Source organism: Cyprinus carpio, chromosome B10 (assembly GCF_018340385.1).
Source record: "Cyprinus carpio isolate SPL01 chromosome B10, ASM1834038v1, whole genome shotgun sequence".
Taxonomy (NCBI): Eukaryota; Metazoa; Chordata; class Actinopteri; order Cypriniformes; family Cyprinidae; genus Cyprinus; species Cyprinus carpio.
The window spans coordinates 19,376,856-19,520,109 of record NC_056606.1 but is presented as its reverse complement, the minus strand read 5'-3'; the positions used below and the strand labels follow the sequence as shown (position 1 = coordinate 19,520,109).

The 143,254-nt window shown below is 37.2% G+C and overlaps 10 protein-coding genes and 2 pseudogenes across 14 annotated transcripts in view; 7 read left to right on the top strand and 5 right to left on the bottom strand.

The window, feature by feature from the left end:
* Positions 1–13,389: 13,389 nt before the first annotated feature.
* Positions 13,390–42,445, top strand: tcf7l1a (transcription factor 7 like 1a). Its single transcript, XM_019078579.2, has 12 exons — positions 13,390–14,124; positions 14,230–14,302; positions 14,411–14,538; positions 31,698–31,781; positions 37,508–37,643; positions 38,022–38,124; positions 38,297–38,380; positions 39,877–40,020; positions 40,111–40,270; positions 40,687–40,794; positions 40,926–40,977; positions 41,994–42,445. The coding sequence occupies exons 1-12, from the start codon at positions 13,939–13,941 to the stop codon at positions 42,437–42,439; spliced, it is 1,704 nt and encodes a 567-aa protein (XP_018934124.1). The 5' UTR covers positions 13,390–13,938; the 3' UTR covers positions 42,440–42,445.
* A 5,883-nt stretch (positions 42,446–48,328) lies between these two features.
* Positions 48,329–56,020, bottom strand: LOC109061475 (annotated as a pseudogene).
* LOC109061445 (caspase-7-like) lies at positions 48,961–50,822 on the bottom strand. Of its 2 annotated transcripts, XM_042733078.1 has the most exons (5): positions 50,804–50,822; positions 50,515–50,706; positions 49,842–50,005; positions 49,374–49,500; positions 48,961–49,290 (listed from the first exon to the last, which is right to left on the bottom strand). In XM_042733078.1, the coding sequence occupies exons 2-5, from the start codon at positions 50,693–50,695 to the stop codon at positions 48,977–48,979; spliced, it is 786 nt and encodes a 261-aa protein (XP_042589012.1). In that variant the 5' UTR covers positions 50,696–50,706; positions 50,804–50,822; the 3' UTR covers positions 48,961–48,976. The 2 variants fall into 2 exon arrangements, with proteins under 2 accessions (XP_042589012.1, XP_042589011.1); XM_042733077.1 differs by lacking the exon at positions 50,804–50,822 and having other exon boundaries at positions 50,515–50,755.
* A 3,058-nt stretch (positions 56,021–59,078) lies between the features above and the next one.
* LOC122138630 (caspase-7-like) lies at positions 59,079–61,052 on the bottom strand. The gene is made up of 5 exons (XM_042732039.1): positions 60,842–61,052; positions 60,352–60,435; positions 60,272–60,278; positions 59,796–59,923; positions 59,079–59,712 (listed from the first exon to the last, which is right to left on the bottom strand). The coding sequence occupies exons 1-5, from the start codon at positions 61,050–61,052 to the stop codon at positions 59,399–59,401; spliced, it is 744 nt and encodes a 247-aa protein (XP_042587973.1). The 3' UTR covers positions 59,079–59,398.
* A 1,735-nt stretch (positions 61,053–62,787) lies between these two features.
* dusp11 (dual specificity phosphatase 11 (RNA/RNP complex 1-interacting)) lies at positions 62,788–68,406 on the top strand. Its single transcript, XM_042733076.1, has 10 exons — positions 62,788–62,936; positions 63,226–63,298; positions 63,390–63,465; positions 63,547–63,678; positions 63,846–63,969; positions 64,757–64,817; positions 64,903–64,949; positions 65,031–65,106; positions 67,513–67,701; positions 67,802–68,406. Exons 2-10 carry the CDS (start codon positions 63,264–63,266, stop codon positions 68,088–68,090), a joined length of 1,029 nt encoding a protein of 342 aa, XP_042589010.1. The 5' UTR covers positions 62,788–62,936; positions 63,226–63,263; the 3' UTR covers positions 68,091–68,406.
* Positions 68,407–69,118: 712 nt separating this feature from the next.
* Positions 69,119–77,661, top strand: LOC109097813 (STAM-binding protein-like A). Its single transcript, XM_042733075.1, has 11 exons — positions 69,119–69,295; positions 70,070–70,284; positions 71,180–71,255; positions 71,357–71,452; positions 71,533–71,896; positions 71,992–72,116; positions 72,470–72,607; positions 72,704–72,816; positions 72,909–73,008; positions 73,958–77,066; positions 77,571–77,661. The coding sequence occupies exons 2-10, from the start codon at positions 70,082–70,084 to the stop codon at positions 74,012–74,014; spliced, it is 1,272 nt and encodes a 423-aa protein (XP_042589009.1). The 5' UTR covers positions 69,119–69,295; positions 70,070–70,081; the 3' UTR covers positions 74,015–77,066; positions 77,571–77,661.
* Positions 76,484–81,140, top strand: LOC109097812 (annotated as a pseudogene).
* A 1,075-nt stretch (positions 81,141–82,215) lies between these two features.
* dgcr2 (DiGeorge syndrome critical region gene 2) lies at positions 82,216–100,024 on the top strand. The gene is made up of 11 exons (XM_042733074.1): positions 82,216–82,635; positions 91,367–91,399; positions 91,662–91,784; positions 93,880–93,966; positions 95,010–95,220; positions 95,297–95,373; positions 96,037–96,219; positions 96,328–96,531; positions 97,597–97,749; positions 97,829–98,065; positions 98,944–100,024. The coding sequence occupies exons 1-11, from the start codon at positions 82,560–82,562 to the stop codon at positions 99,180–99,182; spliced, it is 1,623 nt and encodes a 540-aa protein (XP_042589008.1). The 5' UTR covers positions 82,216–82,559; the 3' UTR covers positions 99,183–100,024.
* Positions 100,025–103,410: 3,386 nt separating this feature from the next.
* car15 (carbonic anhydrase 15) lies at positions 103,411–106,845 on the top strand. Its single transcript, XM_042733073.1, has 8 exons — positions 103,411–103,737; positions 103,879–103,905; positions 104,015–104,191; positions 104,315–104,460; positions 104,544–104,636; positions 104,705–104,771; positions 105,620–105,780; positions 106,225–106,845. The coding sequence occupies exons 1-8, from the start codon at positions 103,680–103,682 to the stop codon at positions 106,432–106,434; spliced, it is 939 nt and encodes a 312-aa protein (XP_042589007.1). The 5' UTR covers positions 103,411–103,679; the 3' UTR covers positions 106,435–106,845.
* Positions 106,846–109,586: 2,741 nt separating this feature from the next.
* LOC109080175 (histone-lysine N-methyltransferase SETD1B-A-like) lies at positions 109,587–131,428 on the bottom strand. Of its 4 annotated transcripts, none has more exons than XM_042733070.1 (19): positions 129,927–131,428; positions 129,374–129,491; positions 127,077–127,231; positions 126,701–126,799; positions 126,151–126,421; positions 124,849–124,970; positions 122,957–124,000; positions 116,990–117,733; positions 116,194–116,373; positions 116,013–116,106; positions 115,658–115,860; positions 115,472–115,553; positions 115,007–115,384; positions 113,529–114,911; positions 112,898–113,073; positions 112,658–112,783; positions 112,441–112,560; positions 112,222–112,359; positions 109,587–112,136 (listed from the first exon to the last, which is right to left on the bottom strand). In XM_042733070.1, exons 3-19 carry the CDS (start codon positions 127,215–127,217, stop codon positions 111,963–111,965), a joined length of 5,475 nt encoding a protein of 1,824 aa, XP_042589004.1. In that variant the 5' UTR covers positions 127,218–127,231; positions 129,374–129,491; positions 129,927–131,428; the 3' UTR covers positions 109,587–111,962. The 4 variants fall into 4 exon arrangements, with proteins under 4 accessions (XP_042589004.1, XP_042589006.1, XP_042589003.1 ...); XM_042733072.1 differs by lacking the exons at positions 129,374–129,491; positions 129,927–131,428 and adding an exon at positions 127,400–127,641 and having other exon boundaries at positions 113,529–114,044; positions 114,459–114,911; XM_042733069.1 differs by having other exon boundaries at positions 129,374–131,428.
* A 1,656-nt stretch (positions 131,429–133,084) lies between these two features.
* LOC109080176 (ras homolog family member F) lies at positions 133,085–139,522 on the top strand. Its single transcript, XM_019095277.2, has 5 exons — positions 133,085–133,766; positions 134,124–134,211; positions 136,000–136,109; positions 136,453–136,587; positions 137,694–139,522. The coding sequence occupies exons 1-5, from the start codon at positions 133,638–133,640 to the stop codon at positions 137,859–137,861; spliced, it is 630 nt and encodes a 209-aa protein (XP_018950822.1). The 5' UTR covers positions 133,085–133,637; the 3' UTR covers positions 137,862–139,522.
* A 1,912-nt stretch (positions 139,523–141,434) lies between these two features.
* tmem120b (transmembrane protein 120B) overlaps positions 141,435–143,254 on the bottom strand; it is a 4,471-nt gene continuing 2,651 nt past the window's right edge. Inside the window, exons 8-12 of the mRNA XM_019095280.2 lie at positions 143,133–143,194; positions 142,960–143,052; positions 142,787–142,851; positions 142,090–142,158; positions 141,435–141,944 (exon numbers count right to left, since the gene is read on the bottom strand). Coding sequence (XP_018950825.2) covers positions 141,831–141,944; positions 142,090–142,158; positions 142,787–142,851; positions 142,960–143,052; positions 143,133–143,194 — 403 coding nt within the window. The 3' untranslated portion in view covers positions 141,435–141,830. The remainder of the gene's footprint in view (positions 141,945–142,089; positions 142,159–142,786; positions 142,852–142,959; positions 143,053–143,132; positions 143,195–143,254) is intronic.

Genomic DNA, 143,254 nt, shown 5'->3' with positions numbered 1-143,254 from the left:
AGAAAATAATTAATCATTGCTGCCAAACTGCATGATGCCTGTATCTGCAAAAATGCAAAGATTTAGCGTTGGTTCTGGGATTCGGTGTTGTGAAGGGGGATGTTTGGTGTTGCAGCTTTATCTAATCTGTAAATGCTCATTGGGGGCTCTTGAAACTCATGGACAAAAAATATAAGTCAGAAGAAAGATTTCCACAGTATTCAAATGGATTATTACTTATTGTCTAACCCCTTGCGTGTTTGTATATTGCAGTTGTGACAAAAAAATGTAGCGACAGATATTTTTGTCCATATTACAACGTACATCTGAGTGTAATTGATCATGGAAGAGGAAGAATATTGGGCAGGGCTTATGTTCTATGTAATGATCAGTGATTGGATATTGAGATGTGGGCGTGGCACACAACAGTAAAGGCAGGTGAACATAGGAGTGGGATTTAGGCAGACAAAATTATTAAACAAAATCAGTTTAAGACATTTTGATCAAACATGTAAAAAAAAACACACATTATTAAAAACAAGCATATGCATGGATTAATCGTTCATAACAAGGTCTTCAAAATGTATATAGAAAATGGGTGATTTTGAAATTTATGCTGACTTTATCTAATTAATCAAATGTGCAAATGGTTTTAGCCAGTGATGTAACTATACTCTAAACACTACTTAACAATTGTACCATGTTTAAATTAGAGTTCTGTGGCTTACACATAAGTAAGAATTAGGAAATATGGCACTTGTCAAGCCAGGGGCTTTAATTTCATTCCACACTGAAAAAAATTTGAAAACACAGATTGTCTGATTTTCTCAATCTTATTATTTGTGATCAGTGTTGAGAAGGTTACTTTGGAAATATAATAGGTTACCGATTACAAGTTACCATATTTAGAATGTAATAAGTAGTGTAACTATATCAATTATATAACTTTTTTTAAGTAGGGTAACTGACTACATTTGATTAATTTTTGATTACTTTTCTAAATTTTTCTAAACTGTTAATCATTATGAAACATTTAAAGCAGACAGGGTTAACCTTACAGTAGCACTCAACACTGATTAGGGTTAGTCCCGAAACATTGGAGTCTCAATGCAATTTGGGAAATAAATAAATCATATCTGTATGTGTGTGGAAATATTCAGATGTAACCCCCTTTGTAGTCATTAACATTTTCATAAGTAACTTTAATTTAATTTAAATTAGAAAAATTCTCAGTAACAGATTACAGTTCCATCTACTTTGTAATTAAATTATGTAAATCCATTACATGTAACTAGTTACTCCCCAACACTGTTTGTGATCTACACAACACAGTTATGTTTCTCTTTTAAACTTGATTTCTTGGCTTTCAATTAATGTTAGTCTCTAAAATGTTGGGCAAATGTGAACCAGTCAAGTACTTGAAAATTATTTATGACGTTGACATAATTGAAACTGCAATTCCCAGCATGCTTTGCATGGGGAGAGTAAAAAATATTGAAATAAAGTATTATTGTTATGCTTTTGAGCATAATGAGAAAAGGGCGAGACTTTATAGTGTTCAATTATTTTGGGTGAATCATTTCAGTTCACAGCATTTTGCAGAATATCCACTAAAATGTGTGGGGAAAAGTCTGCAGAACAATGTCACAGAGCATATGATGCATGCTATTCCTGTCTCTCAGATACTGAAAAACAACCCAGAATATGAAAATCTCCTGGCCAAACCAGGAAAATGGACATTATGACGCTGTACGAATTAATCACCGCATGTTATTCCATCTTCTCATAGGCTGCAGAAAGATTGTGAGGAAAAAAATACCCTGAAGGATTAACATTCTCTTCTCACAATGTTTCTTGGCAGCTGTGGGTTTGTGTTAAAGTGCTGAACTGCAGCTGCATTAGCTGTGCGCTGTGTTCATAACAGTACAGAAGTATCCACAATAATATGAAACAGACTGTTTGCATGACTTGCATACTTTAATGGTTCCTAAAAACACAGATCCATATCTTTGATTAGATGTTACTTAACTAAGCGTGATAAGCAATCAGATATGTCATACTATCAGCACAGTTGTCTCTTGAACAGGAAAAGCATGTCTGCGTCTGCAAACACACTTGATCAGGTGTAGTTAATGATTCTCTGCCCAGGCCTGAGTAGGCGATCTGTTAGCAGCTATTATTAAGATCAATGCTCTGAATTTGTCAGGCAGGAGCACTCCACATGTGGTGCTTTTGCAATATTTGTGTAATGTTGTGGCAACATGAATATGCCTGAAGAGCATTATTTAAATGTCAAGTGTCGGTTGCATGGTGCCAATCTGTCTAGAAATGCATCTCATGCTAGAGAACATCATTTTCCCAGTGGGGAAACTCACATGCTAACCAATCAGATCTGTTCTGGTGTACTGGTGCATATTATAATCTGCTGTTGGGATTGCAAAATGTCATCTGTTCTAATCTGACAAGCATTTGAGAGTTTAAGGACAATTTGTATCAAGAAATATGTTACAAATTCCCAAGTACTTAACATCATAAATTAAGCATGGTTGTCTTCATGCATTATGCATGGCTGTATGCTGATGCTCAGTGGTTGCTCTTAAATAAGTATTTTTCAGAATTGGTTCCAATTTTTTTTTTTTTTTTTTTTTGTATCGGTTAATGATTCTCAAATGTGCATTGGAAGATGATAAAACACCCTGACATTGATTCCTGCTATACTTATTCAACAACTCTGCAACAGAATCTACAGCACAAAACAGATAGTGTAGTCCGATTCACAAAGAAATTACTCTAATGAATGGTTTATTTTTACTGAATCAAAAACATACAGCGCAACAAGTGTAGCTTGATTCATGAATGAATGACTCTTATTAGATGGTTCTCTTCGTTGAATGAAAAAATACAGAAAAACCAGTGTAGTCTGATTCATAAATGAATGACTCAAATGATTCGGTTCTTTTTACAGCACTACCAGTGTAGTGTGATTCTCTGAACGAATGACTCACCAAATGAATGACTCTAATGAATCTGTTCTGTTTACTGAATCAAAAACATACAGCACAACAAATGTAATCTGATTCCTGAATGAATGACTTTCATAAGCCGGTTCTTTTCAGTAAATGAAAAACATAAAGTAAAACCAGAGTTGTCTGATTTCTGAATGAATGACTCTAATGAATCGGTTCCATTTACTGAATCAAAAACATACAGTGCAGCCAGTGTAGTCTGATTCCTGAATGAATGACTCTTACGAGCCGGTTCTTTTTTTAGTGAATCAATAAATACTTTAAAAGCAGGTGATTCCAAAATGAATGATTCTAATGAATCAGAATTTTTTACTGAATCAAAAACATACAGTGCAAACAGTGTAGTCTGATTCCCAAACGAATGAGCCAAAGCCTTTTAGTGAATCAAACACACGCAACTAACTAAACAGTGTATTAACTGTATTAAAAATAAATAAATAAATATGAAAAGAAATGCTGTGAAGAAACACGGAGATCTCATTTGTGAAATGCATAATGTTCCTTTCACGACAACAACTGTCGTTTTGTTTCAACCAGAGAAGAGTATTTCAAATTTATTTCACGTTTTTATGTGTGCAACACCCTAACGTTTTAACAGCTAGAAATAAAACAGAACGATGGAAGTCATACTGTGCTGACTGGCTCCGTCTCATTAGAGTTTTTACTAGTGCCTGTACAGAAAAACTGAAATAATGTTCATGTTTCCTCCGTGCCCAGAAATGTGCTGCAGTGTGAACAGGAGGGGGCTTTTCATGGATGTTTAATGTAGATTGTATTGCATTTTTTATTTTTGTGCTTTTTATGAGCTAGCACATGAAAATAATACAGGAATAGACAAAATAACCAGGGTTTTTAATGCAATCTTATCTATTTTTGTCCTAACAATTATGTAAAACAGATTTAATCATATTTTAATCTCAGTTATGCTAAACAGACCACCATCGGTTGAAAGCAGCAATATGGTCATGGTCGCGCTCTTTTATGCCTGGTGATGAAGTGCTTGTACTTTTACCTGTGTCAGGTTCATCCCTCTCTGCTCGATTCTTCGGACCCTATGTTATAAAAAAGAAAATAAGTGAAACTGATTATATGATTCATACGCCTGACAGGAAATGTCAAACTCATGTGTGTCACATAAATATGTTAAAAGCTTACAATGCTAGGGAAAAGCCAATGAAAAGAAGGTTTGTTACTTAATAATGTTGCCATAGTCGCGGAGTTGGAGCTGTCTTCTGAGATTTCAGATTTGCTGGCGGGGATGGTGTGGTCCTTCCCAACGCTCCTCAGCAGTGTGTGAGGTTAGCAAATTCTGAGATATTAAAAGATCTAAGATTTTATCTTAGGCATTAGCCTGCAGAACAGAAATCAGATATTGTTAAGTTAATCTCTGATTTTAGCTGTCTGTTTACTGAGGTGCCTAATCAAACAAATGTTTTACAGCATGATATTAATGTGGATGGCGCTCACCCTATAAAGCAGCATGCTTATCATTTGAATGCAGTTAAGAGAACTGCATCAGGAGGTGAGTTACTTGATGGAGAATGGTCTAGCCAAGCCTAGTCCCTGGATTTCTCAGTGTCTCCTTGTTCCCAACCCGGATGGAAAGTTTAGGTTCTGCACAGAATATAGAAGAGTGAATGCAGTTACTGTGCCAGACAGCTATCTGTTACCGTGTATGGAGGACTGTGTTGATAATGTAGGTTCTGCACATCTCGTCAGTAAGCTAGACATGTTAAAAGGTTACTGGCAAGTTCCACTTACTTCACAAGCTTCTGAAATTTCAGCTTTTGTAACTCCAGACACGTTTCTACAGTACACAGCCATGGCTTTCGTTCTCAGAAATGCACCTGTAACATTTCAGCCTCTTGTAAATATAGTGTTGGCTGACGTAACATATTGCAGTGCATATCTCGATGATTTAGTCATTTATTCCATGAGCTGGCATGAGCATGTGGCTTCTTTAAAAACGGTGTTTGAAAGTCTTTCTAATGCTTCCCTCACCCTCAACTTGGCAAAATGCGAATTTGGTCAAGTGACTGTGACATATCTTGGAAAAGAGGTGGGACATGGCCATGTCCATCCCGTAGAGGTGAAAGTAGGGCTATTTTAGAGTTCCCAGTTCCTACTACCCACCGAGAGTTGTGGAGATTCCTGGGTATGGCTGGTTACTACAGCAGTTTTTATATAAAAATTTACAACGTTGCTTAGCCCGTCTATGCCTTATGTGTGGTCTGATGCATGTCAGAATGCTTTTGAATGTGTTAAGACACTTTTGTGTAACACCCCTGTCCTCGCAGCTCCGGACTGTACATTGCAATTTAAACTTGAGATTTATGCAAGTGCCGTTGGTACTGGTGCCATACTTCTTCAAGAGGTTGGTTAGTTATTTTTCTCATAAGTTTAATTAACGCCAACTCAATTATTCTACGATTGTACAAATCTAAATGTTACCTCTTATACCCTTAGATCCACAACCAAAATTCGTAACAAGACGTTTAAGGCAAACACATCTGTTGAATCTGGGCACCTGCAGCGCTGGAGAATGTTTCTGTCTACGGCCCAGATGAGGAAAGTCTCCAAGCCACAACATGACATCCATCTCAAGATCTTTAATGAGGATGTCTACCACTGGAGACGCTGGATTCATGTGAGGCCCACACTGGTGAGGACAAAGGGTGAATTCTTCCCCACCCGAGCGCGGCTAGAGGAAGTAGTGCAGATGCCAGTGGAGATAACTGAGTGTGGGTTCGAGTTTCCACCAGCTGGTCACACATACTTCTGCTGTGCACAGAACTGTGTGTAATTGAGGGTGGAGTGTGTGAACCAAAACGTATTATGCAAACATATTTTTGAATGGCTGCAATGATGTTAATGGGGGGAGTAAAAATTGTGGAATTAAGCATTAGTATGAGAAAAGGGGGAGACTTGATAGTGTTTAATTTTCAATTGTTGTTTATTTACAATTCTCTCCAATTATATATATATATATATACACATACATATATAAAAGTATAAATATTTTATAAATATAAAATATATTTATATAATATAAATTACAATATTAAAATAATTTAATTAAATAAATAAAATAATTATAGAAATTAATTTTTTAAAAACAAACAAAAACACAAACACAAACTCTATATGATGAAATAAAACAACACACACACACACACACACACATATATATGGTGAAATATAGGCCAGCTCATACCACCTCTCTTGCACCTTGGCTATTTGATGTTCTCCATGAGCTCAGTCATTCTGACTAACAGAATTATCTGTTAATAATCTTACTAGAAAGAGCTGCTTGTGGTTTCAACAAACCCATCACTTCATCACAAGTTAGATTCATCAACCATAACTCAAAAACAGCTAGAAACCTTGGAGATGTGATTGATGATAAGCTGAATTTCTCAGACCACATTGCTAAAACTGCCCGGTCCTGCAGATTTGCTTTATACAACATTAGAAAGATCAGGCCCTTTCTTTCAGAACAAGCTTCACAGCTCCTTGTTCAAGCTCTTGTTCTGTCCAGGCTGGACTATTGCAATGCTCTCTTGGCAGGTCTTCCAGACAGTTTTACCAAACTTTTACAATTAATCCAATGCAAGATTAATCTTTAAAGAGCAGAAAAGGATGCACGTTACACCTCTGAGCATCAGTTTGCACTGGCTACCAATAACTGCTCGCATAAAATTCAAGGCATTAACTAAACACTATGTTATATTTATGTATTCTAACTATAGTTTTTCTTTTTGTGTATGCATGTGTTTTATATATATCTTTGTTTTTGTTTTTGTTTTATATTGTGTGTATATATATATATATATATATATATATATATATATCTAACTAACACTTTTATATTTATATATATATATATTAATACCTTGCTTCATGTACTGCATTAGGCTAACTAAGACTTGTCATTTGCAATTACATATTGTTGCTCTTTTGGTAGTTTTGAATGCTTCTATTGTCCTCATTTGTAAGTTGCTTTGGTATTTTCAGTAGAGTTCAAAGGAAAACTTAAATTAAATGTGTATATATAGTATTATATATATATATATATATATAGAAATGTGTATTATTCAAATATATCATTTAAAATATTCAATTATATTGTACAATTATATAGTATTTTCAGTAGAGTTCAAAGGAAAACTTAAATTAAATGTGTATTATTCAAATATATCATTTAAAATATTCAATTATATTGTACAATTAAATGATATATATATACATATGTAATTTAAATGTAAAATATAATTTAATATTTACATATTAATATAATATTATATAATATATTTATGAAGATAATTTATATTTATAAAATGAATTTATTTAAATATGTAATTAAAATATAATATATAGTTGCACATTGTCCTTGTATTGTTCTGCCGGGACAGGAGTGTATGAGGGTTTATGCTAACCTAGTTCCTCTAAAAAGAAAGGTTTTTAATCTACTTTTAACAACCAATTTGGACTTTACCCACCTTTGTCCAAGTAGATTAAAATGAAGCCATTGCAGTGCACTTTAACTACTGACTAATACTCTTCACACCATTATACTTCAATTTACACCAGCATTTAGCCAACCAGCTTCTTCATAAAAATCATACTGGATGAATAGTAAATTTTGGAGATTTTTAAGGATATCTGTGACAGTGGGCACAGTGAAGTTAAAAAAAAAGCCCCACATGGTACACGGGTTTAGTAAAGAGCACTGAAGTGTAAATCAATCTGAAATCATGACTAATTGTTTTAATAAGGCTTAGCATTCCTAAAACATTTTAATCTAATTCAAAGTAGACCACATGAGAACTGGACAATAGTAAAATTCAGCTGCGCCTTTGAACATTAATCCACAGATTCAGAAAATCTCTGTTCATTCTGAAGTGTTTCTTTTTGTGCGTGATTTTCTGTAAAGTGTTTCCTATAGGTCAGAAGCGAGAGGGAAAATCAACCATCAAACCTAGATATTTATTACAGAAGCACAATAAAGAGACATTAAAAACTTGAGTATTTAAAAACATAATAAAGGGTCATTAAATACATAAATTAAACATCTTTAAACAAATATCTTAAATATTATATATATATATATATATATATATATATATATATATATATATATATATATATATATATATATATATATTTATGTGTATGTGTGTATGTATAAATATAAAATACAAAGTTAAATAAAATATAATTTATATTTATTTATAAATATAAACTACAATATTAACAATGTTAAATTTAACTCAAAATGCTAAGTTTTATAATTAATATATATAAATATTTTACATCTAATCTAAAAATATTTTATAAAATTACAAATAATTAAAACGTGATTTTTAATTATTTTAATACTACACACACATACAGTATACATACAAACATTTGTTACTGAGTTTTTAATGACTCTGTACTTCTATAATAAATATATTATAAAAAATATAAAATGTTTTTAAATATAAATCATTTACAACAAAAGAAGTAAAGTACCGCCCTATATTTTTTCCTATTGAATATGCTGTTTTATTTGGAAATATGTCCTGTTATGAAAGTAAAATGGATGGGTTGTGAACGGGACTTATGATGTTTTTAACAAACCTACAATCTATTGGCTGGCAGAAGTTTCTTAGAAATGCCACGTCCATTCTTTTGCAAGTAATGTTGTCAGGCCTGGCGTGCCATTCACAGCCTCTAAACATCTCAAAATAGTGTTACCTAAATACTCTATGATTACGCAAACACCCACATCTTCCTTACGAAGCAAGAAAGTGTCGTAACCATAAAATATTCTACTGTGGCATCCACAGCTGGTATGAATATAATTCCCTTTTGTATCCTAGCTGTTTTTGTGTGTTTTACAGCTTTGGATTTTACATCCTGTTCAGGTGAAACTGCACTCTATTATTTATGGCTCGTATAAAAATGTGCCTGTTCCCACGTGCTGTTGAAAGTTTTATTGTGTTAATTATACATTGGCAATGGCCCAGAGTCTGGAGGTCTGCTTAGAAAGTGGAGGTAATTGTGTCAAAAGGGAGGTTCAACACGTGTGCGAAGGCTTTAGCTCACGCCCAGAGTATTTGCATCTTTTTTTCCGCTGTCTTACAGTTACTTGCATGGATTTTGCATGATGGGACATGTCCTGAGTGACAAACAGCTCTCATTGGTGGTAATGATGGCTGGTTAATGGGTACATAATGTCTCTGTGTTATCTATTGATTCTGTACTTTCAATAGTAGAAATCAATGGCCATAAACAGCAGAAAAACAAAACTCCAACGTGATCCATATGAAAACACAGCTAAGTCAAAAGTTAGTATTCTTTTACGTACAGTATGTATACATTGTACGTAATATATATATATAATATATATATATATTCATGGGAAACTTAGGTTTAGAAGTCTGTTATATATATATATAATATATATATACAAACACACACACACAAATCTTAATATATATTTCATGGGAAACTTAGGTTTAGAAGTCTGTTTAAATAACTAACCCTTAGTATGAGCAAAATAATAGTTACGCTTCTTACCAAAGTACATTATGTGACAGTTCAGATGAAACTGCAAACGTTGATTATGAATTGTCTGCGAATGTCATTCTCAGGACAAGTCACAGAAGATGAAAGCGGAAGAAGCCAGCGGTGAACCCAGGATTGACCTCTCACATGTGCAGAATGAGGGAAAGCTTTGTTTCAGATTGTCTTAAAATAGGAACTAGTTCCTCATTTTTCTCTTGGAGTATTCAGAATATAACAGTCAACAGTTTCTGGTGGGAAACAAATTTTGCCGGCCCTACGAAACCGAGAATCGTCTCACGTCTTTGGTTGATTTAATACAGCGTTGATTCGGCTCATCACTTCACATTTTGCTTTGATTACACAACAAAAGGACAGAAATAAGGTGTTAAAACATGAAAGCACCCGAATTTTGTGGCACAAAAAAGTAGGGTAGGATGAGAGAGAGAAGAAATGGCAGGTAATGCAATATTCATGTGCACAAGGCAGATTTCCCTTTAGTTCTCATGATTAGAGGAGAGAAATCTTCACCCGGCCCGTCTTCTCAGAGGATGGATGCATTAATGGCAAGTTGTTATTTTTTGCTACTTTCAGAGAAGAGAGAAGATGTGGCTTCATCAAGGAGATGCACTTCTCCTTCCCCTGCTCTTTGATGTAGTGAAAAGACGTCCACGGTTAACCCTGAGTGTGCAGCGCCTGAGTATTTCTCTTTCAAGCCTGAGATGATGAAAGTGATAGTGCCGTGGTGGCGCTGTATCAGGGGGAGTCCAGCTTCTCTCGAAAAAGAGACGTGACCCTGATTGAAATGAGGAACATATTTGATCTTGAAATGAAGTGCTTCCTTGCTTTGCACTAATGCACTCATCTTTGATCATCAAACGTAAATGATATTACCACATTGCCTTTAAAGCTTACTGAACGACACGCCAGCATATTGTCCGGAGAATATTGGAGTCATTGCTGGAAGGATGTTCATTGTGTAGAATATTTCCAGATGAGATGAGCACCAGTGTATTTGAAATAGAGCAAACTAATGTTTTGTTTTTTGTTTTCAAAGTTGTATATAAAGATTAATGGAATATGCTTTAAAAATATATATATTCACTCTTTCTATATCAAAATTTCATGTTTAATGTACTGTGTGCTAGTGAAATTTACTAGCAATTTCAGTCTTAAGACAATCAGAATATATTTAGATATGTATAAATAAGGAAATATAAGTAACTATAACTTTATTTGTGTGTGTGTGTGTGTGTGTATATATGTGTGTGTGTGTGTGTGTGTGTGTGTGTGTGTGTGTGTGTGTGTGTATATATATATATATGTATATGCATGAACATTTAAAAATAAATCCATCAATTGGTGAATAATACATTTCTTTTTCATTTTTTTTTTTTTTCAGATCTACTTTAAATATATAGATATACAGAAATATCAATATATCTAAACCAAATAAATTTAAATAGACAATTATATAGAAAATAATGGAAAATAAATGTGTATATATTTAGATATATATAAATAATTTTGGGTAATCTTTTGTTTATAAATGTATATCAATCTTTTCTTTCTTTATTATTATTGTGTTTATTTTCTTTATATTATATATATATATATATTATATATATATATATATATATATATATATATATATATATATATATATATATATATATATATATATATAAAGAAATACATCTTGGAAGATAAATGTTAAATCTTAAAATATGTTTTGAGTAAATGTAAAATGTAGTTAAAAAAAGTTTTGGACAATAGAAATATATTGTATTTATATGTATTTTGGGGTCACTTTAATGTATGTTTTAAAATATATTGGGGCAAGACATTCATATTAAATCTTAAATTACATTTTAAGTAAATGTATTTATCATATGGAGATTAATACTTTTCTTTACAGCATTTTACTACTATATATTACCAGCATGTAAATCCTTCACCACATTTTTTTTTTTTTTTTCCAGTGTGCATATTTGGGAGCCGGTATATTATATTCTGGAGTTGTGCCAGTCATTCAAGAATCACAAAACTGTTTAACACGCACCTGTTCCACATGCTTGATTTGATTAACCCCTCTCGTTTTATTTATTTGGTTTCAAATTTATTCAAATTTTTGGGTTGGATGCAGAGATGGTGCAGAAGATGTGTTATTTATCCTTGGCCAATGGAGAGGAAATCTGAGAGTGAAATTCCCATGTTGCTGATAACCACAAAGTCAACATGTCAATAATTCATTGCTCATATGATTTAATATATCAGCGTTTGAATTATTTATTCTCTTGGTTTCTCTCTCTCTCCGCCTGACAATCTGAATCTGACTCTCCCAGTACTTTCATATTCATTTCAATTGGACTGCTGCTGAATGATTTATGGACGGCTGACTTGGCCATGCACTACATGTAAAAGGCCATCCGTGCTGATGGAAAAAACAAACATGGACACAGTCCGGAGTATTTGAGCTGCTCTCACCGGCGGCCCCTGGAGAGGAGCGCTGGAGCCAGTGAACACAGGAGGATACAGAAAACCACAAGAGTGAAAACTAGAGGCTTAATAGAGTTCAGTAGGAGACAAACCTGCAAAGATTCTAGATTGCATGTTCAGATAAAGAGCCCTTTGGCTCACAATATAGTCTTAAGCCACCTGTGGGAGACAGAATCCACAGGTGGACCTGGACCTGGTTTAAAGTAAAGGTTTAAAAGAATCACTGTTTTAAGTTTGAAAGCCACTGAAGTATATGCAGGTGTATCTCAACCAGCAAGTAGTTCCACCAGTTGTAAATCAGATCAAGCATTGTAAAACTGTATGTTTCTATAAGAAGCTTTGTTGTGTTTTTCCTAACAACCACCTCCTACCCTATTTATCCGGCAACATGGAAAATGTCCCGTATTGTAGTCTACCCTCACAAAACAAGATGTGGGCTGAGGTGGCCTTTGAGTTCCTGCAACATCTGAACAGTCGATTTTTATAATCAGACTACATCTGAGATCATCTGCTGATTACAAATGTTATAAAATAATGTCAGTTTAAATAGATAGATAGATAGATAGATAGATAGATAGATAGATAGATAGATAGATAGATAGATAGATATATAGATAGATAGATCAAATAAGATAGATAGATAGATAGATTAGATAAAAAAAAATCAAACATAAGAAAACATTAAAAAATACTACATAGATACTATTAGATAAAAAGTATGTTTGTGTGTGTGTGTGTGTGTGTGTGTGTGTGTGTGTGTGTGTGTGTGTGGGTAGGTAGATAAAATGATTGGTAAATGATTAGTAATAGTATGTTGTTGTTGTTGTTGTTGTTATTGTAATGAAGCTGATTTGTAACCCAGGACCACAAAACCAATCATAAGTAGAACTGGACATCATGTTCCATGTAGATATTTTGTAAATTTCCTACAGTAAATATATAAAAACTTATTTTTTGATTAGTAATATGCTATACTAAGAACTTCATTTGGACAACTTTTAAGGCCAATTTTCTTAATATTTTTCGCACCCGCAGATTCCAGATTTTTTTTAAATAGTTGTATCTCAGCCAAATATTGTCCTATCCTAACAAACCATACATCTATGGAAAGCTTATTTATTTATTCTTATTTATTTATACTTATTATTATTTATTATAAATATCAAATTTCACAAAATTGACCCTTATGACTGGGTTTGTGGTCCAGGGTCACATTTGTTTGAATCCAGGAGGTCTCTTCTAGAGAAGTGTTGACTGTCTCTTTAAGGGGGTTGTCTTGTGAATAGAGTGTCGGTTTACATCTCAGACTCCTCCTCCTTCATTCTGATGAGGGTGTTCCTTCCTTCTGCCCCAGTCCACTTCCACCATCCAGGGATACAAATGTTTCTTTATCCACATTTGAATCTGTCACCGGGGCCGAATTATAAATAGGCTATTAAACATACAGTCGGGACGTTCGCGCGCCTTCAATCAAACCATGGGATTGAGACGCTGACACGGAGAGGTTCGAGCGTTTGGAAGAGAAACTCTAAAGGAACTGCACTGCCTGAAACTTTGTATCCTCACCTTTGTTTCGCGAAACTTTTTTCGTGCATGACTTTCCGTTCTCCGCAGGACTATCGGAAGTTTCCAGGCTCGCGAATGGATATCAAATGATGCCCGTGGACTGTCTGGGGGGTTTATTTCAGTGTGGTTTTGTAGGAAGAAAACCCCAATCCACAACCCACAGGCTTCTGATCTGATCATGGGAAAACTGGGAACGTCTTGTTTTTTCTAGCCTCGGCACAGTCGCGCTTGTAAGGTTTGGGGTTAGTTCGGATTACAGTTCTCGCTGAGAGAAGAAAGTTTCGTTTTAATCAGACTTTTGGGGGTTTAAAGTGCCAACATGCCTCAATTAAACGGAGGAGGAGGCGATGACCTGGGAGCAAACGATGAACTTATTTCCTTCAAAGATGAGGGTGAGCAAGAGGAGAAAATATCAGAGAATGTGTCGTCGGAGAGAGATCTGGACGAGGTGAAATCTTCTCTAGTGAACGAGTCCGAGAACAACAGCAGCTCATCAGACTCCGAAGTAAGCAAAACAGTTTTGTACTATCATTTAGTGCACTAATCTTTGCATATAAGTGTTAATTAGAAGCGCTAAAACTAAACCGATGCTTTATTTCCCAAATGCAAGCAAACAGACAGACGTCCCCGACCCAGACCAGAACTAGAAAGTTACGAGAAACAGAGAGAATACTTTGCGGAAGGTAAAAAAATAAATAAATAAAAATAACCTTCTAGATGTATTCCTTGTGTTTTGTGTGAGTGATTTATGCATAGTAATGAAAATTATTTGTTTGCTGTCGCCCCTTAAGCTTTGCGACGACAACAAGATGGAGGATTTTTCAAGGGACCCCCTTATGCTGGTTATCCGTTTCTTATGATCCCAGATATTACGAATCCATACCTCTCCAACGGATCGCTATCTCCCAGCACAAGAACGGTACGTGCCACTTCACTTTAAACGCAACTATCACCTTCATGACGTCACGCCGCACTCCGTAAATTTTTCTGTTGCAATACGCGCGATAAAAAGTCGCCTTTCAATGCGCCATATTCTCTTCTTTGTTTGACTTTTTCCTGTTTAGGATCTCTTTTAAGCCTCAAAAACTAGTTAATACCCAAGCAAGCTTTGTCTTCCAGAAGTTCACCGTTGTTTGTTACCACTTGTTGAGTCTTGAGCATGCATGTATTAGGAGGCCATTCTGATGCATTGCACAATAAGTCATTTACTTGGGCTCACCCGAGCACAAAAGAAGCCTTTATTCGCCGCCTCCAATGGCACGAAAATGGACTTTTCGCAGTGAGACGTCTGCACAATTAATTTTGTATTATCATAACAGGCGACAAACTGGAGGCAAGCCCAGGCAGATAGGATTCATCCAGCTTTTGGTGTCAGGAATGTGTCTTTACTCCTTTTGTTGTTGTGTGATAGGATGTTGCCCGGTTAGAGAGTCGAATTTACAACTGGGCGCATAGATATCGAAAGCAGGAATGTTGGTTCTGATTGCAAGGCTTTATGGCTTATGTTATGAAGACCTTTGAGTTCATTTGAGCCACATAGAAATTTTCTAGATAAGTTCTTCCTCATCAGTGAAACTGTCTTTCAATTAGAGGGCTGTTAGGCGACTATTGTTATCATTAGTTACTGCTTGACGGCCCTATCGGAGGTCTCTACTGGATGCCCATTATCTTAATGACATCTTCACCTGGGGGGGTGGTTTGGCTACCTGAGCACCAAGCCCCCACCGAGGTGTCTGAATCGCAGGCAAATTGCTGCATATGTTTGCCTTCCTCCATTTAGCTCCATTGGAGTTCTTTTTCGCACAGTGTTTGCCTGTTACTTTCTAAAGCTGCTGTGTCAATGTATAAGTGATGAGGCATGCGAACGTAGGCTAACATGTCATTGTGGAAAAATTTGAGCAAGACTGTGGCGATAAACATTCGTTCATTGTGCTGCTAACTCATGAGAATGCATGAATCTTTTGGTCATACATTTGGATATTAGATGTGGCATTAGGTTTGCTTGTTTGCAGCACAATGTTTTTTTTTTAACTCGTCAAATAGTATTAGCCAGAGAATGGTTGCTGTTGCATGAGTGGTTTGACTAAGGAAAACAGGTTACCTCTAGCAGCTGTAACAAAGAGCGACTGTGATTCTAGTAGATAAGATGGATAATAACATCTGACTTCTGGCTTGTTGGTGTGTGTGTGTGTGTGTGTGTGTGAGCCTGAAGGCAACTGATTCAACCGTGTCTTTCCCATTGTACAATAGAAAGGTTGTGTATAGTTTTGGAGTACAAAAGTTTGTGAAGCGCCACTCAGTCTATGAGGGGGAAAAAACATGTAATGTTACTGAACCGAAGCTGAAGATTGTTTACAGTAACTGTTGGCACTGGATTTTCAATATAAACACAACCTGCTATGCTAAGATTTTTTGAGGGAGCTTTATTTTCTCTCAGGTCTTTTTGTTTTAGTTTGTACGGTGAAAAAAAACCCACTAAAGCTCTTCTCGTTGAGGGTTTAGCTTCCCTCTTTCAGTTATAAAGGAGCTTTAGATACTTTTTCTTAACTGAGTTATTCGACTTTAACAAGGTTTGCTTTGACCCCAGGTTGAAGTTGCTTAAGGTTTTATCTTCCACAATGTCCTCTTTTTGCAAATGCTAATTCAGCACTTTTGTAGATTTGAACATTCCCATCAGTTTAACAGCATTGCTCTTTGTTCGCTAATTATCACTTCCTTATTTAATAATGTTTCTTAATTGATTTAATTATATTCTGGTGGGTGTAAACAGCAGGGTAAAAGTCCACTGATTAGTCAACATATTTTTGATAGTGCTGTGAGGCTAATCTTGTTTGATTTTCTTACTTGGATTTGTTGGTGTGGCTGTAATGTTTTGTTTATTAATTTGGTCTGCTAAAGTTTGTTAGATGCTATTGCTAACATTGTATGCTAGCTTAATCCTAGTGTAACACATAGGTTTGCCAACTTCAGAAAATGAAAATATGGGACAATCACCCTAAAGTGGGGGAGGAGGGTTGGGGTGAGTACCGTGTACACACACACACATATATAGTATGCAAGAAAATGCAGATTTTTCAATTAAAGACAACTTATAGATTTAATATGGGCTGCTTTTGGTGCTTGACACATTTTTATTGGTCATTTTGTGTTTCAAGAATAAGGTCCAAGATTAAGGATTATGCTTTTAGTTACTTAAATATAAAATGTTTTTTCTCTATTTAACAACATTACAATAGTGAAAGACGACTTCCCTTACTGATCACGTCTCTTGCGCAGTGGGATGTTGGACTCATGAAAAATAATCACGTTGTTTGTATTCACCAAAATTGATTTATTGAAATCAAAACACGGGCGGAATTGGTGTTAGTGCGAGAGGCGCTTGCTGTGTGGCGGGAGCGACCAGCCATCAGAGCATTTCGAAGCCTTCCTATAACATTTATGTTCACGATTTCTGATTTACTTAACGTATACTGCGTGAGGGGGGCTGTGATTGGACAGGTATCGGTGATCATTCTCAAGTGATCAGCACTGCTACTGTTGTATCAGTCAGTGGTTAGATCTGTGTAGCAGTCAAAAAACGGGACAAGGGAGGTCACGTACAGGACAAATCAATTAGGCCCAAAATACAGGACGTCCCGGCTAATACAGGAGCACAGTAGTAAGTGAAGCTGACTTTGCAAAAACTAGCAACGTTTAAGGTCCATTCACACCAAGAATAATAACTTCAATAACTATATAAGTGGATGAATTCTGGACAAAACACCTGTTGCAAAAACTAGCAAAAAAGTTTGTCAAGGTCTGTTCACAACAAAAATGATAATTCTAATGATTCTAATTCTCATTCTTCAAATGGGAAAAAAGCATTGTTGTTGAAGCACTTTGCATTTGTGTATTCACTTACATTGGGGTTGAGCCAAGCTAACCCACGATTTTAATGAAATAAGTGTACTTATTGCACAAAGTCATACTAGTGAATAAGTGGCAAGACCTTGATCGCATAGCTGTGCAGTCGGAGCACGTTGGCCCTTTTTGACTGGCATTCTCTTCCCCTCCATCTTTCTTCCACTATTTAAACTCTCTCCTCTACGATGGTATTTTAAGACCTACTAGACAATATAAAGTAAACAGAGGAATTGTCCTGCTTACGAGAGGGCCTCATTTTACATAAACAAACAGTGCTCAGGAGAGCGGCCCTGTCAACAGCCCAAGCCTTTTCCACACACTCAGCACTCAGAGACGGGGTGGGGGTAGATGGCTAGAGAGAAACCAGGCACCCCCCTCTGGCCTGTCCCACCTCCCCGTCTTCAGCTACAGAGGGGACATTGTCCAGGCCTTTAAGCTAAGACAGCATTCCTGTAGTGCAAGACGGTTCAGGAAACCTGAAAACCGGTGTACGAATGTTTGCACAATTGACCAAATAAATACGCCTTTACAAATTTATCCCGACTTAATGTGTTATGTTTTTTTTTCTTCTGTAAGGATAAACTAAACAAATCCAAATTAATTTAGAAATATTTCGGTCTCCCTTTTGCTGTGTAGAAGAAGGGTGTGCTATGAATGCTGCGTCTTGTTAGGAGGCCAGGAATTGCATGAGACATAAACCAATTCTCCTTTTTCCCCTTTTAATGTTACTACTTCATCAAGTGGTGACCATTTAAAAACCTTCCCGCCGTTGGACACATTCCACCGAAGACCCTTTCTGGTAACCTGATTATTGACTGAGATTAAAACCAGAAGAAAGAAATGTCAAGCCAAACATTATTTTTCTCCTCTGGTTTTCCACACAAGCTTGGCGTTGTTCTAGACATCAGGTTTTTTTTTTTTTGGGGGTTTTTTGAACAAGGCAAAATAAAGACCTAATTTACAGACGCTCCTCCTGAAAGGAGAGTGGTTTATGAATCTGTATGTGAGGGCAAACCACAGGGGCTGAAGAAATGCTACAGGAAGTAGATAAAGGAATGCAGGGAGCTGTTCCCAAGGCCGTAACGCAGATCTCTTTCCTGTTGATCATATCACGTCCTGTGCTAGCTGCATGGAATCATTCTGAATTTGCTGTGTTTTTGCAATGGATTTTATCTCTTTGGCCAATTATATTCATATGGCATTGTGTTTACAGTATGGTGTAAATAGCAAGAGTGCCATCATTACACAGTTGTTTTAATTAGTTTGTGTTTTTAATGTAGTGAAGCAGAACTGCTCCGTATCTTAATGCATCTGATTTTTCTTTTATTATTATTAGGGCTGCATGATAAATCGAATGTGATTGTCATGTGCATCTCGTCAGTAAAGCCGGTTCTGTGATTGGTAGTAAATCTCCATCACGTGCATTCAGATGGAGCGGCATTTAATATACAGAGCCATAGTTTGATGACAAGCTACGAAATATCTTGTTCATAATCGCAGATGAATCACATTCGATTATGAACGTGATATAACTACGGCTCTGTGTATTAAATGCTGCTCCATCTGAACGCAAGTGATGGAGATTTACTACTAATCACAGAACCGGCTTTACCTACGAGATGCTCTTGACAATCACATGCGATTTATCATGCAGCCCTAATTATTATTAAAAATTTTGAAAACTCATTTGCAATACTTTCTAATTAATTTCTGCTACTTATGCTTATACAGTCCTAGAAAAAGCTAATGCATATGATAGCTTTTTCTGTAGCCGTTTGTAAGTTACTGAAAAGTTTAAACACCGTGGAGCTATCAAAATCATTGACTTGATTTGTTAAACATCTCAACCAGACTGGCATAGCAACATTGGTTCAGCCAATGGCATGAGTTTTGGGGCAGGGCTGCTTGTTTGAATGACCAACTGCAGACAGAGGCAGTTTTTGAGTCATTTTTGCACCGAAATTACACGTAGAAACTGATATTTCTTTTAATTTTTTGATAATTTTTTTCATTCTTTTGCACAACTCAAAATAATAGGCTTTGATTTATTCATGCTTTGAAAAAAATCTAATGGCAGAAGTGTTGGTTTGATGAATAATTAAGCATAGTCTCATCATTATACTTTCTTTTTTATATGCAATTTGTTTCACCTCAGTATTCAGGTGTGTGTTTATCTTTTTGTCATTGTAAAGTATCTTTTCATTTTGTTTGCACTCCCATTCATTTGTCCTTGTGGGAAAACTCAGGGCTGTGAATCAAAATAATTTCAAGTGTCCGAAGACAAATCAGGAATCTAAAATGGATGCAGTTAGCCTGATCTTTTAGGGCCGTGCTCCATTGGGAGCAATATAAAAAAAAAAATTCCCAAGGCAAAACAGTCTGAAGCCTCATTGGTGATTCTGTGTTGGTTTTAGTGAGTGTGTGCGAGCCGCTGACGTCATTCTCCATTGATAAGATTGTGCTGGCAGTGGTCAGCGCTCATCAAAACCCACTTCATGTTCGCTTGCATGTCCTGCAGTGAAATTCACCCCACCTCCCCATTTTGGTCACAAAAAACAGCAAGCTCTCGCTCAGAGCTGCGTACTGACTTCATGCATCACTCCATGCTAATAAAACTTGATTGTGCGGGGATAAAGTTTAAGGGGGTGGGGGGGCTTCAGGCTTCATCAGTCTGGTATTTTTAACAGCTGTTTTCAGTTATTACCTCGCAGTCAGAGCTTCCTGGGGCCTCGGGAGGGGGAGGGAGGGAGGGAGTGAGCGGGGTGCAGGGGGGTAGTTGGGGTAAAGCATTATGGGAAAGAAACAAAGCAAGCTGTGGGGATGAGGGTGCCAGGTGGGTGAGAAAGTTGGCATGTGGCCAAGAAGTAAGTGTGTGTGTGTACGCGCGTCCTGTTGGCTTAGTTGGAGCACGTGACACTGCGATAACGCATTATCTCATCGCAGCCCTCTACGGTCTCACATGGCCTTGTTATGCCCGCTGCTTCATGCCAGGCTGAAAAGGCCACGGGAGATCTGATATCTTCAGCATCAAGATTTTCTTGTAGGGTGAGGTGTACTTTCAGCTAATTCCTTATGTGATCAGTTGCTTGTGATATGGTTATGATGGCGTGCTTTTAATTACAGATGTCCACCCCCGCCCCCCCCAACGTTACCTTTAGCACAAAGAATGCATGTCTTCTGACTTACGAAACCTGATAAAAAAGAGAGTGGCTGATATGGAGTTTTTAAGGGCCGATTCCAACACTGTCATGCTTTGTGAAATTTAGCTTGTGCAGCTGGAAGCATCTGCATTCACATATTTACTTATTTTATGCAATATTTATAATGCAAGAATGTCATGTCGATATATATAAAACATACATATGTGTGTGTGTGTGTATATTCACACACATATATGTATGTTTTATTTATTTATATAAAATAATTAAAAATGTTTAAATGATGAAAAAGTATGTGATACCCACAAAAAAAAAGTATTTATATATATATGTATATATATATATATATATATATATATATATATATATATATATATATATATATATATATATATATATGTATATATATATATATATATATATATATATATATATATATATATATTAGGGTTGTGCCGATAGATGATAGTATCATGTATCGACGATAGTCAGAGATATCGACGATAGCGGATGTCTTTGTCGATAGTCAAGACGATACTAGGCTCAGTTATGTTATGCCACAGTTATGTTAGAATGCATCTCATTCGTTTCTGTTGGGGTTGCTTCGGGCTCGTCATGGGGCGCACGGTCCAGAGCGCTGTATGACTGATGCATCAGTTCAATTTAACTTTACTCCAAATATATGAACTTAGCCTACCTAAGTGTCAGTTTGATTTTATTTTATTTTTTTCATGTAAGCTGTAGCTTCTAACCTTGAAATCAAAACATACTCATTATTTTATGACAATTACTGCTTTATTTAATCAGAAACACAGTCTAAATGTTATTTGGGTAGGCTATTTTACCTTTAATTTAATTAGAAGTAGGCCAACAGTGCCTCCTTCAGATTAAAACTCCTTACCGAATGGGCATTAGGACCTGGGGGAGACTGCCGCTTCTGCCACTACGCTGTGCTATTACTGTTTACTCTATCACACACCGAACGCATCATTCTGTACATGTTTTCACAGATTAAATGCAGTGATCCAAAACAGTCTAAGTCAAAACAATCTAATCATCATTCAGACAAAAATTTGCTGATCTAATTGCTAGCACACCCTGAGCACGTGTGAGTTAAGGTTTTCCTCTTATCTGCAAGACATATTGGCATAATTTGCCGATATTTACATTTAAAGCCATTATCGGCCGTGTATGAGTATGTATGTCCGTATATCATGTATCATGTCCGATAATATGTGTGCATCTCTATATATATATATAGTACTTGCGTTTGCTTTTGTAGACGGACTTGACACTAGCAGTGAGTGTTATAGTATTGATTGTCATGGTGTCAGCCGTGAAGCTTTGCCCATGTTGAGTGTATGTATTTTCCCCAGCCGTCTTTGCCCAAGAGTTTCCCCGTCTTAAAGAGTCATCGGTGTAGAAGCTCTTTGTGGGCAGGGGCTTGGGGGTGGGCAGGCGGCCCCGATTCTCGTGTGAAATGAGGGATGTTCTATAGTGACTCTTGGCCGAGGCGGCAGGGAGTGTATGGGAGCTTTTATGAATAGGGGCCTTTCAGTCGTTCAGTATGGCTCTGAAAGGCTGAACAAAAGCCTAGAGGGTGGCAACTGAGAACTACACGGTAGATCCACAAAACACTTCACTTTGCAGCGGCGTACTCGTAATCCCTAAGACATCAGCCATTCCAAACGTACGCATTCAAGAAATGTCACATAAACAAAGTGGACGGCTGACAAATCTTCGAGAAGTTTAACGCCATAATTGGTGTTCAATTGGCCAGGCTTATGGTTGTCAAAATGCTGGATTTGTTGTCGGCCTGGGAGTCTTATTCAAACACTCTGGTTGCTGAAATTTTGTGGGAATTTGTTTCCCTGGATCCTAAATGGAGATGGGTCGTTTTTCCATGTGTTTGACAGTGAGATACATCTTCACATTGTTTCAGTTAGGGGTGAGAGGTCAAGGTTCACAGCCTGTTGACGTGACACAGTTGAGTGGGCACCAAAGTTCCCAGATTCCAGTAGGGGGGTTGTCGTTTCATTCCAGGCCTGGCAGCCCCCCCCCACCTCCCCTTCTAAACTCTACATTAGGATTCACTCAGAGCTGTCAGACAACATGTAGCGAACAACTTGCGCACACCCTGCCGCTCACTTCCTCTCAAAAACGATGGTCCGTGGCGTGATGATTAATTAGAAAAAAAGAACATAACAAAACCTTACTCCAGTTCTTTTTACTCCAGACATTCATTGGTCCGCTGCAGTCTGGCTCATTCAGATTGGTGGAGTGGAAGTGACATAACCGCTGGCACAAAAGAGCAGCCGTGTGATTGGAGGAGAATGCGTATTGTGTGCCGTTGGGGGTCCGTCACAGACACGGCGCTTCTACAGCTCTCACCCTGACCACAAGGTTGAGAGCGGCTCCATTGTCACATGACATGTTCACACTGGACCTCAAGCTTTTGTGTGTGTGCATGCTTTTTTGTTTGTACATGAGAGTGTATGTCTTATCCAGCTGGGCCTTGTGGGTCAGGGCATGGGCCGCCCCTCCCCGCACACAGCTGCAGTTTGGACCCAGTGGCGCAGTTGAGGGCTTGTGAAAACCCCCTGAGCCTTCCTCATTTCTCCAGATGAGTACCTCATTGTAATCGACTGAACAGGAGTGCACTTTTTTCTTCTCTGTACTTTTGTGTTACTTGTAAACTTGTCTAAAAGTTTCATTCTTTGTCAACCAAAACTCGTTCTCTGTTTTAGTTTTTTTTTATAAACTCTTCAAAAGTGATTACCATTTCAACAGTTACAAGTCCTGTTGAGTTTTGGTTGACCACATTAAGAAAGTTAAGGGATATAACCATTGTTTCCAGTGTAACTGTAGGTTTCCAACATATTTTCCCAATATGTAACATTTCCAATTGTTCATTTTATTAAAGACTTGTCAAAAGTGGTTACCTTTCCGACAGTTATATCCTCTACCTTTGTTGGTGTTGTAGACAAACAAATCTAGTACTCCACTTTGGGTTTCTTGTAACCTTGTTGAAATTGGATACACAGCAGTTGTAATGGTTACCAGGTGCTTCCAGTTTGGGTTGGGAAAAATGTTGGTAAAGTTGTAACTTAGACCTTTAATAACTTTTCCAACAGTTGCACCCTCTAACTATCAGAACTTTGGTGTCTTTTCCAACGGTTATGTCCTATAACTGTCAGAACTTTGGTAACTTTTCCAACAGTTATGTACTCTAACGTTGGTACTTTTAGAACTTGGGTTATTTTTTCCAATGGTTACATCCTCTAACTGTTAAAAATTTGGTAACCTTTTCCAACAATTACATCTTCTAACTCACAACTTGTGTAACATCCAACAGTTACATCCTTCCAACTATTAGAACTTTGTAACTTTTCCAACTGTTGTGTCGTCTAATTGTCAGAACTTTGGTAACTTTTCCAACAGTTCCAGCAACCTCTAACCAAACTAATTAGGAGAAGTAACTTTTGTTACAGTTAAAATTACTTTTAACAAGATTATAAGTAACTCAAAATTAAGAATACGTTTTTGTTGACTACAGTGTCACAAATTATGGGATATAAATGTTTGAAAGCTTAATGGGCAGACTGTAGGAAATGTTTCACATTTTTTACTTTTTCAACATTAATGTCCCCTAACTTTATTGATGCTGCACACAACCAAAACTTGGGTCATTTTGGGTTTCTTATAGACTTATTGAAAGTGGTAACTTTTCCAATAATTATGTCCTTTACCATTGTTGATGTTGCACTCCTCAATTAGTGAAAATTAGTAACGTGGCATTTGCAATAGTTACCAAGATCAAGTTTATAAGAAACTCAATATAAAGAATGAGTTTTGGTAGATTTAAATGTCGAAGTTTGGGGATGTTAACTGTCGATATTGTCGTCAGCCACAACTCTTCTTCCCTTTGGTGACATTACAATATGACACTAATGTTCAATATTCATGTTTTTAATTTGCAACCCAAGCACCGGTTAGTTGAGTTGTTTAGGTTTTATACTGTTCTCTTGCGATTGTAAACAATTCCTAGCATCGCATCTTGCTCTCTCTGAAACACACCCACAGTTTGTCATGGCCAATGTGGATGGTGTGTTCCCCTAGCCGCCCGGCTCCTAGACCCAACCTCGTGAAAAACCACACAAACACACTGTGTGTACTTTAGAACTGGTTACAGCTGCAAGCGGTGAAATCTGGATTGTGTTAGCCCATGCACTGTGATTTATAAATTGTTTCTCAGGCCATAAATTCCCACTATAATTGCACTCCAAGCCCCCTTCCACTCTCCTCACTCTTTCTCTCCCCCCTTCTTTCCCTCTCCGTCTTTTACTCCTTCGCCTCCTGCGCTTCCAGACGCACACACGCTCCAGTGGTACGTGGTCCGGCACTAATTGTTTGCAGGAGGGAACTGGTTTGACAAGGCAGAAAGTTTCCGAAATTAGGCAGGGAGGTCACAGTTGTGAGTCAGGGCTGTACGTCGCAGGTATGGGGTCATGCCTCCATATCGCCCCCTTGGACTGTTATTGCACAATAGCAGTTGTTAAAGATAACACCCATTTAGTGCAATTTCACAAAAATTTGCATTATTTCCTCTCCTGCACTTAATTGCAGTAATTTTTTTTTTTCTGAATGCGAATTTTGCTCCCCCAGGCCTCCCAGTGGTAGATTCAAGTTTTATACTTAACAGCCAACAGGTTATAAAAAATAACCCTGTTTATTTACTGTGCCTCAGGTTCTGTCAACAAATCCACTTTAAACGAACAAAACTGCAGTGGCTGCTGTTTAAGTTGCAATCAGGTGACATGATATTTTTGCACTTTTGTCAGTAGTTAGACTTGTGTTTTAGCAGGAAGGGTATATTGGGAAAGGGGTGAAGTTTGAGTTGGTGTGTGTGTGTGTGTGTGCTGGGGGGAGGTAGTCTACCAAGAGAACACAATAAGCTCTTTGTCTTCATTATGCACTTAGCATTTGAGAAAAGGATGAAGGTTTCTTTATTTTACTTTATCTTTAACTGTCTTTGGGACCAATGCACCACATTTGGATCTCTGCTTTCAGATGCATATCCTATGCATCACTTAGTCTTATTCAAATACTCAGAGCCTGCATTGTTGTTGGTCATTTTTTTTCTATTATAATTATTATTGCAAAATATAGTTATTATCATAAGTCGGATGCCTACAAAGTTGTAGATTACTATAGCAAGCACTTTTGGGTTATAAAGTGGTTTTGTTATCCCTCTTGGCTGCTTGTGGGTTAACAAGCCCAGGCTGTTCATCGTAAACCTGGGTATAGTTTGGACTGCAGTGTTGTAAGCAGATACCGAAATACTGGAAACCACATAACTGACTTGTAATTGACTTTAAGGAGGGTGGCTGCATTTCGCCTTTGCAGAAAAACAGAGCTCCCAACAGACAGCTTATTACTTTCTCATGGTAGTAATTATGTGTTGGGTTTTATTTGACCTACTGTTTTGTCCTGCGCCACAATAACACTCTTATTCCTCCCGTTGTCAAGGTTTGTTTGTGCTTTTCTTTTGAAATTATTAAAAAGAAATGAATGCATTATGTGTATTTGAAGTATATTTCATGAAACAATGTTATTTTAGCTTGTGCATCCAAAGTGTTTTTGTGATCAGAAACTGAAGGTGTCTCCCAAAGGTAGTTCCTTTTTTGTTTTTTGTTTTTTCCTTCTGCAACAGGACGGTTGGTGAATGCAAACTTGGTCTCTGTTTCTGTCCCTAAATGAGCCACGTTGCCATGGAAATCCCTGGTCTCCGGATGGCTGACCTCTGAACCAGTTCTTTAAGTAGGCAGTGAATGGAGGGAGTAGTGTTATCAGTGAGGTCACAATAGTATCCATGGGAACTCGGAGAGCAACTGTCAGTCATGAGTCTTTCCTGTTGAGGCTGAAGCCCGGTTCTGTGTGGAAGCCACTGGCTTGATGAAAAGAGGCACTTTAACGCAGCTAATGCAGGCAGGTCAGTCAGTGCCACTGAACTACAAGAACAAACCACAAATAAGTGCTTCATTGCATTAGGATGATTTGCGCTTGGATTGGTTTTATAAGCAAAAGTTTTGGAGGATGCACTGAATTTCGACCTAATTTTTCAATACCAATAGCCGATAATTTAATGGATTATAAATGGCATAGAAAAATAGGATAATGTTTAAATTCTACACTATTTTAGAGTTGATATTTCATTTAACATATAACTAATATTATAAATGTGTTTTTATTAATGTTTATGTATGTATTAATCTTTAAGTCAATCTACAATTTACATTCTTTAAATAAAATAGATTACAAAATTAGTATTAAAGTAAAAAGTTACCAAAAACTAACTATACTGAACAAATGAGAATGATAACGGTTTTTATATATATTTTTATTTAATATTTAAGATATTTTTTCCAGTTTAAATCAGAGATGCATCTGTTATTAAACAATACAATAAACCCTTATATTGCCTAATTATATTGTGCACCCTTAATAATAATGATTAATGATTTATATTATTAATCCTTAATAATATGACTTTTTTTATGTCCTAAAATGAGTAATATTTTGTTTTGAGGCATTTCTGTAATGCTGTGGCTGTTTCTAAGCACAGAGCTGTTTTATACGGTTTGGATCCAATTCCTGAAACCAATGGATCCAATTCCATGAAATTAGCATCTACTGATCCTTTGTACCTAAAAGTTCCCAGAAACTTGTTGAATTACTTCCTAATGTGATCGGTGGATGAATAGGTGATTTGTTGTTTACATTTCTGCAGTCCAACCACTTATTGTTCATATAATAAGATAAGTCTGCTTTAATGAGCTTCTCTTCCTCTTCTGAGTTTAATCTCTTAAATCAGATTCATAATTACTTAATTTTTTGCTTGTTAATGTTGTTTGTTTTTGTTGTGCAAATCTTTTGTTGTCCCATCTAGATCTCTCGTTCATATTTGAAGGCAGTCAAGAATTCCTATCCTTTGCCCCGCAAATTAATTTCTAATTAGCACAGATAGGGGTGTCGTTTGCCTATGAATTGTTTACTTAATTATTGGAAACTCTCGCAGCTCTTGAACAAACAATAGGCCTGAATGCCGACCTGTGGTGAGGGAGGGCTGGAAACTGCCGCCTCTATTGTCTTTCCCTCTGGCAGCAGTGAAAAGAGCAGAGAGAGGTGTCGCTCGCATAAATAAATGCATCAGGTGATGTGAGACCCCTCTGGCCGCATCAGGGCACTGCCCATAGGCATACATGCACGTAATCCAAAGCCTTTTGTCTGGCTTAACTGTTCTGATGCTGCGATGTAATGGATTCCTTTGTGTGCCACCAGCTTTCTGCTCCATTCTAGTGGAGGGTGTGTGTGGAATGGGTGGAAACATCAGGGAGAAATGTAGGCCATGCTTTGAATGATTGACATGACCTACTTGGCTCCTCCCCATTCTGAATTTGTATTTTCTTTCCCTTTTTCCAAGAACGTTGTGCTATTTTGTGGAAGCTCTTGCGGTTCGAGGTGCAGCGTTTAAAATCTCGGCTATCCAGAACAAAGCTTGCGGTTGCAGCAGCTCATGCTGAGGCTTCCAGATATCTCCTTAAAGAGATGTCTTCTTCTGTTTGTTTTGACAGAGGGCTTCATTTCGTCTAGCATATGACTGTCAGGATTGATATTTGTGAAGTTTTAAGTTGTCATAATCCTGTTAAAGATCCCCGTCATCTTCGCTCAGCTGAGCGGAAAGCATTTAAGTAGCATTTCAATCTTTCTCTGTGACCTCTTGACATCAGGTAGACAGCTACAAACTCACTCCAGGTGTATTTATGAAATTAAACCGCATGAACATGGTTAGAAGTATGTCTACTGTCTCAGCCTGCCCAAGGTGATGTGACACCCATTTTTTTATATAATTCAAAATTTTTCTTCATAATTCAGTATATTTTTAATGTTTAGTATGCACCATATTTATTTTATTATTTTATTTTAAAATCAGCCAGATTATTATAATGATATTTGGCCATTTTTAAGATTATTCATATGGAGAAAAAATATTTTTATTTTTATTTTAATTTTTATTATTGATATTTGGCCATTTTAAGATTTATGTGAATATCAAGAATAAACGGTTTTTACTTTAATTTTTTTTTCTGTGAATATCAGTATTTAGTACATTTAAATATACATACCAGTTAAAAATGCAATACAATTTTAAAAAATCACATTTGCTCTAAATTTAGTGGTATTATGTTGGCCACCTTGTTCTCTAAATGTTGCTGTTAGTCTATATAAAACCCTGGTTGGTGGACCACATCTTTTCAGTTTGCAGAAAAAAAGAGAAAACATTGCCTTTTGTGGTTGTGATTGGGTGTTCTTACGTAATATTTGTTTGTGTTTTTGTTGATTTTCTTGGCGGAGCTTTGATTTACTATGTTGCTTAGCAGGTCGTCGCTGAAATTTGACATGCATTTTGAGGATTTTGTGTCTGTGCACCATTTCTTTTCTCTTCTCAACATGAACTCAATGTTGCATATTGATAAGCATCTGCTCCTAGAGTTATGGCTTTCAAATACAAATCCCCAGACCCCAAGACTGTTTACTTTGGCCGGTCTCCCTTTGTGGCTCCAGAAAAGCAGTGCACAGGTCCCTGCAGCCCAGTAGTCTGTGAGTTTGTGTGGGAAGGCGAAACGGAGATTGTATTTCAAGATAGTATGTTAAGTTTTCAGTCAGGTGATGGTGGTTTTGATGAGGAAGGTAGATTGTATTTTTTCAGTCATCCGTCCACTTTAACTGCAGCTGCAAATACCAGAAACAGGGTAAGGCCCCCGACAAGAGCTAGACGTTCCTCAGAGTGGTTCCTCTCAAAAACCATTCACAGATGCCACCTAAAAGCAGACCACAGATATCCCTTTAAGATAGTTCACCTGAAAATGTAAATTGTCATTATTTACTCACCCTCATATCAAACCTGCATGACTGGCTTTCTTCAGTGGAGCACAAAAAAAAATATTTTGATATGTTACTTGGACCTCAACATTTGTCAAAATAACTTTGTTCCACGGAAGAACAGGTTTGGGTGAACTATCCCTTTAAGCACATTAATCTTGACTGTCTGGCCAATTAGATGTTTAACTTGCGACTGTCGTTTATCAACTCTACTACAGACAACGGAAGGTGAGATTGAACTCAACATCTTTAATAAACAGGGCACAAGGTCTCGGCTCATCCTGCCTGCTCTAAGGAAACTGTACCAGTCCCTGCTCATAAACTACTTTTGTTTTCCGCACCACCAAACCCAGCAACCCTGTCCACCGGACCATAATGTCTTTTCCATTTTTAGCCCACAGGCTTATCCAAACTTCCTCACAACAATTCCGCTTGTGATGAATGAAGTTTAAAGGGAGAAACAAAGCCTTATTACGTGCCATGAAGTTTGATTTTAGAGCATGTTTGGGTTACGCAAGATAAGATTTTGTTGTTTTAGAATTGCAGCGTTGTACAATTTACAACATGTGCCTATACAAGGGTTCACACCATTTTGGTATTGTTAGTTAGTGTTGACTGTGTGCATATCATTGACTGTGAAGCAGTTTTTGCCAAATGTATTTTTCTAATGAATGATCAGTTTTTGATTTGCACCCATTACATTAAAATATAAAAAAAATCCAGTTATATAACTATTTAATTTACTGGATTATTCAAAGAAATTGGCATTTAGGCATGGCTGTTTAATATATAAACTATTTTATTTATTGCATTTCAGGCAAAAATACATTTATTTTGATATTCTGTTCCCATGATTATAAGATTTTGATCATATAGCCCACCCGTAGTATATATGCTTGGACATTGATGTGTAAGGATTTGTCTACATTTATGTTGTCCCTTAAGTAGAACTATAAATTTGGTTTGTGAAAAGAGTTCTTGAGGTATATATGTTCACTATAACCGCAGATGCTTTCAGCCCCTAGACTCAAAAGCTTAGATACGGGAATGTTGACTCCACAGGAACATCTGATACGCTTTGACTTCTACACAAACCAGATGACCGAGCCAAGCGGGGAAGCTCCGTGAAGGGATAAAAAAACTAGATTTTATAAATTGCTCCTGAAATTCATGGATGCAAGGGGCCCCAGAAAAGCTGAAAGGCATCAAACTTTGACACGCGCGCACTGAGCTACGAGGGCTTTCACAATAAACGTCTCCCCCTGTATAGGAAGTCCAGTCATTCATCACTGCGTGTCTCCTCCATCCTCCTTCTCTCATTGCATACCACGCTCACCTTAACTGCATCGTTTCTGCGTTCTCCATTGATTTATAAAGAGGCAAAATTAGAGAAAGGCAGATCTCTGTTTCTGCTCCATGCATTCTGTAAGGTCCCTGCCTATTCTCCTAGTGTGTAATGGGACTTCCTCCCAGCTGTTCCTCATACTAACATACACGCATATTATCCGTCCAGCTGGGCATTTACTATGCTGGGACCTGCAGTCCAAATCGTATTTAACTTTCACATTTCGCCCCCTCCCTTGGGCCTAACTGCTCCTGTCTCGGACCCCCAAACTGTTCCAGCTAATGCTCCCAGGTGCTGAACAGAACTCAGAGTTCATCTCCACAGCTTTCAAATGAATTAAGACAAAGAACAGCTGGATTGATGGAATCTGTGTATGACTCAGAGGTCTATTTAATTGATTTCTTCTATTCCATTCCATTTTAAATGAATATACCAGGTTACAGGTCTACAGAAATACTTGGGTCAACAACTGTAGTGCTTAACATGAGTCTGAATTATTTCCTGTGGCAAACATTTATTTAACTTTGAGTATTCCTTTAATTGGAAAACTTGACTTACAACCTGTCTGTTAAAGATTTTTGTTTAGTCAAGACACATTCTTCTACATCACTATATCCGAATGAAGCACTTTTAAGTATAATAGAAGTATTTTTGGTTATACAGTGACATGTAGAAAACCTGGTGCATGTGTTGATGATTGTTTGTGACGTTCTCTTTTGTCCCCTGCAGTATCTACAAATGAAATGGCCGCTTCTTGATGTTCCCGGGACGGCAGCCCTTAAAGACTCCAGATCACCAACACCAGGGCACTTAGTAAGTCCATCAGCAACTTCATATTCTGTATAGTTTACAATGCAATCAAAAAGGTATTTTGATAAGTTGGGTGTAGACTACACTCTAAAAAATGCTGGGTTAAACAAAACCCAGCACTGGGTAAAATATGGATGAACCCAGCCAGTTTGTTTTGACCCAGCGGTTGGGTCACTGGCCAGAAGGTTGGGTTAAACATTTAACCCAGCTGTTGGTTGAAAACAACCCAATTGCTAGGTTTGTCCATATTTAACCAAGCATTTTTTAAAGTGTAACCTTGTGTTGTGTTGTGCTTTTGCATGATATGCATCTTTAGAAAAAAAATGTTTTAAACGGTAACATTTTGATCTGAAACTGTTAAACGTACAATAAAATATTGCAATATATTGGTATTTAACTGAATAGACTAGTTTAACTTGCCCTAGGAGCAAAGGTACATTGGTGGCCTGCGTAACTTCTTTCGCAATGAACAACCGGAAACATTTTTTCCACACAAGCATGACTAACTTTTAGCCGAAACCTGGTTTAGGCCGAGGGCTTAAGCTTGTCATTCTAAGTGTCAACAAGCAACAGACTTATTTTCATGCCATTCCACCCCCTCCGGCTAATCATGCGACCCAACTTTTGACCTGCTTCACCCTTTCCAGACACCACGGCGGAGAACCTCAGGAATGCTCACTCCAAATGGCAGCTAATCCATTCCGGAGACACGTTTTTTTTTCACCCTCCAAACATGGAGATTGTCAGCTCAGAACGACTGAGGTTCTGCCACGGTGACAAAGTGATCACTGACTGTGGTCCGAGCTAAAAGATTAGAGCGTTTGCCCAAGAGATTCCCAAACAGACCTTTGGGTCATTTCTGTCTAAACGAGAATCCAATTGAAAGTTCTCAGGCCAAAGATTACGATGACCTGATAATAATACCGGGATACTAAGCCCGTTGTTTCTGGTGTTTTCTCTTTATTTGCTTAGCATGTGTTTCATAAAGCTCCTATTATCATGCTTGGCGACTCCAGACAGACTGCAAATATGCGGCGGGGGGATTTCTATCCAATTATATGGAGATGAGTTGACCATTGAAGTCTGTTGATGCTGACTTTGCTTTAACACTTAGTATTGTGTTGTCCTTGCAGAATGTAGAAACAGTGAATGCTACTGTTCACCCGTCAGAAAAACAGACTTTGCTTCCTCATTAGATGTTTGCATTGGGGATTAATTTCTGGCATGCAGTTCTGGAGGAATCTCTTGTGATCGGATGATTAATTAGAGTCAGTAAATAATTTAGGTGACATGCTAGAGGGTTTATTATGTTTTATAATGAATGGCAGGGGCTGTTGAAATAACACCAGGCTGCCGAGAGGGCGTGAGTGACCTGTGGAAACCATTTCTGTGGCTGCACAGATTGGGTCCAGAAGGCACACATGCTAATAGGGTGAGCCAGAGCAGTCCAAAAGGCTCAATTATTCAGGAACCAGGTTTGTTTAGCATTCCATTGGCATCCCTCTGAATGTGTGCATGGGTGATATTGCAGCACCGAGCCCACCTCTTCACATCGCCTTCCATACAATGCATCTGGACCCAGGCTGCATGAATAATACATCAAACCAGAACAGAGGGGCAGGTGATGTGTGAGGCATTGTGGGAACTTCAGACTTGTCAACCCCTTTGTAAGCTGTGTATGAGATTTATTTTTTCAGTCAGAATCATACAAAAAAGTCCTGTAACAATACCGTGGTTTGTGTATCAAGTAGCAATACTATGGTACTTTGAAATGTACCATGGTACAGTGAGATTCCATATTCATATATGTCATGGTACTGTAAGGAACTTCAAAGAATTAATGTCCAAAAAACATGGTATTATCATCTACATTTACATTTATGCATTTAGCAGACGGTTTTATACAAAGCGACTTACAGTGCATTCAGGCTATACATTTTTTTTTACCAGTATGTGTGTTCCCTGGGAATTGAACACACAACCTTTTTTGGTTGAGCCAGAGGAACCTATCATAATGTTTTCACATGGTGTTATATAATGGTAGTTCTTTAAGAATTTTTTTTAGTAGTCTTTCTGAGAGCCCATACTCCTCATAGATAGAAAATAAGTTTGATTTCTAGGTACTTTAACTGAATGTCCTTCAGCTTTTCTGTGTGTTAGTGCTAACTTTGATGCTAATCTTTCACAGAAAAAATACACAACAGATCAAGTTGTAGGCACTCAGAGTCTTGTATCTGATATGAAATGATCTCACAGTGATATCACAAGTGCAAAACCTGGTTCTTAAAACTCGCAGTAAGTCACCATGTTTAGCAAACACTTATATTAGCAACAGCCGACGCAGCAATCGCACTTCGGCTAGCCAGTACCTAAGCTATTGTCTGTCTCGAAAGCACGCTTGCACATTAGGTCTAGTCAAGAAATGGATGGTTTAAATAATTTATTATAAACTAATAAAGTCTTTACCACCAGGCATTAGGCATGAGCCCACCAGCCATATTCACATTGTGTTCAAAAATCAGATTACAAATGGAAATTCCATTTAAATTGCCTGCTAATGGCATTGACAATTGATGTGTCTTAGTAAAAGCATGATGTTTGTGCTGATGTGAAAAGTGTTGCGTGTTCATGCAAAAACCAAATCATGTGATTTGAGTTTTTCCATTAATGCTGTTGTGGCCTTCATTTACATTGTCTGGTAAAGTATGAGGATGTAAATCTATGTGAAAGTAGATGCCGATTGCTAAAAACCCAGAACATAGTTCTTAATAGAGATGCTAAAATAAAATCCAAAGGCATGTATCTGTAAAAGATGACGATAATTGTAAATTGCTCCCCATTGTTAGGGATCATACCGTTTGGCTCATACTGCTAGTTTTGGCTTGTCCTTTCCTCATTATTATCCTTCATTTGACTCTGTATTTAGCCTCTCATTCTTCCACTGCTTAAGCAGTTCATTGTGTCTTGATCCCTCTTGCTCAAACGCCTGTTTGCTCAGTAACTCAAGTAAGGGATGGAGGAGGTGAAGCCAAAAGAAGAAGAAAAAACAATAGACCACATTTGCTTCTTACTCCACAATGTGCTTGTTTTAGCAGAGCTCCAATTTTAACAGCTCCATGTGGTGGCACCAGAAATCGTCTTTGGGCGGGTTCCTTTGCTAGCGGGCGGTAAAGATCAACAGATTAATCAGCAGGTGTAGAGCGCTGACCCTGCACTTTTTGTACAGTTGTGACTTTTGTCGTTTCAAATGGCTACGACACCTCCTTGTGGAGAGTCACTCTAAATAACTCAAAGAAAACAGTTCAAAGAGGTACAATGTTTGGCTAACTTTAGTTCTGAGTGTCTCATAAAATAATGGCCGTTGAATGAAAGACTGACCTAGCACAATTGGTAAATATGTGCTTGAGAACTCTGGACTCCATGTAATATAACTATGTGATACAAAAGGTGGAACAATGTTTACACAATGACTCACTTTTTCTGTTTGCTGAGGTGTTTTGTCAGCTGTTTTCCACTGTTGTGCTGGTCAGGCGTCTTCTCCTCCTACAGACCAACTTACAAAAGTGGATTTAGGGAGATTTATCAGGCTTCACCCTTGATGAACTACAGGACTTGTTTGAACAAAAGGTAAAAAGATCCAGATACTTGCTGACAGACCACAATTGAAGAAGAACCCAGTTCTGCCATCTAAAGGTGGATTCCTGCATATTGCAACCTGAAGGGTTGACTTGAGAAACTGGTGTTATGGCATGGACCTTATGTTACCAAACCCAGTGACTCAGCTTGCATGTTTTCAACCCTGACCATATTGAGTTTTTCCCTCCCGAGTCCTTCATTTAGGACTTAAATTGTGTTAATCTGGTGGACACTTCCTTTCTTCTTGTTGTAAAGAGTCCACTCAAACAACAAACAGGAGGACTCGACCAAGTGTTGATATGGATCCTTGGGATATTTGGAGTCGGCTAGTCCAATCCGGTCTGATTGTAAGGGAGGCGAGGGGCCCAGTCTGGCGGCAGTCTACGCTTGGGTTGTTGGTATCGAAGGCAAAACGGCTGGTGTGTTGACACAGCAGGGATTCTTGGCAGTTGGATCGTGAGAGAGAGAGACCATTAACCTCAACAGCTAATATCATAGTGCAGTGGACAAACACGATCTTAGAGGAGCAGTGCAAGTTGTCCTCTACCTTTCTTTCTCAATCAACCTACTGACATATCTTTAAAACAATCCTTTGATGCACCTTGCAGGGTTTCCAAAAGCCAAGCTCAGCTTGTCTCGGCAAATGCAATGCTAAATTATGTACTAACACAGAGACAGACTGTCAGACAGATAGATGGAACGAGAAATGCAAGGAATAGAGAGGCAACCCAGATATCTGGATGTGTTTGGACTGTGGGAAACGAGAGCCAGTCTTGTCTCAATGCAAGCCTTGTTCATGTTCACAGAGTGCTGGTTGGAGCAGAGGTCAAACCCACTGCCTACATAGAGGTGGGGGGAAGGTTAGCATGGAGGAAACAAGACGGCATTCTCCACTTTAGCTCCCTTGTGACGTCCTGAGCCAACAAGTACCCCATTCAATCTACGGCTCGCCACCTTGCATTGGCTTATGTACACATCACGGCAGTGCTGCTTCTGATATTATTAAAGTCCTACTGGTATATTTATGTGGTCAGGGTTCTGGACGCATGCTAGTAAATTATATGCTAATATAGGTTTCTCCAGTATTCCTGCAACTTCAGTTGACTATGACTAAAAATGATTCATTATTATTGAAGTAAACATATCGAAAGTTGACCTCACTTTAACTACAGCAAGATTCTCTTCAAACTGCTGGTACGTCATTACGTTGGTTGTCCTGAAAGAGAAAACTGTGTAGAGGTTTGCTAATGCTCACTATAATGTGCCCCTTGCTGGAAATCTTAGAATCTGAAACTAAATTGTGGAATTGAGCTTGCTTTGTTTAATATTTTCATTCATGTACTTGCAACACTCGAAGGTAATATGTCCTTTTTACAATCACATTAGCCTAGCTCTAGGGTAGCCAGCTCTGCTCCTGGGGGGTTGCCTTCCTGCAGACTTCAGTTTCAATTTTGCTCCAACAAGATTTTAAGTAATCCTGAAGACCCAGATTAGCTGCTTAAGGTGTGTTTATTTGGAGTTGGTGGTGAACCCTGCAGAATGGTAGCTTTTTCAGGAGTGGGCTTGCCTATCAGTTTCCAAAATTGTGCCGCCTTAACATTCTCAAAAGTCATCCTGATCTGTTAAACTATTTCCAACCTTCCATGAGAAGCACTGAAGGGTTTGTCACAACAGGTGCCACCTTTGGCCGCCTCTTGTGGCAGGTATAGTAAACAAGATCTCTGCCACTTCCCCTCACATGTCAGGCCTGTGTTAGCGTCAATTATGGCGAGTGGCAGCTGGAAACATCTTTCTCTTGTTGCTAGTAGGCTACACAAGAGAAACGCCTGCTAAGGGTTTTAGGTGTGATTTCTCCCACCCCCTATGCAGCCGGTCAAATACCCAACTGGTGTTTATTTTCCTTTGGGAGAAGTAGGGAAAAGTAAACTCTGCTGCCGAGACCCATTGTTCTTTAAAACTCTCTGGCGCCGTTCTTGAGTAATGAGGGCTAATGGCTATTTTCTTCTTTTCAGTTGACTTTTTGGTTGTTTAAACATGCACTTATTTCATTCCCCCCTCCCTCACCTCTTTCTTGTTCTCATTTGGTTTTTCAGTCCAATAAGGTCCCAGTGGTACAACACCCCCATCATGTTCATCCCCTCACGCCACTGATCACCTACAGCAATGAACACTTCTCCCCTGGCACGCCTCCCTCTCACCTCTCGCCGGAAATTCTTGACCCAAAGACAGGTAAGTGCCACCAACAGCAATCTTCAGATGCATTTGCTAAAGCTTCAAGAAAGTAGTGCGATCCAGAGATGCTGAGTCATGACTTGTTTTGATGGGGTTTATTGCAGTAATATGGGCATAGAAGTAGTTACAGGTGAAGTGTGTCACTTTTGGTGCCACTGGTAGCACTAAATGGAATTTTTATCTGCCTCACTAAACCAGTGGTGTGATTTTTGGGGCAGGACTACCTATTTGCAGGGCAGTGGTATATAAGGAGGACTGTTTGAAGACTATTTTTGCACTTTGATTTGGTGCCTATTGCAGCACAGAAGTTCACCCTTAAATTAACTTTTGTTAATATTTGTATTCGGTTTTCATTATCAGCGTTTGTTTCCTCAGGCATACCAAGGACCCCTCACCCTTCAGAGCTGTCCCCATATTACCCTCTCTCTCCTGGGGCAGTTGGACAGATCCCTCACCCTCTAGGATGGCTGGTTCCTCAGTAAGTCTGAACCCTGTGGCCTTTAAATGCATAACATCAACCTTATTTTCCGCATGCAGATGGCTTAATGAAGTTTGTTGCTATTTTTAAAAGTTCTTCTAGCAAAAGGAGCATCTGTTTGTCCCTGATTTTGCTTTAGCCAGTTGTTAGAGTGCTGTTTTTCTATCTTCAGGCAAGGCCAACATATGTACTCCATCCCTCCTGGGGGCTTCAGGCACCCCTACCCTGCACTCGCCATGAACGCCTCCATGTCTAGGTATGTAACAGAGGGCAGGACCTTCTTTTCTGCACAACATGCTGATTTATAGTTAAACTCGTGTCTATTAATAGACATGAGATTCAGACAGCGCGATTCCTCCCTAAAGGCTCCGAGAAGAGTTAGTACAGGAAACTGCTAATGTATTTTTTGCTCAAAAATGGTGCCTTGATACCCCTCTTTCTCTTTCAACTCAGTTTGTTTTATCTTGCTCAGATAAAAGTAAAACTTAATCGCCAATGTTCAACGCTAATAACAAAATTATTAGATAACACGGAAAAGTTTGTTTAGCGTGCCATTTGGTATACAAAATGGTGTTAAAAAATTGTCATATGCAGGGAAATCCGACCAAACTTATTTTAGTTAGTGTTAGTGCTGCAGAAACTCAAGGGTGTGAGATATTTATTTTTTCACTTTCTACCATATCACTGTAGATATGCTAGCCATTATATGAAAGTAGCACTTCTCGAAGCTTTTGCTGAATAGAAACTTCTGTAATGCATGATTTTATCATATTCTTGCCATTCAGTTAATGCTTAAAATTTCCTTAGGTTGCTGGATGAGTTCAGTTTTCGCACGTCAGCATGAAATCTCGCTGTCTTTTAATCTCCCACTATTGCTTTCATGCTCATCTTATGACTGTGCACCTTTTGTTGGTCTGTAGCAGGAGAGAGATCTCTTTCTGTTTTTGCATTCATTTTGTGGCACAGTGAAGTGCTGTAATTTAGTAGAAATATGTGTTTTACCAGAGTGTGCACAGCACAGATTGGAACACAGTTTCCCCCTTCATCTGTGAAAATGACAATGCTGCTATTGTATTAGCTGTTATGAATCTGAAAGTAGAAGATTTTTCCAGATGCAGCTTCTAGCTTAGTCGCTCCGTCTCTCTCTCTCTCTCTCTCTCTCTCTCTCTCTCTCTCTCTCTCTCTCTCTCTCTCTCTGTCTGTCACTCTCTCTCTGTCTGTCACTCTCACTCTCTGTCTGTCACTCTCACTCTCTGTCTGTCTTCTTCATTTCCAAAAAATAATATATAAATCTCTCTCTCTCTTGCACATATATATCTATATCTATATCTATCTATCTATCATCAAACAATCCAACCATCCAACTAACATTTGCATATATTTCTATCTGTCTATTTATCTATCTATGCATATGTTTTTATCTATCTGTCTGTCTGTCTGTTGTTTGCATATATTTCTATCTATCTATCTTTTTTATTTGATCATTCTCTTTATCATTCTACCTGTTATTCTATCAAACTCTTGTTCTCTCTTTCATTCTTTCTATCTGTCGCCCTGTGTATTGTTTTCTCTATCGTTCTGTATATCATTCTATCTGTCATTTTTTCATTCTCTATCTGTCATTTCCTATCATTTTATCTATCTGCCAATCGAATTATCTACCATTCTATCCATATCTATACCTTCAATACCTGATGTATCTGTTTATTTATTACTATCTATTATTGACTGTGAATCTGTCTTTCTCTCTAGTCTGGTGTCCAGTCGTTTCTCTCCTCACATGGTGCATCATCCTCCTCATGGCCTGCACCAGACGGGCATCCCTCACCCTGCCATTGTGTCGCCTGCCATCAAACAGGAGCCCAGCGGCGACAACACCAGCAGCTCGACACACGGGTGAGTCTCTGTCCTCCATTACTCTCTCACTGTCATTTCTCTGCTCTTCTCCAACTGACGTCATCTTTGCCTCCATCTGTGTCCATACAGAAAGCCCTCAATGCCTGTGAAGAAAGAGGAAGAGAAGAAGCCTCACGTCAAGAAGCCCCTAAATGCCTTTATGCTCTACATGAAGGAAATGAGGGCCAAAGTAGTGGCCGAATGCACCCTGAAAGAGAGCGCAGCCATCAACCAGATCCTGGGCAGGAGGGTGAGCGCTTACAACTCCATTACGAGAGGAGCTGAGATGCATTAGTGTGTTTCTCTTCATCTTGTCTTAAAGGAACAGTTCGCCTAAGAATGAAAATTGCCATCATTTACTCACCCTCATGTCATTCCAAACCCACATGAAGCACAAAAGGAGATATTCTGAAGATAGTGCTGGTCGCTCTATTCCATGCAATTACAACGAATAAGCGCCGGAGCGATCAAAAAGCACAATAAAAGTGGTCCATATGACTTGCACGCTTTTGAAATCTTTCCTTTTGTACATGATAAATAAACTCATTTGGGTTTGGAAAGGCATGAGGGTGAGTAAATGATCAAAAAGTGCATTTTTGGGTGAACTATCCCTTTAAGGAATGAAAAAAGGAGGGAAATTTGACCACATGTTCTTTTATTCCGCAGTGGCACTCTCTTTCACGTGAGGAACAGGCCAAATACTACGAACTCGCCAGGAAAGAACGGCAGCTGCACTCTCAGCTTTATCCAGGCTGGTCTGCGCGAGACAACTACGTAAGTGAGCCCAGAATGCAGAGTTTAACGCAAATCATGTGGGATTCAGAGTCCTCCGTTGTTTTTGGCAGCCAGGGGAGTTTTGCTTAATCAAACACATCTAATTTGCTCCAAATCATGTCTGTCCGCAGGGAAAGAGGAAGAAACGGAAGAGAGAGAATAAACCTGATTCCCCACACGAGAGTAAGTGTCACTGGACATCTGGATTTCTTTCTCAATTTCTTTATTGCAGGATCTTTTGTTCAACTTGAGCTTTTTTCTTCCAGCATCCCTGTTGGTCCGATCATTCAGCTCATAGATCATGTTCAGTTCAATTTTGAAGTTAGAAGTTAGATGACAGGCATTTTAGCTTTTTATTTATTTATTTTTTTTATTCTTAACTGGAACTTTTTTCAAGGAATAGTTAATTTACTCACTTTCATGTTTCTCTTTTTTCTTTTTTGTGTGTGTATGTGCGTTTTAAATAATTTGGGAGCAAATGGGAGTAATTTTTAGTAGATTTTTAATCATAGATTTTGTATTTTTATGAAAAAAACCTTTAAATTTAGTCACTATTTTTCATGTCACAATCAATAATATTGGTAAATTTTTGACTGAAATGTCTAAATTTAGTTGATTTTTTTTTTTAAAGAAATTTTTGTTTTCTGTTTAAAAACTGCAAGAATAATTATTCAATTAAATATTTAAACATTTGATATATTATTTTAAACCACTGTTAATTTAATATTTATATACTCTTAAAGAATTATTTCAAATGAGCATTTTATTTATTTTTGTCAGATTTTACTGTAGTATTAGATTAGTTTTAGTATTTTAAATATTTATATTAAGCTGTAATTATATTTATGTATTTTTTTATATATATTTGTTGTTTTAGTCATTTTAGTACTTCAGCATAAACTTATTTTTTAGTTATTTGTCAAGGCAACATTTCTAATTTGCATTCAATTTTTTCATCTTAAATCACACACATGTGCACACACACACACACACGTACGTGTGTTTATATATATATATATATATATATATATATATATATATATATATATATATATATATATATATATATATATATATATATATATATATATATACGTTTATTTATCATCATAATGGCCATTTTTCATTTTGTTTTCGTTCACCATTTGTTAACAGAATGTTTGGAAGTATATTTAACCCTGTTTCCTTCTCATCTGCAGGTAACTTCTCACCCCAGCCCAAGAAGCAGTGCGTCCCGTACCTGCCGTCCGAGAAAATGTGTGACAGCCCTACCTCCTCTCACGGCAGCATGCTGGACTCGCCCGCCACACCGTCCGCCGCCCTGGCATCGCCGGCGGCCCCTGCAGCCACTCACTCCGAGCAGGCTCAACCCCTGTCCCTCACCACCAAACCAGAAGGCAGAGCCCACCACCCCCACTTCCCCCTGCCAGGGAAAGCCTCGGGCTCCGGCTCCACTTCCTCATCCTCGTCCACCTCCACCGCCTCCCATCCAAGCATCTCCCTCCTGACCCGTCCCATCCCGTTTACCACCCTGCCTCCCTCCCTGCTCTCCCCGTCCTCGCCTTTCCACCAGGCAGCTCTACATTCCCATCATGCCTTGCTGCAGACACAACCTCTCTCTCTGGTCACCAAATCAGTGGAGTGAATGGAATAAATGACAAACTTTTTACACTTGTATATTGCTTTGTTTTTTACATTTTTATAGATATTAGACCAAGTTTTTAAGATAGAATGAAAAGGAATAATTATTGGTCAATATTTGACCACCTCTCTACTTTTCTTTTCTCTTTGAAACAATTTTTTTTGTAAATTGCCTTTTTCCAACGTGATTCTCCAAATGTTGCTACTTGTATAAAAGACAAATGTATAAAGGTTCCTTTTTTTTTTTTTTTTTTTTTTTTTAAGCCGTACTTGACAAAATACAATTTGTAGTTTTAGTTCTATAAAATAAAATTATATATAAGATTTATATTTCACAACACCACACTCTCCCCTTTTTTTTCTTTTATTTTTCTTCTTTCTTTTGGTACCACCTCACCCTGTTCCTAACCCTGTGTGTGTGACTCTCCTAAGACTCCGTAGCTAATAAACCTCAAGTTATTTCTAAAGGCTGCATTGTGTTTTTTGGGGGGCGAAGAAGCTGCATGTGATGACTGGCTGAATAATGCAACATAGATCTTCTGAATAGAGCCAGTATCACACACACTGACAATGTTCATTTATCTAATTAGGGCTCATGAAGTGGTGTGTGTGAAATGCTGGCACTCATGATGTGCACAAACTAAATTATATAATTCATTGTTGGCGTAAAACACAGCTTCTCAAAGAAAAAAGTGCAACGTGTTGGTGCACACTATGACATTATCCTGGTAAAAGTACTCTGGGAGAGCAAAATAATGAAAAATGTGACCCTTGACCACAAAACCAGTCATAAGGGTCAGTTTTTTGAAATACCACTATTTGAAAATCTATAATCTGAGGGTGCAAAAAAATCTAAATATTGAGAAAATCGCCTCTAAAGTTGTCCAAATGAAGTTCTTAGCCATGCATATTACTAATCACAATTAAGTTTAGGTATAATTACAGTAGTAAAGTTACAAAATATCTTCATGGAACATGATCTTTACTGAATATCCTAATGATTTTTGGCATAAAAGATAAATCGATAATTTTGACCCATACAATGTATTGTTGGCTATTGCTACAAATATACCCATGCTACTTATGAATTTGTGGTCCAAGGTCAAAAATAGACATTTAAGGTAAAGGTGAAATCAAAATTTACTTTTTTAAAAATATGTTTTTGGTTTTAATGTGCTCAGTTCAGTTGATTATTGTGAAGAAAAAAATAGAAATCCATATATTTCTTTTTTTAATACTGTGGTTTCACTGTGAGTTGTGTGTTGATCTGGCAAATGGTATTTAGAACAGACATTATTTGATTACACTGTGGTTTACTTTATTGACTGGCTTGTAAGATAGAAATGTAACCAAATGTTCTAGTGATTTAAAGTGAGCTTTCTGTGATGATGAGGACACGGGAACATACTGTTTTCAGAAGGCTGTAAATAAGCAAGTTTGCAAGCTCGGTCACAATTGTAAAAGCCGCGTCCAGAATTAAATATTTCCACGCGTTTACAGCACAATTATACGTGTTTTGACACACTGCCACTGTTTTTAATGAAGAGGCTTGGAAAGTCAGTCCTCTGAGATCTCATTAGCTATTTCAATTAGCAAACGGCATGGAGGGTAGGTTATGGGTTTCGGTGGCCCCTGGGATGCCAACGGCTGCCAGGAAGGAGCAATTAGGCCTCACAGAGGAGACGGAGTGACCCACTAATTCAACTAAAACACACATAGACGCGTTCCACAGAAGGAAAATGTAAAGCTAAGTGTGTGTTAGCTTATAGACGCTTTCACCATCCAGGTATCTGGAGATCAATTTGCAGAATCTTCTCGATTCCTTAAATGTTGAATTTTAGGTCTTCCATGTGTCTAGCAAGTGAACCCATGAAATTGAGAAAATTAGACTATTCAGTAGACCTATGAACAAAACGTGCTTTGGTAAAAATCAAATGGTTTCGTCAAGTAGCCTATCACCAGAGCTGGGTAGATTATACTTACAAATTGTAGTCCATTACTTATTCCAAATTACATGACAAAAATTGTAGTTAGTTACACATTTTAGGTAGCCTAATATAATTGGACTACTTTCTGATTACTTTTAGATTACTTTTGACCTTACTTGTTTAGGCTATCACATTGATTTAAGTAGCCCATGGTTCAAAAAAGTACACTTCCATGATGTACTTGAAGTGCTCTATTTTTGCACACTAATATAGCTACTAAAATGATTCTTTAGCACTTCTTAAAATAAACCTAGTTCAACTAAGTGTATTTAGCTATGCTTCTTGTAGTACACTTGAACCCATCTTTCATAGGCTACACTAGTATACTCAGGTGTAGGCTACTACACGTGGTAACTAAATACATTTTTTAAATACAGAGATGGTATGTTAAAAGCGAGTTTCATATTCATGATGTCCCAAAACAGCACAGTTGAGTACACTTAGTTGAGCTTAAGTTTATCTTAAGAAGTAAAGAATAATTTTTAGTAAAAAAAAAAAAAATTAGTGTGCGAGAATAGAGCACTTCAAGTACATTATGGAAGTGTACTTTTTTAACCTGGGAGGATTAAATCTTGTACCATACCAATATAAAAATACAAAGAGTAAGAAAATATATTCCATTTGTTGTAATTAACAACATCAAGTACATTAACATTACATAAATGTTTCCCAAACTGAGGTTCGTAAATTAACTGCAGGGCGGTTGTGAGTTTAATGAAAAGCTAATAAATAAATCATAAAAATGTAAAATTAGAAAGGAACATTTAAAGGGATACTCCACCCTAAAATGAAAATGTTGTCATTAATCACTTACCCCCATGTTGTTCCAAACCCGTATAAGCTTCATTCATCTTCACAACACAATTTAAGATATTTTGGATGAAAACCGGGAGGCCAATGACTGTCCCATAGACTTCCAAGTAAATAACAGTGTCATGGTCCATAAAAGGTATGAAAGTCATCGTCAGAATACTCCATCTGCCATCAGACGTGCAATCTTGGTTATATGAAGAGACGTGAACACTTTTTGTAAGCGAAGAAAACAAAAATAACGACTTTATTCAATAATTCCTTTGTCAACAGTCTCTTCTGTGTCTCTCCATATCACGGTATGCTGGATATGCTCTTCTGTGTCCTCCGCGCCACAAGGATGCACTGTTTTCTTTCAGATCAAAGCTAAATACACGTAGAAACAGCGTATCCTTGTGGCGCGGCCGATACAGAAGAGCATACGCAGTATACAGTGATATGAAGGATATGGTGATATGAATTTTCATTTTGGGGTGGAGTATCCCTTTAAAAGATGAAGAAGTTGAATTATGGAGAATCAATAAATTCTGAATAATTTATTGCTATTGAGTGAATTATATGTAATCATGTAATCAAGAAAAAGTAACTGTAGTCTGATTGTGAGTATTTTAAAATGTAATTTAACTAAAAATGTAATGTAATCCAGATTACATGTAACCAGGTATGCTACCCAGCTCTGCCTATCACTTGTTTTTCTTCTGATGTCCAGGCAGTTAGGTGTCTTTACACAGCAATTTGAACTGGATGAGTTTATACCAGAGCCTGAGGAGAGCAGGCATAATTTTGGCTGTTATGCAGCATATATTTACACAACATTTGGAGCAGATACAGAGCAGCCCTAACTGTGTAAGGATGCCAAATAGCATTGCTCATGGTCCGCTCTCAAGGAAACTGCTGAACCCCATAATTTCGAGATGACAAGGACAGTTCAATTGTGGTTGTTGTGGTGAGTTAAAATCACATTCCAGACGAAGGGACAGTTCACCAAAACACACTTGAGGTGCTAAGAATGGCTTAAGTAGCATTCAGTCACTGTTTCGCAAACCTATGTTTTATGTTATGAAATTGGCTCCTTGATTTAGTTTTGTGGGTATAATTATGTGATTTAGTGATGGTATCAGATGGTAAAACCACAGTTTATGATACATATGTTTGATATATGTGACCCTGGACCACAAAACCAGTCATGGGGTCAATTTTTTGAATAAATAACCTTTCCTAGGTTTTTTAGGATAGGACAACATTTGACTGAATTGCAAAATTTAGAAAATCTGGAATCTGAGGGTGCACAAAAAAAAAAAAAAAAAAAAAATCAAAATATTGAGAAAATCGCTTTTAAAGCTGTCCAAATGAAGTTCTTAGCAATGTGTATTACTAATCAAAATTAAGTTTAGATATTTGTGGTCCAGGGTCACAAATAGCCTACCATGTCTCATAATGTTTGTTTACTTCCACATGGCGTTAACCCACTACATAATGAGAAAAATGTCTTTAATTTATTTAATATATGAATATATGCTCAGAATCTGCAACAATTATGTATTCTAATATCAGAATTTAATGCGTCAGATAATTAAAAATTAAACGGAAAAATTAAAATCTAGAATGGTATTAAACTATGAAATGATATAAGTGATTAAGCTTTGAACTCAAGCTTTTAATGAATAAATAGCCTACACACATACATAGGCTACACTGGATCCAACAAGAAAATTGAAACCAGTAAATTTGGACAGTGTGGTATTGTAACATGAGTAAGAAATTATGCCACCCCCGTCCAGTGGATAGATAGATAGATAGATAGATAGATAGATAGATAGATAGATAGATAGATAGATAGATAGATAGATAGATAGATAGATAGATAGATAGATAGATAGATAGATAGATAGATAGATAGATAGATAGATAGATAGATAGAGTTATGAGAAATTAATATTACGGACACCGCCCCCTAGTGGCAGACATAAATATCATATAAGTGTCTGTCAGTCGAGCTAAAGGCGTTCTGCCAGTAGATGGCGATGTTGTCTTCAGTCCCTTTGCAGTTAATTGAGCACACTTTTTGTGTTGCGTGGCATAATCTCACGGGGTAAATTGTCACAATTGGCACTTACAGCAGTCAGTTCAGGTTTATATTGTATGTGTACATTTCTCGTGAGAAGATTAAGCCAGAATACATCTTCACTTGTTTTTTTGTTGCAATTATCATAATTAAAAACAATTAAACTGTTCATCTGTGGTAATTCAAATGAGCAAAACCCCTTCAGTGTTCTTAAGTGACATATGTTCATATGGATTCTGGCATCAGCATTTGTGCTCAGCAGACCGTGTGCACTGATGAAATCCTGCATGTCTGGATCTGCTGTCACTCCACATTCATTCATGTGATTTCATTCATTCATGTGCAATCCTGTACACACCTTCAATTACAGTAAATATGTCAGGGGCAAAGTGTGACTACAATAACTTAATCTGAGTTACAGACAGCTGAACCTTTCAGCTTTATTTTAAAATCAAAAAACATATGGTCAACATTTGTATCACATTAGTATTCTCTGAAATCATCAGGAATACAATAAAATGGCAGTTGCGTCAGACCTTATGTAAATGTTGTGTTTTTGACACTAAACACAATTGCTTGATATTTTTATTTATTTATTTATTTTAGTTCCGTTGTTCTAATTTAGGTCAGTTATGTCTAAGCCATTGCATTTGCCTATTTTGCCATATTTAAAAAGTAGAAGAAATGTACTGTAAAGATGAAACATTTCAAGCTCTTTTTTTTACACAAAGGTATTCTAAGAATGTTTATTACTAGCAAAACTTATGTCAATAATACTTATATTCTATAAAACTATTTAAATTGTTATTTTGATTACTCTTTAGGTATATTATATACACCTCAAAAGTTTGGGGTTTGTCATTTTTCATTCCTATTTGTAGAAAGAAATGTATACTTTTATTTAAGCAAGGACACATTGAGTTGATCAAATGTGACAGTAAAGACACGTATTTATTATGTTTTTATTCCAATATATATATGTATATTTGGGTTTTCTATTCATCAAAGAATCCTGAAAATTATTATTAGTTTTTATTTTATTAAGCAGCTGTTTTAAGCATTAAGAAATGTTTCTTGAGCACCAAAACAGTATTAGAATGATTATAATATTTTATATGATATGATAGAAAACAGCCATTTAAATAGAAATTTAAAAGGTAGCAATGGCAAAAACACATGACACAAATGGAGAACTAAAAAAGCATGACATGTCACATTATGCAACTTTCCAACTGCTCACTTCCTGCTGGACATGAAACTTTACATGTCATGACGTCACTTGATTCATTATCAGTCTCCTGTGAGATACTTTGAGAGATGCTATCCACCCTTTTCCTGACATAAAAATGGGCATTGCCATTTGTAAATTCTATGAGTAAAGCTTCCGGTTTCATTTACATCCAGCTATTTTTAGATGTACAAAACAGTTCGTTTTACTGCTTGATATTGACAATTGATGTGTCCTATCATACTATTTTAACCTGTTATAGTAATTAAGAACACACTGGTTTGTGCTGCAAACAGTTTTACCGTTTACTGCACGTTGTTATTCTCCTCGTTATTTACCTATAGCACCTAATGAACCGGAAGTCTCACCCATAGGTTTACTTCCGCGTTGAGGAAAAAGGTGGATAGAAGAGTTAAGATGAATCAGTTTCTCCACATATTCTTTCTCTGTTCAGCTGATGGAGCTCTTCCGTGATCTTTTGGGTTCATCGATAAGCTGTGTGGCTGCAAAGGTCAAGCTCAAATCTTCTTCTGCTGCCATCTTCCTGAACGGGAAAACCTCTCTGGTAAAGCGGGTCACAAAGCACGGCATCTGTTTCTTGCCGCCCAACGTTTTCCCTCTCGATTTAAAATTGTAGGCCACCTGGAAGTTTATTCGAGTCAGGAGTCTTGTGATCTCCAGATCTGGACCTCCTTCTTCTTCTAGCAAATTACAAAAGGTTTGAATCAACTCCGAGCCCGCAGGATGCATGAATGCACCGTAACCTATAAAAGAAATGAACGTGAGTGAAGAACTGAAGAGTTCGTGATCTTAGTGCAAACAATGTGATGGAGTTAATAAATCACACCTGGAGATGTGGCGTACATGACTGCTGTGTCAATAGGGATGGAAAACAGCTCAGACACTCCGTCCTCTTCCTCTGAGAATGAAGAGTCGACCTCCACACCTTCATCCAACCCATGCCCTCGACAAGCCTGAAGAGCAGAAAGATATGATAATCATAAACATTCAGTTACTAGCTTTAAGAAAAATGTACAGGTAAAATTATGAAATAATATCAACTCAAATCAACATTTAACATCCATGCATGGACTTATTTGGTGAGTAGTCATGCAATAAACAGAGGAAAACCCCAAAAATTCAAAAGTTCAAATTCAAAACAACATTTTTAGGCTTCAAATGGTTCCAGAGAGTACAAGGAATTCTAAAGTCGAATGTAATATCAACACAGCCATCGATATTTGCTGAAGTAGGATCTTATGCAAGAATAGGAGTAAAAAAGGTTTGTCTGTGAGAAAGTTTTCACAAAATGTACCTGGATCAAGAAAAGCTTGCTCTTGTCTGCCATCGACGGGCCTCTAAAGTAGCTGTAGATCTCAGCCAGTTTCACAGCACCTCCGTCAGCGCCAAACACAACACCCTCCTCACCGTGACTGGATATGACTCCCACAAAACAGTCTTTGACCGTCTTCTTGCTCTCTGAGGATGGAGGGCAAAGAATTCTTTAAAGTTAATGATGCGTAAATAAATATAATCCACAAATTCTGCTTGTGTCTAATAAGCTGTCATTGTTTGAGGCCACAATCTGTTTCATTCATATTGCGTATCGTGTTCAGATTTGAGTCTGCGTGACTTTGTAATCAACTAGTAGTTTTATTGCTCATATGATTCACTCATTCATTTCTGATGATAGCAACATCCTCAAAAACCAACACAAATCTTCATTTCTTTGCATATTAAAATCAAGTTGTTTTTCATCAAGTTAAAAGAGTTTGTGCCAGAGATAAATTATGTTTAATCTGTGCTTGCTGATAAATGAGGACAGTGTTATTAACAAGCATGGGACTTTGGCACCAATAAATAACCTTATGTAACATGTTTTTAAGAAACTCAAGAGAGTGAGAGAGAAAAAAAAAAGCATTGCAGATGTGAAACATGAATTCTGCTTGGAAATATATTTTTTTTAATTATTAGACTAAATATCTTACCTTCTTTAAATGCTTTATAGATTGCATCTGCTTCGATGTCAATTCTGATTTCCACAGAGAAGCCAAGCTTGCTGAGGGTTTTGTGAAGTCTTTGAGTGTCTCTCTTCGCACCTTTCCTGTTGTCCAGATCTACACCTGGATAGAAGTCCTCCACAGACACTATCAACGCCCTGTTCTTCATTCCCTTGTTTGCTGTCAAAGGAAATTTACAAGACATCATCTTCTTCTCTTCTGTCAAACACTGAGGTGTGATGCAGTCACAAACTGTGTGAGAATAAGGAGAGCCTACTTTATGAGTCTGACTGATCGTCTGTCTGTCTTGCCCTATATGGAGTTTCCTCCCAGCTTCTTCTGTGTCATCAGTCTGAACTACGCAACTCTGGCAATTCCTTGACAAATCAGAAGCTTCAACTTTAGCTTATAAAAAGGCAATTTACTACATTTGTAGGTGTATTTGTCTTCCGACTAACCTGCAATGGTTTGTCGGTAACTGAGAATGTAAGGAAAGTGCATCGCAACAAAAATAAAAAAAGGAAAATAGATTTTCTTTCAGTTAATAATATAATTCAAATGTATTTATTGGACATCCAGACATAAATTAAAATTGTTTATGATTACTGATTACATTCTAAAGATAATTCTGCTATATATTATATAGTGAGAGAGAAAGAGAGGGAGATTATATATATATATATATATATATATATATATATATATATATATATATATATATATATATATATATATATATATATATTGTATCAGATTTGCTGATCTCTGTTCAGTGTGCCACATAACAGAAGTTGAATATATTAGTTTCTGCTTGCTTTGCCGTTTAAGAGAAATCACAAAAGCTTATAGGGTGAGATCGCACACCTTTATTTGTACCAAGGAAGGGTGGATATGTATGTACACAGTAGAGAGACAGCATGATTTACAACTCAGCATTGTGTGTCAGCAACAAATTAGTTCTGCAATCCTGTTCTTCCCACAGTAGTTCTGTACTTCAGCTGCTGTAGGTTACTACAGGGAAGGCTTAGGGGCACAGTGATAAAAAGCATGATGTGCTTTTCTTATTTTGTGTTTACTTTATGTGAATAGTTTTTCAAGTTTCTCAGTGACAGTTTTCATATTCAATATGTAAACTGTTGTTTAGAGCACAGCGGGGTTGCCAGGTTTCCACAAGAAAACCCTCCCTATCGCTACTCAAAACTAGGCCAATGGCGTTTCAAGGGGGTCTCCAGTTGAAAATCGCATTCTGGGGGGTAAAATACGCGTTATTTTGGCGGGGTTCCCCTGCTAAAATTCGCATTCCAGGGAATAAATATCATGTCGCTTCAACCCGCGGACTTTAAAAACAACCCGCGGCAAAAGTGTTAAAGTAGCCCAATTCCGCGGGAAAACTGCGGACTTGGCAACACTGCGGACTTTCCAGTTGTTTGTCAGGAACTACTTCTTGTCATCAACAGATTTAAATATTTATAGTTTTAAATAATAAAAAAGAGGGGATAAAAATAAAGAAATGAAATTTGAGTGTCTCGAATTTTATTTCTCACACGCGCCTCTTGGTGGAAGACAACTTTATGGTCTCATAAGAACCTGAGACAAAAAAAAAATAATCAGAATTTAAATAATACTGTCAATGTCAATTTATTATTATTATTATTATTTTTCAGGGTAGGCGTTATTTTATTCTTATTTATAAATATGAATAAAAAATATTAAACATTTAATTTATAGACTAATTAAAAGCAATTTTTTCACCACTTTATTTGAACTATCAGCAAAAAGTGTTAATTTTATGGCAAAATATTGAGGCTAATATCTGTTGAACTTTGTGGGCCTTTAGATGTTTATCAGTACCTGTTTATCCTCTATGAATGTAAAACCGTAAGCAGACTTCATGCATATTGTAAGTGACGTGAGTCACTCATTGCTTGTTCTTGGTACAGTGTGTTGTGATCCTTCACATCAAGGAGTTCTTCATTTCAGTAAAATGATGAACGTCTTTCAGGTTAAGATGCTCATAGATAAGTATTGCAGCATCATTCTGGTAGTTCTGGTAGGTAGAGAATCACCAGATACTTGACTGCATATCAGTCTGTCTAATTCACATTCAAAACAACATTTTTAGGCTTCAGATGGTTGAGCCGTACCAGAGAGTAAAAGGAATTCTAAAGTCGAATGTAATATCAACACAGCCATCAATATTTGCTGAAGTAGGATCTTATGCAAGAATAGGATTAAAAATGGTTTGTCTGTGAGAAAGTTTTCACAAAATGTACCTGGATCAAGAAAAGCTTGCTCTTGTCTGCCATCGACGGGCCTCTAAAGTAGCTGTAGATCTCAGCCAGTTTCACAGCACCTCCGTCAGCGCCAAACACAACACCCTCCTCACCGTGACTGGATATGACTCCCACAAAACAGTCTTTGACCGTCTTCTTGCTCTCTGAGGATGAAGGGCATAGAATTTGTTAAAGTTAGTGTAATGTGTAATTAAATATAATGGACAAATTCTGCTTGTGTCTAATAAGCTGTCATTGTTTGAGGCCACAATCTGTTTCATTCATATTGTGTATCGTGTTCAGATTTGAGTCTGCGTGACTTTGTAATCAACTAGTAGTTTTATTGCTCATATGATTTACTCATTCATTTCTGATGATAGCAACATCCTCAAAAACCAACACAAATCTTCATTTCTTTGCATATTAAAATCAAGTTGTTGAGTCACTTATTGCTTGTTAGCATCGACGTCTGTTGTTCTTGGTACAGTGTGTCCTGATCCTTCACATCATTTCAGTAAATGATGCACGTCTTTCAGGTTAAGATGCTCATAGATAAGTATTGCAGCATCATTCTGGTAGTTCTGGTAGGTAGAGAATTACCAGATACTTAACTGCATATCAGTCCGTCTAATTCACATACCAGACATTCATTTAATAAGCACATAATAGTCATCACTCTATACACAGTAAAATTAAACCTGGCGTTAATGTTTGTGACCAACTTGGCCTTGTGGAAATCCCTGCATCTCTGGATTGGCTGTCAACTCACATCATATGAGCACTTGCAAAGTACAGAGCGTGTAATAAACACTCACACCTTGACTACAGTAAATATACCTAGGGCAAGGTATGAATATGATGTAACCTGAGACACAGAAACCTGTGCATAACTTTAGTTTTCGAATCCAACCAGGATCAGGTTTATGATTACACAAGTATTTCCCTGAAATGGCATTTCATTAATTTGCTGTTGCAAAAGAGTTCATACAGATTGATTCTGAATTTAGTAAGACATTGAGCTTCAAGAATCGTCCAATTTTGGTTTTATTTAAATGTCACATATAATACAGATAAACACTTTACACTTAAATAAGAACTTTCAAGATTTATATATAATTTTTTATATTTTATTTTTTTTCAGTACTCTTTTAAATGAAACAAAAAATGATGTTTTACTTTAGGAAAATGCATAAAATGAAGTAGTAGCAAACACATCACTATAAAACAAGTCACATCCTGCATGTTTCCCAACACCTCACTTCCTATTGCCCGTGCGCCCGTGATGCTATGTTATCTCATCAAATGAGATAACAATGATGAATCAGTTTCTCCACATATTCTTCCAGTCAGTCTCTGTTCAGCTGATGGAGCTCTTCCGTGATCTTTTGGGTTCATCGTTAAGCTGCGTGGCTGCAAAGGTCAAGCTCAAATCTTCTTCTGCTGCCATCTTCCTGAACGGGAAAACCTCTCTGGTAAAGCGGGTCACAAAGGACGGCATCTGTTACCCAGTGCCCAACATTTTCCCCTCTCGATTTAAAATTGTAGGCCACCTGGAAGTTTATTCGAGTCAGGAGTCTTGTGATCTCCAGATCTGGACCTCCTTCTTCTTCTAGCAAATTACAAAAGGTTTGAATCAACTCCGAGCCTGCAGGATTCCTGAATGCACCGTAACCTATAAAAGAAATGAACGTGAGTGAAGAACTGAAGAGTTCGTGATCTTAGTGCAAACAATGTGATGGAGTTAATAAATCACACCTGGAGATGTGGCGTACATGACTGCTGTGTCAATAGGGATGGAAAACAGCTCAGACACTCCGTCCTCTTCCTCTGAGAATGAAGAGTCGGCCTCCACACCTTCATCCAACCCATGCCCTCGACAAGCCTGAAGAGCAGAAAGATATGATAATCATAAACATTCAGTTACTAGCTTTAAGAAAAATATACAGGTAAAATTATGAAATAATATCAACTCAGATAAACATTTAACATCCATGCATGGACTTATTTGATGAGTAGTCATGCAATAAACAGAGGAAAACCCCAAAAATTCAAAAGTTCAAATTCAAAACAACATTTTTAGGCTTCAGATGGCTGATCCGTACCAGAGAGTAAAAGGAATTCTAAAGTCGAATGTAATATCAACACAGCCATCAATATTTGCTGAAGTAGGATCTTATGCAAGAATAGGAGTAAAAATGGTTTGTCTGTGAGAAAGTTTTCACAAAATGTACCTGGATCAAAAAAAGCTTGCTCTTGTCTGCCATCGACGGGCCTCTAAAGTAGCTGTAGATCTCAGCCAGTTTCACAGCACCTCCGTCAGCGCCAAACACAACACCCTCCTCACCGTGACTGGATATGACTCCCACAAAACAGTCTTTGACCGTCTTCTTGCTCTCTGAGGATGGAGGGCAAAGAATTCTTTAAAGTTAATGATGCGTAAATAAATATAATCCACAATTTCTGCTTGTGTCTAATAAGCTGTCATTGTTTGATGGCCACAATCTGTTTCATTCATATTGCGTATCGTGTTCAGATTTGAGTCTGCGGTGACTTTGTAATCAACTAGTAGTTTTATTGCTCATATGATTCACTCTTCATTTCTGATGATAGCAACATCCTCAAAAACCAACACAAATCTTCATTTCGTTTTGCATATTAAAATCAAGTTGTTTTTCATCAAGTTAAAAGAGTTTGTGCCAGAGATGAATTATGTTTAATCTGTGCTTGCTGATAAAATGAGGACAGTGTTATTAACAAGCATGGGACTTTGGCACCAATAAATAACCTTATGTAACATGTTTTTTAAGAAACTCAAGAGAGTGAGAAAGAAAAAAAAAAAGCATTGCAGATGTGTGAAACATGAATTCTGCTTGGAAATATATTTTTTTTAATTATTAGACTAAATATCTTACCTTCTTTAAATGCTTTATAGATTGCATCTGCTTCGATGTCAATTCTGATTTCCACAGAGAAGCCAAGCTTGCTGAGGGTTTTGTGAAGTCTTTGAGTGTCTCTCTTCGCACCTTTCCTGTTGTCCAGATCTACACCTGGATAGACAGTCCTCCACAGACACTATCAACGCCCTGTTCTTCATTCCCTTGTTTGCTGTCAAAGGAAATTTACAAGACATCATCTTTACTTCTCTTCTGTCAAACACTGAGGTGTGATGCAGTCACAAACTGTGTGAGAATAAGGAGAGCCTACTTATGAGTCTGACTGATCGTCTGTCTGTCTTGCCCTATATGGAGTTTTCCTCCCAGCTTCTTCTGTGTCATCAGTCTGACTACGCAACTCTGGCAATTCCTTGACAAATCAGAAGCTTCAACTTTAGCTTATAAAAAGGCAATTTACTACATTTGTAGGTTGTATTTGTCTTCCGACTAACCTGCAATGGTTTGTCGGTAACTGAGAATGTAAGGAAAGTGCAAAGATCGCAACAAAAATAAAAAAAGGAAAATAGATTTTCTTTCAGTTAATAATATAATTCAAATGTATTTATTGGACATCCAGACATAAATTAAAATTGTTTATGATTACTGATTACATTCTAAAGATAATTCTCCTTATGTAGCTATATATAGTGAGAGAGAAAGAGAGGGAGATTATATATATATATAATATATATATATTTTGATATATATATATATATATATATATATATATATATATATATATATAATATATATATTGTATCAGATTTGCTGATCTCTGTTCAGTGTGCCACATAACCGAAGTTGAATATATTAGTTTTCTGCTTGCTTTGCCGTTTAAGAGAAATCACAAAAGCTTATAGGGTTGAGATCGCACACCTTTATTTGTACCAAGGAAGGGTGGATATGTATGTACACACAGTAGAGAGACAGCATGATTTACAACTCAGCATTGTGTGTCAGCAACAAATTAGTTCTGCAATCCTGTTCTTCCCACAGTAGTTCTGTACTTCAGCTGCTGTAGGTTTACTACAGGGAAGGCTTAGGGGCACAGTGATAAAAAAAGCATGATGTGCTTTTCTTATTTTGTGTTTACTTTATGTGAATAGTTTTTCAAGTTTCTCAGTGACAGTTTTCATATTCAATATGTAAACTGTTGTTTAGAGCACAGCGGGGTTGCCAGGTTTCCACAAGAAAACCCTCCCTATCGCTACTCAAAACTAGGCCAATGGGCGTTTCAAGGGGTCTCCAGTTGAAAATCGCATTCTGGGGGGTAAAATACGCGTTATTTTGGCGGGGTTCCCCTGCTAAAATAAAAAAAAAAAAAAAACCTGCGGAAACAGTGTTAAAGTAGCCAATTTAAAAAACAACCCGCGGCAAAAGTGTTAAAGTAGCCCAATTCCGCGGGAAAACTGCGGACTTGGCAACACTGCGGACTTTCCAGTTGTTTGTCAGGAACTACTTCTTGTCATCAACAGATTTAAAATATTTATAGTTTTAAATAATAAATAAAAAGAGGGGATAAAAATAAAAACGAAATGAAATTTGAGTGTCTCGAATTTTATTTCTCACACGCGCCTCTTGGTGGAAGACAACTTTATGGTCTCATAAGAACCTGAGACAAAAAAAAAATAATCAGAATTTTAAATAATACTGTCAACTGTCAATTTATTATTATTATTATTATTTTTCAGGGTAGGCGTTATTTTATTCTTATTTATAAATATGAATAAAAAAATATTAAACCATTTAATTTATAGACTAATTAAAAGCAATTTTTTCACCACTTTATTTGAACTATCAGCAAAAAGTGTTAATTTTTATGGCAAAATATTGAGGCTAATATCTGTTGAACTTTGTGGGCCTTTAGATGTTTTTATCAGTACCTGTTTTATCCTCTATGAATGTAAAACCGTAAGCAGACTTCATGCATATTGAAAGTGACGTGAGTCACTCATTGCTTGTTCTTGGTACAGTGGTGATCTGATCCTTCACATCAAGGAGTTCTTCATTTCAGTAAAATGATGAACGGCTTTTCAGGTTAAGATGCTCATAGATAAGTATTGCAGCATCATTCTGGTAGTTCTGGTAGGTAGAGAATCACCAGATACTTGACTGCATATCAGTCTGTCTAATTCACATTCAAAACAACATTTTTAGGCTTCAGATGGTTGAGCCGTACCAGAGAGTAAAAGGAATTCTAAAGTCGAATGTAATATCAACACAGCCATCAATATTTGCTGAAGTAGGATCTTATGCAAGAATAGGATTAAAAATGGTTTGTCTGTGAGAAAGTTTTCACAAAATGTACCTGGATCAAGAAAAGCTTGCTCTTGTCTGCCATCGACGGGCCTCCTAAAGTAGCTGTAGATCTCAGCCAGTTTCACAGCACCTCCGTCAGCGCCAAACACAACACCCTCCTCACCGTGACTGGATATGACTCCCACAAAACAGTCTTTGACCGTCTTCTTGCTCTCTGAGAATGGAGGGCATAGAATTTGTTAAAGTTAGTGTAATGTGTAATTAAATATAATGGACAAATTCTGCTTGTGTCTAGTAAGCTGTCATTGTTTGAGGCCACAATCTGTTTTCATTTCATATTGTGTATCGTGTTCAGATTTGAGTCTGCGTGACTTTGTCATCAACTAGTAGTTTTATTGCTCATATGATTCACCTCATTCATTTCTGATGATAGCAACATCCTCAAAAACAACACAAATCTTCATTTCTTTGCATATTAAAATCAAGTTGTTGAGTCACTTATTGCTTGTTAGCATCGACGTCTGTTGTTCTTGGTACAGTGTGTCCTGATCCTTCACATCTTTTCAGTAAAATGATGCACGTCTTTCAGGTTAAGATGCTCATAGATAAGTATTGCAGCATCATTCTGGTAGTTCTGGTAGGTAGAGAATTACCAGATACTTAACTGCATATCAGTCCGTCTAATTCACATACCAGACATTCATTTAATAAGCACATAATAGTCATCACTCTATACACAGTAAAATTAAACCTGGCGTTAATGTTTGTGACCAACTTGGCCTTGTGGAAATCCTGCATCTCTGGATTGGCTGTCAACTCACATCATATGAGCACTTGCAAAAGTACAGAGCGTGTAATAAACACTCACACCTTGACTACAGTAAATATACCTAGGGCAAGGTATGAATATGATGTAACCTGAGACACAGAAACCTGTGCATAACTTTAGTTTCGAATCCAATCAGGATCAGGTTTATGATTACACAAGTATTTCCCTGAAATGGCATTTCATTAATTTGCTGTTGCAAAAGAGTTCATACAGATTGATTCTGAATTTAGTAAGACATTGAGCTTCAAGAATCGTCCAATTTTGGTTTTATTTAAATGTCACATATAATACAGATAAACACTTTACACTTAAATAAGAACTTTCAAGATTTATATATACATTTTTTTATATTTTTTTTTTTTCAGTACTCTTTTAAATGAAACAAAAAATGATTGTTTTACTTTAGGAAAATGCATAAAATGAAGTAGCAAACACATCACTATAAAACAAGTCACATCCTGCACGTTTCCCAACACCTCACTTCCTATTGCCCGTGCGCCCGTGATGCTATGTTATCTCATCAAATGAGATAACATGATGAATCAGTTTCTCCACATATTCTTCCAGTCAGTCTCTGTTCAGCTGATGGAGCTCTTCCGTGATCTTTTGGGTTCATCGATAAGCTGTGTTGCTGCAAAGGTCAAGCTCAAATCTTCTTCTGCTGCCATCTTCCTGAACGGGAAAACCTCTCTGGTAAAGCGGGTCACAAAGCACGGCATCTGTTTCTTGCCGCCCAACGTTTTCCCTCTCGATTTAAAATTGTAGGCCACCTGGAAGTTTATTCGAGTGAGGAGTCTTGTGATCTCCAGATCTGGACCTCCTTCTTCTTCTAGCAAATTACAAAAGGTTTGAATCAACTCCGAGCCCGCAGGATGCATGAATGCACCGTAACCTATAAAAGAAATGAACGTGAGTGAAGAACTGAAGAGTTCGTGATCTTAGTGCAAACAATGTGATGGAGTTAATAAATCACACCTGGAGATGTGGCGTACATGACTGCTGTGTCAATAGGGATGGAAAACAGCTCAGACACTCCGTCCTCTTCCTCTGAGAATGAAGAGTCGGCCTCCACACCTTCATCCAACCCATGCCCCTCGACAAGCCTGAAGAGCAGAAGCAGAAAGATATGATAATCATAAACATTCAGTTACTAGCTTTAAGAAAAATATACAGGTAAAAAATTATGAAAGAAAGAAAAAATGCTGTATAATTTGTATTTCACTCACATACCTATTTTATTAATATTAAAACAAAAAACATATTAAAACCCCAAAAATTCAAAGGACAAATTCAAAACAACATATATAACCCACAAATTACACCAGAGAGTACAAGGAATTCTAAAGTCGAATGTAATATCAACACAGCCATCGATATTTGCTGAAGTAGGATCTTATGCAAGAATAGGAGTAAAAAAGGTTTGTCTGTGAGAAAGTTTTCACAAAATGTACCTGGATCATGAAAAGCTTGCTCTTGTCTGCCATCGACGGGCCTCTAAAGTAGCTGTAGATATCAGCCAGTTTCACAGCACCTCCGTCAGCGCCAAACACAACACCCTCCTCACCGTGACTGGATATGACTCCCACAAAACAGTCTTTGACCGTCTTCTTGCTCTCTGAGGATGAAGGGCAGAGTTAGTGAGTATTCTGCTGCTACATTTCTGCTGTTACCCTAAAAATCTGCAGTCATAACTGTCATTATAATGTCAGGACTGATTCATAATGGCAAAATCTCTTCCGTGCAAACCCACTGACTCATGGAATCAAACTCATAAAATATAAAAACATAAAATATGACTCTCATCCATACAATATATTTTTCTTTCTATAAATAAAATAATCACCTAGACTTTACAACAACAATACTGGATTAAAAAGAGCTCATGTTAGAGATAAATTAGTTTGCTGATAATTTGTTAAACATGAACTTAAGTAATGTTTTTAGAGGAGCTCTTATTACATAACATGAACTATCACTGCAGATATGAAACAACACATTACATCATGACAGGCTCACATTACCTGCTTCATAGATCTCATCTGCTTCGATGTCCATTATGATTTTCACAGAGAAGCCGAGCTTGCTGAGGATTTCGTGAAGTCTTTGATTGTCTCTCTTCACGCCGTGTCTCTTGCTCAGATCTTCACCTGGATAGAAGTTCCCCACAGACACTATCAATGCCCTGTTCTTCACAGTCTTGTCAGCAGTGAAAGGAAAATTAAAAAAAGGCATGATCTTCTCTTCTGTCAAACTCTGAATTTCAGTGCAATCAAACCGTGTCAGAATAAGATGGATGAGTTCTCTTGGGAGTCCGTCAGCATATATACTCTAGTCCAGCCCTTATTTGCACAAAGTCATTTCCTCTTCATGGAGAATGCTGCTTCTAGGCAACACCTTTGTGTCATCGCCTCTGCAATGTTTCCCAACATAAAAGGGAAAATACCTTTCAGGTAGTTACTCTTCAGGCTGGTTAATAACTATTATTATTATTATTTTTGGAAATAAATCTCTGTTTATAGGCACACTGTAAAAAAAAGATTATTGAACTACTTTTTACAAGGAAATACATTTCAGTCTTTCTACTTAAAAATGTGATGTTTAATTCAATGTGCTTCATGCCTCTTTGTAATTATTTGTGAAAACGACTAGCAGTTTCTAAGTGAACATTGTTTCAAATCCTTTTTTTTTTCAGTGTAACGTCTTGTTAGCAAATAAGCTATTGAGTTCCTTTACCATGTTGTAACACTATGTGGTAAACTGTCATAATGGAAACTTGCATTAAATAGCCAATTATGTGATTTTTGACACACTTTTGCTTTTTGTTTTGGCCAACTTAGAGTGCATTTATAACATATAAAACATATGACAACTGAGCAAAATGTGATTGAAAAACTGTAACAAATGTAACTGTACAAAGATGCAATGTTAAAACTTTAGTTTGGTTTAAAGAATTAACAAAAAAAGTCTCATTTAAGGCAACCAGCATTACTGCTGGAGAATACAAGCACATTCTGACTTGAAAAACCCACTGTGTCTGACAACTTTTTTTTTATTAATTTATTCAGTATAAAACTGAAAGACATAATCTGGAGTTCACAGCTATAGACTAAACTGTACGCGTGGTTTGGTAGCATGCATAGCCTATCTTGAGAGGAACTTTTCCTTTGATAATTTCACACTGCTTTCCTCTTTTCTCAGACTTCCTCACTCGTTTATCAGTCTGTCTTCTTCCCTGGTAAAGAATCTAATTCCCATGGTCTGCGGGTTTCATTTAGTGTTAAAGCTGTTCTACATAATGTTCACCTATAATCTGAACTAAACAATTATCAAAATTTTACATACAAGAATAAGAACTGGCCAACAGATATTATAATAAACAAATGGGATTTGAAACCAACCAAAGTCAAAAAACTCAATTATTTATCTAGTCACAAGTGGTTCCAGAGAAACATTGCTTTCGATTTCGAACATTGCAGCTTTTCCTGCATGTGTGCCAGACTTCCCCAAGTGTTTCCTGGTGTGTGAGAGTTCAGTTCTTTGTTCTTCTGCCATGCATTCAAATAGCTCAAGTTTATTATGTTTACTTATGTTATCAAGTTACTCAAAATAATGTTCAGAGCCATATTCATGCTTGCGCTCTAAAAATGTGAAGTTATTATATTAATATATATTAATGATTAATTTATTTCTCAATTAAAAGTGTTGAAGGGATAAAGTGAGCAGTATGGAGCAACCCCAAACTGACTGGAATCTTATTTACACCCCTTTTTTTAATTGAGTGTTCATTTGAGTGGCACAAGACTTTTGTGACTTTTGTTCCATTTGAATTTGGAACAGAAGTACCATGCCCATTCAAACCCTTTATTATAAATTAACCATGGTTTTATTGTAGTAAAAGTGTACTAGGCCTAACCATGTTTTTTTTGGCATATTCAAAGCCAGCCTTGAATCACCATGCATGCAAGCGCTTCAGTCGTGTTCGGGTTGCAGGTTCACCTCCCGGCCTGAGCGCGGCAGCAGAGCGCGCGGTCCCCTGCAGATGAATTACGTCAGCTGGAGCTGGGCACGCTACTGTGTGTCGGGTCGGTAACGTGGAAGTGGGAGAATCTTACAGAGGTAACGTTAATGGTTTACTTTTCAGTAAAATACATTATTTTTTTTATTGTATTTAATTATAATATCTGTTGTGATGGAATACAGGGCGTGAACACGCCTAAAGAGACTGATTAAGCCAGAATCTGTTAAATGAAGTTTGTTTTGGTAATAGTTAGAAGTGAAACCAAACCAGTCACTGATACTTAACGTCATATGTAACCCTCATATCTGACACGTAATCAAACTAATTCACAAATAGTTCATGTTTTGGAGTTTGTACGAATTCTGCTCACGATTTGTATGTATTCAGACATAGCTGTGTTTTATGGGCCAAGCTGCTGTGAAGACATGCCTGCAAAAAAGAAAAATGGTGTTCCTGACAGGTTGGTTTTTATAATTTAACTTGCTTCATAAGGTTCATTAACTGAAGTTAAGCTTCAAGGATGGTTTGCTAAAGTTGTGTGTCTCCTTTAGATGGACAGACTATACATCAGTGGGTAAACGGATCCCTGGAACTCGCTTCATCGCCTTTAAAGTCCCCTTAAAACAGGTTTGAAGACATTGACAAATCCTCCACCTGTTTGAAATGTGCGTGAGAGCTTAGATTTAATTCCAGTGCTTTCTCTTGTAGTCTTTCAGATATCATTTGACGCAGTCAGAAGCCTTTGGACCGTTTGATCTTGTGCGTATGTTGGAGAAGGAAGGACAAGAACTGGGTCTCATCGTTGATCTGACCTTCACAACCCGCTATTACAAAGCAGAGGTAGGAACTGAAGACTAAATAATTATATTTTCTCATCATGAATGTGTAAACATCTCCTCCCTGCTGGAGAATCCAGCTTGACGAGATTGGAGTTGATGAGTTTTTGTCAGGGTGGAGGGACGTGGTTGTACTGATTGTCTCTAAATGTGTGATCGTGTTTGTTTCAGGATTTGCCAAACACACTGTACCATCTGAAGATCTTCACAGCAGGGCATGAAGTGCCAAACGATGCCACGATTCTCAGCTTCAAGAAGGCCATCAGGCATTTTCTGCGTGATAATGAAAACAACGGTAAGTTATAGTTAAATAAATTAAGGGGAAATCAGAAATTACTTCAATTCAGACTCAGACTTTCAATTTCAAAGGTTTTGGGCTGGTAAGATTTTTTAAAATGTTATTGAAAAAAGACTATTATGCTCACCAGGACTGCGTTTATTTAATCAAAAATACATAAAAAATTGTGAAATATTATTACAATTTAAAATAACTATTTTCCATTTGAATGTATTTTAAAATATAATTTATTCCTGTATTGGTAAATGGCTGAATATTTTCAGCAGCCATTACTCTGGTCTTCATTATCACATGATCCTTCAGAAATCGTTCTTCTTACATGCTGATTTGATGCTCAAAAAATGTATTATTATTATTATTATTATTAATGTTGAAAACAGTTGTGCTGCTTAATATTTTTATGGATTTCGGGATTCCTTGATGAATAGAAAGTTCAAAATAACAGCATTTATTAGAAATTGATATCTTTTGTAACATGCTAAATATAACTTTTGATTAATTCAATGCAGCCTTGGTGAATAAAAATATTAATTTCTTTTTTTTTTTTATTATTTTTAAACCGCAGTGCATGTTCCTGGTTGTATAGTGAACAATTCATCAATGCATGTTATTCAAAAGACAAATAATGCTCATCAAATTGCAAAGATTTTGAATGCTGTCCTTTTTTTTTTTTAATGACCCATCCTAATGTTTAATATCTAATTTCACTGAGAAACATGTCATATTACAGAAGTAAATTAGGTTGCAACATTTACATGTTTATTTAACTTTTTTTTTATAACAGATAAGCTGATTGGTGTTCATTGTACGCATGGTTTGAATCGCACCGGCTATTTAATATGTCGGTGAGTAAAATTACTTTCTTTTTGCTCATTTTTCATATTGAGCTAGTGCATCCAGCAGTTGTCACTATTAAATATTGTGTCATAGATACCTTATCGATGTTGATGGGATGAACCCCCAAAAAGCGATTGATTGTAAGTATGCTCACTTAAACTTACTGCATGTATTTGCATGCTTTTAGGTATTTTTATTTGAATGCTCTGATTTCTTCCAAGTATTCAATGAATCAAGGGGACACTCAATTGAAAGGCAGAATTATCTTGAAGACCTGAGGACAGGGCCCAAGAGAAGGTGAGCTCTTCTACATGCCATTAGAGCCATGTAAAGCACACTGTATTGTATTTAATACATGAATTTCTAAGGCCTCTAAATTATCAGCATGATTAAAACTAGTCTACTACATGCCTTCTGCCGCCTGATGCATAGTTTAGAACTTTTTAGCAAGTAAAAGGCCTTTTAGTAACATTATAGAAATGTTCAGGTCATGGTACACTTCTTTTTTTTCTTTGAAATCTTTACTGATTTTTAAAAAGTAAACAAAAGAACTTTTATATTGTTTGTAATATCCAAGATATGGTTAAGATATGATATGATACAACTTATGGTTACTTGATTATTCATACACCATTTTTTTTTTTATAGAAAAATCACGTGACTATCAATTATGATCATCAGTCTTTTAAGAAATGTTTGTTTGTTCATTTACATTTACATTTAATCATTTAGCAGACGCTTTTATCCAAAGCGACTTACAAATGAGAACAATAGAAGCAATCAGATCAACAAGAGAACAACAACAGTATACAAGTGCCATGACAAGTCTCAGTTAGTCTAGTACAGAACACATAGCCAGGTTTTTTTTTTTTTTTTTTTTTTTTTTTTTTTTTTAAGAATATGATAGACAAGAAAAGAGAAGGGTAAGTACAAGTATTAGTTGTTTAAGTGCTGGCGAAAAATTGAGATCGGGAGTTCATTCCACCAGCTGGGCACAGTCCAGGACAAGGTCCGTGAGAGTGATTTTGAACCTCTTTGGGATGGCACCACAAGGCGTCGTTCACTTGCAGAGCGCAAATTTCTGGAGTGCGCATAAGGTTGAACTAGTGAGCTTAGGTATGTTGGTGCCATGCCAATGGTCGTTTTGTAGGCAAGCATCAGTACCTTGAATTTGATGCGAGCGGCTACTGGTAACCAGTGTACCTTAATGAGGAGAGGAGTAACATGAGCTGTTTTTGGCTCATTGAAGACAACCCTCGCTGCTGCATTCTGGATCAGTTGTAGAGGCTTGATAGTACATGCAGGAAGGCCCGCCAGGAGAGCATTACAATAGTCCAGTCTGGAGAGAACAGGAGATTGGACAAGAAGTTGGGTGGCTTGCTCTGACAGAAAGGGTCTAATCTTCCTAATGTTGTATAAGGCAAATCTGCAGGACCGGGTCATTGTAGCAATGTTGTCTGTGAAGCTTAACTGATGATCCATCACAACTCCTAAGTTTCTGGCTGTCCTGGAAGGAGTTATGGTTGACGAACCCAGCTGTATAGAGAAGCTGTGATGAAACGATGGGTTAGCTGGAACCACCAGCAGTTCTGTCTTAGTAAGGTTGAGCTGAAGGTGATGGTCATTCATCCAGCTAGAAATGTCACTCAGACAGACTGCAATGCGAGCAACTACCGTCGGGTCATCTGGTTGGAATGAGAAGTAGAGTTGAGTGTCATCTGTCATTGAAGCCAGATTGGTTGCTGTCCAGGAGGTTGTTCTGTACAAGAAACACAGAGCTGGTTGAACACAGCTCGCTCAAGTGTCTTTGCAATGAATGGAACAAGGGATACCGGTCTGTAGTTTTCTAGAAGTGCTGGATTTAGAGATGGTTTCTTCAGCAGTGGGCTTACCCGAGCCTGCTTAAATGCTGAGGGAAATGTTCCAGAGTGAAGAGAGGAGTTGATAATGCTAGTAAGTGAAGGTATGACTGAAGAAGAAATCGCTTGAAGGAGGTGAGTGGGGATCGGAACAAGTGGACAAGTAGTAGGATGACTGGACAGGACAAGTTTGGAAACGTCCGTCTCTGAGAGTGGAGAGAAGGAGGAGAGAGTGGCAGTGTCTTTAGGTTTGATCCAAGTCTCAGTCAGTGCCATGAGGTTGAGACCGGAATGAGTAGCAATAGAAGAAATGAAGTCTGCTTTGTTAACCGCAGACTGGCAGTTCCAGAGACCAACTGGAATAGAGAGCGTAGTAGTAGAGGTCAGAGGGACAGGCCGATTTGAATCGTCATCTCTTAATTGTCATTGTATTGGATTGCATTAAATCTTTTGCCTCCCACAATAAAAACTAAGCATTTCATATCATCTTACTAAGACAACAAGTGATATTTATATGCATTTTATGTAAGTAGTCAGTTATGCAGTTACATAGAACTCTGTTTTTGACCATATAAATATCAGTAACTTCACCAAATTGTATATATTTGCTCAGTTTGGGCTCATTTTTTTTCCTCCTTGATTATAAGTTTCATATTTTCACTATGTCCTACTATATGAGCCATAAAAACCCCTAATGTGTCGAATATGATACAAAACATAAAACACATATGCAAACTTTTTTAGATTTTATTTTATAATTTGTCTTAATGTTCAATCAACTGTTCCATTTCAAAAAAAAAAAAAAGATAACTAATTGCAATTAACTTTGCAATATTTTGTGTAGTAATGAGGGAATGGAGGAACCAGACCAAGAACCCGCCCAGGGACTTGCAAACGAGCCACAAGATGATGATGTTCCTCCTCGTCATCACCATCATCATCATCATCACCGAAGGGAACAGCATAACCACGATCCTTCTTTTATTGGACAAGGGCATCACCAATGGCACGGGGAACCCCAGAATCAATTTTCGTAAGCTCAAATCATCAAATCTTTAGACAACATGATATCAAAATAGTTTTCTTCCTGTATGACAGCTGTTTCTTTACTCAATCTCACATTTTCTCCTCAGACCGTTTCACCAGAAGAACAACATGACTTGGTTCGGGCCACCTGAGCACCAGTTCTTCCGTCCGCCCTTGATTCCTCATCCACCGCAGGGCGTGAGACCCTGTTTTCCCAACCAGAGCGTCAGAGGATTGCACTTCGGACATTATCCACCTCCGCTTCCCTCCGAAAGGTTTTTCCAACCATACCACAATCCAGGCGCGCCTCCAGGGGGATCCACGAGACCTCCAGGGCATCACCGTAAACCTCGATATAGACACCGGAAAGGTCCGAAAGATAGGACCCCTCGCTGAAACAAAGAGACTTCACATTTTCAACCTAAACCGCTGGAGTGTGCTTTTTCTGAACACAAACTGCCAGTGCAGTGGTTGTGGAGGAACCGTGCTTTTTACTTTTTCTTCGATGAGTTTGGTCTCCTGAAGAGGTTGACTGTTTTATTAGACTCTACTAGCTAATAATAATATTACTACTAAGTTTTGTCATGGTCATCTGTTAGTAGGTCATTTTATCCAGCAAATATAATTCACACACATAATCTATAACTGCAGCTGATCTAGCTTTCCTTTCGTTTTAAATGAAGTGAAATATTAAACACCATTGCAAGTGCAATTACAGTTGTTTTATTATTATATTTTACACATTTTGTATTTTTTTATTTTTTTTTTATCAGTTAACATATTATGGGTGGTGTGTGATCTATTATTTAGGTCTGCTTATCAGATGTTCTCAGTGATCCGAGAGAACCCAGGTTGAGATCAACCTAATAAAAGGTTTATCTGCACAATCGCTTGTAATTATGCAAACCTTTTCTTGGTGTTTTAGATAACTTGATAATAATAAGTAGCAGATATCTGGTCATCACAACTGTGATGAGGGCAAAATTTAAATATACAAAACAATAATTGCTGTGTTTTTATGGGATATTACAAAAAGTTATTTTTATTTTAATAATTATTTGACATTATAAATAAGTACAAAGATATATAGATAGAGAGAGAGAATAAAACTAACCTTGCATTTCTAACATTGGTGTAATTTGAATGTTCCATTTTTATCATTATTTAAAAATCTAAAGATTTTTTTTTGTTTTTAAATACAATTTTACCTCGAAATAGAAGTTAGCAACAAATTTCAGGCAGTATTTTGTTAAAAATATATATAAAACAGAAAAATAGAATTAAAAGCAACAGCATTAATGTCATTTAATTCGAGTTCCATCATCCTGAAGGAACATACAAGCATCAAGTGATAGAAACACGTAGCTCTAAAAAAAAATGCTTAGAAGTGCTTCGTGATTGGTCAACGTGAGGCATGACCTCACCGTCAGCTGACTGCAGTGGGCGGGGTCTTTCCCTACGATCCAGGAAGTCTAGTGATATCACAGCTAATCTGAACACTACAAGCTTTGTTTTCACAATGTTTACTAAATATGACGAAAATATATGAGATAAAAACGTCAAAGCATCTTTGAAAGCGCAAAGAAGTGCGGTGAAATCAGGTAGGAAAGTTATTTTACCCTCCTGCGAGACTTGTCTTGCTGTCATTGTTTGTTGCTGGTGGTTGGCCTGTCAATAACGGGTGCCACCAGACTCCTTTAAAGTTAAAGTCGAGTATCATCAGCTTATTAAAAAGAGTGCATATTATTGTACATATTTAAATTACATAAAGGCGCCGAAAAGTATTTTATACATATTAGCAGTGTGTAAAAGTAAATGAATTAGAAAACAAAATATCAAACCAAGTGACATTTATTTTGTTATAAAACAACACCTGTTCCAGTTCTGAGTAAAGACCATGTATTAGCATGTTACAGTAACACTTGATATCATATTTTGATGTCTAATGCAATGACTTTCAGACATTTTAAAGTGCCCAAATGCTTCTTGAAACCCCTTTTTAGAGTATCAACTTCATTGCCTTACATAGAAAGTCATTACCTTTGGGGAAGTCGTGGCCTAGTGGTTAGAGAGTTTAACTCCTAACCCTAAAAGTTGTGGGTTCGAGTCTCGGGCTGGCAATACCATGACTGAGGTGCCCTTGAGCAAGGCACCGAACCTCCAACCCGCGGCATAAATGGCTGCCCACTGCTCCGGGTGTGTGTTCACAGTGTGTGTGTGTGTTCACTGCTGTGTGTGTGCACTTTGGATGGGTTAAAAAAGCAGAGCACGAATTCTGAGTATGGGTCACCATACGTGGCTGTATGTCACATCACTCACTTTTTAAAGAAGTAACTCCACCCCAGCAGTGTAAACTGTGTGTTATTGATCTGCAGGCAGGAGCCATCATGTCTGAGCACAGTGACTCCGGTCTGCCGTCTGAGGAGAGGCTCCGCGCTCTCATCAAGCTGGGCAGCTCTGTGGACGTCAGCGAGGATGTGCCGCCTCGCCGGTACTTCCGCTCCGGGATGGAAATCATCAGAATGGCCAACATCTATGCAGAGGAGGGGAATGTAGAGCATGCATTCATTCTTTACAATAAGTACATCACGTAAGTACAACAAGAGCGCCCTGGAAGTGCCAAATGCCTGGCACCTTGGTTATGGATTGCACATATCAGATTCATTAAACTGTTCACTCTCCCTTTTTTGGCTACTGATAAGTGAAAAGAGGTGCTTAACCGTCATAAAATATTGATCGCCATTGTTAGGAGGTCAAACTAAACATTATATAAGCTGATCTGTTTTATGTTCTATTTATTTTAAGATTTGCCATTTTTGCAATCCTATTTCAAAAAACAAAATTTAGGATGTACAGATAGTTTAAAACTCTGATTTGAGTGATTTTGCTGTTTATTATAAATAATTAGAAATAAAAGCAGTCATAAGTAGCACGGGTGTATTTGTAGAAATAGCCAACAATACACAGTATGGGTCAAAATTATAATTTTTTTTATTTATGGCAAAAAATCACGAGGATATTAAGTAAAGATCATGTTCCATGAAGATATTTGGTAAATTTCCTACCGTAAATATATCAAAACTTAATTTTTGATTAGTAATTTGCATTGCTAAGAACTTCATTTGGACAACTTTAAAGGTGATTTTCTCAATATTAAATTTTTTTTGCACCCTCAAATTTCCATTTATTAAAAAAATTCCATTACATTTCATAAAATCATAAAACATAAAAAGTCATAAAACCATTTGCGTGATCTTGTTATTTACTAGAAATACATTTCTTAATATACTAGGAAATAAACATTTATTAAACATCAAAACTAAATATATTAAAAATAAAATTTATAAAAATTAAAATAAGTTTATATAATAAAATTACATTTTAGAACATATTATATAAATAATAAATATGCATAAATATTATTATTGAATGATAATATTTTGAAAATAATCAATAATGTTCCTGCGTTTTTTTTTTCCTTTTAGGTTGTTTATTGAAAAACTTCCTAAACATCGTGAATATAAAACAGCCAACATTCCTGAGAAGAAAGAAACGATGAGGGTAAGAGTTTCCTCTTCCTCTGGAAAGTTAAACGTTTCATAAGCATGCCAAATGTGAGAGAATATCTCAAGCTAATGAATATCCCTTATTTTCCATCCTAGAAATTAAAGGAAGTTGCTTTTCCGAAAGCTGAGGAACTGAAAAAGCTGCTTCTCAAGCACTACGAAAAAGAACACGCCGAATATCTTGTCCGAAAGGTGGGCAGATTTTTCTTAAATGATGCCTGCAAACTAATTCAAGTAATAGTGCTTATTGACGAGTGTGTGACTCCTGGCAGCGAGCGGAGGATGAGGCCCATGCTCGAGAAGTGGCCAAACAGTGGGAGCAGGAGGCCGAGAAGCAGAGACAGGCCGAGCAGCAGCAGCGTGAGCGCGAGCAGGAGCAGTTCAGTGCCTTTGAGGAGATGATCCGCAAGCAGCAGCTGGAGAAGTCACGCCAGCGCATCGTGCAGGAGTTCAGCGTCCCGGTGTCACCCACCTCTCCCCGAGATCTCCTGGTGCCTGACATACAAGGGCCTCCACAGGCCTCGTTTTCACCGCCGACGAGCCCCGGAGGAACCCCGAACCATGTCTCTCAAACTTCATCCCTCCCAGCGTTTGACCGCTCACTGAAGCCTAGTGTTCCAGTCAGTGCAGGACACAGTGAGGCCTCTCAGTTCGCACTTCTTTATTCATTGCTGACCTACATGCATTACAATTGTTCAGTAATTAAGTTGAGATTATATGTGTTTTCTTAGGTGCACTGGTAAATGGCTTGCGGCAGCTCTTTGTGCCCACCGAGCTGTGCCAAAGGTTTTTAAAGCTAGCAGATGCCAACACAGCACGAACCGTGGAGACCTGTGGGATTCTCTGTGGCAAGCTGGTACATCCAAAACATGCTCAGACACAAACAGACAGACTGACAAAATAGTGTTTTTTTCATTGATGAATGGAAAGTTCAAAAGAAAAGCATTTATTTGAAATGAAATCTGTGTAACATTATAAAGGTCTTTACTGCAGTTTTTGGCTGAATTAATGCATTCCTGCTAAAAAAAAAAAAAAAAAGGATTAATGTCTTTCAAAAAACGAATGGAAAAAATAATACATTTTGAATGGAAGTGTATATAAATCTTACTATCTCTTGTATATAATTTGTGCAAACTGCAACCTTTAATAACACGTCTGAGGAAATTATGATGAGCAAATCACAAAACACTCTGATGTCTTCGTCCACAGATGAAGAACGCCTTCACAGTGACACACGTGATCGTGCCCAAACAGAGTGGAGGACCAGATTACTGTGACACAGAGAACGAGGAGGAACTTTTCCTAATCCAGGATCAGAATGATCTCATTACTCTGGGCTGGATTCATGTATGATGTTTTCTGTATAGTCCTTTTTTTTTTAACAGTATCACTGTGATTATGTGTCTTGAGAATAATCAATCTCTCTTTTTTTATGTATATATGACCCACCCGACCCAGACGGCCTTTTTATCCAGTGTGGACCTGCACACACATTGCTCTTATCAAATCATGCTTCCAGAGTCTATAGCCATTGTGTGCTCACCTAAATTTAATGAGTACGTTTTTTGGCTATACGCCACGTTAATTAGTTTGAGTGTTAGTTAGCATGTTTAATGGAAAAATAACAGTCTGATAACTTGTGTTCCAGGACTGGCTACTTTCGGCTGACAGACCACGGGATGGACGAGATCTGTTCCTGCAAACAAAGAGGATTCCACCCGCATCCAAGAGAGCCGCCCCTCTTCTCTGTGAGTGGTGCATGATTAGAGATCAGTGAATCCTCAAACAACTAAAAATAAAACCTAAAACAAAACATCAAAAAAAAAAATCAGAAATACATAACATTCTCACTAATTAATCCAACAGATTTAAAGAAATTTAGCATTACATCACTTGCTCACTAATGGATCTTCTGTAGTGAATGGGTGCCGTCAGGATGAGAGTTCAAACAGCTGATAAAGACATCACAATAATCCACACCACTCCAGTCAATCAATTAACACACTGTGAAGCAAAAAGTTTCTTTGTAAACAAATCCATCAGTAGAGAGTTTTAACTTTAAAACCATCGTTTCTGACCAAAATAACCAGTTTATCATCCATAATAACACTTCCTCTAGTGAAAAAGTCCATCTCCTGTTGTTCTTTCACAACAAAATCCACCAACTTATTTGTTTAGAGCTATTATGGACTGATTTTTGATTGTAAACTGTGCTTGATCTGTGCGTATTTCTCTCCTGATTCAGATGAGATGACTTCACTGGAGAAAGCAATGTTATAGAGGACTCGTATTTTAGCCAGAAGCTAATGGTTTTAGTTAAAAGCTAAAAAGATTGTAATGATGGATTTGTTTCTTACAAAACATGCAGTTTTTCATGTCACAAGATGTTAATGATAGTCAGGAGTGGTGTGGATTATTGTGATGTTTTTATCAGCTGTTTGGACTCTCATTCTGACGGCACCCATTCACTGCAGAGGATCCATCGGTGAGCAAGTGATGTAAAGCTAAATTTCTCCAAATCTGTTTTGATGAACATACAAACTCACCTACATCTTGGATGGCCTGAGGGTGAGTACGTTTTCAGCTAATTTTCATTTTTGGGTGAACTGTTCCTTAAACTTCATTTTATTGATCTGCTTTGTGCTTTAACCTTATGTGCACTATAATGAATGTTCTGCATCTGTGTTTTGTGCTCAGGCTAGTCACCACGTCACCATCACAGACGGAAGTGTGACCGTGATGGATTTGCGGTGATTTCATCACTTCTGCTTCGAAATATGTGCCTTTGCTCTTGACCTCACAGCGACTTGCCAGGAAGCTCCCAAAGGGCAAAGAAGGTCCCGTGCTGAACTTTGCTACAAGACACTGGGCCTCTATTATCACATCTTAGCAGTCTGTATTTATTACTTTAATTCTGTTATATCCAAATGTGACTAATAGGAGCTTGAGGTGTGTAGTTTCTAGCACTAGCAGCATCAAACGGATTTGCAAAAATAAAGACAAGTTGTGACCTCAAGAATGCGTAACGGAAAAATAGAAATGCATGGCTTCAGTGAGCGTCCTTTTGTTTAAAACTAGTTCATTCTGTTCGATGTTGCAGAAATTACACACTTCACCTATAAACACCTGTACATATTTCAGTGTTCACTGCAACAAAAAAACAATACAAGTATCTAAACATTTTTTTGAGAAACAAAATAAACTAAGTCTCGTTTTCCGAATAAAAAGAACAAAATTAAGTGTTTATGCTTAAAACCTAAAAAGATATACGCAAATCAAAAGAAAAACAAGATTATTTTTCATACCCATTTGACATTTATTTCTTGCTTTAAGCATAAATTCACTTGATTGTGATACATTTTTCAGAAATACATTTTTCATCTTAAATAATTCTTAAGCAAATATATCTCGATTTAAAGGTGCTGTATGTAGGATTGACACCGAGTGGTTGAACTAGGTATTGCAGTCCAAATTCAAAATATTGGAGAGGGTTTTTTTCACCCGGCCCCTCCTCCTCAGACTTGATGCACAGGCATGTTGCCAGATTGACTTCACAAACAGGAACAAGCACACTTGACGATGAATGAAATGAAATGCGCTGTGTTTTCCGCCAACTGGCAACCCAGGGTGCTGAAATACAATTGGGTAACCTGGCAGTGGGCGGGTTTCACAAACCAAAACAACGACAGACATACCGGCTGGAACGCACATTTTCAAAGAAGAATAAATGACTGTAGCATTGTTTTTCAGATAAACAAGTATGTTAACTTAGCATGTTTCTTAAATATCTGCAAACATATATATGCTTTAGTAGAGTCAAAATCTTACATACAGCACCTTTAAGAACATTTAACGATGATGGGAAAACAAGTTAAAAATGCCAAGTAAGAAAATCATTTTTATGCAGTGTTGTCTTTGCCATTCCATATTTTGGCCTTTTTTTTAAAAAACTGAAGGCTTAATGATACGGTTCATGTGCAGGATCACATAAGCCATCCATTTAATAGCATACTGCTGTTACATTTTATTTAAATATTCAGTGGTTTTTAGCTATGCCTCTGGTCAGATGTTCAGGTCTTTATGTTGATTAAAAGATCCTTGTACGCCATTGCAACCAGTTTCAGACAGACTGGCTTCTGTATTTAGCGTAACACGTGACAGTGAAACAGCTGCTTCTTTACGTCTGACTATGATTTCGCTAATCTCTTATAAAACAGCTACTTTAATATGTATCAGACTGTGATCGTGAAGGCAGATGATTCTTGTTCTTTCAGCCAAACTATTCTGTAACATTTAAAATGTTGTTAGTCTTAATGCATATTTTGTATATAATTTTCTGTAGTCATGAGGTTCATTTTTGGGGACTCTGAAGCTTTGCATTTTTTATTAATACATAATTAAAAGCGAACATGTCTTCATATTATCTGCTAAGGCAAGACACTACAGGAAAAACCATTGTTGTGCTCAGTTTTGTGCTCCATAACATGTTTTCTTTCAGAGTAGTGCAAAGAAAATATCCAAAATACACATTTAAGTGTTTATTATTTTCTGTTATGTACATTTTAGATTGTTTGATTTGCATATTTAGACATGCCATTTCAGATATTGTCTTAAACTACTGTAATTAATCAACTAGGGAAGTATGTTGATATCTAAATGTGTACCTTACTCACCTGTGGTGTCTTGTCTAAGATATATTAAAGGCTTTGACACCTAGCATTCCTTTTATTGCACCTTATGGACTGAAATAATATGTTTATCGCTTACCATGTTCCCTGAGGTAATGTGCTATTTAAGTGTTTACGTGTACAAGAAATGTTAAGCTGCTTCAGTCATTAAAAAGTTCATGTACAGTACGAATAAGGGGCAAAAACAAACGCGGTCGCTATTCAATAGGTGGCGATGGAGAGTCGTTCTGTTTCAGTGTTCCGCGCAGGAAATGATGCGCAGTAGAAGACGCTTTTCCAGCGAGCGTTCGGCTGCTGTTATGGATTTTCGGTCTTTTTTTTTTTTTTTTTTTTTTAATCAAGTGGTGGTTAAAATTAACATTTATCGCGAGTTATCGTTCAAATGTGCAACAGATACATTTTAAACACATCTTAAATGCATTTTGTTAGAGAGAAAGAAAAAAAGAGTACTTAGCGTACAGGCAAACGTAAACAACGTCTCACGCAATTGGACTTTCAGTTACTGTAAAGAACAGTTTCTCCTGTTAAAATAGAAATATGACAGAGTCCAAAGATAAAGCTTTAACTGTGAAGTCTGATGTTACTACAGTCGCTGTCAGGAATGATGTTGTAGAGAATAAGAAGCCGAAAAGGAAGATTCTTGATGAAGATCAATATATAGAGGTAAGACAGGCTTATATACTGGGGATTTTCTGATATAATTCATTGTATTACACTTAATACATTCAACAATGTATTGTGTTATACCGTTTTAATGCCCATGTGTTCCTTGAATACACTTGGTTTGACTTTGGCTTTGTTTTTATTATTATTAAATAACGACGGTGACCTTCAACACCACAGTGTTTACACAAAACACCAAACCTTAGGCCGTTTATCAGCATACAGTGTGTTATACAGGAACAGCTGATTGAGTTTAATGTGTCACCTGTAAACAACATGCTTATATCTGCTTAAATTCTTCTCCCTTGATTTGCTACTAACACACATACCACAATTTCTCCCTAAAGTTTGGAGAAGATCATCCAGAGGGACTTTTTCCCAGATGTCTCCAAACTTCAAGGAGCGGAGGAGAACGGAGATCTGGAGCGAATGAGGGAAATCTCCATCAAATACAGGTCTGTGATGGCTAAATACACCCCACGAACCTATGTGCCCTGTGAGTGATGTTTCTTAACGGTTTGCAATTAACAAAGGAAGTAGCTCACTCAAAAATGAAAATTTACTAAAAATTTACAATGGCTCCTCTGGAGTGAATGGGTGCCGTCAGAATGAGAGTCCAAACAGCTGATAAAAACATCACAATAATCCACAACTGATTCACATGACTTCAGTCCATCAATTAACATCCTGTGAAGCAAAAAACGAAATGTTTGTAATAAAGCTTTAAAGTTAAACTGCCTTTATAATGGATTTCTTACAAACACACAGCTTTTCGCTTCTCAAGACACATTCGTTGATAGAATGGAGTTGTGTTAATTATTTTTGGATTGTTGTGATGTTTTTATTAGATGTTTGTATTCTGACGGCACCCATTCACTGCAGAGGATGCATCGGTGATGATGAAGCAGCAAACTCCTACATATCTTGAATGTTTTTTAAATAATTTTCTTCCTATTTAGACACGACTCCCTCAACATTTGAGACCCCAGATGGTCGAAGTGCATCTCCCTCATGTTCGCAGAGCAAACACCGAGCAGTGAAAGGGGATGGTAAGTGACTGCTGCTAAAACGAATACATATCATCTCTTACGCATTTGATTAAAGTACATTTTGAAAGCCGTTTTGTGTTATTGTATTTTTTACATTTAAATATGCAAACAAGGCTCTATCTAATTACATATGCACAAAATCTGCAGTTTTTACAGAGGGTGTTTTTTTGGAATTTTAAAGATATATGCTACATGTGTCCTGTGTTATGTTTCAGGAAAAGATGCTGAAAAAACAGAGGAAAAGGATCTTCCGTCTCTGGACCGTTTTCTTGCTAAAAACACGAGTGAAGACAACGCATCCTTCGAGCAGATAATGGAGCTCGCGGAGGACAAGGACAAGCTGAGGCATGCGTGGCTCTAGGAGGCAGAAAATTAATTCAAAGAGGTACAACACAACAAGCTACTACATATCACTGAGTTTTGTATTGGTGGGTCTTGTTTTGAGTTCTGACAATGTTTATTGTTCTATCTGTGTTTAAAGAGGCACGAGCAGAACATCGCTCTACCGTCCACAGAGAAACAGGCACTTGAGTGCACCAAGGCAGGAGTGGAAACATGGCAGTACAAGGCCAAAAATGCACTCATGTACTACCCTGAAGGTAAAGTTTCCCAATGAGGATCTGCATTAAATAGAAAATGAACAGCATGCAAGCAACATCATAAATATTGCAGTCATTTTGGTGTCATTTTTAATATGTATATGGCCAAGGAGCCATCCGGTAAATTGCATGTTTATTTTGTTCCCCAAGGTGAAAAAGATGACACACTGTTCAAGAAGCCACGGGAGGTCCTGTACAAGAACACTCGGTTTGATGTCGACCCCTTCTGTAAAGCCCTGAACAAATCGCAAATCCAGCAAGCTGCTGCGCTCAATGCTCTGGTAACACTGACCTCTGCAACTTATTGGGCAGCATCAGATCATAAACCACTTTCATGAAATATGACTAAACTCATTTCTCTGCTCTGCATTCGGTCTAGTTTAAACAAGGGAAGGTTGGTCCAGACGGTAAAGAGCTTATCCCCCAAAGTGAATGGTTACGGATTTGAAGGAGAAGCCTCCCCTGCTCCTGGTGAGTGCCACTAATTTTATCGATTCGTTTAAGTTTAATATAGAAATCCATGCCTACTACTATAGTTATTACACAATTTATATGCAAACCTAATTGTAAGTATTTATGCAAAGGCTTTAACATCAGAATGTTTTTTTTTTTAGAAACAGAAGAGCATAAAGTTTTTGAAAGCTTATGTAAGTACTCGTGTAATGGTTTGCTGAGTGGCTTGTTCGTTTTGAGGTGTTGCAGAGTCTCCTCTGATGACGTGGGGTGAGATTGAAAGCACTCCATTTCGCCTGGATGGCTCAGATACGCCACTTGTGGAGAGAAGTCACGGTTCATTGTTCAAGGTCCAGTTCATTTCTGATTAGAATGTCAGTGGTTTTATTCACTAAACAGAATATTTGAGTTTTATTGATACCCCATTTTATGTAATCAGAAAAAAAATCAATGTGTGTTAGATGGCAGTGTGCACTGTTACACTTATTGTTCAATATTTTAATAAAAATAATGAATGGATGTTTTTATGGATGTTTTCCAGATTCCAGAGCCTGGGAGAAGAGAGCGGTTGGGACTGAAAATGGCCAATGAGGCTGCAGCAAAAAACAGAGCTAAGAAACAAGAGGCGCTGCGCAAAGTCACTGAAAACCTCGCAAGGTAAAGAAAAGAAGTATGAAATTGTAAAGTATGTTTGTATTTCACACTCTTTTGTCTAGGTTGAAAATGTTTTTTTATTATTTGTAATTAAAAATGCTGATTAAATTAAAGAAAATGTAAAATGTGTGCATTTTAATTATATTATCAGGATAACAATTTAATTGAAAAGTTGAATTGTAAAATTAACAAGAAATTTCATATGTCTTTGTGTTTGGGTCATCCTCCATTTTGCTTTATTGACGATTAACCACAAAATATATTAATAACTCAATGTCTTGCATATTTTGTATCTTTTCAAACCTTAATTTTCTAGATTTTATTTTCAGAATTCCAAAACTTTATTTTTAGATTTAAATTAAATCCCAGATTTTCAGTGTGGTTTCAGACTAGTGGTTGGATATATTGGCAAGCCAAGTCTTTCATTTTCGGCATTGGCCATTACGTTTTTAACGGCTTCAGTAGTTACTTGCTTTTTCTTTTTTTATTTGTAAAAATATTAGTCAACCACTATTTCAGACTTTGGACACAGACACTGTATTTTTACCATAAATAAGTTTCCATATAAAGAGTTTCAGTGGGGGACAGAAAACACAGCCATACAAATCATATCTCTGTAACTTACAAAAGAGAATCTTTGGTTTACAAATGAAAATTAGGCCCTGTTTACATAAGTGCGTTTTCCTTTTAAAACTTTTGCTACGGTTACGCCTATTGTTTACACCACTCCAACTAACATGATCCCTAAAAAACACAGACCCCTTAAAAAGCTTCAAAAACGTTTCCAACTTTTAAAACTACAAGGTCGCATTTCAGTGTAAACAGACCAAAACTGAGACTTTTGAAAACGATGGCGTGGCTCCCCACATTTGCTCTGCGAATCCTTGACGACTGTGTAAACAATAACATCATGCGCAAAAATTGTTGTACCCATAGATTTATAGGTAGATTCCCAATTCGATCGCTCCAAGCACCTAGACGCGTCCACGATCTAAATAATAGGGAATCTACCTATTCATATCTATGGCTGTACCTGCATGAATGGTCACGTGACATGCGTTTTAGGTTATGTAGTGTAGACGGAGAACGTTTCTGAAACGCCAGTGTAGATGAGGATCGTTTTCATTCTAAAACGCCGTTTTAAAACGATTTATGTTGTGTACTTAATTATTTGTATGTATTGCAGCCTCACTCCAAAGGGACTGAGTCCCGCAGCGCTGTCTCCTGCCCTTCAGCGTCTAGTAAACAGATCATCCAGCAAATACACAGATAAAGCGCTGAGGGCGAGCTACACCCCGTCACCTGCGCACAGGAGCATGGGCTCTAATACTCCTCTCGGAGGCCCAGCCACTGCCTCCAGCACACCAACTCCCGGAAAAACCAGAACACCAGCCACACAGGACCCGGCCTCCATCACAGACAACCTCCTCCAGCTGCCCAAGAGGAGGAAAGCCGCGGATTACTTCTGAATCTAAAGACTGAACAAAAACTCTATCATGGGCAGGGTCAAATATTTATTGTTGTTTTTTATTTTTAAAACTGTGAAACTTAATGAATCATCTTTTTCTTGGACTTCATTCTATAAGGAAAAAAAAGTCTGCAACTTACACCTAGTTTGTACAAATTTTATTTAATTTTTTAGCTAGTATATATTCAGTTTTTCATCATCATTGACATCATCTGATTTAATCCGGTGAATCACTTGGTCCATTCACTTTTCTGACATGTTGAAGACATCTTTCAAGATCTCAGGGGCACAATAAAAGGTGTTCTACAGATTTGTGTGTATTATTTCAAACTCCATAATTTACATGATTCACTTGTTAAATCCATTTTCAGGTTGCATATGTGCAAACAGACTATTTCAGTGAACTTACACTAACACAATCTATGATTTGACAGAAGAAAGGAAATAATGTATTTTTTGTCATTAAGACTGGACTAACATTATATGATGCTGGGAAAGATTTTGAATTATTTTCTTGAAACCAAGTTTGAACATTATTTTTGTAATATGTTTTTCATCACGTTTTATATGATGCAATTGTATATAATCCATGATGGTTCAGAATTGTTTTACTGTTTAAATTTTCAGAAAAAAAAACAATTGACAATTTAATGCAGGTTTCCACTGACAATTTACCACATATAGTGTGACAACAAGCTTTGCTCAAATTGTGTTAAATTAATTGAATAGGGTTTTTTTGTTGTTGCAATGTTATACTGAAAAAAAATGGAGTAGGATTTACTTTGAAACAATTTTCACTTAGAAATTGCCAGTAATATTTACAAATAATTACAAAGAAAGTAAAGGAACAAACTGAATTAAACATGAAGTTTTGAAAAACTTGAGTCGTATTTTCTCGTAAAAATGCACTCCAGTAATCTGTGTTTTATTTACAACTATAACAAAAATCTAGTGGCTAAATTGTTCATTTTATTTGTATCTTTTTGCTCATTAAACATTTCTTGTTATAATCGATGTTCAAAACAGACAGCTGCATCCTTTTTTCTTTTCTTTTTTTTTTGATGCATAGAAAGTTTTAAAAAAAAAAAGCATATTTTTGAAGTAGAAAAGAAATGGATCATTATAAATGTCACTTTTCATCAATTTCATGTTGCATAAAAGTATTCATTATTTCTTTCTTTTTTTAAATTACTCAAAAGTCCCAAACTTTTGATCAGTAGCCTATATGAATGAATATACAGGGTTTTTAGGCCCTATAGTGCTAACTATATTTCTTATACTAGTCACTGGCTGCAATAAACTAATGCACTTAAAACGCTTTTGCTTGCCAGATGAAGCATCCTTGTGAACTGATGACATGAAGGAAATGTCACGCATGTATTATTATGAGGGGTTGATGAAGCGCCTCCTCCCGTCAGGGGGCTGGAGAACATGGTTGGGATTGTTTTGATGGGACTGTGGCGGAGCCATCTTGTTTTATATGCGTCCTAAGCTCGTTTACCGAGCCAGAGGAAACAGCCATGGAATATGACACTACATCCCGACCCTAGCCAACTGAACTCAACACATCCGAGCACCAAAGCTTATTTCTGATCGACGGAATATACACAGCACGCGGAATCGGCTGTTCGTTGTTGTTTATTTCTCCACATCGGCGGCTGCTGCTTTAACTGCATTTTCTCTCGCACATTTTCTCCGGTGTAAGATACCATGAATGGAGGATAAATGTTGCCGAAGGCTGACAGCGGTGGTTTTGTGCTTCTCCTCTTCATTCTGACAATAACAGATCCGTCACGGACAGGTAAAGGTGTTGCTTTAATCAATGCATTTGCTGCATTCTGGGCTGGTAAAGGCTTGCAGCTCTGCTTGTATTCGGTCATGAGGGCTGAGCTGCAGAGGCTCTTTCGCAGGCCATCAGGGCCTTTAACTAACGTTACCGCTGTTATAAATGTATTATTGCCTTGTTATGTTTCTTAAGCTTTACGCTTTTATTTCATTCCATATGGCAAGCTGTTTTAATATTTAATCCTGAAAGCTACATAGTATTTATTTATGTTACTAGCTTTAAGCCTTTTATATTACATACCATGTGGCAAGCTGATTTAACATTTATTCCTTAAAATTACATGGTATACGTTTGTTATTCATTACTTATTTACATATTCCCTTACTTCTAATCACTGTACCAACTTTCTGTTCTGTTGTTACTTGTAACAAATTACAAATTTTGCCATCTCTTGTGAACCAATGTATTTAATTCCAACTAGTGCTCAATTTATTGCTGATAACTTTTTCAGTTTTACTAGTCCTAGGGCTGTGACGGTGGCAGATTTTTATTTGGTAACGGGACCAACTATTGCTGGTGACGCAGTGTTGAGATAAATATGTATATATAATAATTAATATTAAATTAAATATTAATTTAAATGTAAACTGAAAACATTAATCGCCTGCACAACTGCTGCTTCTGTCACTTTTTCTCTTGACAAGAAGTGCATTTATTCAGTTGCAGAATGACTGAGAATGGGAAAGGTTTCAGACGCACGCTCCTCTTCATTTCAGTGCTGTAGCCTGTATCCTTTCATATCAAAGCGCGAAATAAACTACATGCATGCAATGTTGTGGTCAGTTAAGTCATGAAGTCACCAAAAAGGCGATTAAGGCTGACTTAAAACATTTAATATATTTTATATGAGTCACATTTAAGATCATGTCTCTGAAATGGTTTTCAAAACTGTCCTGGAGCAGCCCAGCACTGTCTCACTCATCTAATACACCGATTCAACTCGTCAGCTCGTGTTTATTTTAGTGATGCTACAATGGATTCGGCAAGACACAACAGTAAACTGCCTCATCCTATTTATGAGGCACTGACACTGTGACACAGAGTTCAAATGTCCTGTGTAGACACTAGACAGACTCAACCTGTTACGACGTGGTGGTGTGACACTGTTCCGCCGCCAAGCAAGCGGCGTATTAATTCCTCGTCTGCCAGAGCTCTCTTTTGAAATAAGAATCGTTGCCACATTTCTTGTTAACATTTTTCATTTATAGCTGTCTCGTTTGTATTTGTCCAGTTTGGAGAAAGCCCCACCAAGCCTGACCAGCCAGGCATTTGCGATCATGGGATCTTGTAGAAACGCGGATGGGTGACATGAATGGAGATGGCTCCAAATCGGCGATTTGGTTTCCCAACAAGGTCCATCGCCCAAAACAAAATTAATTTGCTGAATGCATAAACTGTATTTTTCTGCGCCCAAACCTGCCAGTCTAAAGGAAACGCTGCGTATGGCATTTGAGGTCATTTGTGGATTACCATAGACATAGTCTAAATAAACCAATTTGCAACTATTACTGTTATCACTATTGTATACAAAACTTATTATTATGCTTGTTATAGAGTGTGTGACGTCACGTGCACTACTGACGGTGGCAGAAGACAACCGCGGTGGCTGTCACAGCCCTAACTAGCCCTAGTATTTTATGGATATCTATTCCAGTGGTGTGCAACTGAAGTAAAAATCCCAGTCATTTTCTCAATAGGGAAACTGATTTTTAGTGATTAATTTAAAAACCTTAGCAAACATACTGTGAGCTAAGAAGTTGTTTATTGATGGAATATGCTTTTGCTGAAGCCATCAGCCCAAACTATTTCAACTCGTTTTTAAAAGAATAAAGTTTAACAATGGAATTCCTTGTGGAAAACTACAAAAACTACATGATCCATGATTCTGCAAAGAAATCAGCACCAATCAGAGAAACAAATGGTGCTAAAAGAATCGCCCACTCCCATAAAGTACTGCTAATGATCAGTTTCCCTACTCTCTTTAACTACATATACTACATACTCTTTAACAAAAAATTTTTTTTTTAAATCCCTGTGGAAAAATAGTCAAAACATACAGATCCACAAAAACAAATAAAAATGCTGTATTATGCATGCCCGGGCACTAGCTGGTGATGTAAAGAAACACCTGCACGGATATGTAAACACGTAAAATGTATGTGCATGATATCACTTATCACAAATTTATATTTTTTGTAGCTTACATGGAGATGGTAACAATATCAGAAAGCTATAGGGTTGGAAATTGTTAGAAATTTTCCGGTTCCGCCTAACTGTTCCGGTTCCATTAAAATCATTAAACAACTATTAAAAAAAAATAGTGGTAAGGAAAAATGCACAATACTCAACTACTCAATGCTCAATACTGTTTATTACTTACTGTCAACTTAATTTAAAGGTTGGCAGTGTCAAAATTCAACATATATTACAGTATATGGATCTTCATAAGTAGGGTTGGGTATAGTTAGAAATTTTCCAGTTCCGATTCTGGTTCCATTTAAATGAACTATTATGTTTTTTTTACTATTTTACCTTCATTGAATGTAGTGTTGCTGGAAGGTAGTAAGTAATGTTGAGTAATGTTAATCCATTCATCAGCATATGGCTCCAAGTTGATGTTTTTTAACACTATCAATAACATTTTGCTTTTCAAGCAGGAATAAGCTGGTTGGCCAAATAGTCCCTTGAGGGCTAAGACACTTGTTAATTTCCCTAAATTAATTAAATATAAACTGTTATACTTATAACCATGTATACACACACTCCATAAAGCCCCTGTTTTACAAATAATAATGCAGTCAGAAGATGGTGTGATGCAATGAGTGGTTTCCACATTTTTCCACCTGTACACTAAATAATCTAACCCTCATACTTACATAACAATAGTAACCTATTTATTTAGTTTAGAGCTGAAACAACTAATCGATTTAATCGATTAAAATCGATTATTAAAATAGTTGTCAACTAATTTAGTAATCGATTCGTTGCTAAATAATTCTTATTTGCCGTAAGCGGCTCATTTCGTGCATATTTTAAATCTGCGGTGACCAAAGTGTGGCAGTAATGAGCCACCGGAGGTTTTACTCAGCCAGTACAGCAGGAGAAAGTAGCGAATAGCCAATAGCTGGCCTCGTTTTATGTCACGTGCTTCCCGCACAGCGTCTCTCTGTCTGCAGCATTCAGCGTGATGGGTGAGGCAGGCGGCAGTGAAGTAACCTCGAGTAAGAAAAAGAAAAAAAGCGGAAGATAAAACTAATCGGACGAAGTCATCCAAAGTGTGGGAGCCAAAAGAGAGCAAGCCTAACTGTTAAGCCCTGAACATTTGGACATGTTGACCTTTTTGCACTGCAATGCAAAGTTTTTCTCAAATAATGAGTGAATAGTGTTCTGCCTCATTTCCCACAGGTAGTCGAATTCCTGTCAGTTCAGGCATAAGCTGTTTTGTTAACATTTTATCGCTTTATTACATTTGTGAATTTTGCACTGTTATAAGGACCACTACATATTTAAATCCGATGAAAATCACAGTGTGCAAAGACTTTTATTTGTGCAGATTCTGCAGTACAATGTTGTTTGCAAATGTTTAGTCGTAAAAGCTGATAACATTGCTTTTTAACAATTAACATTTAAAGCTTTGTCGTTTACCAGTTCATAATTCAGTTATGCAGCCTAATTATGACTGACTAAGAGAGGTTAATGTTTAAATGTATTTGAAATGCACTTTTTTCTAAGCATTCACTGCTCTTTTTCACACAGCAGGTTTTTTGTGTGTCCAATTTTTTTTCTGGACAACCTTCTGATGGATTTTACTATTAAATTTTACTTTAAAATGTGAGTTCCATTCAGGTTTCATGCCATTGGCACTTTATTGGAAGGATTGTTTACAATTTCACAGCATAAGCTATAAAGCTGTTTCCCAGGTATAAGCTGTGTGTTTACAGGAAAAAAAATAATAAAATGCAATTTACTGCAATTTTAATTCTGTTTATTTCTTATTCTTCGTGATAATATGTTCTGAAAGATTCCTTAATAAGCTTTGTTCGGGATGTTAAACTACTTTAGGAGCCCTAAGGATTGCCATGGTGAAAACATTATTTGAAATCTCCTTGTGAAATTTGCTAGAGTATGTATGGGTCAGTGTTTTGATTGCAGAAGAGTTCGACAAAGGATAAATAACACATAATAAAACACACAACTCCAGGTATGTTTTTGATGAGGATATGACAATGCAAAATGGTTAAAATCTCTAAAAAAGTCTATGTTGAATGATAAAGACCCTTTGTTAATAATTTACTTGGGGAAAAAATGGGCAAAACTAAAATATAAGTACATAAACCGATTCATCGATTAATCGTAAAAATAATCGACCGATTAATCGATTATCAAAATAATCGTTAGTTGCAGCCCTAATTTAGTTGTCCAAGTTAAAGTCAGTATGTGTATTAATGACAATATGTGACAAATATAATGTAATTTATTAGCGGCAGGTGCTGTGCGCTGTCAGTACATGTACAGTCAGGCAAAAAGACGTGCAAAGGCGCGAGTGTGCATACAGTCGTGGAAAACGACATCATTGGAAACAATGTGCTCAGTTATTAAAGAGGCAGGGCGGCATTTCTATTATTTGGTTTGTGACATTCCTTACAAGAAACGCCGGCGCAAGGCTGCTCACAGCGCTTGGTCACGCGTTGCACCAGATACGTTTTTGGAACAGAAACTTTGAAATTCCTCACGGTTCCGGTTCTTTTCAAAAAACCGAACTGGTTCTGAATAAGAACAGGTTTTCGGTTCCCAACCCTAGAAACCTGTTTTCAAAAGTTTGCATTTTCAGGCCCACAAAATGCCATTGTCATGTAAATAAACATCCTAAACACATAAAAAACTTTTAGTTGAAAACGGTGTTGTGTAAACACCCCCCTAAATAAGCACTATGTTTAAACTGAAACAGGGCTCCAAACAAAAAAATCGACTAAGGAGCCATTGGCTCCTATAAGAAAAAAAACTTAGGAGCCAAATAATTTTTTTAGGTGCCATAGAATAAACGTGTTTTATTTATTTTACGATTATTATTATTTATTTATTTACATTTCAATCATACTGTCATGTGTTTATGTCTCATCTTTTCTTGACTTAATCAGGATTTGAATCCATTTTGTAGGAACTAAGGTTCACTTAAAGTGGGAACTAAATGTCTTTTCCGGCTTGAAATCTACAGTCACAAAGAATTGTTCATTACACAGAATCTGTACCAGTATCATGGAGCATAAGCATCACTTGGCCACTGAGTGTAGCTTGGGCTCCTCCTACATGAGACATTTCAGTAAGTTATACTGTAAGCTCTCTTATAAAATAGCCTACTTTTTGATGTTAATTCATGTTCACTATGTACTATATTAGTAAAGAGAAAGATTAAATGGGTTCACTTGCCCTTGAACTGAGGCGCTAAAGCGACCGCGCCTGCCGCATTAAGGAGCGCCAAAACTGTATTGTTTGAATTTCGTTATGAATTCTGAATAATTTTAAAGATGGTACTTTTTATTAAAAAGTTACAAAGCACAGAGTTTTTTGCGATTACTGGACGGCAATTGAGCTTCAAATGATGAAGTTCACGCATTAAAAGAACACAGACCAAGATCTTGTTTAGAAGAAGCCATATTAGTAATTATTATAAACGAGAATTGTTAACGATATTGCCAATATCCACACAGCTGACAGCTTTACCTGTTCTAGTTTGTTCAAGTTGTGCACGAAATAGACGCTGTATTTTCTGCACTTTCCCTTCTTCCGTCTCCGTCATTTCTCTCGCTGCACAGCGGAGCTGCGTTTATCAGACTGTGTGCTTCAGCACTGATGTGCGGCAGAGATGAGGACTGTCTGAAACTCTCTTTCCACTAAAACTTTAATGCGCATCGTCTCAGTTTAATACGTGAGCATAACAAAATATTTGATCGCAAAACAATTAAGAAAAAAGTTATAACATGTAAATATATACCCAGATAGCAATAACACTCGGGCTGATTCTGTCTGAAATGCGTCTCTGTCGGTTCAGTCTCGGCATCGGTGAGAAGATAAGGGACCAGAGCCGCACCGACTCTACAAAACACTTCTGGCTGACAGACGGCTTTTTCTCTATGGGCCGATCTCGGCTGAAAGCTGTTGAACACGCGGCAGGTCCACACTCGGTGTAGTTGTGTGTATTAACCTTCGGCCCGAGTTCGTTTTATCACAGACGGGGCGCTGCTAGAATGAAGCAAATCATCCGCCGGAGAAAAAACTTTTTTAGCGGTTAAATCCTGAGGAGCTTTCGGCGGGTAGTCGCCAGTGGCGACCTCAGCAAAAACGTCACTCGCAAATTAATATTTATGGTCGCAAATGCGACTGTTTTAGTCGCAGTTTGGAGCCCTGTGAAATAAGTATTAGTAACTATTAGAAGACAAGTTGGAAGTGAATAGTTGGTATGCTCACAGATTCCCATACAATATATGAGAAAATTTGCAACCCCTTGCTAGTAGCATTGTAAATGTTACTTGTCACTGTAGGGATAGTGACTAGTAGCTATGAAACAAATACTAGTATGTAATGAATGGTTGCTAGTGGAACTGATAAAAATCTAAAGTTAGTCACCACTGGATTTCTAGTAATGAAAAATACAACTACATTAAAATAGATGCTTGTAGGAATAAATGTTTAAACAACTTGCCATATATGCCAACCATTTGCAGTCAATCTAATGTTTCTGGTAGGCCACAGTTCAATACAGGAGCAGACAGATCAAGCAGAACGCTCTGGACAGGGAAACATTAGAGCAGCGGCGTTCTGTTGGTGTCTGTTCTGATATTCCCCTGTTAGACGGGAGGTTTATTAATCCTGTTGATATAAGGTGATGCATGGAAACCAAGTGGATCAAATAAATAGGGCAGTATTTAGGTTAATGGCCTGTTATGTGCTTTTCTGTGTTTAATTTCATGGGGAAGCGAAGCCCAGGTTATGTGCACTTGTTTTGAGGGCAGGATGGGTTGGTCTGTCTCCATGTTGAATCTCATCAAATAAACCCACAGCTGGTGTTTAATCTCAGTGTGTGCTCTTGTTAAAAGTGCATAATATTACACATGATCACTGTGATGTTAACATTAAAGGAGACTCTTGCATGTCTTTACTACTGACCCATAAGACTTTTAAATGCATAACAAACTTGAAGTGGTGCATGTGCCAAACACGTTCAAACTACTCAAAGTAGGAGAGTCAACGATTATTTTCCTTTATACATACATTTTAACATAAAATCTTAGTTTTTATCTATTTTAACTACCCAAATGGGTTATTGGTACTATTTTGGTGATCACTGGAACTTATGGGAACATGAAGAAGGTTTTTACCAGTCAAACCTGTTCACAATGGTCTTACTGTCTGCAGCGGTGAATGTGGTGCAGATCTGGTTCAAGTATTGCATCCATGGTAGAGAGCACACTGGTCTTCTGAAGGCATCTCAGTGTTGCTGTGTTTGTTTTAGGATAACTTTAGACTCAAGGGTTGGACAGGTGATTGATTAAAGGTCTGAATGTCTGGACCTCCCAAGAAGAGAAGCTCTTTTTAAAAATATGATTTGTTTGTCTGTAGGTTGCTTCGTTTTCTCAAGAGATTGTTTAGTGGTTTGGAGGATCAAGCTAATTGGGTGTTTGCTAACATCAGATAACAGAATTGATTTTATATATAATATTAGATGGCTTTTAAGTATGTATAAAATGATGCACACACATATATTGGGTTTTTGCGTTTTGTGACGACTGTCCATAATGATTTTCATATCGTCCAAACTATAAAACGTTGTGCGTTTTAACATTAAAAAAACAACAGCATGATTTAGAAACATTTGTACCCACAATGTAAAAAATGTAAGTTTTTACTATCCAACATAGGGAAAACTTGGACCACACACACACACACACGGGCAAAGGTAATTAAATAAATTCAAAATAAATGTAAAAATAAACTTATATCAGTAATAATGATAATGTACATGTTATATAATAAATTGTGTAATTATGTAATTATATAATTTATTACGTTATAATAAATCTAAAATTAAAAGTAATATTAGTAGTAGTAGTAGTAGTAGTAAATGTACGTTTATTTATTTAATATAATGAATAATATAAATGTGATAAATTATGTAATTATTAGTATTTATTTTATACTTAATGTAATGTTTATAAATGAAATAAATTAGATATAGTTATTAAATAGACTTTTGGTCTGGTTTAATGTAAATTTTAATCTTAAATTCTCAAGTTTTTCCTATGTGATTATTTTATATGCATGTAAAAGAAAATAAAGTAATATAGCATAGTATATTTATGATTTATTTATTATTATACTTTTTTTCCCTAAACGTTATTAAGAATTTGTGTTTTGTCTACATCATATTTATCCTAAATTAGGCTTTGCTTACTTGAAGTCAAATATAATTTTAAATTTGCAAGTCTTTTGCAAGCTCACATTTGAAAAAAAATAAATGCTTTCTAAATGCAAAATAAAGAGCTTTCTGGTCACTTGAATTGACTTTTGTTTGCAAATGCGGATCTGTCAGTACTATCTAATTGTTACTGATACCCTGCTAACTGTCTCTTCAGAGATTAGGTCATGTTATATAGCTGGAATCACTAAATTTCTCTCTCTCCCCCTGCAGGTCCTCGGCTTGCTCTGGCCAGACTGTTGACAGGTAAGCTGCAATCCTCGGAATTCTTACAAATAATCTTGAGTGTTTCCTGCTGGTTCGGTTTGACACGTTGACTATGTTTGAGTCTTATTTGGCTAAGCCTGACATTGACACGGAGGTCCCTGATGACGTGGAACAGCTCTTCATCTAAATTTGGAGACTTTACCTGTTGCATGATAAATCATGATTGTTTATAATCACACATAATGGAGTGTGCTGCAGCTTTTCTCTTTCCAGATGGCTCAGTGTATTGTCTGTGTTTCAGACCTGCGCTGCAATCCTGGACAGTTTGCCTGCCGGAGCGGAAAAATGCAGTGCATCCCTCTGTCCTGGCAGTGCGATGGATGGACGGCCTGTGATGACAAAAGTGATGAAATAGATTGCCCTAGTAAGTTCACACACACACACACACACACACACACACACACACACACACACACACACTCACATATTCATATTCACACTCACACTCACGCCATATTCTTGTGCAGTGCACTGTAAAAACACATTTATGCCCATGACCGCACAAGGAGCACTTTCACTTCTGACTTATTGGGTTTTGTCCTGTCATTTTGCCAGTGCTGGACATCCTGGATTTTGGTTATTTTTGCCTATGTGCTGTGGTTTCTGTGTCTTAACCCCCGGGTGAGAGATGGTGCTCAGAGTCTGATTCTTGGATGGGATAACAGGAATTACAGAGCGGATTTGCTGAGCATGTGATCTGTGTCTCGTAGCTCCTTGAAGCTCTGCTGATCAGAGTCACACCCCAAGCAGGACAAAATAACCCCTAATTGCTGAAGATTAGTGGTTTGTATTGTGGTGTTGCCAGATGATCAGAAAGCGTTTGTAGCCTATGTAACCCATAGACTAACACATTTTAGGGTTATTTGAGGTAGTGACGTGTTTGTTTATTGATTTCAATGTTATCAGGTGATTGGTGTTCATATCGCTTCCTCTGATTTATGATGGGCTTCACAGTCTCGTAAACTTTTCAGTGACATTTTCAGTAGCAAGAGATAAAATACAATACATTTTGGCAATGTGCCATTTCATTTTTTCTCTGCATCCTCCAATAGGGCTGTGTTGAAAATACATTGAATGTGCGATAATTAATTTATTAATTAATCATTAATTTCAACTAAAGCCATGTTACACAGTTCTAAACATTTTGAGATGTTTTAAGTGTTTCTGAAGTAAACTTCAGTTCATTAGCAAAAATGAACTTTGATTCATATCTTTAAAACAGTTCAAAGTGTAATTATGATTATATAAATATACAAAAAAAATAAAACACACAAACAATATTAAAGTATTTAACATAATTATATATTATATTAAAATATTAATTTTCATATTCAAAGTCCATCTCATTATTATATTAAATGAGAACTAAGAAGTTTTTTATTGTAGTATTTAATAAAATTTTGAATGTGCTTTTATTTTTTCATTTTATCTTTAGTTTTCATTTGAGTAATTTGACGTGCTTTTTTCATTTATATTAGTTTTAGCTTTTTGATAGTTCTTGTTATTGTTTTTTTTTAACTATTTTAGTGCGTCAACATATATCCCAACTGCGCTCACAGCGACCCGAGTTCGAATCCCGCCTCGAGGTCCTTTGCTGTTCCCACCCCCATCTCTCCACCCCAATACTTTCCTGTCATCTCTCCACTTTACTCTCAAAATAAAAGGCACAAAAAGCCCATAAATGTAACTTAAAAAAAAAAAAAAAAAAACATTTAAGCAATTTCAGAGCACATAATCATTTATCAAGATTAAATGTCATCAAAAGTCTAAAAAATATATAATTTTTAATTTCTATATTACATGGAACTACTATGCGCTGAACTCCTGTCGAAGCCCTGCCATGTTCACTGAAGCTGTAATCATTATTAGACAGAGAACTCTGCAGGGTCACATACTCACTGCCCTTTTCTGACGTCGATGTAATCGAGCCGCTGTTCTCAGGAGGTGTTGGCACATTTCTTGACGGATCTGCAGTCTTACTTTAATTCGTGTTTGGTTGTCGGATTTAGTGCTCCTTCTCTCAGGAAATGAGGAAGAGGTTTAATAAGATTCTTAGAAACTCTGTTTGATGTTAGCAGACCTGCTGCCACTCCGTTCTCTTCCGTTGAAGTGGATTAGGGTTTTAGCGTCATGATTTCCTCGAAAGCATGTTGTTTAACTTACACAGCCTACACCAGTGATACTCAACTGCTTTTGGTTCAGGGCCCAGATTTTACATCAGGCAGTGTGGATAAAGTGAGGATGAGGGTGATCAGACCATCGAGTTCAAATCATTCAGAATGGTTTTGTGAAAAGATCCGATGAGCCACCCTGTAGTATCTTATTATTAACAATGTCCTTCCAAACAAATGTGGATCATTCCGCATATGATTCATCCTTCAGCCTAGTATAGTTTGGCCTTATTAAAGAGGACATGTGTTTTGGATTCAAGCTGCTTTCTAATATTCCTTGTTTCTCAGCAATAAAGGAGGAGCGCTATCGCTACAGCAACGGTTTTGAGCCGGTGGAGGACGTCATGGGAGTTGCTCAGCCAGTGCGCTTCAACAGTAAGACCCTTCCCCATCTCTTCATATGCTGTGAAGATGTGCTCATATTGCATTATTATGCCAATGTTTCCATTAGCAATCACATAAAACATTACAAAAAAAAAACTGATTAATAGATGCTGTGCAAAATCATAAATACAAATAAGAGCTTAACCTGTGCAACAGGAGGGCATATTATTATTATTATTATGATTATTATTATTATTATTATTATTATTATTATTATTATTATTATTATTATTATTATTACACTATTGGTAGATAACTTTATTATATACACTAACACTCAAAGGTTTGGGGTCTGTAAGTTGTTGTTGTTTGTTGTTTTATTTTCAAAGAAATCAATACTTTTATTTAGCGAGGTTGTGTTAAATTGAACAAAAGTGACAGTAATGACAGTAAAGAAAATTTTAATGTTTCAAATTATTTCTATTTTGAAGAAATTCTGTTCTGTTGAACTTTTATTTGCCAAAGAATCCTGGAAAAAAATGCATCACGGTTTCCACAAAAACATTAGGCAGCAAAACAGTTTTCAAGCATATTAGAATGATTTCTGAAGGATCATGTGACACTGAAGACTGGAGTTATGATGCTGAAATTTAATCCTTTTCACAGGAATAAATTACATTTTAAAATATATTAAAATAGTTATTTTTAAAGTGTAATAATTTTTTACAATATTACTGTTTTTTTATATATATATATATATATATATATATATATATATATATATATATATATATATATATATATATATATATATATATATATATATATATATATATATATATGTATATGTATTTGTATTAAAAACCACATGAGTATGATAAACTCTACCCCAAACTTGTGAATTGTAGACTATATATATTTGTATTACATACTATATTTATATGGAATGAATATAATTGAACACAGCAGTAGGGTGGTGGAAGAAAGAAATAGTGTTAAAATGCCCATTATGGTTAAATTATTATATTTTAAAATTAAATGGGAAATAAATAATAAAAAAAAATAAATAAATATATATCTATAAATAAACACAGGGAAGTGTCCGAGCGGCTGGCACCACTATGAAAAGACAGCCAGCTGTTATAAAGTCTACCTGAGGAGCGAGAACTATTGGCAGGCGGTGGAAACCTGTCAGAAGGTCAACGGCTCGCTCGCGACGTTCAGCACCAATGAAGAGCTGCAGTTCATCCTCAAGATCGAGGTGGACTTCGACGAGAAAGTGTGCGAGCGAAAGGACCAGTGCAAGTGAGTGTGTGACTCTGTCTCCTGACGAAGAGCTGAGGTTTTACGGTTCTGAGTTCTCAATGCTGTGTCATTGCAGGTTCTGGGTGGGATATCAGTATGTGATTACCAACCAGAATCATTCGCTCGAGGGCCGCTGGGAAGTGGCGTATAAAGGTTGGTATTAAACTCAAATATTTTAAAGAATACAGTGAACAAAAATGAAAAAAATTTTTTTTTGAAGAATATCTGATTTCATTGTAATGAATGAGCACCCGAGCTGTTAAACGGCACCTTTGCCAAAATAAAATACCACAAAAGTAGTCCAAATAACTTGATTATTATATTTCAAGACTTATGAAGTCTTACCATAACTTAGTGTAAAGAACAGAGTAAAATTTAAGTTGGTACTCACAGTAAATGGTCCAGTAGGCTGTTAATTGTTACTGGATCACTGAATCAGTGAGTTGAACTTTGATTTATGAACAAAATCATTCAGACTGGCTTTGTGAAATTGATAAATTGGTAAAAAGATCAAACCTCACTATTTCTATAATGAACGCTCATGATTTCAGTGAATAATTAATTTTATTATATATATATATATATATAGATATATATATATATATATATATTATTTTTTTTTTTTTTTTTTTTCGTTATATTTTATAGTTTATTAACATTTGAAAAAAAAATTTTTATAAATATATATATATATATATATATATTATGCACTTTTAATATGCTTTCATTTTTATTTTTATTTCAGTTTCTAACAAATTTATTACATCAAAACCCAACACATTATAAAAAACTCATCCGTCTGTCTGCTCCTCACAGGGTCCATGCAGGTGTTTTTGCCTCCGGAGGGTCTGGCTAATTTGGGCGAGGGGAACCCAACCCAGGATAACGTGTTCTGCGCCCAGCTGCAGCGCTTTCAGATCAAGAACATGAACGAGCGGGGCTTGCACAGCTGGCACGCCGAAAACTGCTATAAAAAGTTCCCCTTCCTCTGCAAGAGAAGTACGTCCAGCGACATATGAACAGAAGAAACCTGTTTGATCACATTCTGGAGTTTTCCTCATGTTAGTATTAATGTACTGATATCAATCTGACCGGTTTCTTCACCAGGACAAACGTGTGTGGACATCAGAGACAACGTGGTGAACGAGGGCTATTATTTCACACCTAAAGGGGACGACCCGTGTCTGAGCTGCACGTGCCACGACGGCGAGCCGGAGATGTGTGTGGCCGCCCTGTGTGAGCGTCCGCAGGGCTGCCAGCATTTCCGCAAGGACCCTAAAGAGTGTTGCAAGTTCACCTGCTTGGATCCCGGTACTGTCACAGTCTCTTCAGAGTTGTTCTTGAATGTAATCCCTGTATCACATCTGAAGATTAGGGGACAGATATGTATTTAAATGAAGATAAATCTTTAAATGTCCACTATATGTGATTTTGCACCCATTTCACCACTAGGTGGCGCCACTCTGCCTTATCTTACTGTAAAACTAGAATATTATCATTATGTTTGAAGTGGCAGACTATCATTAATTAATAGACTAAATTAAGACTTTTTTTTTTAGCACTAGATGTATTTGTTTCTTAGATTATTTGGATGGCAGAATGTGCTGAAAGTGCAGTCTTGTGATAAAAGTGCAACATACCAATTTCTTTTTAAACAATTCATACAAATTTTATTATTATTTAGCTTTGTTTGTATTACATTTAATATTGCACGAAAGGTATTGCTAAAAGTAGTCAAATCTATTATAACCATTCTATACAATATTTAATATTTGTTTTTTATGCTATAATCAAACTATTGGAATCAGTTGTGAATCTCTTGAGCGCTTCACTCAAAAATTGCTAATTTGAGTGGCAAATTCCTGGAAATTCAACAAATAATAATAAGGTTTGGGGTAAAAGCCATTGTCTTTTTACATTTTATTGTAATTTTTAAATAAGAAAAATTTTTATTTACAAATATTAAAACAATATAAATAAATATATAAAAAAAATATTTTCCAAAGAAAATTTCTGTAATGTATTTCATTGTTTCTGTAGTTATGCTTAGTTGTAAATTTAAAAAAATAATTATTGTGTTTTTAGTATTATCTATATGCTAATCTAGTTTTTATTAATGATTTGAATTAGCTTTTATATTTAGATTTTTTTTTATTTAGTTTATTTCAAAATTTGTCATTTTTATTTACTTATTTTTAAAGCATTTCTATAATTTATTATTTCAGTCTTAGTTTTAGTGCTTCACTTTTTTTAATAGATTAAAAAAAAATCCTCCAAAAATTCACAAAATGTTGTGCTTTATGACCAAATATCTATGACGACTGCATGTTGTCAGAGTTTCTCAGGTTGTGGTCTCATCAGTGGTGTTTGTTTCAGACGGCAGCAGTCTGTTTGACTCGATGGCCAGTGGCATGAGGCTCATTGTCAGCTGCATCTCGTCCTTCCTCATCCTCTCGCTGCTGCTCTTCATGGTGCACAGACTGAGGCAGCGCCGGCGGGAACGCATCGAAACCCTCATTGGAGGAAACCGTAAGGCCCCGTGTGATCATCTGATTATATCTGCGCATGTTAAAGTGCTGTTGTTCTGAATCATCTCTGTCTTTCACAGTGCATCATTTTAATCTGGGTCGGAGGGTCCCTGGCTTTGACTATGGGCCGGATGCGTTCGGGACGGGCCTGACGCCTCTGCACCTCTCTGATGATGGTGAAGGAGGAGCGTTCCACTTCCAGGAGCCTCCGCCCCCTTATGCTGCTTACAAATACCCAGATATCCACCACCCAGATGACCCTCCTCCTTCATATGAGGCCTCCATCAACCCAGACAGCATCCTCTACATGGACCTCAGTATGTCTTCGCAAAGATTAACAACAGATGCTGTATTTTTAGGTCTTTTCACATGTGCAAGTAACTAATGATTTATCATTTTCAAATGAATGATATTTAAAGTCTTTATGGATCACACTCTGGAGCTCTGATCCCAAACCTAGTGAGCTGCTTACTTAGACAACTTTATTATTATTATTCTGTATTCTAAGATACCTAAAAATGACCAAATTGTAAGGAATTTTCTTCTGCAAATAAAGCAAAACCAGTATGCATTTTGAAATTTTAAATAAAGTGTTTTAATATTTATAAACAAACAAAGTGATTAATTAGTAAATATATTTTTTTTTAAATTTAAAAAACATTTTGAAGCCATAATGTCTGCCATGCATTTAATTTTTTATTGTTTTTGCAGTTGTGCTATACAATTTCAGTATTATTAGTATTATTTATATGCTATTATAGTATTTATTAATATTTAGAATTAGCTTGTAAGTTTTGCATTTTTATTTTAGTTTAAGTTTTATTGCTTTTGATATGTGCTTTCTGTTTTTCAAAATGTCTATTTTTTCTGATTAGCTCTATTTTTATTTCAGGTTTAGTAATTACATTTATTAATTTAGAATTTTCAGTTGTTTTTATGTAAATGATGTAACTTTATTTTAATGATCAAAAACAAATTCTCTAAATGCAAAACTTTCTTTTTCTTCAGTTTTAGTTTTGGTAATTATTTTATAATTGTACATTTACTTGCATGCTAACATATTTTTAATCAAATACTTGTAGTTAATTTTATTTCAGCTTTATTTCAATCAATGCAAATGATTTTGAATAGTTTTAGTTTAACACTGGACAGCAGTTTTGGTTAACGCTTCGTTCACTTCCTGTTCTCTCTTCAGGACGGACCGGGGTTCCGCTGGCGACTGGTCACATGAGCGGCGCTGCAGACTCTCTCCAGAGGGATTTCCCCGAGCCTGTGCTCCCCGCCCCGCCGCCGCCGCCCCTGGAGGAGCGCGAGGACTCCATCGACAGCAGCACCCTGCTAGTGTCTCCGGACACCCCCAGCGAATCAGAGAGCAGCATCACACAGAGCTCCACGGCAGGCTGCAGCGGCCCCTCGCTCAGCACCGTGGTGTAGGGTACGTGTCCAGACTGCGCATGTCAGACGATGTAGGACTCGAGGAAGATTTCCTGTTCAGAGCAAAGACTTCAGGCACGAACGAAAAGACGATTGTATGGGGTTTTTATTCAGTGTTTTTTCAGCTTGAGCGTCACATGTAAATACTTCCGTCAGCCACCGGCTGATGTCATGGAGGGCCGACAGAGCACCTCTCTCTGAGGTTTACACTGGCATGTGTCGATCACCGCACTTTGAACGAATGAACCGGTCGACGAACAGACTTTTAGGCCTTAGTGATGACTCTTGTGGTGACACACTGACTCTTTTCTGGCACAAAGAAGCAATTTTTCCTTGACTCAGTAGTGTTCTGTCCAAACTGACCCTTGGGTGGTCGTCTCTACAGGAAGGATCCGTTTGGACGTGAGCGGTACCATGTTACTATATGGATTTCTGTGATGTCTGGTTTTTACATTTTCTGTCTGTCAGCTCAGTAGCACAAACTCAAAAAACAAAGAAAAAAAAAACATTTGATTCTTTTAGATGGAGGTACGAGTTTCAGCCATTCTTAAGTGTCTTGCTGTCTCATGGTGATGCAAATCCATCGCCTCGTTTTTGGGAAAATGTCAGAAGCGTTTGAGTTTATTTTGGGAGGTGAATGGATTTTGGTGTGATCAAAATCACATTTGCTCAAGTCTAAAAGAGTGAATCTGATGAAAGCTGTGAAGAAATGACCCGTTTTACAGAAAGAAAAAAATAAGAGATTATATTTTGCATAAAAGCTTATTGGACCATTTATCTTTTGCATCATTACTTGGTCCACAATATTTCAAACACATCTCATTTATTTCATGACTCTAATGCTAAAAAAAAAAAAAAAAATTAATTGTTTGTACTAGAAAGTGACGTAAGCCAGTCGACAGCGACGTCATTTGTGCGCACCATTCAACAACGAAAACAAAGAACAACGTTAACATCAGAGCTGTGTTTTTATTGTGTCTCGTGGGTTTCACAATAATGGACATGGAGTGCCTGCACTTCAGCGTCCGTCCATCTATCGCTGTTCTCCATACCTGCGAAATAAGTTGACACAATGTTTACAGTATATTACACGGCGTTTTAAATCATGGCAGGTGAGGGCGTTTTCATACGCGTCTGGCCAATCAATGTCTGTTTACGTCACGGGTGTACCAGTTGTGCTGGTTAGACCCTGCTCTGGAGTAGGAGCTAATTTGGTTCTCAAAAAAGGCGGTCCGGTACTAAAATCGCACCAGTTCCTGCGGTGCGAAAACGCCAAAAAGTGGGTAGTTCCACAATTAGTTCTGGTACTATGAAAAGGTTCCCGTGGTGCGAAAGGCCCTTATATTTTCTGTACTAAATTTACCTTTTTTAAAAAAAATAAAAAAAAAACAGAAATCGAGGTGTTTTCCATTACTCTGTTACTAGAATGAGAATGAGCTTGTTTCTGCATTACATTAATAAATCATCATTATTATTATTTTTATTGTGGTAATGAGAATTGCAGGGAGGAATATTTATGCAAAATAGAACTTTTAAAAAAATATATATTTTGTGGTGAAATATGATCTGGTCACTTCTTCATAGATTCATTAAGAAAGTCTGTCACTAATATACATATTGAATTTAGAATGTAACTTTTACAAAAAAGCTCAAGATTTACCTGCGTAATAAATATCCTCTCTCATTTTCGCCTCTCAAACTGATCTCAAACCTTGTGCTGAAGCAAATCATGGTGTTTGAAATAGATATTTCTTCTGGTTGAGATCCTGAGTTAGGATTTACGTGTTTAGACTTGTTCATGGTCGGTCAGTCTGTGTGTGTGTGTGTGTGTGTGTGTGTGAGACTGTTTTTAATTTTCAGCACATGTAAATCACGTGCTCTCAATATTATTTTGATGTAAATCACCAATAACAACCGTTCGTTACTTGACAATAAGTAAATGTGAGCGTATATTTGCACGCATGAGCGCATAACTGTACATGTAAGTAAGAGCAAAACGCTTCTTTTTTTCTTTTTGCATCATTTACCAATTTACAGACTATTTAATTGCCATTTGGACAGAGTTTTTCCATTATGTGAATTATGTACTCAAATACAAACGTTATGAACTTGAGGGAAAGATTTAGATTTGGTCTGCATTGTTGCTCACTGAATCAAACACTGCTTTTTGTATAAGGGAATATGATTTATTTCTGACTGGAAAAGCAACAAAAAGCCCAAACTAAATGACAATCAGGCATTTTGTACAAAGATAAAGATGTTTTTGCACAAGAAAAGCACACAAGTCGGCCAGCAGATCCCCGTTTCTAAAGATCCATCACCAGCGCCAAAATAATAGAGGATAAAGACATTCTTGTCATCCAGGTCAATGTTCTTTCACTGTATAGTCTTTGTTTTGTGTTTAATTCCAGGGTTTCATCAGCACAGACAATCCTGTGAACATCAGCTTTTGTTTCTCGTGTGTGTGTGTTAAACGTGTGGACTGGTCGTGTGTAATGTAAAAGTTGGCATGAATGTTCAGCATGTTTTACTCTTTTGCGCATGCAGAGAGGACGTCTCTTCTGCTGTTGTACTCTTCATTTCTGCTATGCTTACAGACGCTCGTCTCCAAACCGAGGTTCGAAACACATCTGACTCCTCTCTCCCCGCCTCCTATTTACAAACTTTTTTTAATAAAAAAAAAAATGTAGATGATTTCTTCTAGATAGACTTTGTGGTGCAACAAGGAAAAAAGCATCATGAAATGTTTTATGTAGAATGCAACAGTTGGTGAATTTGTCATTTATTCTTGAATTATTTAGTTTTTTATGTCATGTACTGCTTTTTTTTTTCAGAGGGCTTTTGTTTTTCTCTGAAGTAGATGTACATCTAATCAAATGCCAAATAAATTGCACCATGAAGGACAGTCATGTTTGTGTTCCTTTTGTTTCGGATCACTTGTTTTAGATGACGGTGGGGTTGAGATCTCATAACGTGTGTTATTTGACTCTTTTGAGCGTGATGACTTGAATCCAGAATGACTCCTTTGAACGTTTTAATGCCTTCTCAGAGATTTCCCTGTCCATCGTGGAAATCCATCGCTCTTAAATGTCACGTGAGTCAAAGGGGGATGCCCAATGTAAGGAAGTACTCAGTTCTCTGATGTAAAATCCGTTCCTCAAGCCTCCTGGGAATTCTCGCTCCCAGAGATTAGACATTGTGACACAGTTGTGAGATTCCCAAATAAAGGATTTACTGTTTCACAATTGTGACGAGATGCATTGTCTCATAAGAACTACATGTGTATAAAGTGGTCCCAAAATGTATTTAGACATTTTAAAATATTATTGCATTTACATTTAGTCATTTAACAGATGCTTTTATCCAAAGTGACTTACAATGAGTACAATATAAGTAATAGAAACCAACAAAAGAGCATGAATATGTAAATGCTTTTCATTTACTATAAAAAAAGGTGTTTTTTTTTTTTTTGTGAAGTGCAAGTGTTAGAGGGTTAAGTTTTTTTTAAATAAACCATTGCATTAAATTATGTAAAATTATGTGACATCAAAAAAAAAAAAAAAAAAAGCGTTATCATTCAAAAGTTTTTTTTTTTTTTTTTTTTTTTAAGTTGTTTTTGAAAGAAGTCTGTTCTGCTCGCCAAGGCAGTTAAGGGTAAAAACAATAATAATACAAAAAGATTACAATTTAAAACAGCTGTTTTCTGTTTTAATAAAATTGAGTTTATTCCTGTGATGAATTTTCAGCATCATTACTTGTCTTCAGTATCACATGATCTTTCAGAAATCATTCTAATATGCTGATTTGATGCTCAGGTATTTATTATCAATGTTAGAAACAGATGTTTCCTAATTTTTGCAAACCGTGGTTTTTAAAAAAAATTCAGTATTCTTTGAAAGTATAAAAAGAACAGCATTTGTTTGAAATAGACTTTTTTGTAACCTTTTACTGTCACTTTTAATCAATTTAATGAATCCTTGCTGAATAAATGATCAATTTCTTAAAAAAAAAAATAACGGTAGTGTAAATCTGACTTGGATACTTTTTTGGAGCCTCTGTGAACTAATATTTATTATTATTATTATTATTATTAATCATAATAGTATTATTAAAATAATGTTATTATATATATTGGTAATTATTGTTGTTGTTATTATTATTGCTAAAATATTTGTTAGATTAATTCCCCACATTTGATTGATTACCTTTGTTAAACATTCCATTTGCATTATTTTATATATAACACAAAATGTCCCTGCTTTGTTCATTGCATATATTCAGTGTTCGTTCTCTGGTTCCTCGTTCAACAAAAGTTATTTGTGTGAGACTGTGAACGAGCGCAGCGGCAGCGACGTGTTCAAGTGAGCACAGTCAGAGAAAAAAACCTGACATCCTACCTCTATTCAAGAAGATCACTATTTAAACCCCCGTTTGCTTGGCATTTAGTATTTTTTGTGGTGTAAGACCACTGGGAACATTTTGATTCATTTTCAGGGCATGATGTTACTTCTGATGCTGATGTTGTCCGTGCTTTCATTGGCACACAGTGATGATGGTGAGTGACGAATGATTCATTGATACATTCCTTGGGCAAAACTTTTTCACTTTTAATTTATAGGAATGGTTCAAAGCCTTTGACTGAAATAAGTGATTTGCTGAACTTTGATAAAGATTGTTTTTAACTGTTTTCCCTCAGACTTCTGTTATGATGAGGAGCACTGTGGTGAGTTCTTGTTCTGTAGCTTGTTCTTGTTGGAATTCATTCGGAAGGACACATTTTTTCAATGCTACTATTGTCATGATGTAAAACAACATTAAATTGTTCTTGGTAGATCCATATGCATGGGGAGATAACTACCCCTCTTGCCATCCTCTTCTGGACAGCCATCACTCTCCCATCAATCTGGACCATCAGCTGATGAACAACCAGTCTTTAGACTCTCTGTACCTGGAGGGTTTTAATTTGACTCATAAAGGGCAATGGTGGCTGACAAACCAGGGTCACTCTGGTAAGTGACTACTGACCTTTAGAAAGATGTTTTGGACACTTTTATCCCAAGCGTCTTCAAGGTGTATCTGCATTTTATTGAAGTGCTCCCTGGGAACTGAAGGTAGCGTGTCTCTGTGTGTAGTTGTGCTGGAGTTGGGTAACGGTATGCAGGTGAGTGGCGGAGGGCTTCCTGGAACTTACCGCACCATCCAGCTGCATTTCCATTGGGGGAGTGTGTCTTCAAATGGTTCTGAACACACCTTGGACCACCTGAGATTTCCTATGGAGGTTTGGGGCTTCACATTGTCCATATCTCTAAGCTGTTTATGATGTTTGCACTTTTTGTAATGTTTGTCCATGTTTGTGCGCAGATGCACATAGTCAACATCAAATCCACACATCCAAACTTGACGTCCGCGCTTGAAGACCCAACTGGCCTTGCTGTTCTTGGAGTCTTCATTGATGTAAGACATTGTTTTATCTGAAGTAGTACAGCACAGGTTTGTATTTAATCGTTATTATTCTTCCACAGGTAACATATTTGCACAATGAAAACTTCCAGTCCATCTCAAATGCACTTCCTTCTGTCGCCTACAAAGGTTAGTTGAGAAAGTAAACTTTGATTAACGTAATCCATTCATTAAAAAAAAAACAAAATAAAAAATTTGTTGTGGTTTTTCCACAACGTTTCACATTTCTGACATTTTTCTCACGTTTCTGAGGAAATATATATATATATATGTAGGCCTATGTGTTAGGGCTTACATAAATTGATTAATTGTGATTAATTGCATCCAAAATAAAAGTTTGTGTTTACATAACAAATGTGTGTACTCTGTATATTTATATGTATATATAAGTACACACAGATACATGTATATATTAAAGAAATATTTACATGTAAACATATATTTTCATATTTATAAAAGATTTATATTTTACATAAATATAAATATATATTACATGTACAATATATAAATGTCTGTGTGTATTTATATACATATAAATATACACAGCACACACACACATATGTAAACAAAAACCTTTTGGATGCAATTAATCAATTTGATAGCCCTAGTTGGTATGTATTTATTTTGGTGAATTGTGAGATGTAAACTGAGTTGCAAAGTGTTAACTAGCAAATGTAAAATGTAAAAATTTCAGAATTGTGAGAAAAAAAATCAAAATTGAGAGATATGGATTGGAATTGCAATGGGAAAAAAGTCAGAATTCTGAGTTTTGTATCTTGCGATTCTGACGTTTTTGTTTCAAAGTTGGGAATTTTGCATTTCTGAGAAAAAAATGTCTGACTTGTGAGATGAAAATTCACAATGAGCTTTTTTTTTCACTTTTTTTCGTAGTTGAAAAGGGCTTCCATTAAAAAAAAAAAAAAGATTGCGCAGATGTCTAAATATAAGTAAATCTAAATCTTTTCATTTTCTTGTAGGACAAACAAAATCGATCAGACCATTTCCTTTGATGAATCTGTTACCTCAGAACAACCTAACGCAGTATTACCGTTATCACGGCAGCCTCACAACGCCGCCCTGTTCACAGGTGGTTTTGTGGACCGTGTATGAAGTACCCACCTATATCTCATGGGCTCAGGTAAGACGTCCGAAATATACTCTACACAAGTATGTGAACACAAGTGCTTCTAGATGCCCTAACATTTTTTTATTATTTATTTGCATTTATCATGCAACACAATTTCAGTGTTGCTGCAAGGGGGCGCTATAGTGATATTAGCATAAACATTCTTCTTTTATGGTTATGGCAAAGAAGCAGTTTTAATGGAATCTTGCCAAATTAAATGTTAATATTTAATTAAACAGTCGATATGTTTGTAATGAGTAACACATATGTTTAATAGCAGACATTTGAGGTATGGCGGTTTGTTACAGCCACAATAACGCTGCACGCAATGACGCACACTTGCAATTTGCATTTTCTTAGTTGCGCAGATTGTGTTGTTGTTTGCAGATCTTACACTTATGCAACTGTTGTACAAATGTATTAAAGATTTTTGTAACATTTGCTTTCTTTTGACAGTTTGAGCTGTTTGTGAAAGGGATATATTCCACGGAGGAATTAGCCGATAAACAGGTTCACCTACAGAACAACTACAGACACATCCATCCAACCTACGGTCGGCCTGTGTACGCGTCCAAAGATGCTAAGATGCTCACCAATGGAGCTTCCCCTCTTGCCATTTTAAATCTTTTTAACGTTCTTTTATATATTGGATTTTTAAGCATTTAGTGTTTTGCATATCACAGAATGGCGGTATTAAACGTCCACTACAAATACTGTCAAAAACTACCCAGAAAGCATCACTAGTCACTGGTAGTCACTAGTAGCCAGTCTAAAGACCCGTTCACAACAAAAATTATAACGTTCTCTTTATTATAAGCACCCTACAGTAATGTATCTGCCACTTTAAATGCTGTGGCTGTTTAAAGACAATGGATTTTTATTGGCTGTCAATAATTTAATGCTTTGACTAAAAAAAAAAAAAATGAAAGTGTAGCAACCATATCCTTGCTGTGTCCTTACAGCTGTGGTGTGGACAATTCTCATCGAATTTGAACGACTATTATAACCGTTTAATTATTAGTTATATATAAGGCCCGTTCACACCAAGAACAATAACAGTGTTCACACCAACTCACAATAAAGTTCTGTTATGTCGTCTGCCGCTTTAAATGCACAAAGTGGATCCTGATTGGATTCATTCTATCTATCGTTCATCAGCCGGAAAATAAATCGTTCCGGGGTGATTCCAACAATAACGTTCCTCTGTCACTATCCTTCTTGTTTTAGTGGACTTCGCTATTTTCCAAGCATTAGGACAAACTTTTTCTAGTCATCGTCTTTTTCTAGCTAAATGAAATTATTATAATCCATTGTAATTCGCCAAGAACGACTGTGTTAATTATTTGTATGTAGAAACAAATTGTAATTGCGAGTTTAATCACACATCTACAATAACCCCATTGAGTTTTTCAACCAGACTGCTATAGGAGGAGTGATTTTCTTTAGTGGGTATCCCCATTTACGTATTTCCCCTCATTCATACTGAACTTGATCACTCAAAGCCTTTTCCCAAGTCATACACAAAGGCCACTCAGTGGGAATGATACCGTACAGTAGAAAGATAAAGCTGAATAAAGCTTAATAAACCTTACAAAAGTAAGTACACCTATTGTAGCTATACCAAACTTGACGAACCAATGAAGTTGTTATTCTGTGAAAATACAAACTTACCTCAGGAGACAAACTATTTGATGTATATACAATAGCACAGCTATCAATAGTTTGACTCAAGTGCAAAGTGTTGAAATAAAATGACATTGTTATCTGTGTGTTTTGTCTATTTTGACTAGCTCAGTCACACACAAGTGTATTGTTGTAGTGCTCATACCCTTCACGTCCTGTTACTGACACTGGGGGCACTGCTCACTCACACAAAGAGCCCTTGTTTCTGTCTCTTTCTAGGTGACTAGGTTTGCTAATCTGGCCAGTGAGGTCATTCCCTGCTGCTCACTGACAGAACAGTCACTATTTCAGCCTGACGTTCTGAGGTGGACCTCATCAACGATTACTTGCCTTTAGCTTAACTGGTAACAATTTCTAAGATAATGTAATATAACAAGAATCATTAGATGTTTATTTTACATAAACTGCATTTTTACGTTTTTTCCCCATGTATACTATTTTATTCACTAGACGGACGTATTCGACCATTGCTGTCGTAAACCGTTCTGTAATGAACTGTTTTGTTTCTGAACGCTTTGAGACGTTGCGTTTATCTAATTTCTGTCCCCAGGACATTATAGCATACCTGTCAACCCTCCCGTTTTCCCCGGGATTCTCCCGTATTTTACCATTCTATCCCACTATCATGCCGTTTAAATATCTTCCCATATTTCTACTGTATTTTTAATCTTACTGTAAAAAAACATTCCACTGGGTGTATTTTATGTTTGCTACATTCGCCTCCCATAAAACTCCCGTAATTTGTATGGCCATAATATAATAATAATATAATATAATAATTTATACTTTTGTAACGCTACATTTTAACATTTAATATAATGTTTAAAATCCTTCAGAAATCATTTTTATTTTGCAATTTTGTGAAACTCCGTATCCCATCTGAGCTTTAAATACATTTATTTTGAAATAAATGTATAATATTTTGGATAAAATACACATTTTAGTCATGTCCCCCAGTTTTAACTCAGTCCTGTTAACTGGGAAAATTCCACAAGACACATTTTCAACATAATATTGCAACATCTGGATCTTCTGAAGGCAATGAAATGACCGAAAGCATGTGGTCTTATTTTCTTTTCTGTATATTTGATGATATTGTAAAGGTGGCTGGGAGCATCCTTATAAATATTCTGTCCTGTTACCTAAATTATTTCTTAGATGTTACTTATTTTAAAAATACAAATCTTTGGCGAATCACTATAATTTGCTGAGTATTCTCATTATATTAACATTGTACTCCATGTGGCTACATTATAAGTATTCTCAATCTCAATCCTGTTACTTTCAGTCCTATTACTCATATCATAAAAGTAAGTGAGTAGTGTCATCAGATTTATTAATGTAAATTTTAGGCTACATCCATATTAATCTAGATAAATTGGAAAATTCATCTTTTTCTCAACGTTTTGGCCTTTCTATCCACACTGACACAAGTGTTTTTGCCCAGACAAACATATGGCTGTTCCTGCATTGTTGTTTTATATTACCTTCCCGCAAGAAAATGTACTTGAAATTTCTGTCCTGTGGCAATTATGTATTAGACTCATATATGGAATGGCATTTTGAGTGTAAGGTGCGCTATAAGAAAATAATATCCACAGAAAAACTGAAAAGATATTTGTTAAGTTTACTATTTGTAATATCAATTTTAATTTTATGTTTTAAATTAATTTAATAATTTATATTTATTATTATTAAATATATTTATATATAAAGAAATAGTAATAAATATACTAACAATTAATTGTTAAGGAATCTGTTTTTGTTCAACTGATGACAGAATTTTCCTTTTTTTTTTTTTTTCTATGAACCATGCAAATAGAAACTAAATTACAACTACTAGCTGAATCTTACAAACGATAGCTGAAAGTCTTTACTAACAGTAAAGGGTAAACATATGTATAGAACTATAAGTAATGTAAGGCAATATGTAGGGCAGATGGTGAGACCCCAGTGTGCTTTAGACCTCCTACTGACAAAAATATGTGAAGTTATTAATCGTAATTAAAACTCACATTCGGAATCCTGCTCCTGCTAACTCTGTACACAGGAACTCATCTGGAGAAAACATTCAGATCAATAAACTTTACATTAAAGTGAGACACGATTAAAAGATTAGTTTCAAGACAAGGCAGTTGAAAAAAAAATCCTTTATTTTTTCATGATCTTTTTTTTCATACATTTGTGGTATAATAAATAGATGGGCTAAAGGTCAATTTCGCCAATGTCCCTTGCCATTTCTGAATGATAATGCTTTTCCCCCACACTGCAAACAGATTTTCATAGAATTTACAACCAAAAATAAAAAATAAAGCTTGACACAAGCTGGAAATACTGCCACCAGCTCTCTGTACTCACTGTCAGATAAGACCTTTCTGAGCCGTGACGCTGTAGCAAATCCTCAGGAACAAAAAAATATATATTTATATTTATAGATTCACAGTTAAAGTATTTACACATAAGAATCCAAAGGAAAATGGGCAGAAAAAAAAGACGTTTCTACAAGAAACAATCTTTCAAAAGGAAGTACAAATCTGTTTTATGTACAAGATGCATCATTTTCTTTAAATTAGCTATTCAACCCCTTTTTCATATAATGATCCCTGAAAAATATTCATTTTAAATACTCCATTTGTCGCTCATAAAAGCAGAACGATGCATCATCACTCCCCATTGTGATTAAAAAAGCCTCATTCCTCTATACAAACCATTATTATCCTGTACAATATAAACATATTTAAAAAGAAAAACAACAAAAAGCTGGGAGACCTTACCCTGCCAGTGAACTAATGTAAAGGACACGTTTCATAGCTTGGTCTTGTGAGTGCTGTTTGGCTTGATGGGGGTTGGAAGCCTCTAGTGCATTTATAAACATAACCAAATCACAAAGAAAAGCAAGTGACTATGCCACTGCCTTGCAGATCAGAAGTCTTCTGCTTTCAAAGGGAAATTTGGCTGAATGAGGCTGTAATAGTTTTTCAAACTGTCTGATGTTTAAATACTGAGCAAAATGCAGAAGGACCTCAAAAGGGTCGCCCAAAGTACCAGTGAACATAGATCATTCGTACAAACACACACACATATAGGAGAAGACAAATGGAAGAAGGTTTGCCTTTGAAGTTGTGACACATTAAAGTACAAATTTGGCACTGCATTCGACTTGAACTTGCTTTTCTGGGTCCACTGCTGACGTTTTCAGGTCGACGGACCTAATACTCCAGGGTGTGATATCCTAAACATCTGTGCATCTACTTAGATTAGATTTATTAGTGGAATTGGTGCCTAGGCAACCTTTTTGAAAAGCATCAGTGCTGTGCACCAGTTACCACACTCACAGAGAACTCTTAATACTATGAAAACCCATGCTGAAACCAGTGCAGGTGGATTTTGCTTCTTAAAGTGAACTGGTGGAGAAAATTCGGGACATACGTTTGCAGAATAGCAGCATCATATCGGTGAGATTTGCTCTGTAATAGACAATTCAGCACTAGTGACTGAATATGCATGAAGCCAACTGGACCTCTGCATGTTCATCTGCTGAAATGGTGAGCTGACATGACAAACACAGAGTTAATACTAAGCTGTTCAGCTTTAAAGTGGAATCTGATTGAAAACAAGCAGCTTTCTGCCTTTACACCTTACAAAAGCTAGAGGGCAGCAGACACGCTCGAATCCAAAGATCACAGAGAAGTTGTAAAAATGGCTTGAATAAATGAAAGAATAAAGTGTAGTGTATTGTTGGTTTTGCTTTTGATCCTTTAAAAAAGGTCCAGTCCGTAGGTGCCACATGCAGCGCTGGCTGAAATATCCTAGGAGCATTTCGCTTTGTGTAAATTTGCCTGAGCTGTGGATCTTTTCTACTGATTTGTTTTGTGGCCGGCGCAGGTGTGCTTTTGTTGAATGTTCTGCAAATTGAAGACAACTGACCCAATTCCCCCAACAATGGTTAGTGTCACGATGAATGCTAAACCTTGTGGGCTTATTACAGTGAAGTCCGACACTAAACTAAACTTCAGACAAGTCGGGCTGGATGGACAAGGACAAAAAACCTGACCAAAGCTTTTTAAAACTTAACTTTGTGCGTGTGGGACAGACGAGAGCAGCTTAAAGTATTTTGGGTCCGAGTTCAGGGACGGGGAGGTCTCTCCATAACCAAACCGCAGAGGAAAAGGGGACTAACGAGGAGCAGGAGCTCCACGGCAAAGACAAACTGTGCCAAATGGGCAGACGACAAAGTGAGTGCCCAAACATTTAGGGGGAAATATAAGTCCATAGAGGTCAATGGAAGAGTGGTAGAAAACTCAGTTTTTAGGCTTGAAAGAGCACCTGTAATTCGTAAACAATCATGAAAAAGTACAAAAACGAAGTCCCAGACACTTAGCTGCACGATATATCCAGTAGATGTGTTGGATTTCACCCATTATTTCTTCTGTAGATCCAGAAGACGGGGTGTCTGGGCTTGTTGTTGGGCAGTGCATGTTTTTAAGAAAGTTCTCACCTATCCGTTGGGGTTAGTTTAAGGTTCCCCTGCAGTTCTCTGCTCCACAGAGGCACGGTATCTTTTCGTCCTCGATGGGGAACTTGTAGTCATAGGTGATCTCATCGTTAACATTTATTGGCTGCCGGGAGTAGATGACGATCTTTTTCTGCGACTCCACAGTGATGACCTTGGCGTAACAGTTTGGCTGCAAAACACAAAGCAGAACATGATCAATATGGCTTTCGACTCCAAAAGTACCTTTTGTTAAGACAACGTACAAGCAAACTCACATTGCAACTGTGATTGATGAAGCGGGCAAAGTTGCCACATTTGGTTGCATCTATAATGGTATCGTGATCCACACGGAACATGTAGCTACTGCCGATGCCCTTCTCCTCATAGCGCTTCTCTCGCATGTCTGCGATAACCTGCAGATGGAGACGAGACAGTTACGAACAGACTGGCCAGCAGCTAGCAGATGCTGAAGGTTTGGTTAGCTTCACGCTCACCTGTCGGATATTCTGGCCGACATATTCGATAACCATCTCATCAGCAGCAATAGGTTCCATGGCGAACAATCCCCAGTCATGAATGTGACTTTTACAGAACCGGATCTTCTTTTTACGGAACTGTGGAGAATTTGAGACTCGTTAGATTTTGACAAGGCTCATATTTTGATTGGTGATGTTGAACAAGATATAAATAGCTGGGTTTCGCTTGTCCTACCTTGAGCTGGTTGAATTTGAGGAGGTCACTGTCGCAGCTGAAGGACGACAGCAGGCGGCGCTGTTCAGACCGCCGCTCTGAACCTGCCCTCGTGGACACTTGGGGCTGTGCTGGAATACTCTTCCCCTGTGAGAAATCACACACAAACACAGTAGATACTTCATTAAGCTAAATTGCCAAAGATCCTGATGTTGATTGTTAGTAAACTCCAGTATTTTATCACTGCGGCCCAGTGCCCACCTGAGTGTCCACATCAGGCTCTTCGGACTGCAGGCGTGAGCTATTCAGATACTTCATTTTGTCTTTCTTGTCGATTTTGTAATAGCCCTCGCTGCGGGCGCAGCCGGTGACATGGTCGCGTATACCGTCCTCTTTCCGCTTCTTCTTCAGCCCTGATGTGCTGCCCATGTTGGTAGGTTCAGAGGAGTCAAGGAGTCTTTCTTTACATGAACAGATAGATCTCCACATAACAGGTATGCAAATACTAGCAATTAATTTTAATGGACATAATTATTTTATATCAATAATGTCAACAAGAGAGTTCCAAAACTGTGAATACTGGGGTTCTATTTGAGATGTAGAAAACTACATTTTCAACATCAACCGATGATAATCAATTCAATTGCGCTACTCCGTTTGAACCCACTAGGGGCATAATTTCGAAATTTCAAAAGGAACTAAATGACTTCGCCAAATGCCCCCAAATCTTTTTTTTTTTTTAATTGAATTCAATTTGCCGCCACTAGGGAGCAGATGTTACCAACGGACACTTTCATAGGATTTTACACTTAAAGTCGTTGTCATTGATAAAAGACAATGGATTTATATTTATTGCTAATTCGCACATTTACATTTTAGCAGTAAAGGATATGAGGATGGTGGACCCAGAGGGTGTCGTTGAGCCAGTCGTTGCCATTGTCCTGCTGCAGCATCTTGTCGTAAGTTATTTTCAGGTAGCGGATGTCCTCCTCATCAATGCCGTCATTCCAGATGTCATACAAGATGGTCATCTCCTCAAAATCTGAGCGGGGTAGGAAGCTGGGGCGGAGTGGTGATGTCACAGGGGAGTGCATGGACAACAACAACTCTTGCCAGCCCCGCCTCTGTCTGCGCGTCTTCTGAACAGGTTCCTCGACGTAAGACAACCTGTCTTCCACCTCAGGTATGACTGTCTGTGTTTGGTTTTCCTCTTCCTCCAATGGCGTGGAGTCACCATCTTCTCTTTTGAAGGTCTCTGAAGGGTGGTCTGGGTACAGATCATTTACCGGTAGATCTGGAGGTGAAGAGGCCACCATTGGAGCTGGAGGCTCTTCAGAATCTGGAGAGGTCACCATAGGTACCTTTTTAGACTTGGGGCGTCCCGGTTTCCTCTTGCTTAGAGTAGTATCTAAGGGCACAGGAACATCTATCATTGGAACAGGAAGGTCTTTTGGAGCAGCAGGAGAGGAAGTTTCAACAGAAGTGGGAGAGGAGCCTTGGGAAGGCAGAGGTGGCTCCTGAAGTGAAGCAGCAGGAAGAGAAGGACCAGGGAATGGGGAAGAATTTGCATTGTTAGGCTGTAGGATGGCCTGTGGAGAGGCGCTGAGTAGAGGCTCTTTAAAGAGAGACTTCTCCTCCAAGCTCTCAGACGAGGCCTTCCTGTGAATGGGAAGGCCTGCAGATAAAGCAGCAGAGTCAGGGAAAGCTGGGGTGAAAGTAAGATCTCTACCTGGAGTCCGAGGGATACCAGCGCTGAGGACAGGGGATTGAGCGGGATAAGAAAAAGGGCTGCTGGGAATATGCGGCGAGCTCAAGCTGTTACCTGTTAACGGCGTGTCACTACCTGGTGTGACAGGAATCGTATCAGTGCTCTGAGACTTTCCCAAACCCCGGGGTCTGTCCATAAGATCTCTCCCTGGTGTGCGTGGGATGTCCTCTTCCGTAGGCAACCGCCCACGGACAGGCATATCTGGCAAAGCTTCGGGAAGCGGCAGAAGGGATCGAGCTTCAAGGGCATGATTGGGGGGAAGTGGAAGGTGCATTGAGGGCATAGGGAGAGAACGAGGGATTGCAGCCTCTGATTCTAGGGGAACCGGGCCATCACGACCAGGGGTACAAGGAAAATCTTCTGCAGGTATCTTTGGTCGGGTGTCCTGATCACTGTCTGCAAACGAACCTGTTGGGGTGGGTGGCCGCAAGCTACCAACATCCTCCAGGGTGGCTTCAGCTTTGGGCACTGGAATACTGACCGCCAAATCAATATCTGGTTCATCAGCTGAAAAGAGACAACAACCAATCAGGATCTGACTTCAACACAGAATACTCAACTGCTACATGAACATCAAACTAAACAACAATCAAGGCTCTGACCTGGCAGTCCTCTGGGAGATGGAGGCCACATGTCTTCAACTCCAGGCTTGATTGAGCTCACTGCAGTATGTTTGTGGTCAACCTCTGCCTCATCCAACGCTTCCAACCTGCCCAACTCATTTGGTTCCTCTTCTGGTGGTGGTCCTGTGGGGGTACTTGGAGCTTTTACGTCAACATCCTCCTCTTCAGAAGACGAGGATGAGGAAGATGAGGACGTCGATGAGGTTTGTGCATCATCTTCATCTTCATCCTCCATTGCTACTGCCTGCTCTTCTTCTTCCTCTTCTTCCTCCCCTGAACTCGATTCGTAGTCAGACGAGCTCTCGCTCCCAGAAGAATCGGAATCAGATTTGGAAGAGGAAGATGAGCTAGAAGATTCTGAGGGGGCAAAGAAGTGAAGGTCATTACCTCAGGTCAATTACAGTGACCACAAGGGCTCAATATTCATCAAACTTTTGCCATTACCGTCATCAGATGACTCCGATGATTCACTCTCACTGGAGTCTGATTTGCTCTTCTTTTCATCATCTTCCTCATCCTCCATATCCTAAGAAGGCATGTTTATGTTAGGCTCAAATAAGTGTTGTATATAGAGCCTGATAACTACACTTGCTTAAGGTTTATTAAGAAATACTGTGGATAGGTGCTCACCATGCCAGAGGACAACCTCTCAGAGGCATCTTCCACTGGCACCTCTTCATGGTCTGAAAGTGATGACTCCTCTTTGCCAGAGGTTTCCTCCTCCTCCTCACCTTCGCTGTCCAGCTCCAGAGGCCTGGCTGGTCTTCGCTTGGCAGAAGAACCACCACCATCTGCTCTGGAACCATCCATACGAAGATCTGTTCTTTCTGACTCTGAGAATGAACCTTACCAAGTTAGTTTATAAAAATGGCATGAAATCATGTAAAGCATTGCCACTTTACAGCCAACAGTGGAAACAAGTTGTCCAAGATTCAGTTTAAAGATCAGAAATATGATTAACTAGGCAAGTATATCAATCACACACCTTCATCTTCCAGCTCATCATCGACAGGTGTGGATGGTCGCACCCTCTTATTGTCATTGGTAGATGTTGGCTCAGGGGGCTGTTTCCTTTTAACCTGCAAACAAATGAGCAGCAACTGATAATGAGCAAATTTAACAGTACAACAGCAAACTAACAAAAACACAGGGTAGCAGTTTGGTACCTTGAAAGATGGTAATCGGATGGCACCGCGTAGGCCTATGCCGAGTCCCATTCCCTCGAAGCCCAGACCCTCAACCTTGGTCCAGTTTTCGAGTAAGCTAGAGGATATAGTCTCTTTGGGTTTGGCCCGTTCTTTTTCCTCATCTTTGCCCTCACCTGTCTTCACAGGTGTAACCGCAGCCTGCAGGTGCAGAAACATGACGACGGCAGATAATTCTGTTAGTATAATTACATGACCTCAGGTTTGAAAATTTAATAAACTGTGGTTTTCTTTTTGACTAATTGTTCCAATACTCTTTGGAACATTCAGTTCTGGAATAAGCTAACATTTAATTTAGAGCAAGAGTACAGAAGTAAGGGATATTTTTAACTGTTGTACAAGTTTGTCCATTACTATCCTCTCCAGAGCACCAACAGATTAAATATCAATTTATTAACCCATCCAAGGAAGGTTTTAGGGAATGTAATAACATTATTATATTAACTTATTACAAATATTATATTATTAAAATATTTACTTGTCCAAACTTCTCCATTTCATTTTGCAGTATGTCAGTGCAGTTCAGCAACATTTAGGATGAATGCATGACTGTTGAACAAGAAGTCATTTAAAGGGAACGATATTTATGAAAGTTACTTATCAACTTGACAGTGATTTTGTATCTGGCACAACTTAAATAGACTGAAAACCAAATTTGCTGCATTTGTTATTATTCATTTCCAGAAGTATTTACATATTCAGCAACAGGGATCATGTAACATTTAAAACAGGCCTGGGTTTGTTAAATGGCTCTTACCTTGGCCGAACGCTCCTGTTTGTCCCACCACTCATCAAATGCCCTGAAGGCCACCACCTCCACCATCTTTCGGTTGAGATCTCTTTTCATGATGGCCTTCAGCTCCTTGACGATAACCATAAGAACTCCATCCACAGTGGCTTTGTGTGGGTCTTCCTTTTGGGGCTCATAGCCTGGAGGGGGAACAGCAGGGTTGAACTTGGGCATGTTGGGTAGGGGCCAGGGTTGCCCGTGACCCACAGTGCCTGCAGGTGCACCAACCATAGACAGAGGCGGATACGGGCCCCCAAACTGCATGGCTGCGGCGGCAGCAGCACCGGCGCTTGCAGCAGCCCTGCTGATGAAGTGAGGGTAAGGGTATGACAGCTGGCTCTGCGCCATGCGACTTAACATCTGAGTTTGCATCTGGAAGGACATGTGAACGCTGCCCCACTGTGATAAGGAGCTCATCAGGTCCATCTGCATAATGGGCATCATGCCAGGGGGATAAGGGTGCAATGGGTGTAGCATTGGATGGGGGCCAGCCAGGTGCGGTACAGTTGGAAGAGGAGGCGGCGGCGGCAGTGGGAAGCCAGCCTGTGGATGGGGCAGTGGGGGGAACCCTGGTGGGGGCATGGGAATGGTCTGCATCGGAGACATCGCAGAGTTGACCACAATGTTTTTGGCACAGTCCCCGCTAGTGATCGGTGTGCCAGGCATCTCATCATCAGAAATCTCCATGTCTTCACCTGACGACTGATGGCCCTGCGTTTAAAAAAACAAACCCAAACATCTGTTGCATTAGAGCACAAACAAGTCATTTACAAAGCTAAGCTGGTGAACACTATCTATTGGTCTGTATTGCCTTTGGTTTAACAACCCCTGTGCAACTATGAAAAGATAAATTTCGTATTTCCCCCTCCCCCCCTTTTAACTTGATCTAGACATAAAATTTTAATAAAGTTCTGTTGCTTAAGAGAGCATAATAATGGGCCAGATTCACAAACATCTTAAGAAATAAATTAAGTTTGTAAGAATGTTCCTAAGTGCAATTCTTGAAAAAGTTCTCAAATACATATGTCCTTAAGAACATCTTCATCTGCGCTGCAACAGCAAATGCATCCTGCGCATTCCTATGCACTGAATATTGCCAAAGATTATAGGTGCTTCCAAAATCGTGTACTTATGCACTATGCTATAACGTTTTGTAGTATAAAAAAACTGCGTAGCGAAGGGAGATGGTCTATCAGATTCCGATTATTAATGACAAAATAACCTCATAAAATTCATAAACTACATGGTTGAGTACATAGTGTATAAGTGCATAGCATATAGTACGTCATTTGGGATGCAGCTATAGTCATATTTATAGGCTTAAATTAACAGCGAAAAGTAAACAAGTAAAATTCCCTATCTAACACATAGGCTAATCATGACCGATCATTGTTTACAATGTCATCACTGTCACTTCAGAGAACTTGTGCACATCACTATTAATAGTCCTTCTATGTATTATATATAGCTATTGTTGTTGTAATGCTTAAATTTAATTCATTTGAAATAACCCAATAAATTGAATAATTGAATAATTCTTACTATTTGGGGTTTAAGACAAGTCTGGGGCTATCCTAACTTTAAGAAGTTATTCACAATGGTTTTTAAGAAGATTATTTTCAAGAATTTGAATTCTTCTTAAGTTTTGTCTTAAGAAGAATCTTGAGAAAAAAGATTAGAATGTTGTTAAAAATTGTTAGGATTAAAAATATTCGTAACTTTTTATTAAGTTAGGAAATAAGAAGAAAATGGCAGTTAAGAAGAAATTTCTACTTAAAGTTTCGGTAATCCGGCCCAATGAGTATTTCATTAATTAAGTTACCCGTTGTTATTTTCCTATTTTTCAAATATTTATTTAATGTTTTGAAATAGCATTTATTTGTACAATTTGAGTTTTTTTTTTTTTTTTGGTAGTTTTGTTTTTATCATTTATTATCAAGTGCTTTTATCATTTTATTTATTTCAATTTAATTTATTATCTTTAATGATTCCAGTTTTAGTTTTTGTAAAATAACATTTATTTCATTCATTTGCAAAGTCAACATTTCTAATTTAAATTTATGTTCTTTGAAATTTAGGTTTGTCATAAAAAATATATACAGGGTTCCTACAGGTTTCTTTAAGTTAAATTCAAGTCTTTTTAAGACCTTTTTAAGACCATTTATATAAAAAATTAATGCCTATTTCACGTCCCTACCAGCAAAGAAAAACAAAATCCTTGAACTTGTGTTCATTTATTTTTCAAATGTGGAATGGGTAAAAGATAAGTCAAGCAGATTTGAAAAATAAAAACATTTCAATAGGCCACAAGAAAGTTTGCCAAACAATGTTGTTTTTTAACATTAGCTAGCTACTTATTCCATGCTGGGAATATGGGGAACTGAGAGACCCCTGAACAATAAACATCGAAAATCAGAACTCAACAATAAATTAAATTAAGAAACACAGTCAACTCCTTAGCTCTTCACTCAGGGCAGCAATCTCTTTATCAAGGTTGTCCACTGGTTTCAACCAATGACTAAAAGAGTTTTTATCCAGCCACGCTTCATTAAATTTACATTTCCCCATAACCTCAGAATGAAATTGGTAGCTAACTAACGTAACAACAAACGTTAAAAATATAACGCCGTCAGTCAACCTTTCCTGTGGAATGCTGAGATTTTCTTTGATTTTTCGCGCTTCTCCTTTGCTTGTTGCTTGAGGTCTGTGTTGTGTTGTTTTGCTTTGCAGTCTATGGTTGTGGTGCTGCAGCGCGTGATCTTCATTTACTGAAGGCATCACGTGTTCGCAGTATTTTGTACTGTGACCCGGGGCTGTGTTGCGTTCTCAATTATTGGTTCTGCCACTCTTTATTTATACTACGTCATTTAATCAAAATAATAGTGGTTGACAAATGAAACTTTTGAGGAAAATTACAATACGGAGAAGTTACATACAGCACAATTTTTAAAACCCAGACATCAAAATTCAAGACTTTTTAAAGTCTTTCCATCATCCCAAAAATTTACCAATAAAATTAAAAAAAAAACTCTGACAAAAAATCAGTATATCCAATAATATATATTTACTTGAGCTTTATTTCAGTAATTTACCAATTTTATTAACTACAACACTGTGACAAACATGCTGTATATTTAATAAAGCAAAAATAGCACTGATTAAGATGTTTGCTTTCCAATAATTAATTAAATAATTGCTTTAAGTGGTCTTATGCTTTTTCACTTTTTATAAATTGCTGATTGTACAATACTGGACAATGATGTAATCTGCAGAATTTATACTTCAATTATAAGACTACAGTGTTTCCCATACATTTATTTATTTGTGGCGCCTGCCACAATATCAAAACTGACCATCACAAATAGATTTTCTAAAAAGCTTTGAATTAGTTGAATAAACATGAGCACTGCATGTTTCAAAAAAACAAGGTGCGGGTGTTTTTATATCACTGTATTTCTAAAGGAATCTGACTGTCTTCAGAAAATTCTGGATGTCATTTTCATTTCTTCTTGCATGTGATGTCTGGTAAAGCAGTGTTTGTGAGCGAAGCGCTGCTTTGTGTACAGCTGTTACTGGCGAAACCTCGATCTCTACCACTCCAACATTGCATCCTGCTGGCAGAGAATGAATTTGCACATATATGTGCCACAAATAGAGTGCAAGTCTGTGGGAAACACTGGACTATGGTATAAATAAATTCATCTGTATAACAGTTTCACTGCAATTCATGTTATAATGTTAGAATTAAAAAACAATAAACACAATACATATTACCTTTGCACTTATCTGTACATAGTAAATGCAGTTATTTTTAAGTGGTTGTTGACATCCTATCTAATACTTGATTTAGCAAAAAAAAAAACAACAAAAAAAAACAACAACAATAACGTTACCACCATAGAGATATATATATATATATCTATATATCTATATATATATATATATATATATATATATATATATATACAAATATATATATATATATATTGTTACCACTCTAATATGTCTTGCAATATCAGTGCATGCAAAGGTTCTGCGCGATCCTCTTGTTTAATATTCTCAGGGTCTGAATCCGGCTCAAAATGATATGGCAATATTGACGCCATCCTTAACTATACTGGAGCTGATGGAACTCGGTGCTTTGGCAAGGGGCGGGGCAGTACTGAAACACTGTCTAAGCTGTTAGCCAATCATAACGGACTGGGACAGCTAACCAATCACAACACATTTCATTTTTCGGAAGGCGGGCCTTCATCAAACCCGAAACTAATCGAGCCATTTATGCCAGGCTGTGGAGAAAGGTATTGTAATAATGTAAATTATTTGAAAAATAATGTGTTTTTTCTAACCACCAATCATGAGAGAATGTTCTAGTATTGCCCCAAAACAAAATCAAGACTTTGTAAAAGAGCATAATAGGACCCCTTTTAAGATCTTAAAACTAGTGTGCAAAACTCACCAGTGCATGTGGGGCCCCTTTTCAAAAGGATTTTGATCATAAATCAGATCACCTAGAAAAGTATTATCATGCTCTGTTCAACAAACTGAGTGACTTGTTTACAGCCCAAATGATACAGGACTAGTTATGCACCAGAATTACATTTTTAGTGTTAAAGTCTATTTAAATCATTAACCCAAAGCAATAGTAATGATATTCTTTTGAAACAATCATTGTAAATAGCTTGAATGTAGGAATCCAAAGACTTTCAGATATGACACAGCCCTTGTTAAACGATAGTTTTAGAGATTTAGTAAGAACAGCACTATCCTGATGGTCCAGCTTTCAAGCAGGAAGTAAAGCACAAAAGTGTGCTAACGGCTGTTCATTGTTTCTCAAGTTGAACTGCGTGTAAGAGGAAATGAAAGTGTGTTGCACATAGGCGGCATTCACTGTAGGATCATATTTCATGGGGTTGCCATACAGAGCTAGGGGCTGTAATGCAAACAAGTATATTTACAAGAGGAAGCCTCATTAGGCATTGAACATGTATGTCCTTACTGCAGATGCCCAATATTCTCACATTTCTCTATGGAAAGCATATTTGGTACAGATTAACATTTAGGACTTAAACAGTGCCAGGCTAAACTCTCTATTTTTCATGCTGCTGAAATGTCACAAAGGGTTGAGTTGCAAAATCTCAAGTAAACAAGGAAATAAGCAGTGATGCCAAGAAGTCTCCTGGCTAGACCTATGGGTTTAAATAAACCCTACAAAACATTGCACACTGAGATCTAAATTAAATATAGAAAAAACAAAAACATGCTTTGCAGCCAGATTGCACTATTTCTTCTACAGCTAAAATGTGAAACAAAAGGGAAAGTAAAGGGCCACTTTAAAGGAAGATGAGTGCGGATGCCTCTCACATTTCTTCTGGGTCCTCAAACCCTCCATACAGAAACTCATAATATCCTATTTAACACCACATCAGAAGTCTTTGAGTCGTTAGATCCATTACAAACTAATAGCTAATAGTAGCAAACTACACTAAAGCAATTTAGAAGGCAACACTTTAAAACACTTAGAGCATATCGTTTTTTGCTACAAAAATGTCAAAAATATATTATTTAATCAGTTTCAAAAACTGAAAAACCGATTCAATGAGGCTTACAAATCAGTTCATTCCATCTGAACAAACTAAATCAATACTTCAAAAAGGGGACATTTCAGAAGAACTGTTTGTGCAGCTGCAAACTGAACTAAACTGAATCAACGCTGAACTAAATTGAACTGAATAATGACAGTATTGTCTGTTATTTAGAGGTGCTTTCCAGCAAAAATGGTTTATAAAGAACTCTGCAATCTTTATACTATTACTTTCTTTTTTTATTACTTTGAAGTGTCTTTGAAACAATCTGTATTATTTAAAGCACTATATAAATAAATTTGACTTGACAGTAAAGTTCAGCAAAGAGAGATCATATCTAAGGTCTTACCGTGTCCATTTTGTCAACGGGCGTCCGTGGTTCTCCCGCACAGCTTTTACTGTGCATGTTGGAGGGCGACATGGACCTAGAGTTTGACAACAGGGAAGCAGTACCATGAATAGGTTCATCATCATCCGAATCAGGAAGCGGCGTTGGGCTGATGTCCTCCAGGCCGGTGCTTGCAGGCCGCGAGGGCCGCTGGGGTGGAATAGGGGAGAGCTGAGAGGACGAGGAGGAGATCGGACTGCCGTCCATGCGAACCTCAGCATCTGAGTCTCCGCGCTCGTTCAGGAAGGGCTTCAGAAGCATTTCTATGCGCGAGTCCAAGCTGTTGCGCTCGGAGTCCTGGGTCGGGGTGCCCAGCGACGGGCAGGGCTCCGGCGTGGAGGGGGGAGGCGTGGCTGGTTGGGCTTCTGGAGCAGGGGGTGGCGGCTCGGGGGTTGGTGGCGTTGCAGGCCTGTCTCTGACAGGCATGAAGTCGGTGCTCGAGGGTGGCGGGGCTTGAGGCGGTCTCCTATAATCCACTTCCCGCTGAACAGGCTGGTGGAAGGAGGGCTCTGTGTGAGGGTACACTGGGGGCATTGGGGGCTGATAAGGAGAGAAAGCATTCTTGAAATTTGCACTGGCTGGTGGCGGCGGCGTGTGTGCAAAAGCAGGCGACGGTGGCTCGGGGGGCTGATGCTGCTTAAAACTGGGTGGTTGCTCTGCATTGCCACGATGTGCCCCTCCTCCTGTACCATGGACATAGTGCCTCTCTGGCCTTCGGTTGTAGGCATCCTGGAATTTGGTTTCATGCCGTCTCGACTTGTAGCCTCCCGAGGATTCAGCACGGCTCGACTGGAACGCCGGAGTTCCCTGCCTGCTGGAATAGCTGGAGTCCTGAGAGAACGGGGTGCCTGATGGCCGCGGGGTGTGTGGGGTACCCTGGGACTGTGGCGTATCCTGCCTTAGGCTGGAGTAGGCCGTATCCAGGGACATGGGGGTGTTGGTGCCGCCCGGCGTGGCTGTGCCTCCGACTGCAGAAGAACTGCCTTCGGACAGTCTTCGCAGCGGCTGTGAACACAAAAGCATGACCAACTTAAACACATTTCAGAATTTCTCAATGCAACTTTTTCATAAACAAAATCACTCCTCTGGACTTTCTAATGGCATTAACATGCTAAATATCAGTTAATGGCACTCTCTGTTTTCACATGGCCCCGCTGTGTGATAATGCTCATAACTGGAGTTGTTATAGTGTGCAGCTCTCTGCTGGTAGCAGCTATTATGTGCATTTCAGTCAGTGTCCATTTAACCACCTACTGAACTGATAAACTGGATTAGAGATAAAGAGGTTTCTTCTAGAGAGGGAGAGCATTTATACACTGTGCTGGTGTAAAATACCTTTTGTATTAAAATAATGTGTTAACTAATAGGTTAAAATTTAAACTGATTTAATTGTCATGACAAGATTCTAAAAAGCTCAAAACTCCAGCATGTTATACAGTGTGCTGGGGTAAAATACTTTTTGTACTAAAACAATGTGATTCAAACATTTTAACGCATTTAATTATTATTATTAAATATCTCAATACTCCACATTACAACATTATTAAATGTACATAAGAGTAATAAACTATGTTTTTAAGAAATACATAATATGAGCATTTGTAGTTAAAAGAAACAAATTAAATAAATAAACTTTTGTTTTTGTTCTGAATCAAATAATTGTTTTTGAACAAACCAATTTGATAAAATGATTCCAGCTGCCTAAAGCTATTTTGATATTGGCATTCTTCATACAGCTGTAAATAAAAAATGTTTTTAATTTTTTGCTTTGTAGTACAACCTTAAGTGTTCCGATTCTTTCTATAATTAATGTCACACGTAATAGCATAATTTGGTTTGGTTTTGGTTTTTACCAGCAGGGCTTCAACCAAGCTGCGTGGAGAAACTTCACAGGCCTCTTCACCACCAACTGGAAGAGTGAGTGGAGTATAACTTCCATTGATCAGACGCTGGAGGTACCTTTGGCGATTTTCACCTGAACAGATAGATGAGATTGCACAATTCTTTGGTGAACATGATTAGTGAAATACAATGTGGGCTACATCTAAAGGACATACACATTTTATCTATTAGTTGCATTACAATCTAAGAAAAAAAGAAAGAAAGAAAAAGTATGCAATTCCAATTTGCCTGCATTATATTATCCAACAAATGTTACATTTCATTGTTACATTTTCCGTTTTCAGTACCAGTACATATTACGCTTTTGTTGTTGTCACAAAAACATAACAGAAAAAAACTATTTAATTGTAAATCTTAATAGAAATGTGCTTTTGCCAAATACCATTTCATTTTGTTACATTTTCCGTTTCAGTACATATTAAGCTTTTGTTGTTGTTACAAAAACATAACAGAAAAAATCATTTCAGTGTAAATCTTAATAGAAATATGCTTTTGCCAAATACTATTGGCTAATAATCTCACTTGAAAATAAAATTACTAAAACAAGTCTGTAAAATGTTACATGCATTGTATGTTAAAAATGTTAAAACTTAAATATACATATAAATACACCTATTTATATACATAGACATCATCTATATATACACATCAATTAAGAAGATTACAGTATAATGCATGAAATGCATGCACTTTCTATTCACGTCACTGACGATAACAGATGAAACGGTACTGTCTCTTTAAGAGAGGGGAGACCCAATACAGCTGTCATCCTGCCTTCAGGATCTCACTTTTACAAGGTTAATGACGATTCAGTGTGCTTGTCCTTCAGTAAACCGTCCAAACCAAAGCTTTAACATTTCCAACATTTTCATTTGTATAACAATTATGTTTTAGTCTTGGTTAACCACCTCCTATATATTTTATAACACACAGTTTTATTTTAAATACTTATATACATATTTTACTGAGGTTAAACAATTGCTATGTAGCTACAAACTATAACTAAATATCTAATTAACAGTTACAGCAACGTAAAACGTCAAAGCAAACACGTCGGTTTATCCCTCAACCGCTGACTTGCAGTTTAGTGGTTACCAAGCAACCAACGTAAATTTTCGCACGTGACTTCATGTCACAAGCAATCTATTCAAATAGACGAACACAAGCGTTATTTTGATGTACTTCTGTCAGATAACGTTCCTCCGAATAATATTAGATGTCGTAGATGTCCAGTTTAGTATTTTAACTCTTACCTTTAGGGTCCAGCTCCACGTGGATGATGTTGCCCATGACAGACGTGTTGTGTAAGTTCTGGACAGCGTCCTTCGCCGCCTTGACGGTTCCGAATACAACTTTAGCAATTCCGAGGTGTTTTTTGTTCTTCGGATTGTACAAAATTTCCACCTGCTCAATGTCGCCGAACTTCTTGCACATGTCGGTGAGGAATCCCTCTCTGACGTTGTCGTTGAGTTTGGCGAACGTGACCTCCTTCGGGGGCACGCGACCGACGTAACACTCATCGATCTGAGGAAAAAAAAAAGAAAGCGATTCTTTAAAACAGAACGTTTGTTTGAAGTCACTCAAAACGTCATCTCACGTCATATACTGTTTGAATGAAAGCACGTGTCTCTAGTAGTAGTACGTTATATCTAAAAGAAGAACGTTAAATCACTTGTTTCCGAACACTAAAGCGTTCCGTGGACGTCAAACGTCCTGCAGTTGGACACTTAAAAAAACAACCACAACAACAACACTCGAGACAAATGCACACATGTGTCAGGGGGGTGTGACTGACTGAACTACCTTAAATTTAGGAACCGGGAGATCCGTCTCCTTGTATTTAGTCCACATACGACCGATTCTCGGGTCTCGAACGCTGTCCACGGGAGGCATGCCGGGGTTCTGCAAACAAAACAAACACATTTATAAACACTTTACATAAGGAAGTGTACTTTACACAGAGAGAGCAGTCAAACCGGGCATGTCACTGTCACCAGAACGACTGCGGTACAACCAGAGCTCGTTTAGCTTTAAAACGAGTGGACAGTCGTGAAAGTTTGGCAACGGTTAAACTCTTTGATGTGCTGTGTCAGGTGTTTACAACGCGACGGCTATTATATCCATTCAGCGCCACAACACACGGGTCGATGTGTCCGTTGTAACGGCTCGTTTCGCTCACCGGAACGCTGAAGCTCTGTCCATCGTAGCGATACAGTTTGTGCGATCCCTTTTTCAACGCTGGGTCAATAATCAACTTGTAACTTCTCCAGTGATGACTTCGTTTCTCTCCCGAGCTGCAGAGAGGATGGCTGTTCTCCATTCCGTTCGCCAAACCTAACGACGAGATGACAAAAAAACAGAAAGTACGCTTCACACTCCTGACATGGCAAAGATTGATATTTGCACACAAACAGTAACGTTAACGTTACGTTGTAGAAAACGGGGGGTTCGGAGCGATACCCGAAACAGACATTACAGAGGAAGAAAAAACAGAAAGCTTACTTGAACTCTGTCTTCTAGCGTGATCTTCATTTAGCTTGTTTCTTTCTCCAGGTCTGGACATTGTGCGCCCGATCGAGTAGTTTAATATAAAACGGCTAGATCTTCAACGTTTCGCCGATCACATTACATGATTTTAAAGATACTGCCTCCTTTTTGCCAGCCAACACATATTGTGTGCCTCTAGTCTGGGGTTTCTGTCTCTCACAATACACCACTATCTCAGCCTTCCGGCACATTCGACACGCACTTGCGATTTATTGTTTTTAATGCTTAGGCTAACGCGGTGTTTTTGTGCGGCAGTCAGAAACACGTACAAAATGAGTTATGTGCGCTAAACGAATATAAGGTGGACATATCTTGAATTTCTAGCAGGAAAGCGAACGCTTTGAACGCGTTGAATCTGCGCGATAGATTTACGTGGACGTTAAATACAAGATGGACATGGAGGAGCGACGCTGGGGAAGGTTGTTAAAACTGAATTGGGACACGCGCTGGAAGCCCAAATGATTTGGTTTAGAAACGAACTGCGTTTTTGTTTTTATTTAAACATTAATTCCGGAATATGCCTTAAGCTTTGCATTCAGAATGTGCTAGTAAAATGAACTTTCACGAGGGTTCATCCTATATAAACGACAAAATAAAGTGGTGATTATTGTGTTTAAACATCTAATGTTAGTTTTTGTCTTGTACTGATACTAGTAGTGATGCATGTCTCAAACCATTCCCAACATTGTTTGATATTCTGCGGTGCTTGGGCAATTGGCTGGTTAACAGCAGCTCTCTCTCTAGCCAATCAGATTGAAGCACCACAGTAGATTCAGCTATTAGAAGCACAGCCTTCAGTTCTTCCTACAGAGAGCAGAAAGAAGGCTGAATGCAGGCGCAGCCATTTTCTCCTACACTGGGACTCAATGGTCAAAATGGGTTTCCTTTGTTCCTAAAGGGATCTAAATCTTGATTTCATCAGCCTTTTATGGACTATTTAATACATACAGTGTTTCTGTTTACAGGATCTGAGAAGAAGGAAGATGAAATGTTGGATGGTATCCCTTTGACATTTTTAAACTTTTTTTCTCTTCCTGGAAACCATCTTTGTCCCAGCAAACTAGGTCATGGCACACCCATATAACAGCATTTTATTCTTTAGTAAAATGCTACTGAATAAACATTTTGCATTTGATTATATTATTACTAACTAGACTGTAAAAAGAGAGAGAGAGGGAGAAAGAAAAAAACACATGAAAATTACCAACTGCTTGTAAGGCCCTGCCTTGTTCAGGGCCAAGCATTAATCAATAAGTAAGTTTATCTTTATTGTCTTTGCTTATTTAGCTGCAGAATAAATGTTTTATTGCTAATTAAACTGAGGCATTTATGTAAACTGGCTGAGTTTTTATTTCTTTTTAGTGCTCCCTAAGTGTCATTAGTTTTGAGTAAAGCTTTGTCTTCAGAACATTCATTTGCATGCTGTTCTCTCTCTCTCTCTCTCTCTCTTTAAATATCCATTTAAATTGATTGCTTCTCACATTTCAGCAAACAAGGCAGGCCATAGAGAAAAAGGACGATTGGCCTTTTGCAAAAAATGCTGAATCACAGGTATGATTGATAGGGTTTGTGGTTGTTTTAATGCTCATCCTGGTTGCGCCTCACTTTAAAAAAAAAAACCCTACAGCAGTACTGGTATCAAGACATATTTTTTTTTAAAGTAAAATGATAATGTGGAATTCACTTTTCTTTCATGACGTTTATATTGGGAATGGTGTATTCCTGGTTTTACAGTTGAGTGGAAATCCCTTTTTTCGATTGGTATTTTCAGTAAGTGAACACTCACTGTATATCTGACCTTGCGCCAAGGGCACACTTTAATTTCATAACACTATTAGTCTCATAACAGCGTACAGCACACGCTAGAGATCATGTATAATTATGACTCTAAACATACAGAATTATCAAAGCACTAACAGAGATATTTACCTTAACATTTTGTTGAAATAATTCTATCAGGCCTAAACGATGAAGAAACAGGAACGTTTTCATTCCCATCTTCGGATCCTTTAACACTGGCTTTAAAGAGGGGGTTGGGTTGCAACGCCTAAAAGGAAGAAAACGACAATAACCATATTTCTGCCGTCGTTTTTCGACATAATTCATCATTTAACACACCAATCTGCGCAGTCTCCAACGAGTGGAGCTGCTGGAAATCTTGAGGCACTTTTAGATATTGCAATATGCAAACAATCCCTTTCTCTTCCTGAAGACAGAATGACAAGAGAAATGCACTCGCTCTTCATCATACAGAAGACAGAGCAGAGAAAAAAATCTTTCCGAAGGTAATGGTTTATACGACCTTATTTGAGAAAAATGATTTGGGACTATTCTATCCGTTTGTTTTAACATGTAACATTAAAATCATATTTATCTTTCAAGTGCATTTTAAAAATACAAGTTTTTTTTTCTTCCTGTGGGGATTTATAGACTTGTAAGAAAAAAAAGCAGATAAAGGTGTAAAAATCATTATTATAGACACCTCTCATTGCTGACCCATGTCCAAAGCGACCTCAGAAATAGTCTGATGTTTAATGGCTTCTCTTGCAGTTCTCGTTTTCAACATGGCGTCTTCACAAGGACATCATTGTGGAAAAGAAAGGCTGCCGCCTGCGCCATTGATGGGCGAGGCTGTCGGTCGCTCTTTCAACAGATTCTGCCTTTGCACGAGGCAATCATTGCAAACACAAACTGACAAAATATAGTCAGAGGGGCTCGCTGTTTCTAAAGCGAGGATATTGCACAAAACTCGCAGTAATATCTCGTGCGTAAAACGCGCCCTCGACGCTGCCGCACAAAGCACCGAAAACCCTGTGGCACAAAAAAAAACACACAGCAGTAATCTGAGAGTTTGGACGCGTGCCACGGGTCCGGGATATGACTGCACCCACCTAACCATTTAAGGTCGGAGCAAGACTCTCAAACACTGTGTGGCATTTCAATCAGCAAGTACAAAGGGAATATCCAGTCCTCTGTGCTCTCTGTCGTCCCCCTTTCAAGAACATTCGGTGCAGTTTATTCGCCAGCCATTCAGAGGAACATTTGACGTGATGCATGCAGGATTGCGCACTACTTATGTTTCTCAGGTCTTCTGCTGAATATATCACACTGTTGCAACACATACCGGTATGTGGTATGCAGATTTTGCACAATTTATGGCTATGCAATTTTGTTTATCTAGCTTATTCCACACCTCTATAAATGTGTAGAGAACGGACGTATTTATAACCCAAGCATCTCATCATTGGAATTTGGTCATTGCCTTTATTTTTTTATTTTTTTTTTCTTTCTTTATCTGTTTCCCTTTCTTTGTGTGCGTTTTGGGGCGACGCCAGCTCCAATTTATCAACCAAAATGGCATTGCGCAAGGGAACGCGCCATCTGTCTTTCGCTTTTTTTTAGGATTCACGCTTGTTATTGCATGCACACCAATACGATTTTGTCTCTCTGCCATAGTCATAAGTAGGACTGATGTCCGAATATTCCAGAAAAAAAGGACTGAAGACGTGGTGACCACATCGTTTCCTGACGCCCAAGGCTGAAGTGGGTCACGAGGCCATTTTATGGCACTCGTGTTTAATTAGGAAAATCCTCTTTATCTTCGTAACCTGCGAACGCAAGCTGTTTCTAACGGCAGGATAGAAGGGTAGAAAAGAAACGCAGAGATCTCAGTCGTCACCAGTATTATCTTCTTGAGGTTTTTTTGTTACCCGACATGCAGACGTGTGTGCGTAATCTTCATTTGTGCTCTGGACAGCTGGAGTGGATCCTCGACAAATTTCGACATTCAACTTCGCCATTAATCATATAACCTAAGCTATGTTAACTTTTGTTTAGATCTTGAACAGTTAATTTTTGAGGCACTCTTTTATATGTAGCCTACTATTTTGTTTATTTCATATTTTTAATGTAATTTTTTGTGGAGACTGGGAGATGTCTGAAATCTAAATTATAAAGGGTTTTTAATGCCAGCAATGTGTGTACATTTCCTGTAATGTGCCTTTTTAATGTCAGTCTAATTTTCCACAAGAAATCTGAGGAAATACTCAACAGATCCCGACGACGATTCGCAATTGCATTTCTCATCGTGTACAATTAATTTAGTAACATTTCACTTTTAACCTTTTTTTTTAGTATTGAGATAAAGATGATTGTAACATTTAATAATATGGTAGGTATATATACACAGAGATGTTGCACTCAATTAACTGCTTTTATGTTGCAATAAATATAACTATTCTTAAATATAAATTTAGTTTTGTATTTATTGACAGATGTGTCGTTTTTTCATTTCTTCCTCATCTTTGCCTAAGTAGCGGTTTCCTCGAAACGAAGCTGACGTTCTGTTCTAACATTGATGTACATTTTAATTTACATTTTTATTACATTTCTCTGTGTGTGAACTGATTTATAACCGAACCAAACGGGCCCATATGGTGGAAAACAAGCACATCCATTTATCGCTGCTGCTGTAGGCCGCTTTTGTCTTTCATTAATGGATATTAACGACCTTTTTATTCATTGACCGTAAAAATCCATAGAAATTGTTTTATGAGAACATAGTGGGTTTTTATAATTAATTTTAGCAGTTTCTCTCCCTTGCCCTGTTTGGAATCAGTACATTATTGTTATGTGATAGAGACAGTCATGACGCCTCCTATCTGTGAGAAATGAGAGGGAAAAAAACAACAACCTTTTTCTAGCCTCTCATTGGCTGTGACGGTGTGGGGGGTGTATTAACTGACACCTATTGGCCATTGGTAAAATAAATTAAGAAAGGTTTGTTATACTCACAAGAGCACTGAGGTTTTGCTTTGAACAACACCCTTTAGCTGGTACTAGGCTACATGGATTCACATATAATTTTGCTTTCTTTTATACAGTGTTTATTTTGTAGGCTATTCATAAAAAAAGTTAAAACAAAGTATATATATATCACAAATAAAGTGTAAAGATTCAGGACTTACCATGATGTGCTACTGAGACATAATTCACAATTGTCTCATAGGGTTCATCTCAAAATAATGCAAATCTTTTTAAAGTGGGAATTTGAACTGAATCATCTTGCATTTGACATTGTAACTATTCTTTTTAATGTTTTTAAATAATTCTTACTAATATACAAGCTAATTATTTTTAAAGAGTGAAATTAAATAGTATGTATAGTATATGAATTTTTATATACAATTATTTATTTATTTATTTTTATTTTGCTGTTGTAATGGGCAGATTTATTAACACCTAAACAATATTATATATATATATATATATATATATATATATATATATATATATATATATATATATATATATATATATATATATATATATATAACATTGTTGTTACCTGAAATAAAGTAAAAAAATTAAGCTTATTTTATTTGAGCTAGTTGGCGAAGTAACATTTTTCATTTTCATTCGGGTTTAATTTGATGCCCTAAAATAACCGAAAACTGAAATGAATAATAATTATATAGACTATAGATTATAGATAAAAACTATATAGCAATATTAAAATAAGAAGAAGAATAAAAACACAAAAGATCATTAAAAACATAAAATTGTAATGAAACCAGGAAATACAAAAATAAAAACTAAGAAAATTAATCTGAATGATACTATAATAAAGGTGGGTAAGTCTCTTAGTAATACAAATAATATTTTTTTTAGTTATGTATATTAGTAACAAAGTCACAATCTTATATAATACACTTAATTTTCAACAATTTGCTAATATAATCACTACAATGATGTTTTGTGTAATATCATCCTAAGCACACCATTCAGAGCAACATCCTGTCCTTCTGTAGACGGGAGAATGTGAGAAATGTGAGAAGATTTTCAAAGGACTGTCTCAATTAACATGTATTTAGGAAGTAAAGTGTCCTGACCGGCTGGAGGGAGTGCCTTCATGTACCCCGCCTAGTGATGGTGCAGACAGACCACGTGTAGACAGGCACAGGAAAGAGTCACACATGTTTAACAGCTTCAGTTACAGTAACACGCTCTGATCTGCTGGGTTCTTGAGAACACAGTCACATGGTTTGAAAAGAAAAAAGGCAAGAGGAGGAGGAGGTTGAGACCGGATAGCAGCATGCTTACCTGGCAAAGTGTTAGTCTCACGTTAGACTCACCAATGAATTTACCTGACACTTCTGTGCACTTGCGCACCTGTTGGAGGAACTGAAAGGACATGACACAGAACGGCACTGTAGCCGGCAATGGCACTCAAACTGATTCTCTCAAAATTGTGATCGTCGGAGACGGAGGTTGTGGGAAAACATCTCTGCTTATGGTGTACGCCAAAGGAGATTTCCCAGAGGTAAGCTTTTAGATGATGATTGAGCTCAAAATGACAATTTTATGTTGGCAAAGTACAAATTCATGTGCTTGACTTGACAGTTTTCAAGTTTTTGCGTGTGTGTAAGTCAACTAGATTTACTTCACTTGTGAAGATAGTTACAGAAATACCCATTTTCAAGAGAAGGACACATTGCAAAATGTATAACAGTCATTTGCACAACATCCTCAGCAAGTTTTTCCACTTCCAGACAGCAATTTTGGTTTCTGCCTACGCCTTAAATGTACTTCAAATGTGTCTTGTAGAAACATGAACTTTTTATGGACTGTCATTAATTATACACCTGTATTTGTTTAATGTTATATTGATGTTCAACAGAAATATGCTCCGTCTGTGTTCGACAAATATGTCACCACTGTATCCTATGGAGGGAAAGACATTCAGCTGAATTTGTACGATACGGCAGGTAAGTGTCTACAGGCGCCAGACACACCTCAGATTCCAGACGCCCCATTCTCTTCAATGACACACTTCATTGATTAAATATCTAGGCAGGAATGTTGAGTGAAACGGGTGTGAGGCCATTAGTAATAGTTTTCATAGCTGTCATCCCTGAGGTCAGGCCTCATACACACTTTGATCATTGCATGATTATCTAAATATATACATATACACACACACATATATATATATATATATATATATATATATATATATATATATATATATATATATAAATAACATTTTTGGCATTGTGTTCAAATTCATTTTAAATTATTCTGCAAGATTTTTTTTTCTTTTTGCAAGATTTTTGTCTTCAATTATTGACATCCAAGACCATACTCTATAAATTATTTACAGTATTTGCTTGAAATAAATGACATGTTAGCCATTGTGAAATATTCTTTTTCTAAGTATCACCCTCCAGTTTTTGAGCTGTGGCTTATTGGGCCAGAATCTGTCTGCGGATGTGGTGCAACTTGCTAAAAGCCACTACTGAATGTGTAACGCAGCTGTTAAATTTGTGGATGAATACTGCATGTATTTAAAATTTTAATCATTTAATTATTTAAATCTAGTACTTTAATGATCATGTACACTACTGTTCAAAAGTTTGGGGTTGGAACGGTTGGTAAGAGTTTTTATTTTATTTTTAATTTTTTGGATGGAGTTGAGTATTTATTCAGCAAGGATGTATTAAATGGATCAAAAGTGACAGTCAAGATATCTGTTATGTTTTTTTAAAAAAAAAAAACTATTTCAAATAAATGTTGTTCTTTTAAACTTTCTATTCACCAAAAGTCCTGAAAACAAAGTATTTTGGTTACCACAAAAATATTAAGTGACAATTTGTTTTTAAGATTTGATATCTGATCATGTGACACTGAAAATGAAGTAATGATGCTGAAAATTCAGCTTTGCATCACATGAATATATTACATTTCAAAATATATTCAAATAGAAAACAGTTATTTCAAATAATAATAATTTTTCAAAATACTACTGTTTTTTTTTTTTTGTTAAATAAATGCAACCTTGGTGACTATAAAAATACTTTTTTAACTCCAAACTTTTGAACAGTAGTGTATTTTTGTAAAATGGGCATATCTAAAGATATTATTACAGAATAATAAAATAAAATAAATGTTTTTGAAGCACCAAACTGGTTGAAAATGGGTTCAATATTCAAACATTTCAGAACTGTACATTTAGGAACTACAGGATATATTTTTATATTTTTAGGCTATTTTTACAGTGAATGTATTGCCAAGTTTAATATGTATTAATCACACTGATCATCAGACATTTTATACCTTATTTGGAATGTTGCACATTCTTGTATTGATCTAATCCTCATTTATTCCTTTACTGACCTCCGTGAACCCCTGACGTCTATATAACCTGAATTTCTCCATGATAAATTCTTCGAAATACTTTTTGTTCTTTTCTCAATTGAACTGTATCTTCAGTAATCGAGCTGCTTATCAGACCCACACTGCTGCCCGGATCTTCTCTGCCTCTCAGGAACAGGATGTTGAAGCCAGGATGTGGTTTTCTACCACATCTCAGTTTTTCTTCTAAATACTTTGTTCATAAAATACGACATACAGGAAGATGCTGTATATGGTCAGAGGTCTCCACCTCTGACTTGTTTAGAAGCATTGCCATAGAAACGCTCCACATAATGCAGCACTGTTTTCAGGTATCAGTGTGATATGATGACGTCATTTCCTTCTAATCTGTTTACTGACAGGCCAGGAGGACTATGATCGCTTGAGGCCTCTGTCGTATCAAGAAGTAAACCTTGTTGTCATCTGCTACGATGTGACCAATCCGACGTCGTTCGACAATGTCACGATAAAGGTGATTTGCCTTCAATTGAGAATGAAACTGTAGTGTTCGTCAGGTGAAAGTCTGTTTTAACTTTGCTTGCTGGCAACTGTGAGCTGATAAACTTTGACCTGAACAGTAGATGATTACAGAAGGACCACCTCTGAAAACAAACAGTATTTCTGGAAGCTTCCTGTCATGTCAGTTCAGAGGAATGTGCCGAGCCCTATTTAAATAAAGGCACAGCAAAGGGACTGTTCATTCATGGCCTAAAGATAGATACAGTACACCATTACGGGATTATGGAAGACCAGAATGTGTATTTATATAAAAGAAGAAGTTCATTTTGAAACATTTTTTCCCTGTTTCCCTACAGTGGTACCCAGAGGTCCGTCATTTCTGCCGTGACGTCCCCATTATCTTAATAGGGTGCAAGACAGACCTGCGAAAGGACAAAGAGAAGATGAGGAAGCTCAGAGCTTTAGATCTGGCGCCCATCACCTACCTCCAGGTTGGCGTTACATTCATATTTATTTATTTAACAGATATTTTTATCCAAAGTGATTTACAAAATAAAGAACTTCACAAGCACTCGGTCTCTTAAAAACAAGTCATATTGAGTTAAGTTCACATATTTTTGGGATACATTTGTTAAGTAATGTGAAAACAGTTGTGCTGCTTAATATTTTTATGGAAATCATAATACTTTTTCTCCAGAAACTGCATATATACATGTATATGTGTGTGAGTTTGTGTGTGTGTGTGTATCTATCTATCTATCTATCTATCTATCTATATATATATATATTAGTGCTGTCAAACGATTAATCGCATCCAAAATACTGTGTATGTTTATTATGTATATATAAATACAAACACATGCATGTGTATATTTAAGAAAATATGTTACGTTTATATATTAAATATATTTATATGAAATAAGAAGTTTATGAATATAAATGTATACATGTAAATATTTTCAAAATATATGCTATATGTGTTTGTATTTATATATACATAATAAATATACACAGCACACACACACATATTATGTAAACAAAAACTTTTATTTTGGATGCGATTAATCGCGATTAATCGTTTGACCGCACTAATACACACACACACACACACACACACACACACACATGCACATGCATACACTCAGTGTTGAAAACGGCTTAATATTTTTGTGGAAACCATGATATATATATATTTTTTTAGAAAGTTCAAAAGAACAGGATTTATTTAAAATAGAAATCTTTGTTCTTTGTAACATTGTCTTAACTGTCACTTTTAATTAATTTAATGCATCCCTGTTGAATAAGCATATTAATTTCCTTAATATATATTAATATATTAACATTTATACATATATATGTATGTGTGTGTGTGTGTGTGTGTATGTGTATATATATATATATATATGTGTGTGTGTATGTATGTATATATTTATTGTGGATATATATATATATATATATATATATATATATATATATATATATGTGTGGTGTGTGTGTGTGTGTGTGTGTGTGTATGTATGTATATATTTATTGTGGGTGTGTGTTTACGCATATAGATATGTTAACTGAATAACCAACCTTCATATCTTTTTCTTAGGGTGAACAGATCCAGAAGCAAATGAACCTCGAGATATACCTGGAGTGTTCGGCTAAATATAGAGAAAACGTAGAGGACATTTTCAGAGAGGCAACCAAGCGAGCGCTAGCGGCCAGAGCTAAAGCAAGACATCATCACAAGAAGAAGAAACGCTGCACCATTCTGTGACCGCTGCCAGAAGAACACACTTGTTCAAGTTTTGTATATATGAACTCGGATATTCTGTTAACATCCGCAAAGCTTCTCACAATTGTTTAAGTTTTCTCAAAGGAATATTTTTCAGGACATGTGGCATGCGTATTCTCACAATCTGTCCACCAAGCAAGGCTTAACTGTTTGACAGAAGTCACCAGGGTGTGTGTGATAAGTCTGTAATGGGCCACGCCACATCCTTCTGCTGGAGTTACTGATATGACTTAATGGAATTTGGTCTGCCATGATTGTGGATCCAATAGGAGATGGAAAAACTGCTGCTGATGTCTCAGGGATGACTATACATATATCACATGGTCACATTTTTTAAATTTGGTTACAATCTGTGTTGTTTATAATGGTAACGCACAACTATCTGAGATACCTGCCACTTACACTGGGTGTAACATGTTTCTGTTGTGCAATGCATGGTACTGACTTACACAATAGTTGCAGTTGCAGAGTCTATAAAGCTTTCTGAAAAAAAAAGAAAAAAAAATTGGGCTATGGTGTACAAAAAAATCCTGGAGATTTCTATGTGTAGACCACCACCATTTACAACATTTTAACTGGAATTTCACTTTTGTTTCTTTCAGTACTGGGATTGTATCTCTTTTAATTTTTTCAGATTTAATTTTGCATGACTCAGTTTTCAGATATTAGGCACACATATGAGTGAGAATCTCTGATTCTTTGCAAAACAAACTTGGTCAGAATACAATAGTGATCTTGTGGTTAGAGCAAAAACTCCTGTTTTGCAGGATGCGACTGCGGTAACGGAAGCTGTCACGGCTACGAAGCCAAGAATGAAATGTTACTTATAAATATATAATTTATTGTTTTATATATTGTATTCCATGAAGAAGAAGAAAAAAGCATTGAGAAAATCGCCTTTAAAATGGTCCAAATGAAGTTCTTAGCAATGCATAAGCCTATTACTAATCAAGAATTAAGTTTTGATGTATTTACGGTAGGAAATTTACTAAATATCTTCATGGAACAAGAACTTAGCTACTTAACATCCTAATGACTTTTGGCATAAAAGAAAAATCTATCATTTTGACCCATACAATGTATTGTTGGCTATTGGTACAAATATACCCCTGCTACTTATGACTGCTTTTGTGCTCCAGGTCACATTTCAGTCAGGTAGCAGGAACATACTATGTTCTAATAATAAGGTGGTACATTTAATTTGATTGTGATTTTCTAATTAAACGAGTAATTAAAAAAAATAAATTTTGCTTATAGTATCTTTTTTTTTACCTCCAATGTAGAAGCACATGCTTCACTCTTGCGCCCTCTGGTGGTGAAGGCCTAAGTAATACACAAGGCCACACAGCTTGAGTCAGATTGAATTTATTTGCTCTATACTAGCAACAGAAGGTGAATAGAAATCCAGCTTAATATCTAATCGGCCCTTTTGAAACCTCCTCTTCCTCCAGTCCGAAGGCTTATTTTACGTTTAAGCAAAAAGTGCAGTTATTTCATTCAACACAAAACACTGATGAAATCACATTGTGAATTGTGACAACTGTAACGCATGATTTATGCAGTAGTTAATTGTGCAATAAAGCATTTCCCAACATGAGAAATCCTTTTAATTACAGCTTTTTGCTTCAAGTACAGTTCACTGAGCCCATGAAAATCCAAACAATTTGTAACACTTGGGTTCTAGGCTAAACTAAACCAGGTGTAAACAGGCAAAGGAGAGCATTAAGGCAAACAAATCATTCTGGAACCAAATGCAACTTCTGTAGTGACCTGCCTCTTTAATATCACATAGGAAAAATGTCTTGTCTGCAAGCTCCCTGATGGTAAACCATGAAAAACTTTGCTTTAAGAAACAAAACAACATGTTTTTTTTCTGACACATTCAAAGCAACGCAGAAACACATACTGGTTCGTCCTTTTACAGTATATGTAATTATAACAGCATCCATTCACATTATACAAGATATAGTTCAGCATTTGTTATTCTGACTTGCAATGCAGTTACGTCAATGTCTTTGAATACAACTAAACATGTGAAAATAACAAGGCAAGAGAAAAAGGATGGTCCTAATGTACTATGAAGTGTTATCAGAGCTTTATTGCCATTGTTAATAACACAAATCCACATTTTCAAGGTGTTAGAGAATATATGTGACCCAGAAATGAAAATGTATTTGAGTTTGTTTCTTCATCAGAATGGATTTGGAGAAATTTAGTATTACATCACTTGATTACACACCATTTGATCCTCTGCAGTGAATGGGTGCCGTCAGATTGAGAGTCCAAACAGCTGATAAAAACATCACAATAATCCACAAGTAATCCATATGACTGCAGTACACCAATTAATGTCTTGTGAAACAAAAAGCTGCATGTTTGTAAGAAACAAATCCATCATTAAGATGTTTTAACTTTAAATGGTCTCTTCTAGTAAAAATACAAGCCCAAAATAATGCTTCCTCCCTCCAGTAAAAAGTCCATACAGATTTCACTTGTAAACATTTTTTGATCTATGCATATTTCTCTCCTGATTCAGATGAAGCAAATTTTCACCGCAGAAAGCAATATTATGGATAATTAATTAATTAATTAATTGTTAATTAAAGGGATACTCCACCCCAATATGAAAATTTTGTCATTAATCACTTACCCCCATGTCGTTCCAAACCTGTAAAAGCTCCGTTCGACTTCGGAACACAATTTAAGATATTTTGGATGAAAACCAGGAGGCCTGTGACTGTCCCATAGACTGCCAAGTAAATAACAGTGTCAAGGTCCATAAAAGGTATGAAAGTTGTCTTCAGAGTCGTCTTTCTTTATTCAAAGAAATTGAATAAAGTTGTTATTTTTGTTTTCTTCGCTTACAAAAAGTGTTCCCGTCGCTTTATATAACTCAGATTGCACGTCTGATGGCAGATGGAGTATTCTGACGACGACTTTCATACCTTTTATGGAACTTGACACTGTTATTTATTTGGCAGTCTATGGGACAGTCACAGGCCTCCTGGTTTCCATCCAAAATATCGTAAATGGTGTTCCGAAGACGAATTAAGCTTTTACGGGTTTGGAATGACATGGGGGTAAATGATTAATGACAAAATTTTCATTTTGGGGTGGAGTATCCCTTTGATGGACTGGAGTGGTGTGTATTATTGTGATGTTTTTATCAGCAGTTTGGGCTCTCAATTTGACGGCACCCATTCACGGCAGAGGATCCATTGGTGTGCAAGTGATGTAATGTGAAATTTCTCCAAATCTGTTCTGAAGAAACACTCATCTGCATTTTAGGATGGTCTGAGGGTGAGCAAATTTAAAATAAAATTTTCATTTTTGGATGAACTATTCCTTTAATTCAAGAATTTGGCTTTGCTCAATCACTGTACTAACAAGCCACGACGTGCGAAACACACCTTTCCCTTAGAGGTGCATTGTTTCGATGCTTTCCCACAAATATGTAACGCATGCTTCAACTAAAATGCCTTATATGAGAACAAGTACTTTAATCACTATCCAGCTTCTTAAAAAAAAAACATAAATCCCTTTGAGATGCTGCAGTGAACGGAGCATATGCAGTTCTACAGCCTTCCTGCTGCGTTGCATAAAGTTTAAATGTGGCTTATTGTAAACATATCCATGCACAGGAACAAAACAAGTGAATTTAAGTCTCTTTGCTTATTGAGTATACAGTGTCTGAAAGTTGTTAGTGGTTTCTAACCCAAACGTTACGCTCTATCTGCTGTGATTGCAAATAAGAGCAAAAACAACTTCGAAAATCTTGATTTTCACTGCTGAAACGAGTTTGGGGAGACGTCAACATCTACCTCCAACCCTCTCCAAACAGCTTGTGGGACACGAGTCCTATAGACAAAACAGTTTTGTGCGCTTTGAAGTATAGTTCTGTGAGTTCCTCACTGGCCACGAGGCATATGAAATCTTCCAGCTGGCGTCTCATCAGTTATTTTTGACCTTTTTTTTGTTTTTCTGGAGCTTCTGGTGGACCACTTTTAAAGTAGTGAGGAAATTTCCCAAGAACAGGACGAGAAATGTCAAGGCCAACATGAACACCTGAAAATGAAATATTTAAGTGCAAATTCGATCTGCAATACTGGCAAAATTTAACTCAGTACAGGATGAGTAATGTGCAGAAGATTAATACTTGGGGATTTAAGCAATAATAGTGATGCTTGGCAACTTCAGCCACTCTCTTTACCTGCCATTCCTTGCAGTCATCACGGGAGGACAGCTTAAAAAGAGTCACAGCATTGTACAGCTGCCAAAACTGACCAGAGGAGAGAATACCAACACATTTATATTAGCTGAATCCATATATGCTACTGTTCAAATGTTTAGGGTCATTACATTTTTAAAATGTTTTCTGTTTACCAAGGCTGCATTTATTTGAACAAATATAAAGTAATATTCTGAAATATTAATGCAATTTAAAATAACTGTTGTCTGTTTCAATATATTTCAAAATGTAATTTCTTCCTGTGATGCAAAGCTGAATTTTCAGCATCATTACTCCAGTCTTTAATGTCACATGATCCTTCAAAAAATAAAATAATTGTAATATGCTGATTTGCTGCTCAAGAAACCTTTCTGATTATTATCATCAATGTTGATAGAAATCTTTAGAAGCACTGTAAATGGCTTTACTGTCACTTTTGATCTATTTAATGTATTTGCTAAATAAGAGTCCTAATTTTAGTTTACTGACCCCAGAATTATAAACGATAACATTCTGTTTAAAACCCTCACATTTACATGTTATGATCTTCATAGATGTCCCACTGTAAAATGCATGAAACTTTTCAGACAACATATTTTTAAGGTGACTATAAATTTTAATAAAAAAAAAAAAAAATTGCATGAAAAATCAAAGGCAACACTTAAATGCTGATACTCACATGGCCAAAGAATAGAAACGGAAGGAGGAATGTAAGTCCCCTCCACATCCATGATTGAAAGCCCTCTGTAAGAGTAACACGAGAGGTCAGTCTGGGCTCTGACTTCAGGCCAAACATATGACATCATCCAGGTCAACATTTCTCCCATGATTCAAATCGGTCACAATGCTTACCCACTGTCAGGTCCAGCTGGTTTCTTTCCCCCAGAGCACGTAACCGATACAAGCAGCCGCTCTGATAATAATACTGAAGAAACTGCACACAGCCTGCCAGAGAAACATTAAACAATATAACAACAAACAAAAGACACACAAAACACACTGAGCAGCTAATAGATTATACTCACTCTGATAGATGGAGAAAGCCAGGAACTGACTTCTGAACATCTGATACATTGGACCTTCTGGCTTAACAGACAGAAACAGAGAGTGGTGATGAAACAAGCTGGTGATGGGGAAAAATAATTCA

What these genes read in the sequence shown, in the direction of transcription:
- tcf7l1a (XM_019078579.2), top strand. Translation starts at nt 13,939, where the DNA reads ATGCCTCAATTAAACGGAGGAGGAGGCGATGACCTGGGAGCAAACGAT. An exon ending in GCAGCTCATCAGACTCCGAA is followed by an intron (nt 14,125 to 14,229) that starts GTAAGCAAAACA and finishes CCCAAATGCAAG; the next exon opens with CAAACAGACAGACGTCCCCG. An exon ending in ATGAACGCCTCCATGTCTAG is followed by an intron (nt 38,381 to 39,876) that starts GTATGTAACAGA and finishes CTTTCTCTCTAG; the next exon opens with TCTGGTGTCCAGTCGTTTCT.
- LOC109061445 (XM_042733077.1), bottom strand. Translation starts at nt 50,734, where the DNA reads ATGATGTCTTGTAAATTTCCTTTGACAGCAAACAAGGGAATGAAGAAC. An exon ending in CTATAAAGCATTTAAAGAAG is followed by an intron (nt 50,006 to 50,514) that starts GTAAGATATTTA and finishes CTCCATCCTCAG; the next exon opens with AGAGCAAGAAGACGGTCAAA. An exon ending in CATGTACGCCACATCTCCAG is followed by an intron (nt 49,291 to 49,373) that starts GTGTGATTTATT and finishes TTTCTTTTATAG; the next exon opens with GTTACGGTGCATTCATGCAT.
- LOC122138630 (XM_042732039.1), bottom strand. Translation starts at nt 61,052, where the DNA reads ATGCCTTTTTTTAATTTTCCTTTCACTGCTGACAAGACTGTGAAGAAC. An exon ending in AGATGAGATCTATGAAGCAG is followed by an intron (nt 60,436 to 60,841) that starts GTAATGTGAGCC and finishes CTTCATCCTCAG; the next exon opens with AGAGCAAGAAGACGGTCAAA. An exon ending in CATGTACGCCACATCTCCAG is followed by an intron (nt 59,713 to 59,795) that starts GTGTGATTTATT and finishes TTTCTTTTATAG; the next exon opens with GTTACGGTGCATTCATGCAT.
- dusp11 (XM_042733076.1), top strand. Translation starts at nt 63,264, where the DNA reads ATGCCTGCAAAAAAGAAAAATGGTGTTCCTGACAG. An exon ending in AAAAATGGTGTTCCTGACAG is followed by an intron (nt 63,299 to 63,389) that starts GTTGGTTTTTAT and finishes TGTCTCCTTTAG; the next exon opens with ATGGACAGACTATACATCAG. An exon ending in CCCGCTATTACAAAGCAGAG is followed by an intron (nt 63,679 to 63,845) that starts GTAGGAACTGAA and finishes TGTTTGTTTCAG; the next exon opens with GATTTGCCAAACACACTGTA.
- LOC109097813 (XM_042733075.1), top strand. Translation starts at nt 70,082, where the DNA reads ATGTCTGAGCACAGTGACTCCGGTCTGCCGTCTGAGGAGAGGCTCCGC. An exon ending in TTACTCTGGGCTGGATTCAT is followed by an intron (nt 72,608 to 72,703) that starts GTATGATGTTTT and finishes TATGTATATATG; the next exon opens with ACCCACCCGACCCAGACGGC. An exon ending in TGCTCACCTAAATTTAATGA is followed by an intron (nt 72,817 to 72,908) that starts GTACGTTTTTTG and finishes CTTGTGTTCCAG; the next exon opens with GACTGGCTACTTTCGGCTGA.
- dgcr2 (XM_042733074.1), top strand. Translation starts at nt 82,560, where the DNA reads ATGTTGCCGAAGGCTGACAGCGGTGGTTTTGTGCTTCTCCTCTTCATT. An exon ending in GAGCGAAAGGACCAGTGCAA is followed by an intron (nt 95,221 to 95,296) that starts GTGAGTGTGTGA and finishes GTGTCATTGCAG; the next exon opens with GTTCTGGGTGGGATATCAGT. An exon ending in CTGGGAAGTGGCGTATAAAG is followed by an intron (nt 95,374 to 96,036) that starts GTTGGTATTAAA and finishes TGCTCCTCACAG; the next exon opens with GGTCCATGCAGGTGTTTTTG.
- car15 (XM_042733073.1), top strand. Translation starts at nt 103,680, where the DNA reads ATGATGTTACTTCTGATGCTGATGTTGTCCGTGCTTTCATTGGCACAC. An exon ending in TTATGATGAGGAGCACTGTG is followed by an intron (nt 103,906 to 104,014) that starts GTGAGTTCTTGT and finishes TGTTCTTGGTAG; the next exon opens with ATCCATATGCATGGGGAGAT. An exon ending in ACCTGAGATTTCCTATGGAG is followed by an intron (nt 104,461 to 104,543) that starts GTTTGGGGCTTC and finishes GTTTGTGCGCAG; the next exon opens with ATGCACATAGTCAACATCAA.
- LOC109080175 (XM_042733068.1), bottom strand. Translation starts at nt 127,460, where the DNA reads ATGTCCAGACCTGGAGAAAGAAACAAGCTAAATGAAGATCACGCTAGA. An exon ending in TCCCGGTTCCTAAATTTAAG is followed by an intron (nt 126,422 to 126,700) that starts GTAGTTCAGTCA and finishes TTTTTTCCTCAG; the next exon opens with ATCGATGAGTGTTACGTCGG. An exon ending in CGTGGAGCTGGACCCTAAAG is followed by an intron (nt 124,971 to 126,150) that starts GTAAGAGTTAAA and finishes CTATCTGTTCAG; the next exon opens with GTGAAAATCGCCAAAGGTAC.
- LOC109080176 (XM_019095277.2), top strand. Translation starts at nt 133,638, where the DNA reads ATGACACAGAACGGCACTGTAGCCGGCAATGGCACTCAAACTGATTCT. An exon ending in GAATTTGTACGATACGGCAG is followed by an intron (nt 134,212 to 135,999) that starts GTAAGTGTCTAC and finishes GTTTACTGACAG; the next exon opens with GCCAGGAGGACTATGATCGC. An exon ending in CGCCCATCACCTACCTCCAG is followed by an intron (nt 136,588 to 137,693) that starts GTTGGCGTTACA and finishes TCTTTTTCTTAG; the next exon opens with GGTGAACAGATCCAGAAGCA.